The 129997-nt window shown below is 28.9% G+C and overlaps 10 protein-coding genes across 16 annotated transcripts; 7 read left to right on the forward strand and 3 right to left on the reverse strand.

The window, feature by feature from the left end:
• Positions 1-2717: 2717 nt before the first annotated feature.
• On the reverse strand, positions 2718-3509 carry LOC119676014 (reticulon-1-A-like). The gene has a single exon (XM_038087237.1). The coding sequence runs from the start codon at positions 3507-3509 to the stop codon at positions 2718-2720; it is 792 nt and encodes a 263-aa protein (XP_037943165.1).
• A 2913-nt stretch (positions 3510-6422) lies between these two features.
• LOC119685816 (phenoloxidase-activating factor 2) lies at positions 6423-9577 on the forward strand. The gene is made up of 5 exons (XM_038100199.1): positions 6423-6659; positions 8289-8440; positions 8499-8755; positions 8832-9261; positions 9354-9577. Exons 1-5 carry the CDS (start codon positions 6485-6487, stop codon positions 9510-9512), a joined length of 1173 nt encoding a protein of 390 aa, XP_037956127.1. The 5' UTR covers positions 6423-6484; the 3' UTR covers positions 9513-9577.
• A 26509-nt stretch (positions 9578-36086) lies between these two features.
• On the forward strand, positions 36087-45960 carry LOC119676015 (probable serine/threonine-protein kinase nek3; the record flags this gene model as incomplete). Its single annotated transcript, XM_038087238.1, has 5 exons — positions 36087-36396; positions 36463-37803; positions 39243-39479; positions 45415-45552; positions 45641-45960. Coding segments are annotated over 5 exons (2307 nt in total), but the record flags the coding sequence as incomplete, so codon positions are not given.
• Positions 39988-51004, reverse strand: LOC119680054 (protein NASP homolog). The gene is made up of 6 exons (XM_038092681.1): positions 50836-51004; positions 41877-42125; positions 41413-41818; positions 41181-41340; positions 40808-41085; positions 39988-40737 (listed from the first exon to the last, which is right to left on the reverse strand). Exons 2-6 carry the CDS (start codon positions 42101-42103, stop codon positions 40507-40509), a joined length of 1302 nt encoding a protein of 433 aa, XP_037948609.1. The 5' UTR covers positions 42104-42125; positions 50836-51004; the 3' UTR covers positions 39988-40506.
• A 2728-nt stretch (positions 51005-53732) lies between these two features.
• On the forward strand, positions 53733-79290 carry LOC119680055 (PP2C-like domain-containing protein CG9801). Of its 5 annotated transcripts, none has more exons than XM_038092682.1 (5): positions 53733-54034; positions 73865-74343; positions 76372-77384; positions 77443-77769; positions 77831-79290. In XM_038092682.1, exons 2-5 carry the CDS (start codon positions 74213-74215, stop codon positions 78847-78849), a joined length of 2490 nt encoding a protein of 829 aa, XP_037948610.1. In that variant the 5' UTR covers positions 53733-54034; positions 73865-74212; the 3' UTR covers positions 78850-79290. The 5 variants fall into 5 exon arrangements, with proteins under 5 accessions (XP_037948610.1, XP_037948611.1, XP_037948612.1 ...); XM_038092683.1 differs by having other exon boundaries at positions 53733-54029; XM_038092684.1 differs by having other exon boundaries at positions 53733-54023.
• Positions 79291-81380: 2090 nt separating this feature from the next.
• On the forward strand, positions 81381-81876 carry LOC119680058. The gene is made up of 2 exons (XM_038092692.1): positions 81381-81636; positions 81689-81876. The coding sequence occupies exons 1-2, from the start codon at positions 81502-81504 to the stop codon at positions 81821-81823; spliced, it is 270 nt and encodes an 89-aa protein (XP_037948620.1). The 5' UTR covers positions 81381-81501; the 3' UTR covers positions 81824-81876.
• Positions 81877-82677: 801 nt separating this feature from the next.
• LOC119680057 (DNA-directed RNA polymerase II subunit Rpb4) lies at positions 82678-86876 on the reverse strand. Of its 3 annotated transcripts, XM_038092689.1 has the most exons (8): positions 86684-86876; positions 85781-86549; positions 85510-85722; positions 85224-85456; positions 84980-85163; positions 84882-84900; positions 84644-84824; positions 83159-83246 (listed from the first exon to the last, which is right to left on the reverse strand). In XM_038092689.1, the coding sequence occupies exons 1-7, from the start codon at positions 86745-86747 to the stop codon at positions 84657-84659; spliced, it is 1650 nt and encodes a 549-aa protein (XP_037948617.1). In that variant the 5' UTR covers positions 86748-86876; the 3' UTR covers positions 83159-83246; positions 84644-84656. The 3 variants fall into 3 exon arrangements, with proteins under 3 accessions (XP_037948619.1, XP_037948617.1, XP_037948618.1); XM_038092690.1 differs by lacking the exons at positions 83159-83246; positions 84644-84824; positions 84882-84900 and having other exon boundaries at positions 84909-85163; XM_038092691.1 differs by lacking the exons at positions 84882-84900; positions 84980-85163; positions 85224-85456; positions 85510-85722; positions 85781-86549 and having other exon boundaries at positions 82678-83246.
• Positions 86877-88597: 1721 nt separating this feature from the next.
• LOC119681717 lies at positions 88598-89258 on the forward strand. The gene is made up of 2 exons (XM_038094982.1): positions 88598-88849; positions 88904-89258. The coding sequence occupies exons 1-2, from the start codon at positions 88641-88643 to the stop codon at positions 89232-89234; spliced, it is 540 nt and encodes a 179-aa protein (XP_037950910.1). The 5' UTR covers positions 88598-88640; the 3' UTR covers positions 89235-89258.
• Positions 89224-90860, forward strand: LOC119681716 (trimethylguanosine synthase). Its single transcript, XM_038094981.1, has 2 exons — positions 89224-89512; positions 89572-90860. Exons 1-2 carry the CDS (start codon positions 89246-89248, stop codon positions 90733-90735), a joined length of 1431 nt encoding a protein of 476 aa, XP_037950909.1. The 5' UTR covers positions 89224-89245; the 3' UTR covers positions 90736-90860.
• A 34021-nt stretch (positions 90861-124881) lies between these two features.
• LOC119686338 (transcription factor mef2A) lies at positions 124882-128861 on the forward strand. The gene is made up of 2 exons (XM_038100900.1): positions 124882-126204; positions 128410-128861. The coding sequence occupies exons 1-2, from the start codon at positions 125463-125465 to the stop codon at positions 128859-128861; spliced, it is 1194 nt and encodes a 397-aa protein (XP_037956828.1). The 5' UTR covers positions 124882-125462.
• The last annotated feature ends 1136 nt before the right edge of the window (positions 128862-129997 follow it).

A 129997-nucleotide genomic window follows, 5' to 3' on the forward strand; every position in this document is an offset into this window, starting at 1 on the left:
TATCACGATCTATTTTCATCGTATCTACATTTATTTTTTTGAAATTACATAATCTTGTTCAGCATTTACGTTCCAACAACTGACCGACGCATGTTATTGACCTAACTATAAATATGATTTTATAAAAAGATCTCTGAACTTTATAACGTACCTTGGACAGTGTTTTTCTCTTCAACCTAGTATTCAGTTTTTTAATATATTTAAACAGCATTCAATAAATTTGTGTTGAATTGAATTACACTACCTTAAATGAAATAAATTTTAATTTTATGTATATACGAGACATAAAGTAATAATATGACCAACGCCTTTAACAATAATAACGATGATGGTCCGGAGATCAGATGGAACATTACCATTGCCAATAGGTCCTTCTATAGACTCAGCAGGCATTTGGGTTGCAGAAATCACTCTTTATCGACAAAATTTTTAGTCTATAACTCACCTATCTTACGTTCTATGCGTACGTCTACCTCTAGATGTAAAGGTAGTTATCGATCACTACGATTTGGTGGTAACTATCATATTAAATGAATCATGATCAAGTTAACGATTTTGCTTAGTCAAGTCAAAAAGTGTCTGTAAAAATTGTATTGTAAATTTTTGGACACCCGTGCGGTGTTTTAGGTGTGAATATGAAAACCAATAATACAGGTGCTTTTGTTTTTGTTATTTTTCAACGTAATTAAAAAATTAAGAGTACATGTTTTTATTCTGAATCAACCAGGCGTGGCGTTGGCAAATAATACACTCAGAACAATTCGTTTCTATTAATTTCAAATGTGAAAACATCATTTAAGCAATTATCACTTTTTGTCAACAAATTTGAACAAAATTTTCATTTTTATCAATTTTTAGTTTATAATTTAATTACGAATAGTTTTCTATAGTTTCGTTATTATATAAATTGGATTTAAATTGTTTAAATTGTTTAAACAGGAAACAGGTCAATGAAAATATACTAAAATTTCATATTAAAAAAATGCACTTGAAAATTTATTTAAAAAAAATACTTTAATTAATGTTGTTGACATATTTACTATTAACCTCGTTAATACAGTTTTTAAAAATAATTCTATCACTCTCTTTTAGATTTCCTTTTCTCTTTAGGTCACAAAACTCAGATTGTTTAAAAAGATTGTTCACCATTTCGAATGACAGATCGCAAATATTGCATTTCATGTGCGAGTACTTTTGAGTTTTAAACATATCATCACGACAGTCTATTATTAATCTCAACGGTCAGGGCCAAGAAAGCTGAGACACCTATCCTCAGATATACACTAGCATTCGGATAGCGTACCTTTTAAGACACTGTTCTGCTTTAAACAGCTATTCCCACTCTTAAGTCTATCAACAATCAATATCGATCCATCTGATTTAATATTAGCACTGTTTACTTTTAAATAAACTGAATAACTTTAACACTACTGACCATGTAATTGTAACTATTATATTGTATATATCATTATTATATTATAAAAAACAAATTTTTGTATAATTTATTTACATTTATTTTATTATATTATATTTCAATATGGTTAATTAAAAAAATTTTTTGGGAGAAAAATCAATTTCTGAGGACGTTTCATTCGGTTAAAGACTTATAATTGGCGCCTTGTATTAAAGATAAAACGTACTACTATATTTAAAAAACAAGGTAAAATTATTAATTTAAAATATACAGGCTTTTCGACTCTGGCAACTAGGTTGGTATACCGTCACTGATATCTAGGTCAAAATTCATGTCATTATCTGTATTTGTCCAATAGTTACGCACATGTGTTACATACAGCAATGCCTTAAATACTGTCATAAAATAATTACAGATAGCACAAAACCTGGCTATAAGAAGACTATTTAAGATTCCATGGTATATTAGAACTACAGACATGCACAGAGATCTAAGGATCGACGCAGTGAAAAAAATATCGGGAACAGAGCCCTAAAATTATTCACAAAAGTTAATACGCTGCCCAATCCCGCTCTAACAAACCTCAAGTCAGCCACAAAAGAGTAAAAGTGTGCAGCACACTAACTCAAGAAATCACAACAACATATATATGTAATGGTTTGTTAACATTGACAGATAATGTTATTTTATTTGGATCAGTTCACAATGTTCTGAAAGATGTTTTGAAACTAAAGTGTAAAATCTCTTATGGTGCCCAGGACAATTATTTTTGGAAAAGATTGCGCTAAATTCATTCTGCTAAATAATGCCTTTTGACTATCAGTATATGATGAAATACATCACCAATGCATAACTGATGATGAAAGTTCGATCTATACATACGACCCAGAAACAAGCGACTAATCAAACAAAAACAAAATCGAAGTCATGTTAACAGTTTTATTCAATAATGGCATGGTAAAGAGAGTAAAAGTGCTCAAGTATACTGACTCAACTAGCCTCAACATAATAATACATATATGTTAGGTATATAATATGTTACTCCAATTTAGTTGGAACTAATGCGAGGTGTTAGGTACTTAGTACAATACACATTTTATTTCTTGTATCCATAACTTCAGGTATGTTTTGAACATTTTCAAAGTAAAAAGAATTTCTCTTGTTTAAATTATTTATTTTACATCACAAAGTAAAGTCGTTGGATAAACTAATAAACATTTCCAAATGAAAACATACCTTAAAAAAATATATATAAAAACCCTTGTCTTGTCTTTTCTTTTCCTTATCTCTTAGGTGTGATTAATTATTTCTTTTTGTTATTTAAAACAGATTGCCAATCGCATATTTCCTGGAATTTCATAGGCATACGATGATCGTCTTTTGCAACTAGTAAAGTGGACGATTTTTTTGGTACGACCTTCAAAGCACCTTGGAATCGAGCTACAACTTCACTCATTGAAGTAAATAAATATTCTATGTAGCTATCTATGGTCTGCTGGTATACTTCATATAACTTAGGCAACGTGAGTAAAATTATCAACACCAAACTTAATAAACTAGTCAAATTGAAGATCATTCCAAGTTTAGCCAATCCAAACATTCCTAAAGCGAATTTTATTGTTTGTTTTAAGTCATCGAAGAAAAATAAACGGTGCAATTCCGCAATATAATCATTGATAACTGGAACGGTGGCTTGAATGTATTCCTCGGCCCAATCAAGTGATATGTATAAGTCCAGGTCCAATAGCTTACAAAATGGTTGATCATCTAGGTCCTGTTTAAATATTTGAAGCCCTGCAGAGTAGATCTTTATACCCAATATTAAAGCCAGAAAAAGCAGAGCAGCGTACGCCAAAACGCTGATAAGAGACAGGCAAGCAAATATTGACAAAAGAGTAATTCCAATACAAAATATGAAGCTAGTAGCTTTTATATTGTGCCAATAGATAATTGCTTCAACTATTGGATGTAAAATTTCGGGTTTGAACCAAGCTTTCACATTGAGGATGGAATAAAGGAATGATAATCTAATATTTTCATTGTCTCCGAATGTTGCGTATGGAGAAATTGTATACTTATCTGTTGTGGCTTCCATTTCGTTTTTAAACTTCCTGTATATTAAATTTTTTTTAAAAAATCTTAAGTGATGATAAAATATTTTATTTTTTTACAATATCAATTTAAGTTGATAATGAAAGATTCTTTAAACAGAATATTCATGACTAACTACGTTTTGTTAGTAATCTACTATCTATACAATATTAAAACTTTCACATAATCTTGAGAGCAACTAATTTATGAGGACTTTGATATTTGAAAAGAGGTGCGGAAGTTCATACCTTCTGGATGAATATGATATACAGTCAAACCTCTCTAAAGCGAACCTCCCTATAACGAATTCCTCTCTATAACGAAGTTTTGTTGAAGACACAGCGATTGTCATATATTTGAACTTCTCTATAGCGAATTTCTCTATAACGAACCGCTCTATAGCGAATTCCTTTCTATAATGAAGTTTTTTCAGGTACGCAAACAAGTTTTTGCATACAAGAAAACCTCTATAACGAATTTATTCAAATACAAGTTAAACACTCAACTAAAACGTTGTAACTTATGAGAAACTTCTTTGTATGCAAGCTATTAACTTGTTAGAAGAGCTGGAAGAGTTCCTTGATAAGGAAAAAGTAAAAATGTCTAAACAAACTAAAATCATAGGTTTACCAATATACAATTAATTTTTTTAATATTATGTATATACAGATGAATAAACATGAATTAAATATATTTTTAGAATAAAAATGTACATATTTCTCAATCAAATGCAAAAAAAAAATTAAAACAAAAAAATTTTGTTTAACCTCTCTATAACGAAGTTTTTTGTAGACACCAACGACTTCGTTATAGAAAGGTTTGACTGTATTTTATATAGTAATATATGCAATGATATTTTTATTATTCTTTAATACATACTTCTTTCAGGAGTTATCAATTATAACAGTAAACTGTTCATAACTACTCAATTAATAATAGTAATAAAAAATCAAAGGTTTCAGTAATCAAAGGTTATCCGTTTTTGATCTGTAGTTTGGTGGAAGTGCGGTTGTCTAAAAAAGTTGTTATTATTATGTAGCCTACAGAATTGCTATTATAAAGACCGTTTTCTACATCAGTTAGAAGTTGACAAGGTTATTCTAATGTGAACTCAATCGGCATAACTTCCATTAGCATACGAAATATCAAGAGAGGTTATGTGTGACGTATTCTGATCACCCAGAATGCATTAAATAAACTTAGGTATACTAAAAAAAGCCCATTTTGTTAGAAACGGGATAAATATGGAGCATTTCAAAAAAGATACAAATATTAGAAACTAAATCATGTATGAAGTGAATAACAAGGGTGAAGAGAGTAAAAAACTTCAGAGGAGGTCAACTTTGACATTTTAGCAATGTACAATTTATTATTATTCTTCTTTGCTTGTTGAAACGCGAGTTAGTGCTCTGTCTTTGATAGACTTTTGCACACTTTCAACTTTCGCGTCTTGACGTATAACTTCATTTCTTATATAGCTGAAGCTTTTAGCATACGACTCAGTATTATCTTAAAAAACTTCGAAATTTTCTAATGAGGGATGGAGCAGCATTGCTATAAGTAACACAGCCATAAAATAGTTCACAACGAAAGATTTGTCAAGCACATTTTATTGATTCGATCCAGACCAGGTGATTTTCTTCGTTTTTTTTAAATTACTAATTAAAATGCTGATTTTTTCCGCATTTAGTTCCTTAGGAACTAAAATATAGTTTTTCCAATTAAATTTGTTAATCTATTAGCTTCCATTTTTTAGCTTCATCAATTCGTTAAATAATTCCATCTCCTAATAATAGCTTTAATGTTTCCAGGAAGATCATAATATTGATTTAGACAGGATCTAAATAAAAAATTTAATTTAAACTTCAATGGGATGTTCATTAAATTGGCACCAATTAGAACCTACACTCATAGGTACAGTTTATAGGTTTATACAGTTTATAAAGGTTTATATAAACCTTTTTCAATCGCAAAAAAAACTGAAGAAGTTTAAAATCAAAATTCTTAGAAATACCAATCTCCAATACATGACTTAAGCCATTATTTCCATAATGAATAGGTTCTTTAGGAATATGCAATTGAATGTTACTATCGATCAAAAAAGTCCAATTTTAAGCCAGCATGACTGGAACATTGTTTTTTGAATTCATGTTCTAAAACGAAACAAAAATCGTAGAGGAAAACTAATATTTTCTGTAAATACCAACTTTAACTTGTTTTTTGAAATTAATATGGAAATTGAATTAAAAACTTCATTAAATATATCAATAATTGCAGAAACAATTAATAAAAAGCTTCGTGTAATTACAGGGCAAATTATACTTCTCTAATGCATTTTACTTTAATACGCGTAATGCATTTTCTATAATTTAAGCAAATTTTTGTAAAAAAAAAAACATTTATAAAAAATTAAGATAATTACAATAATTTTTGAATGGCATTGCCGTCGTCATATATGTGCGGATTCCCAATGCTGCCATTATGGTTATTAGTTAGAACAACAACAATTTATACTTTTATTAGAGCGCTTAACTCCACTTAACTATAACAGGCTATAGTCACAAATGGAGTCGCACAAGCGCTTGCGGAGAAGTTTCACACCGAAATTCACGTGGACGCCTCACAGTGCAGTGGGTTGCATTCAATTGTGTCAACTATTCAATTCAACTATTGGTATTACAAAGGGTTGGAGGTGTAGCGATATTACTTGGAAAATCCCTCATGTGTAATATTAAATGTCCGAGTTTTTGTGGTAATTTGGGTTATTAATTTTCATGCAAAATTGCTCTCTGAATGATTTGTTTGAATTTTTATGCATTAATGATTTGTGGCATTTGTTTGCTCATTTTGTGTACGGAAATTTATATAAAATCAAAATTTTTCAAATAAATTGAATTAGTTCAAAACTTTACGCCGGAACAGCGATTGTGAGTCTAAGCAGCACGCGAAGCTTTAACGGAAAAATCATAAATTTTGAAAATGTATTTGAATACGAAGATCTACTTTTTTTATTTTATTGTGTTTTTATCAAATTGTTTTGAGATACATTCACTAGCAAAACTAGATTACACCAGAGAAAGGCACTTCACGTTTAGTTCAAATACTGGTCCCACAAATGGAACAGGTGGAAATTTACCTCCTCAACAGTCGCAGGGTAAGTAAATAAGAGTTCCACATATTACTCTTACCTGAATTTGTAGAAAAGAAAACAGACCACTGTTTCATAGTAAAATTTTTGTGCTAACTGATTTCAGCCGAACAGTAGACATTAAGGCAAAGAGTTTCTTTAATATCAAATAGTGTTAAAAGTACGCAAATCAATATTCTCCCCCTACCTTAGATATAAGCCGAGCACTAAGAAAAAATGTGACTAGAAGTCTCATCCGACTATAGTTAGAGGCGACATTCTGTCATGTCAGATAGAGCTATGCTAAAAAGACCGTAAAGGTGATTGGGAATACCAGTCAGTTAGCTTGCTTGTAATTTCGGCTTTATCACATTGTCGTCTTTCCGTGGTTATAAATACGAATTAGTGACAAAAGTTTCTTACTAACTTTCTTTGTTTCTTACACTATGTTTCTGTCTACAACATACTTCATTCATTTAGATTTTGTGGATTGTTCTTAAATTTTATTAGCCAAATATATAAAATAAAGTACAAACATATACATGGTATCACATATATAAAAAAATAAATATAAAGTACTTTATAAGGTTAATTTTTTCTTGCCGATAATGGCGTGTCTTTTTATGACAAAGAAACTATTTAAAAGTTAGACGGATTCGAATAGCAAAGAAAGGACAAAGACAAAAATTTTTTATTTTTAATTTATTGAAATTTGGCTGACCATACAACGCTGTTTCGAGTATTGCCAAGTACTTTTCATCAGTGGTCTTTGGAAATAATCGAATTTTATTTAATTAGTTTATAGTCCGTATATAGTCCAAACAAATTATATACGGACTATAAACTAATTAAATAAAATTCGATTATTTCAAAAGACCACTGATGAAGAGTACTTGGCAATACTCGAAACAGCGTTATAAAGTACTTTATATTAGAATTTATTTTTTAAACAATATTTTTCGTTAAATGGTAAAAATTTTAAAGGCAAAAATTAAAATTCCCTTAAACTTTAATTTCTCTTTTTATATCCATTTCATTAGGTGTGTTTTAGTTTTCTTCCGCTATAAAAATAAGTACGTTTTAATAAAGCCCCTAATAGATTGATCATATTTCTTTAATGGAAATATATTTCTACAGTGAAGATTCATATTGATGTATGAAATATGGGTAGGACTTCTTTACATATTCTAATGGTTTATGGGAATGAAACTTAAAATAGTACAAATTTATTTACGTCATTCGCTCATTGTGTCATATCATAGGGAATAATTTTTACCAATTTTTATAATAATGCTTTCATTTTATAAAATTCTAGTTAAAGTGGTTGTGAAAAATTATATCATCAACCGAAGCGGAAATCAGTTTTTATTATAAAATTTTCATTTTGAGACAAATTGTGAAATTAAAATTATTTTGTGTTATAAATACGTCCACTTATATTTTATATTTATATACACTTATATATATAACCACACACACTTATTATTCAGTAAAAAAGGCCCGCGTAGAAGATTTAAAACTGATTGGACGATATTTTCTGTGTTAGGGGTGCATCCATAAATCCACAAATTACCTTTGCTTTATTATAGAAAGGTTTTTAAAATTCTGTTATCCACTTAATTCAATGAACATTAATTTACTTTAGTCTGTGTTTAGTTTTAGCACGTCAGCTTATAACCGGCACCGTAACTCCGAATATCGTCACACCCACATCGTACTGCATATGTGTACCAGCGGGATCCTGTCCGAACCCAATAACAAACCCAACCGATGGCAGTGGCCAAATTGATATACGCATTGTTAACAATGTGAGTATAACACATTAAACATGTTCATTGACGAACACTGAATTTGATGACCTCTTAGCCTGCAGTATCGCCAGTGCCTGTGCCATTTACTTGCAGTTATGGATTAACAATTTGTTGTCAAGCTGGCACATACCAATGTGGGCGTCGCTATCCTCCACCTCCAGGTAGTGCAACTGCCGGTGCTGGACAAGCAGATTTTGGAGAATATCCATGGCAAGTAGCGTTACTAACAACTGGTGAAGTATACCTGGGCTCCGGTGCATTAATAACAGCACAGCATGTTTTAACAGCTGCTCATAAGGTTTATAATGTGTCGTAAGTGGATGTAAAATTGAAATACTATTTTAGTTAATTAACTAAACATTACCGAATTATTATTAAATCTTAATAGACCAGCGTCATTTAAAGTTCGTGTAGGTGAATGGGATGCAGCAAGTACCTCTGAACCAATACCCGCACAAGATGTTACTATAGCAAGTGTTTTTATACATCCCAGTTTTAACAGCGCTAATCTCCAAAACGATGTAGCCATTTTGCGGCTATCAACTCCTGTTTCACTTATGACTAAATCTACTGTTGGTACTATCTGCTTGCCTACAACATCATTTGTTGGTCAACGTTGTTATGTAGCTGGTTGGGGTAAGAATGATTTTGGACCAAACGGTGCTTATCAGGCTATTCAACGTGAAGTCGATGTGCCGCTTATACCGAATGCGAACTGTCAAACCGCTTTGCAAAATACACGATTGGGTGCTACATTTATATTAAACAATGGTAGTTTTATCTGCGCAGGAGGAGAGGCTGGTAAAGATGCGTGCACTGTAAGTCCAATTTCGAATCGTCTGATTTCAAATCGTATTTAATTACTTTTCTAATTTCAATATAAAAGTAATAAAATTAAATATATTTTTAGGGTGATGGAGGCTCGCCCTTAGTATGTCAAAATTCAGGAATATGGTATGTTGTTGGCTTAGTTGCTTGGGGTATTGGTTGCGCAACTGCAGGCATACCTGGCGTTTATGTTAATGTAGCAAATTTTTTGCCTTGGATACAGACAACTTTAGCTTCGTAGTTCTTAAGTATGCCATGAATTATTTATTTTTTTTTTTATGAATGTAAAATTATAAATAAACTTATTGCTTTACTGTTCTAAAAACAAATATTTTGATTCTGAAGTTTCAAAAAAATGTTGTTGTAGAAGCAGAAATATTTACCAAAAGCAGTTGGAAATGGATAAATTTATCCATAGCGATAATTGTGAATCTGAAGTAAGTTCAGATGAAGTACAGTGCCGCAATTCGTTTATTCGTTCTGTACTAGATGTCAAAGCATGGTTCAATCCCAAAACTTTACACCCCATGGTGGAGACAATTATTTATTGGCATGACAAGAAAATCTCTGGATTGGTATTTTTTGCAGTCATTGCTTTTCTTTTCGTTTCTGCTTGCTTCTCTTTCCTCAGTATCATTGCGTACGGAGCGTTATTTCTCTTGGCGACTATTTGGGTTATTAAAGTTTTTGGGATCATAATGCAATTGCTCAAATATAACATAGATGACCATATATTAACCAAGATATTGGATCTAAATATGTGCATTCCTTCCGATCTGGCACAAGAAGTTACAAAAAGAACTGTTCCTATCATTAACATTTACATATCTAACATTTATCGCTTGTTTTTGTTTGAAAATATGTCGAAAACATTTAAATTTGCACTTTTACTGTGTTCTTTGGCTAAAATTGGATTAATTTTCAATTTAACTACTTTATTAGCTATAATTTTCATTTTATTGTTCACACTTCCGAAGTTGTATGAAGTACATTACCAAACTGTAGATAGAATCATAAAAGTTGTTCAAAATGCCTCCGAGGAAGCCTCAGAGCGGTTCAGAAATGCATTAATGATTGGAAAAACCAGGTCTACTACAACCATTGACAGCACGGACAGTGAAAACACTACACAAATGTCGTGAAGTTGATAAAGTGAAAAATTTATTTTTCTAAAAGAAAATATTTTGCAATTATATTAAATTGTATCGTTTTAAAAACAAACGTAATGTTTTACTGTATTAATTTTTATTAAAAATAAAGAATGAAAATGATTTGTTCTGTTTAATTTAGTCACTTGTACACTCCTCTCTTACCGGTGTCATAACAAAACATTAGCTCGTTGTTCTGCTTATTCAATTTCAAGTTCTTTATTGACGGTGTAAGACAATCGAAAACCAAAAGTCCCATAGTGCCCTCACGGCATAACCAATTTGGTGGTACGTCAAGAGGCCTTACAGACCACGTCCACTGTGCTCACTAAAAGCAGATTGCATCATCGGGCACTGTATTATCGCAATATTTTCGTTCGACTTAGTTTGTTGCCTCGTGAAAATATTTTATATCCACTAATTACAAATATCATTTTATTTTGCTGTCTTATACTTATCCGAGCTGCTATTGTCCTTTATGGCGAAAATTCCATTCTCACAGTGTTGTGTCACCCCTACACTTTGCTTTTAAGTGATGAAGCTATTGGCTATTACCACTAGTCATCCTTTATTGTGGTTTTATCAGAAGATTTAATTTTAAGACTACAATATACATGGCATTCCACTGTGTACGTTCAGGTACTTCAGATAATGCATAACAAATAGTTCAGTACTTTTTTTTCGCATTAGGGGGAAAACACTAGTGGACTACAGTGTAAAAAGCAAGAAGCAACTCATCGTTGGAAATGACGCTAATGCACACCACACGATTTGGGGCAGCACCAATATCAATAAAAGAGGTGAATGTCTATTTGAATTTATTACAGGAAACAACCGAAATATAAACAGAATCAGGGAAGAGGTACTAGACATAACCCTATCCACACAATTTATAAAACACTTTATCAAAAACTGGAATGTCTGAAATATCTATGTCTGATCATCGTCAGATAAGATTTGATATTGATCTAAATATGAAAGTAACGGAATCGTATAGGGTGCCTAGGGCCACTGAGTGAGACCTATATACAGACGAACTCAAGGCCAACCTAGGCAATATACGATAAACAACATTCATAATTTAGCAATAGCTGATGCTGACTTAAGCACAATTAATATAAATGCCTACCATGGGGCCTGTCCAGGGAAAATTAAGACCGGCAGCAGAAGTGCATCATGGTGGAATAAAAAGTTAGCCAAGCTAAGAGTCAAGTCCCGGAGACTATTCTACAAGACAAAAACCTCACCTCACCGCCTATAATAAAGAAATTAGAAGGGCAAAAAGAGAATCATGGAGAAGCTTCTGCTCAGAGATTCAAAACTTAAGCAGTAGCGCTAAAATTCACAGGGTCATCTCAAAAAGCCACATTAATCCCATTGGGCTTCTGAAACGACCTGATGGTCTTTATACCAATGACTGCAAAGAGTCACTTATACTTCTAACAGAAGTACACTTTCCAGGATCTGCAATTTACGACCAACATTAGATAAAACTAAGTGTGACAAAAATATTTTTTTGCAATTTACCTCCAACAATAACAATAAAATCCAGTTTTAATGCAATATGCACAAACATTGTCGTTGTGTAAATACTTTTGACTATGGCTGTATATATTTATAGTAAGTGGCAATTTTATAAAAATAGTGTGTTGACATTTATTTTGGCATAAGATTTATTTAACCCCTTTATGAATGAGAAAAATTTGCACCAACAGGTGCGCTCTCAACTGTAGAAAGCACTTTCTACTTCATACGAAAACTTTCAACAGTTTAATTTATAGAATAAGTACACGAGCCTTATACAACCCACTAATCAAACAGAGAAGGAGAGCATAACTTAGTAACAACAATTCGACTGCCTTACTTTCACGAAAATTTTATTTTATTGTTAATTTAAAAATAGAAATAAAAAAATACACGTAGGATATAAAAAAATATTCACCACTTTAGTCAATTTTTACACCACATTTCAAATTTAAAATTAGTAATATTTTATACCACGCGTTTGTGAAACATTAAAATAATAATGAAAAATTCTTTTATATACTGTATTAAATCAAGTTTTATTTAAATTAATTTTCCGAAAACTTCAATAACATTGTTATTGCATTTCTTAATATTTTATTTCTATTCAACTAAGACATTTATGCACACTAATAACAAAAGTGTTGGAGTTTGCGCAAATATTTTAGTAGACTGTATAAACTCTTAAATAAATATTAGTGTCAATACATTTAAGAGAAAAAAATGCCGGAAATAATCTCTTTTTTGAACCTTCTAGATATTTACGATCTAATTCCTTATAGTAGTGGTAGGATTCTTTATTCTTCATTTAAAAACATACAATAATTACCCATACTATATACATTATTTACTTAATTAAAGCTATGACCTGATGTCATCAGATTAACTTAGCGATTGCCTACTTTTTTTATCCCTCTAATCTTGTATCGAATTTGATATTATAATTAGTATAACTATTGTTATTAATACCCTATATATCAATTAATAATAATACAATACATGTATTGTATTATTATAAGAATTACTATAAAGTTTACTATTAAAGTTGTATTGATTAATTTTTTATAAGTACTTAATAGTTGTAACGACTTTATATTATGCATTAAAAGAATAACTATTCAAGATAAAATATATAAATGTTAGAACTTAAAAGTAAGGTAAAATGTTTAGAAACTATTTCTCTCTCTGAATTTCTAAATAAATAAAGACTTCTCTACCCATGCAATTCTATTTAAACTGTAAACCCAATAAGATGTAGTGGAAGATAAAATTTTCATGATATTAGATTTCTTTTATATTCATTTTATATAACAAAAATATCCAACCAATATTTTAAAATGTTTATGATGAATAATAATTTTATTGTCTAAAAATCTGTCAAGTTTTGTTCACCAATCGAATATTTTTAAAGTAATCTAACATTTTTGTACCAATGTTAGTCGATATTTATATTTTTCATAAATATATATATCGAATCAAATCATAGTTTACCTATTAAATCATATAAAACAGTTGATAATTTTATTATATTAATAATAAAATGTAATACATTTCGCTTCAGATTTAGCAATCGAAAATAAAATTGTACAAAAAGTGCATTGAAAAAATTGCCTTAAATTTATCAATCGAAAACGCAATTAGAATACCCTAAGTTATAAAGTATTATGATACGTTGCCCTTATCACCGTTGAGTAACAAATATCAGGTCACAACTTTACTCAACGGCGATAAGGGTAACGTATCATCATGGCTTTTTAAATACATCCCAAAAACAAACAACCATTCGACCAAGCTATCTGTGTATAATGAAGCCTGAACAGCAGTAGAACAAAACAAGACCAATCCCGCCATCATTTCTCACCTGCCTAAACCTACGTAAATTTTTTTAAGTAGGACTTTTTTAAACATATTCAACATCACATCTGAAATAAAAAAACTAAAATGTCTTCCCTCTTTAAAGAAAAACTTTTGCTGCCAAAACTGTTTTTAGTTAAAACTTTTCTGAATGCAATTCTTAGGTTTACATCACAAAAAAATGTGATATCTTTAAATGCAGTTTGGAATTATTGTTTCTACGCTATAGCATTAGTTTTATATATTAAGCTTTTATAGTTTTGATTTTATACAAATAACATAATATACAAGAATATTACATTGGAGCGTTTTATATGTCTTTATCATCATCAAAGCAATGTAGCGTTTCTATATCTACACCAAAAAGTGAAGGCTATCTTTTAAGTCACTATTATTTTTATCAGCGTCTCATCCTCCTCCTGATGCAAAATTTTCTTTTTTGTTTTTTTCCTGATTATTCTAGCGACACTTCCATATCAATATATTCTATATGATTTATTGGCACCAGCTCCTTTTTTTAAAAGAAACATATAGCCTTTAAAAATTAGTAGTTCTATCCTATTCAGTTTTGATCTCTGAATCTTAAATTTGTTTTCAACTTTGCTGCTTTTAAGCTAATGTTAAGTCAGTATAGGTCTCCAATTTATTTAAAACAAACAAAATTTTTTTAAATATGTTAAATTATGTCCAATAAGCTAACGTACAAAATATACTTTATGCTCTACCTATTTTTACATGCAACCTTAACTTCATTCAGTATGTTTGTATTTGTTTAACGTCAAAAAGTAATTTATAATAGTCAGTGGTTAATATTGATTTCGTAAGAGTTATTTAAACTCAGTATTCACAAAAAATTTCAATCTACTGTATATCAGTATACTTATTATTTTACTATATGCAGTCTAATATTAAAAACATTTATATGTTATGTTTATATATTATATTGTGAGATCCTTTCGAAGTTTCTTATTTTATGATTATATACTATGCTTCTGTTTATACTACTTTTTTATGGTTTTTAAACTTTGAAAACAAGTTATTTTTGAAAAAGATTTTTCGAAAAGTAGTGAACTACAACAAAAAAATTTTTATTTTTTATATTATTTTAATTAATTGAATTTTTGGCTGACCATACAGCTGTTTCGAGTATTGCCAAACACCTATCATCAGTGGTCTTGGAAATAATTCTTGTATTTAATTATTCGTAAATAATTTTTTGAGACTGCAAGTATAAGGAATCGAACTCGTGTCCTGCCAAATTTAAATCTCAGAGCCAGCGCACCTTAACCAACTAACCCAAGGCCGTATTTGACTTTTATGTTCGCACATTTTTCTGGACTTTTGTTACTTTGCTGTAAAAGCTTTATTAACAATTTCACTTGTTGTGTTTATATAAGAACGAAATCATAAACCAGATGTAGAATAATTGAATGAATTAATCATATTTTTATTTTTAATTGTTAAATTTCAATACTGTTCCGTTTATACAGGCATTACTTATTTTTATGTTGGCCAAAACATGATCTAAAAATTATATATGTTAGAAGATTTTATTTGTTCCTGGGTTACACCATATAGCCATTTTATAGTCTCTATTTCGTTAAAACATTCACTGTGGTGAATAAAATTATTGTCTTTTGAGGCTACAGTTACAGTTTGATTAAGAGCGTATATGAAGTTAGTCCGTCCTCAGCTTTAATTCGGGAAAGACGCAAAAGTGCGCCAATATATAATAAATAGTGTAAAGGTGAAATATATGGGCAAACAAATACTAAGTTATTTCGAGTTATTGCATTTAAATATCAAATCGAAATTTAAAGTGACTAAAATATGTGAAAAAGTGCATACGAATGTGTTTTGAATAGCCATATGTATTTGAATCCTTGCTCATCACTTTATTTCTAGAATTTGTCATTTATATGAAAGACTTGAAGAGGTTGTGTAATCAGTCGGGCGCTTAATGCTTCTCAGCTGCTTGCGCTACTCATATTTTATTAATTACAACCTTTTTTTGATTCAATAGAAGTTTGCCACTTCGAAATAATTTTAATAATAATTCTAAAACCATTTTTAACTGAAACAATTATAATAAATTTTTGTTAATTTCGGTTTCCATATCGCAATTGGTATTGGTTTTCTAAAAGGACTTTAAATAATTGTAATTGGTGTCGAGTAACGAAGTTTGTGTAACATTTATTCGCTTATTCAACGCACATATGTCCTTGAAGTTATCAATTTGTCTATTACTACACACTTAAAAAGTAAGAACTTAAGTTCTGAATTCGAGTTTTTTTTAATTTAACTAAACTTAATTTGAATTCATTTCATTTTACACCATTTTTATTAAAACAAAAAATAAAAATATAATAACTTGCAATCTAAAGTCAACAATTATAATATATACATAGATACATAAAATGTGTTTTATTATACAAGTTTTTACTTCAAAATATAAATATAAAAGACTTAAAAGTTAGGAATCAAATCACTAATGCAATTCGTTGTAGCTAACGAAGCGAAAGTGAAAGTCAAACGAGGTTTAGTCGAATACTTCGTTTGTACAAAAATTAAATAATTAATCTCGAATAATCAAAATTTATTTTCAGTTTAATAGTTCCACATTTATTCCAAAACATAAAATAATGCCGCAAAGTGCATATTAAAAATTCATTAATATACACACAGTAATAGTATATAAAGTTTTATTATAACTAAAATTATTAATGGCCGTAATCATTCATCAAACTCGGCAGGCTTGAGTTGCTATTTAAGGACTACGGTGCGTATAACTTCAACACATTTTTTTCAGTGATATTTGTTGTTATTCTGTTGTTTTGGTGTTATGCTAAGTCCTTAGTTAACTCACTTTAAATTGAAATTGTGTTTCAGTACTTTCATGTACTTAACATGGACATTTACTTATTTTATTTACATTAATTATGTACATTAAGGACTAATTACAAGGGCTATGTGTGGTATTTTGTGTAGCACAAGGTTTGTTGGTGTCATTTTGTAAGTGTATTGTAAGTGTGGACAATGTACAATAATGTATTTATTTTGTATAATTTTAAAATATTATATAAATATATATATATATATATATATATATCAGCATGTGTGTGCGTTTAATTTTATTTTTATAATATTGTATTTTTTTTATTCTATAGCTTTTTCACCTCTTAACTTACTTATATGTGAGTGCAATTATTTTTCATCCAAATAAATACTATTGTTTCTTGAAATACATATGCATACATTTACAGAAAGTTCATTTGCATATATAGATTTTTATTTTATAAAAATTTTTAAATTCATTTTTCACGTGTTTAGTAAAATGGTTTTTTTTAAATATTTTTATTCTGGCTGTAGGTCCCTTCTTGTTTAATAATAAATACCATTTAATATTTTTTTATAATACTCTATAATTCGACTCTCAATGCCAATCATCATCAGGATTACGTTATATAAAGATAATTATAACAATTTTCAATATTTTAATTATTAATTTTCATGATTAATAATGAATACATTAGAAAAACAACATAAGAAATATTCAAATATTTTTTTATAAAATTATTTCATATTACAAATAAATAAAAATATATAAAAAACGATTTTTATTTTTAATAATATTTTTAAGGTTTTTTTTATATCATGTGCATTTTTTATACCATTCACAAATGTGTGTGATATTTATACAATAATAATATGATAAATATATATTAATGATATGATATTTTTATATATAATAATAATATGATAAAATGAATATAGCGCATTTGCTCCTAATGGACCATTGATCACAGAGACTTATTAAATTTAATATAATTAGTTCGAATATTTTTATTTAAATGTTATACATATTTAACACAAAATCCACTACTCACACTTCGGAGATTTTTCAGCTCCAACTCTTTCTTATGACATTGAAAAAGGGGTTTTATTGATCATATATTATGTTCTTATATTAATAGGTGCGTGTTGACAACGAACTCATCATTTTCTACTGTTCGTAGCTAAACAGATTTTTGCTCTAACATATACTACAAAAAGTGTTGAAAAGAAAACAGTATTCTTAAACTATTTTATATATATCTTAATTTGATATTCAATTGATCCTTTTTTATTTTGTCTTAAATAAAATAGAATATTATTTTTTATTTATACACCATTCAGAAAAATTTTTGCTCTAACATATGCTACAAAAAATGTTGAATAAAAAACAGTATATTTTACTAATAGGTATATTTATGGTGATGGCAGTAAAAGTTAACTAAAAGTCTTTATCCACATTTTAAAAATATTTCAGCCAATGATCTAAATCACAATTTAACTTGCCTTAAGATCGAGCAAACCATTGAATTGAGCCAGAAAGAGACAATCTTGAAAAGTAAATCGATTTTGTCAAAAAAAAATTATTGTTGTTGTTATTTATAAAAAGTCCTGTTAAGCCAAAAAATTTTAAAAAGAAATCCAAATAATTATTTTCAATAATTATGAATTGACATTGTAAACATATCAAAATAACATACAGGTTATATTATTATATATATTTGGCAATAATAATGTATTTTGAGTGATGTTTGGACCTATTTAAGTCATGGAATCATTGAAGAGCCATAACTTCATTATACAATTCGGAATAAATCGCTAGTATGTACAGTCAAAAAAATGAAAACCCAACTAAAAATACAGCAAAAACTTGTGATCTTGTAATACGTATTTTACAATATATACTCATCCGTTACAGAAAAGTAGGAATAATATCCGTTTATGAATAGCGAATAATAAAATGGTTATTAATGCGTTTGAAAAATTAAATCACATAATCAACCATTCCAAATAAAGGTGAAAATATTGGTCTTTCATCAAAATAGTGCACGAATTACAATTGGATTTTTTTCTCTTAAAAAAATCACCTATTATATATATAGGTGATTCACGTATTATATACAAATTATTTTTTTTTAATTTGTTTAACTTTTAAATAGGTTATAAAGTACTTAGATTTTATATTATTATATTTTGATTTCCATTGACAGTGTAATACCATTTTGTTACACGAATATGTATAGTATAGGAAATATTAGTATGAAAGAGCGTCATTAAAAAAATGTTTTTTAAACAATATAAACAATACAACTTAATTATAGAATACCTTAATTAAGTAGAATACTTAATTATAGAAATATAATTATATAGAATATAATTATAGAATATACAATTTCCCGTTTTATTTGTGAATAATATAAAAATAAGTAATAAGGAATAAAATTTAATCTTCATAATTCCTATATATCTTAATTTCAAATTTAATTGATCCTTTTTTATTTTGTCTTGAATAAAATAAAATATTATTTTTTATTTATACACCATTCTTAAATACTGCATTTAAAATTGTATGTGTCGTTGTCCATCATAAGATGGATTCTTTGTGATTTTTTAATTAGAATTTGATCTGGAGCAGAAAATTCTCAACATATTCATTAAAAAAATTTTTTTAATACTTTTCTATAATTTGATTATTCAGCTCTTGAGTACCTATGAAATAATTATAGTAGTAATATCTGATAAGGACAATCTTCACATAATTACAAAAATGTTGACATTTATACAAATTTATATAATTTTTCGCTTAGTACTTAAAAGCGTAACTTTTTTATTCTTCATACGTTCCTATTTTGTAATGACAATATATTGTATATATTATAACACATATTTGAATTAAATTCTACTTAAATATGACATTATAAATAATATGTATACTTGAATGTATAAAAGAATTTTCACAGCGGTAAAAAACATTATGGTTAAACCTATTACATTGCTCTCGGTTATATTACTTGGTAAACATTCTTATTATGAATGAATAATAAATATGTTTTTCTCACTGTTAACATTTTTTATTATGTATTTTATTTTATTTATAATTTTCCTTTTTCTTTGTCTGTTTTTATTTTCTTTCATTTTCATATTTACTTTTCATATGCAACGATTTTATATGAGAGGATTCGTCATTTTTTGTCGCTTGTAGGCTCGAGCTCATATTATTCCCTCGTTCATAATTTCAGTGTGTTGAGTATCTGCTTTCCACTTTTATTGTTGTTCCTTTAGCTTTTTACTTATGTATAGTTTTTGTTTGTGTTTTTGTTTCGTTTGTGTTTGAGGAGCTGATTTCCTCTTTCAAAATTGTTAATTCATGTGCATGAGTGTAAACAATGCCATTTTGCCTTTATTATTTCACAATTGTTTGTTTTTGTTGCTGTTTTGCTTTTGCTATGTGTTTGTACTTTATATACTTTTATGTTTGTTTTTTAACATAAATTTTACCTGTGAACAGTTCCAAAGCCAATGCAGTGTTGTGCGTCACGTCAATTTCTTAATTTAACCCTCAATTTCCTTTATCCTTCTTAACTTTTTTGTTTTTCTTTCTGTGTTTTTGGTGCGGTTAAGTTTATGTTTATTTAACTTTTGTTTGTAAATTCGTTTTTGTTTTAGTTTGTAATTTATCCACATAATTAAATTTGTTTACGGTTTCCACTGTAATGAAGACACTCACTTAAAGGTAGAATAATGACTACATATTAAAATGAATCCTGAAACTAAGGGAACTGATAAATCTTTCTCGACTGGTGTTAATATAACCAATGGGAAACTAACTATGTAAGGTGCTTAAGGTCGAAAACTTTTTTTGAATGCCCATCCATTCGTTGGAAAAAAGTTTTTCCATTGAAATATGTTGAAAAAAATTTGTTGGAGATTATATAAAATTAAGAAACGCAAATTATTAAGAACATTCAATATAAATAATTATAGAACTAAAAAATATTAAAAATAATTTTAATATCTACGTAAAACTTGTGTTCATATTCAAAATTAATTCACGGGTTTCTAACTGAAATATAAGACTTCATACACTTCGGTTTATTCTCCAGAATTGTTTACCAAATGTAACTCACATTAAATGTTTTAATGTTATTCAAGTGTATTTGTAGTTAAAAATTTGTTGAAAACCGTGTGTATTTTCCAATGCAAAACAATTGTAACAAAAACATATAGCAGTAAGATACCACATGCAGCTAATATACTAAAGATATACTCTTTATCATGTTTCTTATATCTAGTGTATCTTTACTTGGTCTTATTGTTAAAAAACCAATATAAAAATTATTTGTTTATGCATATATTTAAAAAATAAAAAAGTGTTATTGAAAAAATAACTTTGTAGAATAATTTATGCTTAACAGTGCGTATGAGTAATATTAATGTATATATATATACGCATGATGTAACATTTAATAGTAATCATTACAGTTTGGAGATCATACATGAATAATTAACTTTCTTGGCACTCCTGTTACTTATATATATCACTGGTATCAAAAGTGTGCTTTAAATAATTGGAAGCCAGCTATATTTTAAAGAGCTTTTTTATGAAAGCACACATATACTTAATAAGTTTTTGCTTTATATTTTTATTAATTTTTATTTATTATTCATAGATACTTCCCTTTCCTTTTTACATATATTCTTGTTTGGTTCTACAATATAAAATAACATCTCCAATTTTATAATAAATTATTGATTTATTGAATTATGACTATTAATATAGCCCCGAAGCTTTAGTGGCCAAATATTGAAAATAAATTCAAATTAAGACGAGCCGTAACACCGGTTTCACCTTAGAACAACAGACACCGCAATTCTTGAATTACTTCTTAATAATAAAATATATATCGATTATATACAATTTCTTATCAATTTTGAGCTGTGTTGTAACGTTTTAGAAATATAGGTTTTTAAAAACGCAATTTTTTAAAGCAAGAGCAAAAGCAATGTGAAATGGACCTCTTTCTTGCCTAGCTTGTCTCTGCTCACTTGTTTCTAATGATCGAGCAAGAGCAAGAGAAGTGTGAACTTCTCTTGCTCATTTACAATAAAATAAATTTGAAGAAATTATTTATTTATTATATTTGAAATTTGAAATACATATTTGAAATATTGATGACGCAGTAAAATACAAAAAGAGAATCAGTATCACTCAAACTGTCAGATTGTCATCAGTTTGAAACAGAAATTTATAAATTTATTATTTATGTTAAAATTAGTGGATTTTTCCAATATTTATAATATAAAAACCTTCCCGGGGATATACGTAATAATGTCCCAAATTTTCACGGTGATTGGATGTATGGTTTTTGAACCATCGAGTACAGACAGACACACATTCATTTTTATATATATAGAAGATAATATAGTATTATTTGTGAATACATCCGTACACTCTGGTGAAAAAACAAATTCCTCATAATATTAATGATACAACCAAATTCGCAACATCTGAAAAATTTTCTAAAAGTACGTACAGAATGAAAAAGAAGCAGAGTTCATCCCGAAAGGATTCACTTTATCAACACAATTTGTGGATACCTATTTAAATACTTTAAGACATATGAAAAAGTATGTAGCTTGATATACCAGACATAAAAATTGCATATTAAATATACAAGCAGCACACAAATTTATTACTTTTATGAAATTGTTGTAAAATTTATGAAGAATTTAAAATGTGAATATTTGAATTTAGTTAACCAAAATGAAATTGTGGAGATTTATCTTTTTTGGGTTGCAAGCTTAAAGTAATTGTGGGAACTTTTAATATTTTGACTCTGAAAATGTAATTGCCAGTTGACCACAACAGTACAATAAAAAAAAAAACATTTATCTGTACAAACGGCCTTAAAGATGAAAATTACATATTATGAAAATTTGAATAATGATAACATACTTCCAATTGTGTTTCGCAAATTCAAAAGAAAAAGAAAAAGAAAAACACTATAATCCAAAAATAGTTTTAAGTAAAATTTATAAATGTTTATAATGGAACAGAATATCATACAATAACGTCACAAGTGATTTATTGAGTTTTTGCTACATGACAGCACGCCATCACATCAAATTAACTATAAGAATCATGCGCCCTACAAATTCAAAATGGACATGGCCACCAACTAAATAATTTCCATGTGGGACAAAATGTTTACTGCATAACAACATTGAATACGAAGACGAAACCATGGCAGTTGGAATATTTTCAAATGTCATAAACATTAATAGCTGATGTCGAAATTATCACTATGAACAATAGTAATATGTCGCTTTATTATTAGTATGCATAATTTTTATTAATCTTAATATAATTATATAATATTTATATATTAATTAGAGATTAAATATAGTACTATTAGTATAGACAGATTGGTTTTTTAATTAGAAAAAACTCACTTAAAATAAATTAGGCTGCTGTAATATTACATAATCCAATTAAGATCTCTCATTATATTTCCAGCTCTTGTTGTAATCACTTTGGCAACTTATGAGTTATGCTGGATACGAATAGAGAAATTGATTATTGGTTGAAATTTATATTTTTCATATTAAAACAGATTTTCATAGTTTTTTAAGGTCTTAATTTGGACTGATAAGCCTTTTTCCTCAATTACATTTATCTCCTTTAGAAACGTATCATTATTACAAACTATTAGTGATATGTCAAACATCATGTTCCACCAAGTCACTAGTAGCCCCGATATCCCACTGTTCAAAACGTTTAAAGACAACTGGAAAACTATTAGTCCTGCTGCCATATCGTCACAAGACATTTTTGTAATACAACAATAGAAGATTTGTTGACATTTTATAATCAAAAACTCCAAAAAACCATTGATAGTGACGGTTATCGGGAACTGATTGAACTATCTATTATTTGCTTAGGAGGAGACAGTGAAAAAAAATTAAAATTAAACCTCCTGGAGCTACTTACTCTTTAAAAATATGTTTGTTGCAATCCCAGTTCAAAATTTACGCCAAGGATAAGCAAGCACTTCAAGACGTCTGTTTATTCATTGCAGTTTTATATGTAAAACCATGGCTTGGATGTAGTCTGGCGGTAAAGGCACCAAATCAAGATTTGTGCTTTTTAAAGACGCTTAAGGAATATGAAACTGTTGACAAATTGTTCTCAAAGCAGCCATGAGCAAATTTAGTCAACATCTTTGGTACTTGTCAGAAGAAATTGCCATTTTATCACTCTTTGATGATGAAGGTAATGAACAAACCAAAATGAACATTGTAGTGAATTTCCAAAGATAGAATTCGTATAAATCTGGGAAAAGATATATTCCATCTGAATAGGATACATATGTCTAATTATTTGTATAGTAAGTAGGTATACAATAAATAGTACTATTTTTTATTGTACTATTTTCAATAAATTTCTAATAATATTTTATTATTTATTTTTGCAGGAAAATCATTAAGTGATTTTGTGTCTGTCCAGAGCACAAATTTATTTTCTCGATTAAAAATTGATAAAAATTTTCTCCAGAGAAAATGAAGATGTTGCCTGTTCGGAGGCGAAAAGGAAAGTGCTTTTTTTAAGAACAGTTAATGATACTGCTGAAAGAGCTATAAAACTTATGCAAGATTCATAGTTTGATCACTGCAAAAAAAGAGCAAAATCAATTTTTGCTGTGCTGTGTTCAAGAGCATAGAAATCTGTACCCAAACTCTAAAAAAGAGACACTCAAAAGAAAATATCCTGCCTCATCTGTAATTTTATCTTCTTTTAATAAATATTTCATAAAAATTTTAATATTTCAATTGATTAAGGTATATAACGGAAAGGGTTAAAAACAGCAATTTTCAAAATCTTCAGAGTTCTGTCGGCACGGGTTAACGTTGACATAGGAAGATGAAATTTTGTACTTAAGTAACTCGGGGTAGTTTAAAAAAAAATAGGAGATATGCATTCCGATATCTAAAAAAATTTTTTTTTACCCATATAAAGGACACCTTATTATATATATATAAATTTAGTTGTTGTTTTGTCATACCCTCTCTACAACATTTATACATCTAATATTCCAATGTTAGGTCCCTCGACTCTGGCGTTATATGCTGACGATACGTGTATGCTATACTCAGATAAATGTGCTCTCAACATAACCAACACACTTCAAGAGTATACAAACCTCATTCTGGAGTATTTCCAGAAATGGAAAATAAAATCAATAATGAAAAAACTAAGGTTCTGTTTATTACGCGTAAGTGGAGACAAAATCCGTCGAGAGTGAGAATGGGAGATATGGTAATAAACTGGGAGGATAGCGTTAAATATCTCGGCATCATGTTGGACAAACGATTCACATGGCTTAAACATGTTCAACTGAAAAGAATTAGCTGTGCCAAAATTCTTCCAAGCTTCAAGCACTACTATTCGCCAGCCAGAAATTGCACAAAGCCAGGCTCTGAGATGACTTTTCAAGGTACAATGGTACATTAGGACGAATGACATCCTCAAGGACCTCAAGACTGATCCGATCAAAAAATACATAAAAAATAGAGCCCTAAAATTATTTGCGAAAACTGACAGATTTACCAACACCGCGTTATTAAATCTCAGAATGGTGGTAGGCTTCTCGGGGAGATATGCAGATCTAAGGTCAATTATTACTTAGTCTGATGAAGTGATAAACAATAATCCAGTCAAGGCGTAAAGAGGGTTTTTAAAAATACCTCGAGTTAAGAAAGAGTAAAAGTGCTCAAGTACACTGGCTCAAATACCATAGCTTCAACATAATAATTTGAAGTAGTCTCATACGAAAATATATTAAAGCCCAATTTAATTTGGGTAAATAAACAGAAGGTAACTTACAACATTTTTATTTAAGATCAATATTTAGTGCTGCCATCATTCCAAAAAAATTTTAATTGATTCTTTTTTGAAGTCGGTAAATAAAATGTACTCTAAAAGACCAGATATATAGATAAAAGTTATTATTTCAGAAGTTCCCATATAAAGGCACCTAAAAACTAAAAAGTTTTGATATATTAAATTTGAAACCATCCCAGATTTATGGATATCTTTATCATACAATTTTTTGAGATATAGATCTGATTTGAAACTATCATAATTTTTATTCACAGATGAACAATTAATACATTTATCACTGTAGATGCATTATTCATATTGAAATTAAATAAAACATGTATTTGATATACAAAACTGTTTTGATACCAGGCATACCTATCATTCTCAACGATCAATGCCATTTTGTTCATGCTGCAGTTTCCAAAAATAAAGCAAAAGGTCAATCTTATGAGATTGTAGACTCCATATATTGCAAAATCTATGTATTCGATTATTTTTATTTGTTGTTTATTTACAATATAAAAAAGTTTTAGCTTTTTGCATAAACAAATTCACCTGTGTTATGAACTTATTCAACCGATGTCCAATCGATGTTAGATTTATATTTTATAAAATTCAAAATGTAAGTTTAACTTTAAAAATTTTTAAATAAAATTATTAGTTTTCTGTAAAACATAGAAACGCGTCGTAAAAATTAACGGTTAATATTAGTAGTTAACATTTTTTGCTTATCTCTGTCATTTATAGGATCTGAAATGTGACATTAAAAAATTAGTCTAAAATGTAAATTCTTAAAACACGACAGTGCGTATATTTTAAAAAAATTTTTCAAATTTTTTTTCTGAGATTGTATTTTTTAAAAAAATGTGTCCTATTAAAAAAATATTAGTCAAATCGAAGGTGATGAAGTCAAGTTTTGTTAAAACACATTCCGTTTGTAAGAGAATGGCTCCTTTACTACTTCATAAATAACTTAATAAAATACAATATTTATATATGTAATAAAATATTTTTCCTTAAAATTACCAAAAATGTTATTAAATTTTATTATCTTATATTCTGTTGTAAAATTATATACGAATTTATATCATACAATTAATATTTACTGTAAATTTCAAATAAATATTAAAAAACACTTGGACTGCTACTCTTCACTTATAATTTGACGTACATATTTCTGTTGAGTAAATATTATTAAATTACAATATAATAGCATTATATATTATCATATATATATATATCAATATATAAACTAATATCTCCATCAAAAATGTTGAATTTTTTATGTACACCAGTATTAAAAAAATTTAATTATGTAGAAAGCTTTAGAAACCCATATAATATAAATTAAAGACCTCAAACTAAAAATTAATCACAAAATAACTAGTCAAACTATCTCACATGTATATACAGTAAAAGCTCTTTTAAACGAACACTTTTTTTTCATATAAAGTATGTGTTTTTAACTGAATAGTTCTCTTAACTCTATTGAGTTGTACCGTCCCACAGTGTGACAAAACACAAAATTAGGCGGTCAAAATTCGATATTTTCGGAACTAGTAGAGATATTTGATATAAAATTTTCGTAAAATATAGTTTTTAAGATGATCTTTCTTTTAAATCTAATTAATACAGCAACAGAACTTTGTGCAAAAATTGGGCGTGATCCGCCTATTAGTTCCTAAGTTATTTGCACGCCCAATATTTGCACAAAGTTGTGGTGCTGTATACGTAATATATATATATAGTTTAATAGGAGTAAAAAGTTTTTGTAACGATAATAAACGATTTTACATGAAAATTTTGTATGGTGGGTGGGTGTGGCAGTGGATGGAAAACCATAAAAAAATTTTGGAATCTAGGTAATAATGCAAGTTTTTTGGACACCAAAATTCAGTTTTCTACCTATCATAGTTTTTGAGTAGTCTTGGGACAGCACTAAATGCCCAATTTTTGGGTAAATATTTCGGGAGGATCCGGTAGGCCGATTGGGCTCAAATTAGATTTATAAGAAAGATCATCTTTTACAAAATTATATTTTGGGAAAATTTCATATCAATATCTCTACTGGTTCCGAAAATATCGAATTTTGACCGCCTAATTTTGTGTTTTGTCAAACTGTGCGTCTGTGTTCGCTTCAAGGAGTTAAATTTTGAATTTTTATATAAAAAATAGCGTAATAGTAATTAATTACCAATTGCCAAAGTTATAAATGTGAAATTTATTATCCCTTTGCATTGATAGTCAAATTAAATAAAGGCAAATCCATTTTTTTGGTCTATTTTATGTTCAAGGTTATGTATTTATATTAAGGAAAGTTGATGAAATACATGCCACGTGTAATGTAACGAGTGACTTATTTTATATTATTTCAATAAATTTTGTTTTTTGTATGTATTAATATTTTCGACAGCAACATATTAGTATATTAACAATATACTACACGTTAACAGAAATATTCACACTTACTAGTTTCACCTCAGCATTTTCTGTTGCTCGTGGCGTATGAGTGATATTTAAACCATGTAATTCATCAATATTTAGGTTAATAGACGGATAAGTGTTTTCTTTTAAAAGAAAATATAAAAATTGGAAAGATGAGTGTGAAATATCAAGAGTTTATGAAAACTAAATTTATAATACTTTGACAGTATTTCGGTGAAAAAATTTTTTTGTCAATATTAAGATTAAATTATAATACTGAATTATTATAGTTTTAGTACCCAATACATAGACATAACGCTTACTCACTAATTTCTTTTATTTTTTTCAAATTTATTTTTTAACATAAAATGCTTACATATATATAGTTAAAAATTTAAATTTATATTCCGTGGCTATTTTGTATTGGCTGTAAATGACATACAGTAGTCAATTAATTTTGTTCATTTATCGATTTTAAATGTCTGAACTCCGTATAAAAATGAGGTTATTGAATAACTTCAAAATTTGAGACATTTAATAACATAGCCAGTGAAGAAATGCCGTTTTAAAAACTAAACATTTTTCTTTTCGAGTTTTTATTTGATTTTAATATAAAAATAAAAATAAATAAATTTATGCTACATATTTATAAAATTTGTCATGAGAAACAAAATAGGGCTTTCCCGTTTTGTCAATTAAGAACCATTAATTGCTTCATAAATTTCAAACCCCTACAAATGAAATCATATAAAATAAACATTTTTTTTGATCCCCATTAAATAACATTTGAATAAGTTAACCTAATAGAAAAACTGTCAAGCAGACAAAAAGATATTGCTTAATCAATGCAACTTATATTGGGCACTTCTATGTAGAACTTCAATAAACTAATTTCAAAATTGAACAATCTTATTTTGCATACTTAGATATACAGACAAACTGGCAGATACAAATATGTAAAATATGTTGGCAAGTTTCTACCATAAGTGAAGTATATGAAAGAATTAACATTATTATTCTTATAATAAATCAAATATTAAAAATATTCTCTATTGTTACTGCGAGACTTGAAAATATGTAAAGAATATACAAAATATAATCAACATTTATTGAGAAATACAAATGTTTCTAGAAATTTCAATAAGGAAGTTCTACTATAGACTAAAATACAGAAAATTAGTAAAAGAAGTAGAAACGCTTAAACGCATTCTAAAATATTCTAAATATTCTAAAAAATATATTGCGAAATAAGTCGTAACCTAGAACTAGGAACAAACTAGGCGTATTTGTTATATAATGTACTTGATATCACATGCAAAAGAATTATAGAGAAAGAGTCAGTAAAAGTACATGACGTATGCAATGAAATATACAGACAAGTTGTCTGAAACAACACCCCAAGAGAAATAAAATTTTAACTATATTATTACTCTATATCATTCAAAGGAATACGAGCAATAATAAGAAGAAAGAACCACATTGTTGTATTAATTATTATTGTGACTCATTAATAAACACAAAACATTAATTAAATAAATAGCGATTATTTTGTTGACGTAGAAGGGAATGCAGTCGAAGTACTCCTTCCTCAAGTAATATACAAAAAGGCTAATGTACTTTAGTTAAAATTTATGTTATAGTGTCTTGTGGTGTTATCTTTATTTAACTAGAAGTTTTACAAATCGATTTAGAAATAAATATAAATTAAATGAAAATATAAAATCAAAATGCTTTGATTTCAGTCAGATTCATTTAAAACGTAATTGGAAGGTAATTGAACTCGGTTGTGTTTTATTAAATATTAAAGACAACCACACGCTAAATTTACTCATTAAATATACTACCAATCGTTAAAGTTACAGTTCTCTTTAATTGATAAAATTCTTTTTAAAAAATTACGTAATCATGTTCAGAAAAAAACTTATGTGAAGAGAAAGGAATGCTTTAGTATGAAAGTGCGACAGTTTGGCGCTGAAAGGCGTCAGAAATATGTATTCTTTATGTATTCCGAAACTGTGTTGAGGTCGACGCAAATGACCAAGAATATACTTAAAAACCAAACAAAAATTAAAAAATAAATGTTTCTCATAAAGCAAATAATAGGATTTCCCTAAACTGAATAAATATTTTTATAACAATAAACTAATTTACTGCTTTACGTTACACTCAAACCAATAACTCTTTTTAGTCAAGGCTAAATAAAATGGCTAAATGTATGCATAAATCTTTTTGCATTTAAAATATTTTATTGTATATAAATCTTTTTGAGGGTGAGATAAATTGAAGGTTGTTAAAAATTAAGTGACATAGTTTATAAGTTTACAAATAATTAAAAATAGATAAAAGTTTAAAGTGCAGAGTTATAATTTTAAAATAAGTTTTTGATTATATTTAAACTTTATTAATTAACGAAAAATTATAGTCATAATGTTAAAAAAAAATGAAGTAATTTTTAAACTTTCACTTTAATACTGTATTCTTTTTTTCTGTATTCATGTTTTGTGATACTTCTTCATTTTAGAGTGAGCCTTGACTTTAATATGTATCCTTTGAGTCTATATAGAGACGACTTAGTTAACTACATTAACATACATATAACTAAATATTACATACATAGTATGTATTACATGCATATATAAGAGCTCATTTCTCAAAATTCCACTGCTATCATTACATGTTATACAATTCATATATAAGTCATTCAATATTTATTAAACATAATTGAGTGGTGGTTTTGCTTTTAGTAATATCATGACTTCTGGATCGAGTTGTAATCCTTTTTACAGTTATTTCTTTTTTTTATTGATATTCTTGGTTAATGTTAAGTAAATTTTTAAATTTGACAAACTTTTATTTGATTTACTTAACTGATCAATATGCACAAGCTTAGTAGACCTGTTAGTATACCATAAATATTAAAAGTTCTAACTAACTAAACTTTTTAACAAGAACAATAAATATACTTACCGAATATGTTGCAATAGATAACTTGTTCTTTCTTTCTGTATATAAGTATTCAATTATATAATTCACGTTTTTATTTCTTTTTTCGTACATGTTTTCTTCCAGGTTTATTTTTTAAAACTATTTACAGCGTGCAATGCTTAAAGGTAAACAGCATTTTGTAGGTGTTTTCAGAGCAAATTCAATTTCTTCTCTTGCAGATACCTAGCTTTAATTCAAAACAGCTCATAGGGTCTAAGAACACTACCCATTACTAATTTCTACCTATTAAAAGTTCGCTGAAGTACTCTTCTTTCTCTACAATATGACAGCTCCATCGAGAAATATATTTCTACAGGCGCTTTTGCAAATATTTCGTCTAGATAAAAATTTAAATCTTGCCTTCTAATTTTTTCATACAAGCCTCTGAAGTTAGTGATAAATCTCTCTAGTTCAATACTCATTATCTGATATCTGATAATGAGATTAAAAACAACTAAATTTGTTAATATATTACAAAGAAGAATGATTTAATCAATTTTATTTGACATAAATCAATAAACGTCAAAAAAGGATTTCCAATTTATTGCAAATTAATATTCATAGTGGTATTTAGGATCTCGAGTAACGAGTGCCGAATAACCGAATAACATAATATTCGAAATGTATGTTGTTGATGAAATCCCCATGACAATCGTTTACCAAGTTACTTTCTCGATATCTTGAAGATCGGATGTTTCTGTTTTCTGTAGTTGTATATTTTTATAAAATGGTGACAGGCGAGTGACATTTAATCGCGGCTTCATTGTCGAACGCCAGCATACGTGTGAAATCTCATTTTACATTTATAATTGTACTTGAATAGGATCGATAAAATGAGAAGCAAATTTTTTTTAATTAATGCATAATGTATACATATGTTAGGAACATTTAAATGGACTAATAATATCTTTTTTTTTGTATTTCTTACACAAAATTTTGTGTATATTTATACATATTATAATTTTATATATTTTTTATTTCCTACAGACTTCGTAATGCTAAATTTACGACCAAAAAAATACTTTTATTTTAAATAATATATTATATATCGATAATTCTCATAGGTTAAATAAAAAGTATATTATAACTTTAATTATGTAAAACACAATTTTAACAAATTTATGCAATAAAATGAAACTACTTATACGCCAATCTAAAATTATTTGACTGCATTCATAGTGTACAAGTGTCACGTAATTGATAATTAAGTGTACTTACCAGAAAATGTATGCCTTAATGCCGAGGATAATATTTATGAATTCATGTATATAAATACTCAATTCATGCTGTCCTGACTTAAGTACTCCTAAATATTTGTGCTGTGTCATTGGAGTTAAATTTTAATGCCATGGAATTGACTCTAGTGACCTTTTCCTTTTTGGATTTTTTTGTTAATTTTATTACTAATACATTCACGACTTCTTTATGTGGCTGACGAAAACTAAGTGTGAATTTGTGTGGCTTTGTTTGGTATCCTTACAGTTTTCGTGCGCTTTACTCAATTGTGAAGGCATGGAAATTAAATTATTGCAATTGCCTTAATATCAATACAGTTGGTCAAATTGACTTAGTTACAAAACCAACTTCAGTGTCATTGATATGAGCCATAAATTAAGAGGCAGATAATTGCGTGCTTGGTTAAGTATAAATGTACTTATGTTAGTTCATGAATTTCTATGAAATACAAGAACCATTCTCTTGTATTAGAAAATAAAATACGAAACATTTTGTGTTACTTAATTTAAAACTTAAACAAGACTGTACCAAAACTATTCACTTTTTTAAAATACTTAATATTATATTTGTTATTTATCCTAAATGGTTTTAACGCTTTAAGTTATTTATTTAAGATGGTTTAATATTTTTGTAGTTCAAATAATTATTGCAAATGTGAATAACTCTAGTATTCTTTTCACACCCAATGTCAGCATATATTGTCTATCATTTATATCTGTCATCTGTATCTACTATTTACTTATTTTGTAAATGGTAGATACCAATAGCAGCTCATTTAACTAAAGACGTGGATCACTTAGTGGGACCTTTGTGATATTTAAATATGTATACCAAAAAACAACTGTACTATTTTAATAAAATGGAATTAGTCATGATATCACCAGTGGGGCATTAAAGGTATTATTCGAGCTATTATTCGAGCTCAAGTGAGCTTCTTAGTACACAAGGCCGCCACTCCAACATAACCTTACCAGATACTGCATTTAAAAATTCAAATTTTAACTGATGTTGAGTGTCTATTTCAACAAATTTTTACTATATGGAAAAAAATCTGAGAATGTGCCATTTTGTTCATATTTGAGGATATGATAAATTTTATATTACAAAGTAGGTTTAATAATTAGAATTAATGGACATGTCACACTTTATTAGAAGTGAATGACGAATCTACATTTTTCCCTTGCTAAGCAAATTTTAATCAAACAATTTTAATTTATATTTATGAAAACATTTTTTGAAGAGGACTCTATGTACATATACGGTAGAATAATTATCACAAGCTAAAGTTCACTTGTAAAATTATGTGAAAGGTTAACACTGATTTTGTATTTATAGTAGCTCACAATAGGTCATTAAATTTTGATTTAAAATTATATGATATTTTGGGGTAGCCATTAACTTTTAAGGCATTTCTTACAATCTTTGTTGATAGCATTTATGACTAGAAAATGGAATATTTTATAGTGATAAGGATTTATCTCATAGTATATAATAAAAATTGAAAAACATTAAGAACTTGTCAAAAATAAAAAAACTTTATTTTATCACTGGAACCAAACATTTTGAAAATCCTTCAGAAATCGCATTTGCATAAATAACTTAAATATAGTGTAAAAAATCTTTAGGAAAGGAAACAATATGTGAACTAAATTTGAAAATTCATTTGTGTCCTTGTTATCAAGTTAAAACCAAATATTCTATGTCTCTTGGTTTGATTTTCGACAAGCAAAATTTATTCCAAAGATGTCGTCAAAGGCGTTAATAAAAAATAAGATGGAAAGGGAAGTAGAGAAAACAAGGAAATAGACAAACACGTTGTAACAAGTTGAAACATGATTTTAAATCAAAATAAAATTGGGAAAATAGTATTTGTTTTCGTATCTACAAACGGCAAAGGACAAATTTAAATTGAACGAAAAGTATTAGTACAGAAATTGCAAATGCTGCCACTAGGATTCTACATAAAATTGGTTCATAAATTTTCTATTGACTTAATTTGATAACTTTGACCTCAATTTATCGCTTCTAACATAGTTAATCAGTACAGTTGAACTCATGTTTCGTTTGCTTCAGAACTTTATAGAAAATAAACAAGCTCAGGTTTATTTGTCTCCTTCAGTTTTCAAAATTTGTACTATTTTTGTTTAAATTATATTATATATCCAATAGAAGTGTAAACAATGAATTACAAAAGGTGTTTCTGAAGTTAACATACTTGTGAAAACACGGACAAAAGAGATATTTTTAATTAACAAATACATATGTATGTCCTTGTCTTTATCATTAAATATGGAGATAAAATATAACAGTTATAGCAGTAATAATTATAACTTAAGTTCATATTAAAATTCAGAAAAAAGAACCATAAAATATTTTTTTAAGTAATTTATTTTAACTCTAGTAGTCTTTTAATAAATTATTTTGATTTCACATAAATTTTGTAAGTGCTGTCGCACAGTATCGCAGAATTAAAGTTAGTCGATCGAAATTCGGTATTTTTTGAACCACTAAAAATATTCTAAAGAAATTTTTCTTAAATATAGTTTTTAGGATGGGCTGTCTTTTGAGCCTCATGGCTAAAATCTCCAAATCCAAATAATAAATGTTTTTTAATATCTTAAAAACCATAATAGGTTGATGAATGAAATTTGATATAAATAAAATTTATACCAATAGGATTCAAAAAATTGCCGCTAATAATTTTTTATTATTTTAAAAAATTGTTTTTATTTCTATTACACTATGTAAATTTATTGAATATATAAAAACTCTAAAAAAATGAAGGTGATCCACTTATTGGTTCTTAAATTATTCGCATTTTTATACATTTTTAACGAAACTGTGATTTCGCGAAATTTGGGCCAACTTTAAACCCTTATAACATTTTTACTACTTTTTGAAAAATGATCATGTCTTATATTTTTTATGCTTAAAATATTGTTTACAATATTTTATAATATTTATAATATTTAATTTTATAATATATATAACATTGTTTATAATATTGTTTATGCCCTACAATATGTTTAAGTTTCAGTGTCATGACTTTGATACTTCTATCTCTGCTATTACATTTCGTTACATGATGTTACCCTCTTTTTTATAACTTAAAAATGAATTTTAATCAGACCTTATAGGACGTTATTCTTTCTTTGTTAAAGTAGATATTTAATCTTTTTTATTTGCTAAGATTTAAATACATATACAATATTAACGGCTTCACTTAAATAGCAAGCATATTGTTGTTGTTATCATTAAATAAGGCTAATGTGCACAAAACTTTTTACTTGTACTTCAATTAATTAGATACATAATCTATAACTTCACAGAGAATAATTTATTCTTTTTCCTCTATTTCTCATTATTTTTCTCTTTTTATAGCTTCAAGCTTATACGTAGTTAAATTAATAATACAAAAATAAATTTTAAATTGGGCAAAACTCATTCCGACTACCACTACAACTACTGCTAATCAAAGAAACACAACAACAAATGCAAAAACAATTGAAAACACTTTAGAATATAGTTGGCCACTGATTAATTTTGCACTTTACAGCACAAAATTAGTAAATCGCACAACCTTGACTAGTATTAACTCGTTATTTTTGATACAGTTATTTACAGTTACAGTTACAGTTACACAAAAAAAAAATAAAAAAATATTCGAAACAAAAATAGCAATCAGGTACAAAAGCCTTTTGCATTTATTTTGCTTTAGCCTAAAAACTGCACAACAATTTTTAAAATTAACAAAATACACCAAGAACCAAATTTAGTTGTACAAACAATCACAGATACACAACTACTTACGAGTACAGGAACAACATTAATACTGACACCAACATCATACGCTACACCAATCACAACAATAACGAGTTCAGGCAAAAGTATGAGCACCAACAAAATAAAAAAGCGCGACATTGACTTATGACTTGTAAGGACTAAGGGCGGCGGCAGCAGTGGCAGTCGTTATAAAGTGACTGCTCGCTGTGTGCCGGAAGTAAACATAACATCGCCGATAGATGGTCGTTATAAACAATTACAATTTCCCCCACTAACACCACAACAACAGTTACTACAAACAAAACCACCAACAACATTATTATCATCCACAGAACCAAAAAAACAACAAGAACAAGAACAAAATCAAAATCATCAACAACAGCAACAGCAGTCCAAAAAATATTACATCAATAGTAACAATAATACGAGTACTAACAGCAACAAAAACAACAGCAAAAGTAAAAATAGTAACAATAAAAATTCATTGGTGCGCAGTATACAAACTAACAACATTTTTTCATCAGGAGCAACATTAGTGGAGGAGGAGGACTTTAATGAGTTGACAGCCGTGCCGACAACAACAATTCTCATAGCAACAAACGCAAATACACCAACACCAAATTCTACAAAAATTATTACAAAACATTTGCCGCCTTTAAGGCTGACTACAGAGGATTCGGCAGCAGCAACAACAACAATTGTTGTACCGACAAAAAATGTTCTTCTACGCCAACAAGCAACACAACATTATACAAAACCCACTACACCGACAACAACTGTTTCATTTAAGGAAACATCAACAGAAGAAGTAGATTCAACAGCCGTTACAACGAATCCAACAACTAATTCAATTGAAGAAAATCCGCCAACAGAATTCACACCTCTAGTATCTGAATTGGCAGAAACAAGCTTTCTACAATCGACAAACACAAATACGAAAAGTTCTCCTAAAAAAAAAACAACGAGTGCAAACGCCACTAATACTGCAACTTCACCAATTGTCATAAGCACCTATCAACCAGTTGCTACTGCGCACGCCGCCGCCCCATCAACGACCACCACATACAGTCACAATTCAAAGACTACTCGCTCCTGGCCTGTGATATATCGTAATCCACATCACTGTGACTACGAAGCATTATATGTACAGGCTTCAACAAAACAGCAGCCAGTTCAGCACTCTTCTGCAACATATTACACTCCACCAGTAGCTACCACAAGTGTACCATTCAAACAAAACTGCTACTCGAATCAATTTGCCCAATCTATTATCTACTCAAGTAATGAAGATCTAGCAACAGCAATCAATGATTACGGCGGTAGCTACGGTGGTGGTGGCGGCAGCAGCGGCAACAATCAAACTCAAACAACCTGCTATTATTTTTCGCGAAACTCTTATAACAGCATTTATGAACATCCTTCAGCAGTGGTTGGTAGTACACTACAGTTCGATCCAACCACAGCTGCGACGACAGCAGCTGCTGCAGCTGCAGTTGAGAGTCTAAGACGAAGTAATAGCAAACTGCTGCGTAATAGCAGTTGTACAAAAATAATGCAACAGACTGGTGGAGGCATTGTTGAAACACCAACCTCAATTACTTCTGCTATGGACGGAGTCAGTGCTGTTGGCAGTTCAACATGTTGTACTAGTTGTTGCATGGGTCCACCACCGGTACTTTTTCTATTCTTCACATTGCTGATGACTACCAGCGCTACAGCAATGCTTTGCGCAGCAATAATGACTGATCATTGGGAGCATGTCACGTGGGATCGCGACAGCTTGGATCGTTATACAAATCGATCTGGGTTACATTTAGAATGGATGCTGAACGATAAAATTGCAATGCTTAAGGCAGATAAAAGGGGTAAGTCGAACTTAAACTTAGGTATGTATATGTGTAACTTTCTATTTATATTATATTTATATTTCATTTTTGGTACTAAGATATAATATGTGGTTTTAACAAATTAATTTGTCCAAATATCTATTTTTTTATGTGCATGATTGCTTAAAAAATACAAACCATTTCTTTGTTATCGCTCCTTGTTTTAGTTTTTGATCCTGACAAAATTTTATAATATAACTTATGTGTGGTTGCTGTGGAATGATACATATAAAATTCCTTCAGACACTACGGTGTTCTAAACACACGTATTAAAATAATACGTCGGTAGACGATCCATTGAAATTCCAAAGAATTCCGCCGGCACCAACTGAAGTTATGTATTTGGTATAACTTCCCCCATGCCAGAGAGTGAGGCCAGTAAATTCGGGTTTTAACCACAGCCGCCAAGACGCTGCGAATCTCAATTGGTCAGGACAACTGAAGGTGCTGGTGCTGGCACTGACCCATGTAGTACCAGTAATCTTCAATACGAGCAACCTGGACTTTGGTGTAGAGGTTTGGCTTCGAAAGTGACGTTGTGAATGTCTTATTTTACATGAGTAATAAATCTGTGGTTGGAGGATAGCACAACACCGAGATGTAATTTTGTTTTAAATTTGAGTTGTTGAGTTGTTACGTCGAAAATATTTTGAAGTCGGTTTTGTTATTTCAGAATTTTTAAAACATCTATGACTTTATAAACTATTTATACTTATTCTAGATATTACTTTTTATCTTAATTAGTAGGATTTTTTTTGTTTTTGTCCTTGAGGGTGATAGGTAACATAAAAACTAATGCCGGGATGGAACTGGTAATATTTGAGGTATTTGAGCTTGTAGACAAGCTGAATTGAAGAACTATCAATCGTAAGATCAATTAGCGATATGAGAACTACGAATGCGGTTCCGCCACAGGAATAGCAATAGCTGAGGTCTTGCCTGAGTTGTTTATCCATGTAAAATAGTACCTAGTGACGGCAATAAAGTGAGAATTTAGGTTACAGGAAATACCATGTAATTTGAATGTTCTTGTAGGGAAGGCAATTATCGGCAAAACAAAATCATTAATCTGGAAAAAAAATGAATACTTTTGGCAAAATGGAGAAAATTGGACTCAAGACAGACCCCTAGCAATACCAGCGATAGGAAAATCTGAATGTATGAATGACCAAAAAGCATAGTTACATTTTAAAGAATAGGGAAGATAGACGCAGCATTGTTTAAGAGGAAGTTGATCCTGAGTTTATAAACCCTTTCAGCTATAAAAGAATTGTGCCTAGGTGTCAAAATAGAATCAATCTACCTTAGGTGATAGACCGTGCCATAAAGGGTTCTCTCATGGCATGATATTGAGAAGAACTTAATATGACCTACGAACACATTAAATACGATTGTAATTTCATTTTTTATATTCACAGATCATCGTTTCCGACGTGAATCGGTTTTTCTAGTGCCCATGCATGGAGGAATTTGGACTTTGTGTATTGACTTACCATTGCCTGAACTGCAAGAATTACGAAGAAATCCAAAATTTCCGCGTGGTGCACCGCCATGTGTCAATTACTTAGCAGGTTCAATGGAAAATGCCCGGGGAGAAGAACAACGTAACGATTGGCAACATAGTGAGTCACAGACTACATTGCAGCCCCATCTAAGTACGTATGGTACAACTTATATGATCCTCTTTTTTAATTTTTCATTTAATTTAAGTTTAAAATTTTAATTGTTTTTTGTATTTGCACGTATGGTAAACCTTGTAGGGCGATAACAATATTAATAGATCATAAATAGAATAGTACACATATAGACAAATTCGTTGAAATACGTGTAAAAACATTTTTAAATTATAAACAAATAACTTAAAGAAGCGTCAAATGCCCAAAAGTTCAAAAACAATTATTTTAAAATATAAACAAGTCACGGTAGTTACCTGACCTGATAGTTCTAAAAAATGCATTTACTTGAAATAATAATTGCAACATCAATATACATTTATTCAAAAATAAAGAATAGTACTTTATAATTTTCTTAAATTACCTGAAAAGTCGATACGCGTATGAGATTACAAGATATTTTTGAAAACAAACTAAAACGATCTAATTTGATTTTCCTTAGTATTAGCAGAAACAATAGCAGAAATCGTTTATTATTTGTTCAGTAACTTATTTATTAAAAGATTGGTATATTAAAAAATATTTAATGTTATATTTATATAAAATTTATTCTTACTACTAGTAATGAATATTATAAATTTAATAATCTAATGTATGATGTGACGTTAGTTATAAACAAAAAGCATAATAGCAAACACTACGAAACAATATTTTATTATAACGTAATTGACTGTAGTTATAATGTTGAAAAATGTGAAAAAATTAATAATAAAAATTAATGCAAATATTTTCAGTAACATAATTAAAAATTAAAAAAAGGTAACCAAAATTAGAAAAACGTTTTTAAAAAATTAATTTAAATATATAATAAATACAATTTCAAGATAATGTTTATAACTTATGTAAAAAGTGAAATAAAAATTCTAATTACTTTAAAATATATAAAATTTATATAACCAAGCGCAAGTGAATATACGTTATGAATGCGATAACTTGGATCTAGGCTGGTTTTAAATAAATTATTTAAGTGAATGGAATGCAGCCTTTGATTTTTAAATTAACCAGCGTTTTATATTGCTGGCTTCTTAGCTGGAGAAGAAATTGCTTCAGCCTCCGAATTTGGATCATCGGGTTTTTTACGTTTTATTAAATGTGAAATATCTGTTGGTTTCGATGAAGAACTTATTGCCGAAGAAGAACCTGCGTCTGCAGAATTACTAGATGAAGAAGGACCTGCCCCATTTCCATTTTGTGCAGGTTTTATATAGCTATCTAGTGCTGCACGTACTTCGGCAATATTCTAAACGGTTAAATATATGAAATGTATTAATATACATAAATAATATTATATTATTTATTGGATCAGTTACCTGTGCTTGAGTTTCTTCAATTTCAGCTATTTTCGCCCAAATTTCCTGTTTCGTTTCTTCCATATCTTGTATGTTGTTTTTATCTTTCTCATTTATATCAGTTTTTGCTTGTATATCTTTAATTTCTTCTTCTATTAATTTACAAGCCTCTTTAAGCGATTCAGCTCCTTCCTTATTAAGTTGCTGCATTAAATATGTTAAACCGATTTTGTAATGAATTTCAGCTTTTGCGCGTCTATAATTTGTTGGAAGTTCTGAGTATATTTTTAATGCTTTGCCTATAAAAATAAAAATATTAGGCTCATATTCAAATATAAAAAAGTTAAACACTTATATTTATAACAAATTGTAAATACTACTTAAATATACACACCGTAATCATCACGTGCAGCATCTAAAATATTATTTTCGAATTCAATATTTGCTAGTTCAGTTTGAACTTCAGCCAAGTTGGATAGGCCACTTGCACCTTGCTCTGAAAATATTTTGGCTGCCAATTCAAGAATTTCCCATGCCAATTGTAAATTCGAAGCCTAACACAATTATCAAACACATTTAATATCATTTATTGTACAAATTTACATATTCCCAAAATAGATACTCACTGCATCATCCTCTTCGTCTTCACAATTTTCAGTCTCACCGTTAGATGTACTGGGCTTTTCGTTGTCTTTTATAGGCGCAGCACTTGCAGCACTTTTACTATCAGTCGCATCGGCTGAACCATTTGTTAAATCTTTCTCTTCAGTTATTTTTTCTTCTTCTGTACTGGTCACCATTGCTTCATCTATGGATTCCTTATTGGCTTCTGCACTATCGACAACATTATTTCCACTACTGTTTTCAGCAGTAGAATCTGCTTCATCAGTTTTATTTTCTGTGTCATTTTGTTCGCCATTTTCACCACTTTCATCATCACCATCACCATCATCTCCATCCTCTTCTTCTTCATCGGGTACATCTATTACTTTGTTTTCATCCAACGCTAAAGCAATCAAAGATTTTGCATATCTAAAAAATAAGAAGATAATTAAAAGAGGCATATATTTAATAATTTTATAATATTTACAATAAATATGGCATCCCTAATTCGGTAGATAATGAGCCATACAACTCTTCATAAATTCCACAGACTTGACTTAATTGATCAGCTGCTTCAGAGTAACTCTTCACAAGAAAGTTTCTAGAACCATTACTATAAAGTTCTTTGCCTTTTAAAATTTTTTCATTGCGTTCGTGGTCAACGCCAATTTCCTCCGTAGTGGCAGGTGCAGGAATTTGTTCATCGGCAGACATTTCAATTATAAATTAAACTTAGCTGAAACCGAAATAATATATATATTATTTTTTTTATGCAAAGTAATACTTTTGAAGTATAGAACTTATATGAACGAACGCTGGTTGAAAGAAATATTTATATTACCAATATTTTCATATCGTATGATAATATTAACGTGTAATATATAATTTATAATTATCATTGACCTTTTTATTATACGTTATAAATTATTTAAATGGGCTTCAAGTCAATAAATTTTTAATATAAATAAAATATTTACTGAAATATTATTTTTATTTGTATTAAAGCTTATAATCTAAAGATCGGTTAAAATTATTTTAAATAGGCTTCAAGCCACAATTTTTTAATAGAAATAAAATACTTTCTTAAATATAATTTTTATGTGTTTAAAACTTCTAATCTAAAGAACGGTTAAAATTATTTTATAGTATATCGATAATAAATAAAACAAACTTAAACAAATAAACAAACAATAAAAAAAATTAAAATAAATTACAAAAAAAAAATAAAAAAAAAATTACAATAAAAAAATTAAAACAAAATTTTATATAAATGAGATAAATGTCAGAGAAGAAAAATGTAACATACGATATCTAGTATAAAAGAATACTGTGTTGAGAGAGAGAAAGAGAATTCTTAATATAGATAGATTTACAAAAAATTAATTTTTTTTAAATACAAAACAAATAGTGTTTTTCATTTAAGTTGGCACTTCTGAGGAGAGCACAATAATATTTATAATCTGACAAAAGAATCGGTCGTTCAAAACAGTCCTGTTTTAAAACAAAATTCATAACATTTTTTCGGAATCGCTAGTAGGAAGAAAGCACACAACTAAGATTTCAAACAATCTAACAAAAAAATGATTACACAGAATCATAGCCATAACCTATCGCATATTAAAATTTTCAATTTTTTATTTAATGGGTTAACATTAGTATAATTTACTGCGTATATATGTATATAATTCTACAACAATTTTTCTCATTTAATTTAAAAATATTTATATTTCATAAGATTCGATTAATAATCATCTAATGTTCAATATGTTCAAGAATTTATTATTATGTTGAGGCTAGTTCAGTCAGTGCACTTGAGCACTTTTACTCTCTATTAACTGCAATATTTCTTCGTAACCTCTCTCTACGCCTTGGCTGGATTATTGTTTATCACTTCATCATACTAAACAATAACTGACCTCAGATCTGCATACCTCCCCGAGGAGCCTGTAAACATTCTGAAAGTCGATAACGCGGTGTTGGTAAGCCTGTCAGTTTTCGTAAATAATTCCAGGGCTCTATCCTTTATGTATTTTTTGATCGGATCAATCTTGAGGTCCCTTAGGATGTCATTCGTCCTAATGTACCATGGTACCTGGAAAAGTCTTCTCAGAGCCTGGATTTGTGCAATTTCTAGCTGGCGAAAATTTGATATGAAAGGAATTACAAGAATCTTACACTCATTCATTGATCTAAATTTGTACTCTCACAAATGGCAACTTAAATGAAGAATACTTTTACATGCAAATACAATTTAAATTAATTCAATTAATTACACAAAACATTTTGGAACCAATGAATAGTTATGTTCATGGCATTTTTCATCCAAGTAGGTTGTACCACAAATAATGATTTTAAGACGAATTAAAAAATTTTGCATGATTTCAAAAAGTTTTTATCTGCTTCAAATTTTTTTATTTATTAATTTTGTATTATTATTCCTTAATTGTATTATAAGCTTTGAAATAGAACTATCTAACCATTAAAGAATCTAGAAACGATAAATATTTAGAAGTTAAAAAAGGAATTTATTATTATTTATTAATTTTTTTAATTTAAAAAAATATTTGGTCGAAATAGTGAAACATTTATATTTTGGGTATTAAATATTTGTAACATTCGATCTTCACTTTAAGTATTTTAATATCTTTTAACTGTAGTATATTGTAGTATCCCTCATTTTATTTTGAATTGGACACTTTCACATTCAGAAATTCAAAAACTTCAAAAAATTAAGAAATAAGAAGCTTTTAGATAATTTGATATTTATTTAATTATAAATGGATGGGTTTCCAAATGTAAATTTCATATTTTGAATTATGAACTTATTTATTACGGTATATTTTTTTTACTAATAAAATTTTTTTTCTGTTTTATCTTTTTATAATTTTTATTAAAATAGAAAACATTTTGTACGATCTTAATCAGCGTTTTTTAACCGCTGTCGGTCCGCAAAAACAGTACCGGACCCCTTAAAATATTTTCGTCTTTTAAGATATTATTTTTTGGGAAAATATTGATGCTACCAGCAGTCTTTGCAAAACACATTGATCATTTTTTAATATATGTTTTGGGTTCAGAAACACTAATCTATATTTCACAAAATTTTACTTTATATTTCTTTTTATTTATATTATTAAAATCAGTATTAAATACTATAAGTAGCAACCATGTTTGTACGTTGTGACGCATGAGTATGTTTTTGCTGTTTGATCCGTTATATTTTGTTGTAAATTATATCGGTATACATGTACCTAACTGAAATATGTAATGTATTTATGTGACCAAATACTTTTTATATACCTACTTTTTTCTTCAGTTGCTTTTGATTACAAAATAACATAACAAGGAAATAAGTGTACTTGCAAAGGATATATTCAATGTTTAACTTAACTTTAAAAGAATTATTCTTTTTGATTATTGAAAAATATTTTATTGAAATAAATGCTTCCTCCTAAAAGTTATTGCAAAACAATGATTACTAAAATATTGGAAAAAATTTGGACGTTAAGATGCCTATTAAGGATCAGTCTATTACAGAAAAGATCTATTAAATTATAGATCAGCTGCAGTAAGATAAGAAGATCCCGATTACTAAAGAAAACTCAGACTTATATCCAAAGTTCAATTATGCGACACCTCGCAGTAACATTGCTGCATATTTCATTGAATACAAAAATATAAAGTTCAACATTTTGAACAATTATTTTTAAAATTATTTAAAATGAAAATAATTTAATTTTTGATACTATCATTTTAAAAATTAAAATTTTTTTAGTTTGATCATAATTAGCATGTATTACAGAGTTTTGTGCACCTATAAATAATTTAATTTTCTTAATTTACACTGCTTTAAATTATTTAATAGCAATTTATGTCTAACTGCAACTTTTTACTCCTTTGATATTTAATATCGTAATACACAAATTTTAAAATTATTCTATTTTATTTTTTGCATTAAAATTTTGAATTTAAAGGAATGTTTTTTTAAAAATTAAATATTTTAACGACTCATTTGAATTTTGTAGGAATGCAAAATCTCTCGATTTCATGCTCTTTGGTATGCCTAATTATATTGGGAAGCGCTGCATTAGTCGGCGCCTTTGGCGTTTGCCAACGTCAAATAAGTGCAATACTTATCACTGGAGTCATGTATTTATTAGCCGGTAAAAATTTTTGTTATTGAGAATATCATTTAATAATGTATTAATTTATTTACGTATATAATTTATCACTCTAATACTTTTTTTTTAGCTCTTTTTGCACTTTTTACACTTATGATCATACATTTTAAACGACAACAAGGACGTCCTATGCTTGACAGTGATTATGATGGCACAGTGGATGGAATTGTAGCACGACCAGGAGGTGTCGCTATAATGGCAAAACCACTTCTGGGTGCTCGCATTTTTTTAACATCATGGAGTTTGGACCTAGGTTGGGGTGGTGTTGTGTTATGTGCCATAACATCAGTTCTATGGATATTATTATCAAAAATTATGCGATATAATCCGTTTTCGGCACTCATGATTTAGTAAAATTTAAAAACAAAAAAGGGAATAATTAAAATAAAAACTAACGTATACATATATAACTATATTAAAATGATATACATGTATGCAAATCATTGAATTAAAAATAAATCAAAAAAATTTGTTGCAAATATATTTATATGTGTAAAATTAAATAAATGAATACAAGGAATGTATGTATATATGTAACTCGTGCACATACGTAATCAATGTAGATATTTATGTTAAAATTTATACATTAATGGGTGCATTAAAAAGGTATTTATCTTTCGCAACAAATACTAAATATTATTACAACAAAATAAATAAAAAATAAGCTTGTTTATAACTAAAATATTTTCTAATTGCATATATAATATATGTTTTCTTTATAGACTTATATACATTTACTAAATAGATTGCTAATAAATTTTACGTATGCGAAATATTTTATAAAATTTATACATCAAAATCTTATCAATGTAAACCCTTTCCAAGAACCAAAGTGCTTGCCTTGATTATTCTGAAGCTTTTATTGAAACAATTTATAAAATTAAATATATTGAATTTACGCCTTATAGTTATGTCCTTTAAAAACATATTTTACATCAATATATATATATACACTTATTATATAGTTTAAAAACGGTAATCTACACTAAGACGGAAATTTAATTTATATACATTTTTATATTAATAACACCAGTTTAACTGAACGATTTAGTATACTTTTTGAATTATAACTAAGTATAAAAAATTTTGCTCTCAATAAAAAATTATTTCCAATAAAGGCTATAGAAACAAATTCACACACTCAGAAAACATTAATTAAATTAACATTTGTCTTTTTTCTCAATCAATAGACTAACTTTCGAAAGCCTAAGTGAGGCGCGTCTCTCACGAGATATGCTGTCATTGGTATTTACATCAATCTTTTCAAAGTTTTATAATACATATTTGTTATTTCTATAAGAATTATTTTCTTGACTATTAACTATTCATTCTTTGTCTATTATAAAAAGTTTCTCTTAAGCAATTCAATAAATTTTTTTTTTGAAACAATTTGAGCACATAAAATGCACTTCCTAACAAATCCTTAATTATCATCTCTTCATACGGAATTCTTTATTATCGTTATTAGAAGGTAAAGAATTATATATTTGGTACACATTTTCTCTCTAATATCCTCTAATTATTTTGCAACAATGTACGTAGACAAGCGCAGATATGTATTTAAAACTCTTTAACCACTTTTCAAAACATTCAGAATGTAGTCACTTCAATTAGTATTTAGCAGAGTAATACTATACGCCGCTTTTCAGAACAGGCACTAACCCACACAATCATATAAGATAGTTCCCTACCTATTAAAATAAACCTATTCAGCTTTAAAAATATAAGCATTTTAAATATATTAAAATTGTCTAACATTGTATATAAATTGGTAAAACTAATTTATTGCTATAAATAAAATCAGTTGAGTTTAGCACCAATTAGCAGTATTATTTAATGGAAGTACGAGTAATTGTCTTTAAAATTTTTATATTATATCACATTTATTAATATTGCTATTTTGTTTGCTTTAAGTAATATATATTAGCATTTATTACCAATTTTCACTACATTTTTTATGGAGACTTTGAATCTCACAAAGGGACCACTTTTTAGGACCTTAGTGAATCAGTTTTTCTTAAAACGAGTTACCAATGGCATCTATGTATCTCTGCTATATGTGCTTTTAATTTAATTCTTTTTTATTTCGAAAAGTGTGACCATACTTTGGGTAACTCCAGATAAGCCCACTTTAGCCGTTTTTAAAATCTTAATATCAACCCAAATTTCTTCGTTTGTATATAAGACTTTTTTATATCGCTTTATATCGTAAGCCGTCAAGATTTGATTAAATAAAAAAATAGATATTGCATTTCATAGTCTTAAATCACTCCTTATAATTCTTCAGAATATAACATTCTATGAATATGACTCAATAATATATTTAATTTAAAATGATATTATTTATCAATTAAACACATTAATACAAATTTATTTATTGTGATTATATAAAATGTATCTAACTACGCTTAAATACTCAATAATTAAAACAATTTTTTTTATTACAATTTATTGAAATAATTATTCAATATATTGCAATTTTTTAGTTATTTAAAACAAACGAAACTTCTTACAAATAATATCATTAAAGACCTATAAAATATTAGTCAGCCCTATTTAAAGCAAATCAAGCATAATCAGAAAATAATTATGTTAAGTAAATTTTATTTTGAGTTTTAATTTGTGTTTTTATGACACGAACACTGCATAATACAAATAAAAAAACTGTTATTTTATGTAAACGCTTTGCCTTAAAAAATTCAAAATTGTAATATTTAAATAAACGAAAGTAATTTAATATTAATCTAAAAAGTTTTTATAATCGGGTTTAACGCAATGGGTAAAATCATTTCTAATAATTATAAAAAAATATGGACTTGGAAAAATAAACTCAAATGGGTTCAAAACAGAGTTCGTTACGAGAATGTTCACTGTAAGAATATATGCATTTTCGATGCTGTTTATTATTCTTACTTTTTTAGTATATTTCTTACATAAAATGAAAAAAAAGAGGGTAGAGCCCAGTAAGTTCAATCTTATTTCTCTATTCTCCATTTCCTTTCCCATTATTCCTTAACTCCAACTCCACCTATCCAATTCCCTTTTCAGATCCCGGCTGGGTACAAAACAACAACAATCATATTTTTATACAAATTTCAACAACAAAAATGCTTACAAATAAATTAAACAAAAAATTATATTTTCGCGATTCTCTGGGAGCGAAATCACGACGCAACTCATCTGATCGCATTTAACGTACAATATGCCAGCGCAATAATTGTTGTCCTTAATCCAAGTTGGATACTGTTATACCACTGCATAGTGCTACCAGATAGTTACCTGGCACCCACTGGGCAAATTAGCTAATAGTGCACACAAAGAGCCTTATTACTATCCCGATGATTTTAATTTAAAGTTGTGCATAGGCTTTGGTACCCGCCTCGTAAAATCAGCGGCCATCCAGGAAATGGCAAAGGACAGAACAAAACTGCTCTAAAACAGGAAACTGTAAGATCTACTACAGTTACAATGCAAATAGATGTGAATTTGTATTCAGTTTTATGGTTAGAAAGGGACTATTTTTATTTAAAAGAAAATTATATATAACGAATTATTATATATTATTTAATATTTTAAATTTTTTTTCTAGCTGTTCACATTAGTGAACAAAACGCTTGGTAATATCCGTATGAAGAGACAATTCTTTAATATCACTATAATTTGCGAACACTCGCCTACAAAACAAGAGAACAATTTGACTAAAGATACATTCTGAACGAGTTTTGACGAAATTTATGTAAATATAAAGAAAATAATGTATCCCTGAAGATGCTAAAAAATATTTACGAAACGTTGGAAAAATAAAATCAGATTAGTCTAGAATACAAATATAATTTAACATAAGAAACTGGCCATTAACAACATATTCTGTTAATTTAAGAATATTCTCTATATTAAAGGGAATAAATTTTAATTAAATATATTTTTAGAACAACTACATATTTCTATGTAAAAAAAATTTATTCTGGTCTCTGTAGAAAGAAAGGTTCTTTATGACGAAACGTTTGCAGGTCCCCGATAGCTTCATTATATACGACTTCGACTATATTTACCTGCATTCATTTTTTTCTGATTCATATATCAATTCAACTCAGATATATATTTTAAGACATGAGTTTATTTTAAGCAGAAATTTTGTATAAATGCTAAACGATATCCTCAAACAATTTGATCGGTTTATTGAGTTCATTTACATAGATTTACAAAAATTCCACATAGAAATTATTAATATTGCTTGTTTGTTAGACTAACAAGCACTCGGGCTTATTAAGTCAATTCATGAACATGATATTTGCTTAAAAACTAATATAGTAGTTTAATGACAGATCAATATACTGAAAACAGATATACTAGTTTACTAACAGAATTGATATAAAATAAATTAATGTGATTTTATAGTCTACGACACCTATACTTATCCGCAAGAATTAGAGGAGTATAATAATACATGCGGTCCGGTCTTAGAAATATTAATGATGGATTACAATAATAAAATAAGTAAAAACATTATACAAATTTATTAAGTCAAAATGGTTCAATAACATTTTTGGCCAGATGTAAACGAACTTTGCTTTGCAACGTTTTGGAAAAAGGTAAAAAAAAATTTCCAGCTAAACAAACAAATTGGCTCCGATGCGGAGCCAAAATGCAACACCAAAATAAAGTTCATATGTAGTATGTTAATCCAGACTTGTGAATAATTAAAAAAAAAGAATAACTTGAATATTTTTAAAGTAATAAATAAATTATATAGAGAAAACGTAAAAATGAAATGCATTAGAAAACAATATTCAACGCTTGCTGTAATTGACACTTAGCAATTTTTCTGCATTAAACAATTGTTAGAGTTCAATTAGAAGTATTAAATATATAACATATATTGCAATAAGGAAATACAAATTGGTAAATAAAATAATTCAACTTCTCGTGCTTTTCTGTAATGCAAAACGAACATTAACGCGAAAACGCACACCCGCACGTGTTAAGAGACGCCGCAAATTTATAAAGCCCACAAGATTGCAAAATTCTGCAGTTCATTCAACTTGCGCCTTTACAAAGAAAATAAAAACGCGCTCATATTAATCATATTTTATAACAAACATATTTTAAATTAGAATATTACAAAATATACAAAAGCTAAGTATTAAATACAGGCACAATTTGCAAATTTCATATAATAAAGTACTTCTTATAACACAATTTTTAATTATAAATATCGAACGAATAATTACAAATAAATTCATGATGAATGTAAAACAAACATACCTTACAATATGGTGTAATTATCTTATAAAATTAACAAATTTATTATTTGAAACCAATATTCAACTCGTTTAACAGATTGTCACGGAATGCGCTTTGTCGCAAAAATTGTATGTGCGGAAAAAAATTTTTTGGTGTATTTGTCTGCAAATACTGTATTCCCTTTTTAACAAATGGTAAAAGGCGTCATTAAATGTATAAAAATCGCGCGTTTTTTGTTGTCAAATATGAACAATTCACAATAATTGATTTTAAAATAATTGCGAATTCTTATGGCAATTTGGGGTAATATGAATTTTAGCTCGAATATTTGCTTGTTGCTTGTTAGCTTTCTGTTTTATTGCTGATTAAATTTCCTAAATAAGCCTGCTCTTGAAGATTATTTACCATACAGAGAGATTTTATAATTATGAATAATTTCATTATAAAAAAATCTACTCATTAAAACGAAAAAAGGCTGCTATTAAAAATAAATTTTTGAAATATATGTTCAATATTTTTTATGTAAAATGTAAACAAACAATAATTGAGCTGTAAACAAAAGTGCTCTGAAAGTATTTAATAATATTTACGTTTTCATTAATTGAATGGGCCTATTTTCACTATCATGAACGTGAGATGAACTTGACGACAGCATGAACTGTCAGTTCAGTTTACACTGTCATGAACTGTCATAAGCCTAAAATATGTTTTGTTTTGTTTAAACGTATAAAATGCTTGTGTGTAGTAGAGCAGAGCACAGAAATTGAAAGTATTCAGCACACTCACAAGTGTGGCAAAAAACGCATGGTGGCCTATGTTCGCTATTCAGGCAACTGTTTAGTTGATTCAAAAACTTCATATAAAAAAAATTTAGCATTTTGTTGTTAATCACTTGCTCATTTAAATTTATCATATAACTAAAATTGCAATCGTGTCATATACCAAGAAGTAGAATATTCAATTTTATATTTTTTGATTATATATTAACCCTTTAAAAATTATAGTTTTACTGAATTTTATTTATTAATTTACGTTATTATTTCTGCATTTTCTTTTTAAGACACCCTATGCTTATAGCGCCGACACTTGGTAATGGCAGCACTATTAATCAAATTTTCACTAATCTGAGAATCTCTGAAATAGTCAATTCTCTGCTTAGTTTCATTTTTGTATGCAAATTTTTTTTATAATCAACTACTAAGCAACTCATCAGTTGCCTGAATACCCCTAATATAAATTGAAAATTAAAATGAATAAAAAATTGAAAGCAATAGTAAAAATGTTGAAAATTTCGATTTTTTCCTTTTTCCCAATTTTCAAATTTACGAATTTTTTAAATTTTGTTTAAATTTTTGTTTGCATATGATTTTTGACATATGTTTGCAATATTCGTTGGAATTTCCAATTAAAGTTCACAATAGTTCCTCTATTGCGTTGGTAACACTTTTGATCGAAGTGTGTGGCAAGTATATGACTACTGGCCTATATAAGGCCTTTTCGGTGGCTCGCAAGTACGGCAAAAAATGCATGTTGGCCTATGTTGGCCACGCGAGTCATTGGCATCACTGTTGCAATCTGTCAAATGTTTTGTTTTGGCAAACAGCAAATCTTGTATATGTGCATATAAATCAAATATATTTTTATAAAAATATTATAAAATTAAAATGAACACGGAATTAAAAGGAATGGTAAGAATATTGGAAATTTAAAAATAAAACACTAAGTTAAGTAAATTTTTGTAGGTACTGTCGATGTTGGGAGAAGAAAACAACGTTTTGCAGTGGCCGAGAGACGTAAGTTGTTTCACGGATTTTTTGTTTCACGAATTCCATGTGCTATCATGTCCTCAAGTACATGTTGATATTCAAGTCTTTTTTTTCTGGTTTCCAAAAATCCTTCCTTTCGTGTCAAGTAGGACTCTAGAAAACACTTCGTTTCCTTTGTGGTCCATAGTTTGCGTGTATTTCTAAAAAAAAATTTTCACAAAAATTCAAAAATTATGTTTGTTTTATTAATTTTACGTATGCAAACTACAAATTAAATGAAATAAAATAAATGTTACTTGGTAATAACTAACATAATAAAAAATTCAATGTGCTTAATACTTACGATTTCTTCATTCTTATTATTCGTTACTTTTCAAGATTTTTCAAATTTTTGAATTCTGTTTGAATTTTTATTTCCTCAATTTTTGACATTTGATTGCACTATTCATTGGAATTTTCAATGAAGGTTCACAATAGTTCGCTTATTGCGTTGGTAACATTTTTTTTTTACTGGCCGATGTGGTTGTCCAGCATAACTATGCTGGCCGAGGTAGAGAAAATAGTGTTGTTGTTTTGCGTACATTGCGGCCAGTATAGGCCTGCATAGGCCAGCAACTTATTGTTTTGTCGTACTTGCGAGCCCCCGAATAGGCCTATAGAGAAAATAATTTTATTGTTTTGCGTACATTTTGGTCAGTATACTGTTCTTCGCCATACTTGACAGATTGCAACAGTGATGCCAATGTCTCGTTTAGCGAATATAGGACAGCATGTATTTTTTTCACATTTGCGAGCCACCGAAAACGCCATGTGATGTTTTTGAATCCTGCCAACTTTTTCGATTTCGAAAAGTGAATCGAAAAACTACGTTTATGTTCCTAATCTGCTTCTTCTAACACAACACAAGCAAATTTTTTTTTGTCAAAACACAAGTTAATTAAGCTTAATTCAAATATCTGACTTATTATACATTTTCTTGTATATGCTGTTCATAATAACAGAATTATTTTTCATTACGATTTTAACGTAGCTTGTTCTAATGCATCACTGCAATGATTACTCTTCCAGCTGACTTTATTTACTTCACTAACAGCTGTTTATGTTTATTTTCCTGCAAGCGTAGAGAAATAATATGAATTGGAGAACAATCGACACACTTTGCAGAGATATATTGCCGCTGTGGATAACTAGACTTCATATAAACAAATGCAGATTCAGTAGAGTTTAGTATTTTTTGTGAAGTGTGTGTTACCGGTTTAGCTCAAAATTATTTCTTCTTAAATTCTGTAAAACTGAGTGCATAGAAATATTGAATGAAAAAACTTAGATTGAAGTTTTAATAAAACGAAACTATTTCTGTGTCCCTTGCTTGTGTGTAATATACTGATTCATAAAAACACATTGTTTAAACAAAGAATGGAATTTAAAAACAAGTCAATAAAAGTTAGTGTAAGGTAATTTGAAGCATATGTTTTATTTAGGAATATCTTGTTTAAAAATAAGAATTATTGATTTTTTACAGTCACACTCGTGCTTTAATGTCGTCGATATTGACTCATTAAAATGGTTTGTGTGAAATTTGTTTTATATGTATGTATATGCACATATATTCGCTTTGTTTTCATATTTTTGTATATTTTGTTTTTAAATTTTAAACATATGCTGGTCTAGTCGTTGGCTTGATTTACACAGCATCTGCCTGCAGCTGAGTTAATAAAAGTTATCGATTTTTATATAATTGTTGTTATTGTAGTTAACATTCGGCTGCAATGTGGCCAAGACGCTGTTGTTACTTAATTCGTCATTGAAAATTCTAGTGAAGTGAAGGTGATATCTGCAGAATATTAAAAAGAGTTTTTTTTTTTTTTTTATAAAAAGTATATTTTTGGTAAAATATGTATTCTTTGCACTTCTTCCTTTGTTATAAGCAATATTTTAATAATTCAAAGCTAATACACATTTTATTGTTTGTCTTATCATAATAAGTATTTTTATTTCACCTGACTTCACCACAGATTTACTTGTACTTCTTCCTCACTTTATCTTGTGTCCCACATAAATTATGGAGAAACCTGTTTTGTTAAAAAGTTATTATATTACAAAATTATTAAATTTCAATTGCGTTGAATTTCATTGTTTGATGCAGTGCCTGTTTTTTGCTCGATATTTTCTTTGTTCGTACGTTTTTTCTGTTTAAAATGTTGCAAGCGCCGCTTAATCTGTAATATGCGAATAAAATCTTTAAAATAGCGTGACTAATACTATAAGTGTCCAATATACGACATAAAATAAAAAAATTGTAATTTTGTTACTAAACTTTTTGTCATTGCTGGAAATGTTTTTGTTCTATGTTGATTTTTTTACAAAAATTAGTTGAAAATAAGTAAAACATATTTAATTTAAAATATTAAACATAATTAAAATTTTATAAACTTTAGTTCTTCAATCAGAATTTTTTTTAATAATTAAATTTTTTTTAAAAATTTTTTAATCACATGAACTATTTAACTAAAGATATTCATACCGACGGCTTTGTAAATAATTACTATTGCTATTATTATTATTATAGTTTTAATGAGTTGTATAGTTTCGCACACTTCAGCTCAAGAAATGGCCTGTTATGATACTAAGAAATAGCTTTGTTTAAACCCAGAGTTGAGGTTAGCCTGCGAACAACGCTGAAAGTCACGAATCCAACTTCAAGTGAAAGTGAACCAACCTGTTAAGTCTATAAACTTGGTCAAGTCTCTAAATTTGTAGAACGACGGCTCTCTCAGGCCTAGACTGACACATGAGATCGCGTACAGTTTCCTTCTTATCCGTTCTTATCCATGACAAATGTATTTATATGGTAGACTAAATGGCATAGTATATCTTCCTAGTATGCAGTGACCGGTCAGCACTAATACCGTAGTGCTGATCAGATTACGCCTTAGTTGAAGCAGCTAAGTAGTACTTTTATTGTTGAATTTCGATAACGTCGACCATTACATCTGACAATGGTTCAACTGTCCAATTTTATTATAAAAAAAATAACAACTATCAACTTACGTAACTTTTATCATATTAATATAGGCAGATACTTGATCCCTTCCGTCAATTTTAACATAACTAAATTGAAAATGTAAAACATATTCTTGAATGCATATGGTTTATAACACCAAGAAGCATAATAAAATGAAGTACTTAGAATAAGATCAATCCATAATCACATAATCAAATAATCGCATAGGTATTATTTAATGCATAATGAAATGAGGTACTTAGAATAAGATCAAATAAATAATCACATTGTAAGTTTCCAAACGAACTGGGTTACCTATAAGATCTAATGACCAGCCATATGCAACGTCTGCGGAAAGCTGAACAATCCGCTTGATACTTATGAATCATTAAATGTGAAATTATAAGATGTGCATAATCTCTTATCTGCCTCACGAAAAATAACTAATTTGGTGGTGTCGTGGAAAATGGTAGTGATATACGATATTACCAAAATGAACATTATTTTAAGTTATGGTTTGAAGATTTGCACATTGGTTCTCATTCTTCGTATGACTTTTTAAACATGTAACACCACTTCTTTATAATTTCTTTTATACAAATATGTCTTACTCTTTCGTTTGAATAAATTTGAAATAAATTTCCTGTTTGAATGTTATTTGCAATTCTAAGAATTAAGCTGACGTTATCGGGTCCTTTATAAGAGAACCCATTGCACATTAGTAGACAGTGAAAAAAATAAAGACAGTTAAAAGCCAATTGGGTGTATGTTATTAACTTGAAATAAGTTATATTAGAGGATTGAATTATCTAATCACCTCGGAAGTATTTTATTGGAGAGTATTCTAGATTAAAATTGATTTTGTGGTATATTTTGTTGTGTTGTTTGTTAAATTTGTAATTTAAACGTATTTAAAGTACAGATTCTTTAAAAAAGTTGTCTTTTGAATAATTTTTAAACAAAATGTTTTGCTCCACATGCGCTTTTTGGAGAACGATTCAAGCTGGAAAGAAGAAAGACAACTTCTTTCTTATGCGTAGTATCTTTAGCAGACAGCCATTTTTTAAATAGTAGCCCTTCTTATTTTCATTGTGTATTATATAAAAATTACAGAAAATTATGTGATTTAATTTCAGTTCTATTAATTTAAATTATAATTTATTTCATTTCAGCATTATTTACAATCAATTTCCTTTTATTATTAAATGCATTTTTATGTCGAAAGAAAAACATATCAATTTCCTTTTCCTGTTGAGTGCATTTTATTTGCGGAAGCTTCAATAACTTTTGTACTTTTTATCGATTATTTTTAAAGTTTCTCCCCCATGAATAGATTTTTCTATTGCTATCCTTGAATTAAGCTGCTCTTGCATATTTTTTTGAATGGGTCGGGTGTATATTTGTATACATATATACAGCATTTCATTTCTACCCTAGGATGCTTTTTTGTTTCGTGGTGGTTGTATTGCTGCCGAGAACGTAGTTAGGTTAGAAAGTGAGTTCAGGAGCACGCGATTTCTATGGTTATTTATCAATTTCAAGTACAAAAAATGATTTCGAACAGTATTTTAAGAAATACGTCATTATCAACAAAAATGTTTATTCGTTTTGTAAATTAAATAAAAGAAAGTAAAGCGTTTTCAGCATTTATGATATTAATTCATAAATTAATGCAAATTAAAATCATTATATTTAATTTAAAGATATAAGTGGTTTTTGAACTCAACTATTAAAGGATTCCTATACGTTTTAAAAATGTGAAGAAAAATGACACCTTGAGAGTTTCATTATTTGCTAAAAATGTTTTTATTAAGTGTAGTTATTTACTTGTTGGTACATCATTCACAAAAGAAGTTATGTTTGTAAAACAACAGTTAAATTACAAAACATTAATTTTTAATAATTCAATTGCAACGAAAAATTTACTTTTTCGCATTAACCGCTTAAGTGAATATTGCATATACAAATAATCTTCTATAATGCGCAAAACAACATCGTTATTGTTGCGATTATTTAGATTTTTTTTGTAAGTATTTTTTTATAAGTATTTGCTTTATCGTTTGGTGATCATGTCAAATCTTGTGCTTGAAAAAAAGCATTTACAGCATGCATTGTTTTTCTTATTTAATCAAAAGGAAAAGACTGTTGAAAGTCATCGTTCAGTGGTAAAAACATATGGTGAACCATTCCATCGATTAGAACAGGTTTCGACAAATAAAAAGAGTTGATGTCTATGTGAAAGACGCTCTGGTAGATCACAAAAGTGTGAAGACGTGCAATAGCAGGACTTATTGTATGGTGACCCAAACTCAATAGCAATTGACAAAAGTATTGAATGCGCAATAAAAAACACCAATGCCTAACTGCTTCGGCAGGAAGACTATATTTTGTGTCGCATTGATTGAAAGACGACTGGCTTCGTGCCGTCACAAAAAACAAGACTTCTCGTCGCATCTCTGTATGAATATATTTAATGTTAAAATTTGTGATTAGATAGTTTAATAATAATATATATACATTTATACTAATTTATTGAAATTCTTTTTTTTTAAATGTTGTTTGTACACTTCCTTTTGTTTTCAACTAAAAGTTATATGTAGTGATGACGGGTCCGAAGATGTGCTGTTGAGGATAAAGTGCATACTTTTATTTTGAAAAATGTGTTTTGAATTTTATTTCAACATTTTTGTTTCGTTTTTTATTGCTATTAACAAACACTTTTTCTTAATTTTATATGATATTTTCTCATTTTTCGGTTGTTCTATTCTTTCATATTTTTAGAACTGTAAATTGAAACTTGTGTCGTATTTGTTTAAATGTATATATTATATATGAGCTATTAGTTTTAAATAGTTTGATATCAAAAAAGGTCACGTTCAATTTTATTTACATTTCGAATAATGACAAGGGAAAGTATCTATAACAATATTTTTAAAAAAGAAAAAATTGGAAAGAAGCATTTAGTGAAATTAATGAATCGTAATTAAATAGTTTGTATATTTTACCCATATTAATCATACTTTTGAAGCCATTACTTTAATTTAAATATTATAAAAATTTGCAGTTACATTTAATACAATATTATTGCTGCTAAATTTAAGATGTATTTATTTTTTGTGATTTGAAATTCATTTAATTTGTTAAGAGTTTCATAAAGTACATGTGCGCCTGATTAGTTACTTCCAACAGAAGAAGCAATTTTCATATTAACCACTGAATACGTTATTATACAAAGAAGTATCTATAATTTATAAGCATTGAACGTAAGAAAGTTTTTTGTGATAATAAAACGTCACTTAACACTATCCTCTCCCCTAATATGCAACCTTAGCCACGTGTTGACTTAACTTTCAACATTCCGTACATTTAACTTTTTTTATTGCTACAGAGAATAACAATAAGAAGCGTAAGGCGACACAAAGTAAGCTGTTGAGCTTCACACAAGTTCAAAATCCTCAATGCCGGTTTATTGCTTATTAACCGCTCCTTTGTTTAATATTATTTATATTTAATATGCTTCGTTTTCTCTACACTTCCTTGTTTCTCCAAAGAGTAGGTGTGGCATGTCTCATGCGAAGTCGGCATTAGTATTCTAGATACATTATAGCTAATTTGTCTGCTAAACTTTACAAACAATATTCACAGATTCGCTAACAACTGATACCTTTTGTGTGAAACTAAATATGCAATAAATGCTTTATTTATTTTCATGTCCACACAGTTCAAAAAGAATATATTAAGTCTGTTAACAGTAGTGAACTGCAACAATTAAAATTTTTTTTATATTATTTTAATTAATTGAATTTTTGGCTGAACATACAGCTGTTTCCAGTATTGCCAAATACCCATCATCAGTGGTCTGTTAAGATATTTGTAACCCCGACATTATCATCATCACTTAATACCGCAACTCAAAAAATCTATATTGCCAAATTAAAATTTGTTTAAGTAAAAAATTGAGGTACACATGTATACAAACACATGAACATTGCAGAATCAAACAAAAATATATGCTAAAGCCTTTTTATAAGCCTTTTATTTATTTACTAAATATATTGGTATAATAAAAGACAAACAATTAGTTACTAAATCTTGAATATAAATATATGTACTATACATATATATATATAAGGTGTAGTAAAAAAATCCATTATTTTCCTAATAGATGGCTTTATTTATCTGTATCTCACATTGTATAAGTCCGATCAGTTTACGTTAGATGGCGTTAGAAAGATTTCGTACTTAAATACTATTGACAGTTTGGCACCAAATATGAAGAAGTTCAACGGCGAAAATACGCCATATTTTACAGTTTCTCTTTAATAAAATAAAAAACGAAAACGCAAGCCAGGCGGCTGAAAATGTGATTAGTATTTATGGTCTTGATACTGTAACAGTGAATTTTGATTTCGTCGATTCCGTTCTGGTAATTTCGATGTCAAACATGCAACAGTTAAACGTCAATTGTAAATATCGATATGCAAATTTTCGAGTTCGACAAACACTGCTCCAATAGCTCAATAGCTTAATATTGCACAAAACACCGAGATCGTTTGAAACCATTTGAAAAAGACTGGATACAAAAAGAATCTTAATGTATGAGTGCCACTTGATTTAACGCAAAAAACATCATGAACCGAATTTCCATCTGCGATTTGCTGCTGAATCACAACAAAATCGACCCTTTTCTGAAGCGGTTGGTGACTGGTGATGAAAAGTGGTGACTGATCACTTACGACAACGATCGTGGTCGAATCGTGGCGAGCCGGCTGAAACAGCGGCCAAGCCAGAATTCACGTCCATTAAGGTTTTGCTGTGTATTTAGTGTAGTTGGCAGGGAATCATTTACTATGAGCTGCTCTCCTACGGCAAAACTCTTAACTCGGAACTGTACTGTTGGACCGCCTGACCGTCTAAAGAAAGCAATCATCGCCCATAAACAACCAGCTTTGAGAGTAGCTTGTGAAAAACGACTGTCTCTATTTTTTTTATCAATTCGAACGCGGACTACTATGAGAGAGGCATTATGCAATTGCCTTCAAAATGACAATAAATTACCGAACAAAACGGCTTATATTTGACCTAAATCGGATCATTCTAACTATAGTAAATAAGCCTTCAATTTCATGTAAATAAAATGGATTTTTTTTATACATCTATTAGTTACTTAACTTTGTATTAAAATTGCAAAACGTGTAATTTAATTATTGATTTATATTCAATTTATGGATAAAGCTAACTTGTGAAGACATTTGTACGCAAATTGACTAGATGAAAAAAATTAAGCGATGTTGAGAGGCATCACCCTAACATTGACTTTGCTGACCGGTCATTGCGGATTAGAAAAATATGCTATAGATTAGTATCAGTCCTTGAAAATATCATTAATTTTTTATCGGTCCTTGTAAAACATATTGAACATTTTTCCGGCTCTAAAACGTGTTTTATGGTTGAGGATTACTAATACAAACTGTATTCAATTAATTTACTGAAAAATCTTTCAAATTGCCTTACAACATTTCAAACATTAAAAATTTTAAATTATTTAATGTCATAATACTAATTAGTTTGATTGTTTGCAGTGATTGATCTTTTTTTCATAATAAAAGATTATTGAACGATTTATTTACAAATTCCTTGCTCGAAACCTAGATGGATAAGACTAGATCTGTTATGTTGAATTCATGTAATTTAATAAGTATTTTGTTTTACCAATTAGGAGTCCTACAAACTTTTTTGTTTTGCAATAATTATCAAATTAAATATGTAGTTTCTCCGCGTGGGCTTCAATTATTCAGTAACTTGGAAGAATGCAATAAGCTAAGCAGTCGTCAATACTGTATTCTAGGTCGATATAGATATAACATATGCAGGAACTTCCACCTGTTAAATAAGTATGTAATAACTAAGTAATAACTATTTATCATATAATTGCAATCCATCCCAATAAAATTCTTTGCACAGATAAAGTAAATAAAATTAATTAATTGGTTGTATATGATTTTGTTTACAAGTTCTTTATTTTTTCAGTAATATAGAATATAGCCTAAAGTAAATTTATTCTTTCTGAAAATTTTCATTTCATTTATCTTAAATGATATTAACTTAAATGATATTAACCATAACTTATTCAAATCAAGAAAAATAAATTCATAATTAGTAAATATAATAAAATATGCAAATTACAATATTTTCCGTTTGCTGTCAATCTTAAACAAAAGTTTCTTAACCTTTTGCATGGCTTTGTAAATTATTGCAAGAGTCTATGTAAATTTACTCTATAATTTGCTATTAAATCTGTATTGCAGTACACCATCAAATGATTGCAATTTTTCCCTTAATTTAAAGTTGCTGTTATCAACATCAGTACTCCATTGTTTCAGCGCTGCATAAAATGCTTAAGTGCTATTAAATGTCGCTTTCTCTCATTTCAAATGACAATACTATTCACTCTTCAATGGAATAGTATTCAATCCTAGCATGAAAAATATTTCTAAATTAAAACTTAAACTACATAAAGTGTTTACATTTGCATATATTCCACATGAGCTTGCAGATAATCAAAATATTTTGATTCGGTTGTAGTAACGATAATTTGTGCCGTACATTCCACACTACAGAACTTATGTGGTTAAGTTTGCCCTTTAATTAAAAAAAGAAACAGATCTAGAATTTTCAGATAGGAGAACTTATTTTTCTATTTATATTTATTTTTATTTTAGAAGGTTTTCGAATAGCAAAGAAAGAAAGAAAGGACAAACACAAAAATTTATTTAATTTTTATTGAAATTTGACTGACCATACAACGCTGTTTCGAGTATTGCCAAGTACTTATTTAATTTTATACAATAAATTGTTGTTAAAATTCAGAATTTAGTAGTTGTTGTCTGTTCTGACTATGTGTTTGCATAGGACACTCTCTTATTATTATTGAAGCTGGGTACCAAAAGGTTATCTATGAACATCTGTTGCCGATCAAATAAAAATATCGTTCATGATGAAGCGATCGATTTAATTTACTTATTTTCCGTATAATATCGAATATTAAATGAAAATTCATTAAGTTTAAGAAGAATAATTTGGTATACAGTCATGGGCGTACACAGGTAGGGGCATGGGGCGCTCGCCCCGTACATTTTAAAATGTTATTATTGTTTTGAATAAAAATTTAATACTGTTTACAAGAAAAGTTTAAAATTTGTCTTTTTTTGTGAACAAAATCTAATTTTCCAGTTTTCAATGAACTAGGGGTGAAATATACTAGCTAATATAAGTCAAAAAGAAAAAGAAAAAAGTACTAGAGGGGTGCCTTAGCACACTTTTAAATATATAATAATATCATATCAGTATAACAACGCCTCCCCCTAATTTCGGCCCTGGGTACGCCCATGTATATAGTGATTTTTTATTTACTCTACTGATACACATATATAATAAAAATTATATATAATTTGTAATTTTTAATTTAAAATGAGCTATGAAATCAAAAAAGAGGTGAATTGCATTTCAACATGCATTGCATTTTATAACTAATAGTAAACCTTTGTCAGTAATTGAATTCAGCTTAATTGCTTAAAAAACTTAAAGTTATTTTTTTTTTAATTTCTCTACCGATTTGTTATTGTGTATTTCGTGCTGGGCTATAAAGAATACATGTTTATGTATTTACATATCTACATATATAAATATAAATACATAAAGGTAAAAAGTTCTAGGTATATATTAACTATATCAGAAAGTATTTTGCAACCACATATTGTGTACATATTAGCTTACACATATATAATGAATTATTTATAGACCTATAAAAGTTAGTTACGTCTATTTGTAGGTCATGAAATGTTCTTGCATTCAGTAAAAAAATTGAGTGAATATATTGACTTTTATTACAAGAAATTAATACATTTTCACAACTCATCTGGAAGTTGTCGGTGTTTTATTAGTGACATATTTACAACAACGTATATACGCATGTATACATATTTTTTAAAAAAACACCAGAAATTATTAAATAAACTTTATTCAATAATTTATCAATATTAATTTATTGCCTTCAAATAATTGGTTCACAATTGTTTCCGGTCCTTGGAACACTATAGGCACTTTACGTTATAGCGTTTAGCATCTTATACTTTGATTTACTTTTAGCTGCCAAATAAAGTCACGTAGATATATTTTAGTTTTAGTTTTTAAAAACTTAAGGCCCTATGCTCCAATAGGAGATACAGGAACTGATGATGATGACAATTCAAAAATCTCAATTAATTCCAAATCTGGTGACTGACCGATAGTATTGATTTTATTTTTGATATTAAAAATCAGTCACAACTGTCGTTGGATTGCGAAAGCACATTATCGTTGTATAAAATTCATAAATCGTTTTTCCAACAATGTAAATGTTTTTGTGCAGTAAAAAGTATTCTTTATTCTTTATCACTTTTCTTCAGTTTTGAAGCCACTTGTTGTTAATACAATTTTTCCTACTATCAAGAAGGAGTTATGCAATACAACCAGTTTTAATAATAAGCTAAGGTTCGAGGATGAAATATTCATTCCAATGGAGCAATCCAATGGAGGAATCTGATAATAACCAGTTTTGGTTTTCCACTTAAATACAGCGTTATTATATTCTTATATTTGATTTTCATTACAAACAAAATATTTTCTAAAAAACTAAGGTATAAATATTTATAAATAATAAAATCACCCGTCAATGGAAAAAATATATATACAGTGTTCTCATAAATCTTTAAGCAGTTTGGACTAGCATGTATATAAAGTTATGTATGTTATTGTTTATTATTTATAAACTAAATCTAACTAACTAATACCTCTCTCACAGTTAAACAAAATTATACATAATACGTAATTAGAGCCAGATGATGATATTATAACTTATATTTTAAATGAATGAAACCTAAACGATACTATTTTCTAAAAATCTTAACATCTTTAATACAGTTTTAGATACAGTTACTTGCAATCAACTTTAAGAAAAAGTATGAATAGTTACAAAATTAAGGTCATATATTGTCATGAACAAATTTGCATAGTGTCATCCCCTCATATTTTGTACTTCAACTCGTTTTATATTCAGTTATAAAATGTTACCTTGCAAAATATTTACATATCAGGCTTCTGACGTTTTTTTAATTTTTTATGGATTTTATGTTTTTTTTGTGAACCTATTCATAACATCACCCAGCTCAGATAAATGAAAGTGCAATAGAAAAGGTTGCGTTAATGGTGATTCTTTTTGAAGTAGAAGATGAAGATGCATTCAAGTATGCTTTTGGACTTAATAATGAATAAAAAACCTTGAACTGAATCGCTTTCAACAAATTCAAAATTAATGAAGATATACGAATGTACTAATTGAATTGATAGAATAACCTTCATCAAGTGTTTTTATTATATTTAGGAAATTTTAACATATTCTCTTTCCCCCTCTCACTGTCTGCTTATGTTATTTATTATTAATAAATAACTAAAAACAGAAACATTTTTTTATAAAATTATATTCAATGATGTCATTCTATGCATTTAAAAAACTTCGAAACAGAAAAAAAGCAACTTTTGCCTAAGCTTAAAATATCTTTAAACAGAGAATTATGTTAAAAATATGTATATATATGTTTGAATCCTTTTTTTATAACCTAAAGCTCATTTTCAATGTTTATACTATTTCGTGCAACATGATATAGTAAATCAATTTTTATATATGCTTATAAAACATCTGGCATTAAATAAAGGCTCTGATGGCCAACTTTTTTTTTAATTAGTCACTTATAATAAGTGAGTATATTGCCGTCATACAGTTAGAAACGTTAAGTTAAAAATAAATGCAATGCCGGTATTGAAGACTAAGAATTTTGAGGGCATGATTCATTATAAGCACCTGCCCAAATGATTGACTCAAGTTTATATTATATTATCGGCAATTAGTGTAGCTGTTGAATCAAGGAATTGAAAAATAAGTTGGAATGGATTAAAATAAAACTGTTTTTAAACTACCGTTATTGCTACCATATACATTTGTTTTGGCTCGACAAAAATTGAAAGTTCACTGTTAAGCACTATCTGTGATATTATCATTTCTATTGATCTCTGATATAAGGTCTTAATGGTAACATTATTTTTCCAAAAGGATAAAACACTAGAATACAACACTTCTACAATAAAAAAATTATTCTACTCGAAAATGTCAGAAGGTGATTTAAAAAAACACAAAGTGTCATCTCCACTAACGATCATGACGTTTTTGTTATAATTTGGAGAAAGACAAGTTGTGCTCAGAAACCTGGTCACATCGATTGGGTGGAGCATTATTTCAATGGTTCTAGTTGATGATTGTAGTTCTAGTTGATGTTCGTGGGACGCCGTGCATTGCCAAAGCGAGTGTACTGCGACAATGCAACGAATTTCGTGACAAGCAATATATAGAGAGGCAAGTTGGTGTCTAATGCTGCACAATAGGACATCACATTTGTCTTCATACTTCCTCACGCACCATATTTCATTGGGTTGTGGGAAGCCACCATTAAGTCCGCAAAGCATCTGTTACTGCGAACAGTGGGCATAGCAACGCTTACCAGCGAGAAGCTTCTAACATTGGTAATCCAGATAGAAGCCGTACTTAACTTAAGACCATTCGAACCGCTCAGCGCAATACTTTTCATTTAATCCAATATATAATTTTCGATTTCTCTTTCTGCATCATAGATCATAAAAGATATAAAAAGCATTACATTTAAAAAGTTTATCAAAATCGTCTTTTAAGGAAAAATTAATAAAAAATTGAGAATAATGATTAGAAATATTTAGTAATTGTAACTAGAAAAACATTACCAGCACACTAAGCGCCATATTGATAACGATTATAAATATCCAACATTTGCGCTAGAAATTTTTTACAATGAGAACTAAAAATAATATTTAAGTGCCTTAGCTTTTTATCTTCAAATTTATTTTTTATTTTTATATTTCCGTATTCTTAGTGAAATAAAAATCTCTGTAATGCATTATTTTTAAAGCCAACCGAAACTGCAGCTGATAAAGTGGTTCTAATATGTGTAGAAAACTACAAATAATAAGTTTTTTTATGATTCTTGGAGTGACAAATTTTAATTTAAATAATGATCATAAGTGTTTAGATAATTGCACTTCCATATTAAAATTGTTTACATTATTATTATACCGCATCTAGTGTAAATATATTTTGTAGTTTGTGAATAAATTTAAATTGCTAGTGACTTAAGATATATTAAATGGAATTTTAATAAGTAATTTCTTTATGTATACGTGTAAATGTAAAATATTTTGATTGTCTTTAAGTTATAATATATCTTCTTAGTCTAAATCCAACATTTTTTTAAAAAAGATTATTTAAAATAACTACCTATTTCATAACATTTGCAGAGTAACAATTTTAGCAATCCTTTAAATATATAAAATTTTTTATTAAAGTATTGCCGTCAAATTCAAGTAGTAACTGGAGACATTTTTCTGATAATAACTGCCACAAGTTTTTATTATTTTGTATCCCGTGTTCGTAATTCACTTTGCTTGGAGATATTACCTTGGTGCGTTTGCCTTGAGAATGGTGAATCGGTATCAAGTGTAGTGAGAGAAGTGATTGATGAGTGTTGAGACACTTCTAAAACTGCTGCAATGTTATAGATATACATTATGTTACTATGATAGATTATAGATATATTGTACATTGTTTTACTATAATAGACAAGTATCTGATATAGCCCCAAGTCCCGGGTAATATAATTTATTATAATATATTACGTTCCAATTTGTATATATGTAAGGTCAGGATTTACTACGACGACACAAGTTATGTAACGAGTGCAACAATAAGTTATAACATCATTTTTGTATTTAACATTATTGAAATATTTATTTTAGTTTTTAAATTTTATTCATTTAAATATGTCTAAATTACGTTATTATTCTAAAATTTTTCTATAGTCGATTGTGAAACAGTTTCGTGTTTAAATTTCAAAGCTATAAACTTATGTCTTAGTTTTACATTAAGGGAATAATTTTTCTTTAACAGAATAGGGCTCATATTGGTAATGCATTATTTAGCTATCAACATCTGCCTGCACTAGCATTTTAGCAATATGGAAAAATTAAATGGGATACCGTGTCGTCTTTATCTGGAAAGGGATCTCTGTATAGCTTGACAAATTATATATGGCTGGTCGATGTAAGAACTGCTGATAGTATTACAAAAAACTGTAATTCATTAATAGATAAACTTATGTAGTTGAATTCTATCTATTATGATCTTCAAAATTTTTTAAATTTATTATCCAAATATAAGACTACGATTTTTTAACAGTGATTTATTTTAAAGTATTAAATCTTCTTAATACACTTTCTAAACTTAAAAGTGAAAAGTCTAATAAAAAATCATTTTCTAGCCTTTTGTTATACCAAGATTTATGCTATGTATGTAGGTTTTTTTTGCCAAACATAAATTGTTCTATATATATATATTGTAGATACTATTTATTTCTATACAAATGAGTTATTTTGCATTTGAAATTTGGTTGATAAAAATGTTGAGGTGCGGCGCTGTAAAATATTCATCGTCTTAGTGTCGTCACACCCGGAAATTCTCTGTATTCTATATTAGATAAAATGACACTCTTGCAGCAACAGTACCAAAAACAAACTAAAAATTGGGTCAATCTATGTAAATATTTAAAAATATTATAGCTGTGAGCTACATACTATATTATTTTGTATTAAAATATTTCTTGATATAAATTTTACATATAAGTGGCACCAAATTGTGTAAAAAATTTTTTTTAATTTCTTAATATTGGAAAGAATAAAGAATATTAAAAGAAAATTTTATTATATTTATATTTATTCATATTCAAATATAAAGTTATATGAAGTAAAGGAACTAAGGTTCGCAATTTTTGTATATAAATATTTTCCACGTATTCTTTATATATATTTTCCTAGAATTCCTTTATCAGTTTTACACTTATGGTGTTTTCAAAGTATATATTCTGGACTTTTATGTAACATATAACACCAGTTTAATTTAATTTGTTGTTTTTTTTTTTCTTAAACGATTAAATTATATATATTTTCTAACAAACCACCATTCTTCTTCATTTATACGTGAAGCTTTAAAATATATATTTATTAATATTCAAAATAAATTAATAACCTTTTAAGTTGTAAACATATCACCTGCGTAAATCATTTACTAACTCCAATATATTAATATTATCTTTTAAAAATGCATTGCTTACTATTATTAGCTACATTTTTATCCTTAATTTTAAAAATATTGTAGTGATCTAGTTTATAGAAAATTAGTATAAATAGAGTGTTACTTAAAAAATGTTGATTGATTATGATGGTAGTAAAGCATGTAATTCTAAGCAAGAACCATATCAACGTTGTCTTACTTCCACACATCCGGGAATAAGATTTTAGAATAGTTTTTTTTTTTAAACCAACGTAGTGATTAATAAGGAGATAATACTTTAAAGTTGTATATTTGGGATGCTCCTCAGATAGCAATGCCTACTTTGGTCGCACTTGAAAATTAGCGCAAAAATTTTTAAATTGTGTAATTCGTTTTCCTACTTACAGTCCTTGCAATTCAATTTAAATCAGATAAATAATTTTTTTAACATGGATACCAATAAGTCAGTCAATCAAGAATATTGCTTTTATCGATAAACTTATTAATTTAATGTTATAGCTCATAAATATTCAAACTGTCTAAAAATGTTTGATCAAATCTTTTGACCAAACCGATTTTCAAACCAACAACTGTGGGACAGAACGAATACAAACGACATCAACATAAATATTCACAAGAGAATGTTTGGCTGGATTGGTCACACCTTACGAAAGCCATCAATTGAAGTTTGTTTTCAAGCCCTTACGTATAATCCGCAAGGCAGCAGAAGAAGAGGAAGGCTTAAGATTATCTGACGCAGATTAATACTAAACGAAATAAATAGCCAATCCACATACCTTGGCAGATCATGCATCAATATTGTTCAGCTCAGAGAAGTGACAGTAAGAAGGCAAAGATGGAGGCAATTTGTAGATAGTCTATACCCAGTATAGAGGCAGCTTGGAATCATGTAACGCCAAGCAAGGCTTAATATTAAATAAAATAATAAGAATATATTATTTTAATTTGTCCCTGTACGTGTGCGGTAGTTCCACTTTTGCTTTTAATACATTGTGTTAGTTTTATTGCTAATAAGACATCACATACACTATATTGTTATCTTAGTTCTATGGAAATAATTTTTAATTATTAAAAAATGAATTATTCTATATTTCAAATGAATGCTCTTTTGGTGTATACTTAGCTACATACTTATATAATAAGGAGTATTTTTCATTTAAAACTGCAAGAAACCTAGTTCTTTATATTAGTACATTTTATACAGGTTTGCTCATAATAATCTTATTACATCTAATTAAAGTTTAAATGATGTATTTTTGCTAAACATAACTAACGTTCCTTAATATTAAAATAAATAAAGACCGAAACTTTAATAGAGAACCCCATAAAAAATGTTATTACACATTATTATGGAAAATATTATAAATTCTTAGTTAACATATCAGAATGTCCTTTTTATTTATGCTCTAATTTCGTTTTGTGGTGAAAGTTCCTTTGGTGTATGATATTGATGTGTCTGTAATTTGGTGTATGATATTAAGTCTGTAAGAATTGTGATGTGAAATTGTGGATGAGCTCATCCAGTAGCAGACTGAAATTCAAACTCAAGCACTCAAATTTTTTTCATAAGCAGTTCAAGGGGTGGATGAAATGTCTCGCTCTGCATCACTTTGAACTTATTTTAAAGAAGTTTATTTTTAAAGAAGTAAAACAAGGAAATATAAAATAATATTTCCTTTTGTTTCATTGTAAACAATACATCATTAAATAAAATTACAAATAAAATAGACGTATTGTATAAAATAATAATAAAAATATTGGATAAGGTTCGGTTTAAGAGTGTATCTGCATGTATCTCCACGTAGGCTACCTATGGACTTGTTACACCATACTACGGCGCTTATTTTTAAGATATCCCTTTTCCTTATAATTTGTTTTCTTGATTTTTTTTTATGATACGTATATACCGGATTGAACAACTACCGATTATTTCCCTGCTTTAGATATGAATGCTATTTTCACAGAATAGTTTTATCTAAATAGTTGGAATATATGATCGGTTTATATACGCTTGAAAAATTTATTCCAGTCATGGTAATTTCACTTCCAATTCAGTATTCTGAAGTTCTGTTGATATATTATTATCTGGACCTATAAATTAATATGGTTGAAATTTTGTTATAGTATTTTTTATATGATTTCTTGAGGCGTTATGACATATGTTAATTTAAGAGATTTTGGGGTCTTGCTCGAGACTCTTGTGAAAGTGAGTTTTCAATAGGGTGCCTAAAAATGCATAGTACACGTTTTTCAGGACCCACTCTGCTTCAGAATAAGACTAGTGAATAGTGAGAATAGTGAGTTTTGGATAGCATTTTCTTGAATCTGCGGACTATGGTGGTATTAGCAAACTCGCTAGTGAAAATACGCTAGGATACTTGTTCTGATAACCTGACAACATTTTTGAATGATTTGTGGCTCGCGCTATAAGCCGACCAATTACCCAAAGCTTGTGCTGAGTGAATAAGTTTTCTGGTTTGAATACTTAGATCAATTATTTCATTGATCTACAATTTCGGTTGGGATTTATTACCGGTTTTTAATATAGGACATAAAGGTTTCGTCGCTTATTGTAGATTTTGCTTAATTTGTACACTGTTTCTTTTAAGTTATAGTTTATTTTATATTTCTATACGTAATCATTAAGATAACTAAATCATTTTTTGCTTATTTAGAAAATGATGAGCTATGTCATCATATTTAATTGGAAGCAGGTATACTCATAGTTAGAAGAGTATTAAAGCATTAAATACATTCCAGAACATTAAAATTTTACATTTTATAAATTATTGATTATATTAATTAAACTTTATAAATTCCTACTATAGCCTAATTTTTTGAGCAGAATTACAAAACAAATAGTCTAAAAATATAGGCGTAGTAATTGAATGCATTAGTAAAATATATCTTTCTCCTCAGATCAGCTTCACTTTCTTTGATATGGCAATTAAAATAGTTCGTAATGCGCTAGATTTCAATTATTCCGTGTTAAAAAATTGTTTTTTTTTTCTAATTTACGTATTGTCTATGGAATATGTTCCTTATGAAAATATAGGTGTAAAATTTATAAATATATAAATTTATAAAATATTCCCTTTGAGCTCCATGCGATGAAATCGTTTTGGTCGATCATCTATACTTTAAAACAATTTTTATTTATAATATAGTTTTCTTTAACGATATTATTTTATTTTATATTGAATATTTCTCCGGGGCTTGTAAAACACACTGAATGTCTTTTCGATCCATTGCACGCTTTGGGTTAAAAACTTTTGTAATGAAAACGCTGTATTATAAATAAAAACAACTTAAAAGAGATCAAAATAAATTTCTGAATTAAAAAAATTCTGAATTAAGAACGAAATGCAAGTAAGGGTTAGATCTGACTTTATAAGTTTTTAGAATAAAAAAATGTTAAGACTTAGGTAGAAGATACTGTTTTTTTTTTAGTTTAAAGAATGAAGATTTTATGGAATTTTTACAAAAATTTTAGTGTACATGACTCTGTTTTTGTAGAAAGTCTACTATACCAATTAATAGGATCTGTTACAATGAATATTATATTTTATATAATTTATAAATATATTTTATAACATCAAAAATGTATACAGTATACGCTCGGTTATGCGAATACTCGATCAAGTAAACATCCCATTATGTGAACAAAAAAATCGCCGAAAAATATAATACGTGGTATTCTATAGAGTGAACAAGGTGATAATTCATTTATGTGAACTAAAAAATTTTATTCTTGATTTTATTTTTTTGTTCTAAGGCTTACAAATAATATAATTTATCTTAAAAGATGAGTATATTTCGTTTTTGTTACAATGTTATTTCAATTTCTAGGTCCCACCTTTCTGATGAAACAGTTACTATGTCGTAATTTTTTTTTGTTTTTTCTTATTTACTTTTCCAATTAATGGTATAGTGCATAGGCTTTTTTCGCAAAAGGCAGAAATGTGATCGTTATGTGACTTGATTAGAAGTTTTGAAAGTTGATCATCGTTTATATTGGCAGCTATTTCATTTCAACTTAAGCATAAATACTTAATAGAACTTATCTTCTTTCCCAAGTAAATCTTATTCAAGTTCATTTTACAAAAGGCACGAGTCGCAGTATCACTTATTGTCGAATAAGGAATCGCAACAATTGAAATAAAGTTCTCAGGCTGTTCTCACGAGTCGGAAGTTTTTCCAGTTGAATTACAAGCAAAAAAATCTGAATTGCTTTTGTGAACTTATTGAGGTAATGAGATCAAACCATTGTGTCACATCTAAGTTTTATGCAATACTAATAAAGAAGTGCACGCGACTATTTTAAGATTTTCTTGATCGTGTGGCCGTACAATGTATGTTATGGTTTTTTAGTCTATTGTGTTTATTGAATGAATAAAATTAAATAACATGTTTAATTGGAAACTTTTTTTTTTTTTTGTATTATATTTAACCTCAAATATTTTCTAAAGACATCTATTAAAGAAATTGCTGAGTTTCACATTCGTGCAAGCAATTATGGCTCTAATTATTTTACTTACCAATAGTTTTTTTCATATTATACAAATAAATCGATATGCGAACTATTCTGATTATTCGAATATCCAGCTTTACATCCAATAGTCCGAATATTGAAAAAGTATAGTTCGAATAACTCAGCTAGTGCTATAATCCTGATTATTGAAAAATTCAAAATAATGGACTGACCCTTCAGAATATGAAATATAATGTTTATTTATTAAAATAATTTGCATTTATAATATAACAAATTAAATTAAATTATTACATATGTATGTTAAAAAATAAAATTGTTAATTAAAGTTGAATTTCAAAGAGTGAAACCCAGTTATTTGAAACATTTTTTGTAAGACTCATCAAACTTTTTCCATCAGAAGAATAAATGCATATATAAACTTGACATTTAATAATATTATCATAATTAATAAATTTAATAAAACCAAAAAAATGACACTTATTGTGTGATAATTGCAATAATCATTTATTGAATTAAATTAATAACTTTTTTTTTCATTTTAGATTATATATAAGGAATAAATCAACATAAACCAGCTAGGATTCCAAAACAAAGACGATAAAAATAATACAAATAACTAAAAATACTGTATGATGGTGTGAATATGAACTGCAAGATAACCGTATATCTACATCTGTAGCTTCCCCCAAGCATACAATTTCACAAAAACGAAACCATTCACAACTTCATCGTTTAATGCATCATAGTTTCACTACTTTTATTTTTGTTCCATCATATTAATTGGTCTAGAGTCTAGACAGACCAACAGAAATCAATAAGATTACCCATCTGCACAGTTCATATAAAAAACTAAACAAAATTATTCAAACAAGTGAAGATAAATTCAGGCCATGCCATCGTTGAGGCAAAAGGTCACAACGTATTTTCGTCAATTAAGTTTCATTGCAGAGCCTCGTGATGGACAAAGAAGTTCACGTAAAACTGAAGATGATGGCAATTTCATAATTAAATATTTGGAGGGGTAAGTCAATTTTACAAAAATAAAAAAAGAACCAGAGAAACCAAAATTATTCACTAATTATGAGAATTGATTTCACTTATATATTTTGGATGTATTTCACTTCATGCTACCAATTATAAAAAAGTAGAAACATAAGTGTTCATATACCGTTGAGATACCATATGTCGAATTTATGTAGATTGATAGAAATTCTTACAAAGTAGAAGTTTATTGCTGTTAGGAAACTTTCATTTAGAAACCCATGAAAGGTTTTAATAATATGCTCAAATCTTTCATCCATTAAATATATACATCTGTTTGTTTAAAAGAAATTCCTTTTTCCTTTCCCTAAATACATATTATCTAAAAACATATTATTTTATTTAATTTGATATTAAAAAATGTAATTCACAAAACATAAGTGGCATTCAGTCGAGTATAAAACTGACATTGTATTCACAAGATAAAGTGTTTGTCACATTTCTGATCTGAAATCCTTATCTTCTATATATTATACGTAAGCTGATTGAGGTATGGTATAGCTTTTTAATCTTTTAAGAAATTTTTATTTATAGCCACCAATGGACTGGAAATGCTTTTGATGAAGTGGTTAATTTAGCTTCGGAAACATAATAAAAGCTTAAAAAAAACTCCCTCAACTATGGATTTGTACAATCGCAGAACATTCAATAGTATAATTGTAAAAACAATTAATGTCAACACACTTGATAACACTAGGGTACGCTCAGTTTTCAAATTTTAAATTCCTGATACGTTCTACACAGAATATAACTTAAAATAATATTTAAAAAAAATGAGATTATTAGGCACATGTTTAGGATACCATTTATTGAGAAATGAGTTAGCGTGACGGAGGGAGGATAGTTGAAAATAAATAAAAAAGTGAATATAGAACATTTTAGTAACTTGCTATACTTATATATTCAAAAATGTTATTATTCGCAAGAAAACTTATTATTATCTAACTAAGCTATCGTATTGTAGAATAACATTTTTTATTCAGTAATATAGCTTGTTTAATATTCAAATTAAAAGCTTTACCCATTAATATATACTAAATATGTTCTGAAAGCTATTTGTTAAGATCGTCTACTACATTATCGATCATAATTTTTTTGGACCTGTTTCTATTATTCTCACAAATCGGCGCTAATGAATGATGTATTCATTTATTTTTGCTTCGCTATTTTATGATTTATATAATAAAGAGGTTTTTTCGAACAGTAGTGAACTACAATAACAAAAATTTTATTTTTTATATTATTTTAATTAATTGAATTTTTGGCTGACCATACAGCTGTTTCGAGTATTGCCAAATACTCATCATCAGTGGTCTTGGAAATAATTCTTGTATTTAATTATTCGTAAATAATTATTTTTGAGACTGCAAGTACCAGAAATCGAACTCGGGTCCTGCCAAATGTGAAGCTCAGAATCAGCGAAGCTCAAAACGCTTAACCAACTGATCCAAAGCCGTACTTGACTTTTTATGTTTGCATATTTTTCTGGAGTTTTTGTTGCTTTTGCTATGAAAGTTTTTATTAACAATTTTACTTGCTGTGTTTATATTAGAACGAAATCATAAACCCGCTGTAGAATAATTGAATTAATTAATTATTTATATTTTTATTTTTAATTGTTAAATTTCAATACTATTCTGTTCGTAGAGGCATTATTTGTTGCAATATATTAAGTGAATCAATATATGAAGTTAAGCAGTTAATCTATTAATTATTAGATTTCGTTGAAGTCATGTTTTATTCCACCCCCACTTACAGTTATTATCTTAAATGTTCAATCATATTACACTGTGATAATTTTAATTGCTGTACTCAGATAAAAATCTTTATATACTATTTAATACATACAAATATTTGTAATACTAGGTATATTTGCTTTATAATGTTTATTATTATATAAACTCTTTATACTAAAATGAAAGTTTTTTCTTTGGATTTTCACATTTTCTTTGTTATTTAATACTTAAAATATTCAGACAAAAAATATAACGCTTTTTGCTTCTTTCAGTCGCATGAATCGCATTTTTTCCCCATGTCCCGAAATTTTTAATGGACAAAATCCCACAGATTTGCCGGAACTAAAAATTGGATCATACGCTACTGGACCAGTAACAATTACTGCCGCCTGTACAGGTCCCGATGATGGTCTTACCGGAATAAAACGCTCAAAGTTGCATTTAACCGCCAACTATGCGGATGATATAGATTTTATAGATACAATACAAGAAAGCGATTGTTTTGAAGTGCGAAAAAGTATCACAACCAATCGTAATCACAGTAAATTAAATCGCTTCAATGGGTCAAGAAAATTAAGTAATGGTGCGATCACGCCCACAAGTGATCAAAATGCGAATAAAATGACGGGCATGCGTTCACGCAAAAACTCTAAAACAGGTATAGCCAACCTTAGTCAAAATATTAATTCAACAACCACCAAAGACGCAACAAAGACTACATCGATTACATCAAGTAAACGAGCCGAAGAAAATTCAAATGCCGCAACCACTATAGTGGTTAGCATGGTTAGCACAAAGACAACGCACAATGCTCCAACCATCGCCACCCATGATGCCAATGACCAGAATAACAAAAATATTTTGAATGGAAAGACTGAATTTCTTGGTAACAAGGATGTAGAGTCTCATACAAAAACAACACTAACAAATTCCGCAACTGTGCAGACAAAAGATACAATGCCGTTAAAATCTGGTTTTAGTAATTTAGGCAGTGCAGAGACAACAAATATTCTTGAAGCTACAAGGGAACGATTGCTACGCGAAGCTGTTTCCAATCAAGCCGCTGTCGCTTGTAATAGTGGTCACAGTGACATGTTTACAGATTCAATAGCCAGCGTATCCAATTGGAAAATGGAAACTGACTACGCTTATGGCATATCGGTTTCGTTATATGAGAATAATATATTAACCAAGGAACCAATGGGTAACCCAATTGCAGATTGTTATGGTATGGTTGTGCACGGCGATGCTGTTGCTATGGCGCTCGCAGACGGTGTAAATTGGGGTAAGCATATTGTCATTTTAAGAGTAAATATATTTATGTAAAATTTTTAATATCTTAGGTGATGGTGCTCGCTTAGCAGCACGTTCAGCTGTACATGGCTGTTTAGATTATTTGGATCGTGCAATATTCGGTTTATCACGCGAATGCGTGGCTACATCAACACATGAAGTGTTTATCAGTCTTCTACGTAGTTTGTGGGAAGGACATGGATGTATATTGGAAGTTGGTGGGGCATTAAGTACACTAACAATTGCAGTAGTGTTGCCTTTAGCCGACAATCAGCAGGATGAGTACACTAAAAAATATGTTGTGTGCGCATGTAATGTAGGTGATTCATTAGGATATGTTTATTCAAAAAAATATGGTGTGCGAGAATTCACACAAGGTAAAATTTTATTTAATATAAAAAATTTAATTTGAATTAAGTAATTTGTTATATTTAATAGCCTCCCATGATATTTCGTCTATGCGTGATATGAGAGATGCTTTAGGTGCGCTTGGTCCAGCTGATGGCAATAAACCCGAGTTAAGCAATTTAACATTATCCATGACGATTGTCGAGAAAGGTGATATTGTTTTTTTAACATCCGATGGAGTAAGTGATAACTTTGATCCTGTTGTTGGGAAATTTGCTGAAGCCTGGACACCTGATGTTAAGTTAATGTCGTCATCTCTACTCTATGGACGGACTGGGCATATTGGTGTACTTGCACCAAAGCGACAAAACAAGAGTACTTCAGCTGTATATGCGCACTTGCATCGCGGATGTGAATCCAATTCACCAATTATGCCACCTGTTCGACCACCACGTACTAAAAAGTCAAACTTACAGGAAATGGAAGCAACTGCCTCTGGCAATGCAGCACCTAGCCGTCCAAAATATATGCGCTCACAAACAGTAATAGAACCACGGCGCCCTTCGTCTGCAGGAAATTTGTCTTCCAGACCACTTAGTCCTACACAACCCCCTAAAATACCAAAATCAGTTACGGGCTTGCCATTGGTGACAGGACCACAGAGACACGCATTAACCCTTTATCGACTTGAAGACTTACTTAGCTATGGCATAAATGGTACTTTTTCTCCATGTGTATCAGCACGACGTCTATGTCATTTATTAATTGATTTTGTACGCATGATTACATCGGCACGGCGTAAAACATTAGAGCAACGAGAACTATTTTACAAACTAGCTACCGGGCCTGATGGCGTTAAACGTGAAGTGGAATTAAATCGTATGCAACATCGTGCAGCACGTAAACGGATTGTGGATAGTAATGCATTTGGATCATTACCTGGAAAATTAGACCACGCCACGGTTTTAGCATATACCATAGGTGGTGCTGGTGGTGGTACAACAACAACAGGTGATAGCTGTTTACAGCAGACTGGACAGGCATCAATAGAGCCAACTACAGATTTGGAGATAATAGAAACTAAAGAATTTCAGGAAACAAATTTTTAAGCCTAATTAGAGAAATAAGTTTAACTAATGGAATTGGCCGAATAGCCTAAAGTCGATATGTCATATTTTTTTATATAAAGTGCAATCAAAGAGCTTTTTTATTAGTTTTTTAAAATAAACATTTTTTAAATATTATTATACACATATATATTTGTAGACATCACATTATAATGGATAAGAAGAATATTTTAATAATGTAAATGTTTTTATAAAAATTGAATATGATGGCCTGAATGTTTTAAACTACCAAAAGTTTTTAAAAGTTACCAAACAATTATATATACACTCTTTCATATTCATCGATAGTATATACACATATTTATTTTCGTATTTACATACATTAATGTAGATTAGTCCTCGTAGTGCTTAAAAGTAATTTACTTTCATTATGTTTTGTATTTTTAGTATAGATATGCGACATTGAACTACATATATAAACCATATAAGAAATAAATGCTTTAAATTTTACAAATTAACTTCTAATTTTTTAATTAAAATAATTTTATGCTATTTTAATGTATTAAGTATAATAGAATAGAAACTATAAATATACGAATATAGGTATTCGTAAAGTTTCGAATATTTTATAATCTAAGTTTTAATTTCCTTCATATTATGTTATAATATATAAAGATTATATTTGTAAATTTATTATCTCAATTTCTAATTTACTCTCATTGTTGATGATATTGACGAATTTTAACCTTCACGGTTTACATTATCATAAAAAAAACCTGTAGTAGTCCTGCCGTTCGTTTTTTTTTAATGTTGTATTTTTAAATATTAAAGTTAGGAGTCTATGACACTTCTTATACGCTTAGATGTTTCGAATATATGAAATCGATTTTATTACAGACATTTCTAATTACTGAATTTATAGTTCGTAGAGTTTATAGCTCAGTATTAAAAGAAGGCGCTATTGGTTTGACAGTAAAACCGCAGACTGACAGTTACAATTATGGCAGTGAATCCTCAGTAAAACAGAGCAGGAAGGTAATCTGACGGATCAGACTAAGTAGCCAAAGTAACAGCTTTGGTCGGCTATATTCTTTGTGTCTTTTCATTTTATAATAAAAAATATTCAAATGCAGATATTTTACTTTTATTTTGCTTTGTGTCTTCTATTCGGTTCTGGTCAGTTACAAGTGCAAAGAACCACCCCCCCTCCTTTATAGACCAATACCCTATTGATTTTCATTCAATTCTATTTCATTACCTTATTAACTTATACTACTTTAAACTATATTTTATTGATATATTCTTCACAAGTCATTATTTAACTCATCTATTTTATCGTCTTCAGGTATCCTTAACTTACCAGCCACTTTTCAATTTGTACTCTTTTATGAATTCAATGATTATATCTCCGTTTATCAATTAATACAGCTCATTATTTATTCTACATGGGCGGCAAAAGCTTACCAGATTCAACTGAAGTCATTGTACAATTTGGACGGCTGTATTTAATTTATGAACCAATTTAATTTCTACTGCACTATCTAATCTCAGAGCAGTCACAAGCCGCACGGACTGGTATAAAGATCTTAGATCAGTTATTGAATAATCAGTGAAACTTATGAGGAATCTTTAAATCCAGTAGGGAGATGTTCTGAAGAAATCCCCCATTTAGCAAAGAGTAAAAGTGCCTAATTGCACTAACTCGGAAACCTCAACGACAGAACGAAACTCGTAAATATGTAAACATAAGCAAATTAAACAGTGTGTTATAGAAATATTCAAATGAACGCATATAATTGAATTCATACCATGTTGTTGTGAACGTTACTTGGTCGTTCGAACTTGAAGAGTGGCTCCGGGTCTACGTCCAATTGAACCATAAACCAATTTTTACAATAATTATAATTATTTTAACATATTTGATCATGATTGGACCTTTTTTATATTAAATGAAATACTTAGATATAAAACACAATAATACTCACAATATTAAAACACACAGTGTAAATGTACTAAGATAAGCGTGCAATGTAAACCAACAGTCAACAGTCATATTCCTGATTTAGTCTCAATTTTCACGTTGAAGGTTGTTGTTATCTTTGAGAATATCACCAGTGTCCGAATGAGCACTGCACTAATATTTAGACGTTTCGTATAATAATGTAGAAAGACCGTAAATGTTTTGAAAATATATTTTTCTTATTCACTTCATGTGATATATAAATCTAGTTTTGAGAACAATATTTCACCTTTACTGAAGAAGAATTGAAAATGAAAGCACTACTACGTTGTCATCATTCACAGTGCCAGACACTTGAAGCCAATGTCAAAACCACTTTACGGCAGTCAAGGTGTTCTGTGCAGTTTAGACAATGGGAGAAATATTTCGCATTTTTATTACTGCTACGAATGAACCGCAAAATATGGCACAAAAGGCCACAATGCATGCAATTTGCTGTGCTGCGACTGTAATATTTCTTTTATTATTGTTTTAATATTTATACATATTCTCATGTTCTTTTATATTTTTAGTCGTATCTTTTTTCTGTAATCTAAACAACTGCGGCTGTGCCGAGTGGCGCAAATAATGATTTTTTCTATTGTTTTCCAATTTAAATCTCCAGCTAGGAAAGACACAGTCATTTGTTTAGTTTAGTAATTTAGTTGTTTCCTGCAGTCACACAACCGGATAAAATGTCACTACAACTTCAAATTGAAAAATTAAAAGGTTTAGATAACTATAAACCGTGGTCTATGACCGTACGCGCATACTTAGAATCGGAAAACTTGTGGACAGTTGTGGAAAACGGACCCGAAAGTAATGAAGAAGTAAGAAAAGTATTTACAAATTTTTTCCAATACTTAAATTGAATTTTTGCAGTCAATGCTTAAGGACAAACGTGCGAAATTTATTATTTTGTGTTTAATCGAACAAAAGCTATGCCAATTCATGGTTAGCATTAGAACAGCTAGAGATTTATGGAATTATTTAAGAACCCAACACTCACTACGTTAATTCTAAAAAATTAAATTAAATTAACTAAGCAGTTTAAGTAATAATGTTTTAATCCAAATAAATATTAAAAAATAAAATGAAGAAATTTCTTAAAATATATAAAAAAAGTACAACTGATGAGGGACTTGCTGAACCATAATTCAAAGTAGCTGACAATAAAATGTTACAATATATTGAATATCCTCTTCGCATGGTACATTTATGAGATCGGTTAATTTAGTTCTGTATGTACTAATCCAATCCCTGCATAAAGCAATAATTATGCAGGGCTATTATCGGACCATTTTAGTAAGAATCAAGTTGTCTTTTGGAGATACAACAGCTTACAACAACAAATGAACAAAACATTGACAGTTGTATCGTCTAGTAAGATTCATCCATCAAAACATTTTGAGATAATCTCTGAAGATTAGTTAATTGCTTATTTATACATTCTTTAAATATAATACTATGTTCAATAATTCGCAGGATATGCTGTATTCCACTTTTTAATTTTTTCATTTATCCTTACAGTAAAAAATTTTATGTTTAATTTTTCAATGAATATTAAAATAGAAATTTATCCACCTAAATGTTTTTATCTACGAGAAAAACAAGTATTGAATGTTCAGACAATTTTAGCATTTTCTTCGGATTCGTTTTGGTTAATATATACCAGGGCTGTCCAATGTACGGCCCATGGACCTCATGCGGCCCGCCAATTGTTTCTAAACTACCGCAATTAAGCAAATTATTTTTTGTTATATTTTGGTAAAATCACATTATTATATTTATGGTATCCCAAAACAATAAATAAAAATTTTTTAAATAATGTATTACACTTCACGTTAATTAACTTAATTCACAAAATCGGGTTACAACAACAACAAAGGGATTGGTATTTATTATATGGTGATATTAGTAGAATTGTAAAAGATAAATTAATGAAGAATTAATAACAATAAATATAACATTATCGTCGTATTTTCATTTTTCTCTGGAAAAATTATGAACGTATGTAAAATTTTCTGCGGCCCTCCAACATGATCTTATCTTGTCTGGGCCGCTCTGATATATATTATTACCATATTAAGTACAACAAAGGTTTAGTAAACAATGATTTGTTATTGAAATTACTTCTCATTATCTGCATAAAACTATAATGTAGTTTGCCATTGCCCAGTTTATAAATTAAAATCTTAGATAACACTAAAAATTATTTAAATTTTTTAAAAAAAAGTTTTATTATGATAAAAATACCCATATTTGTTAATATTGTAAACTTCGTTTTGTTCCAATATCATCTAAAATCTGTCGGAGTTCTTCATCCTCAAAGCGACCCTCTAAGGAAGGGATAAGAGCTTTTGCTTCTTCCGGACCATCGGGGCACAAGTTTCCTAGCGCCGCCAATTCAAATTTGTGCAATTTTTTTTGCATGAGTAAACTAGAAAATTTAAAAAGAATATCGAAACATTAAACAAAATATTCATTTTCTTATTTATTAAATTAGTAACTAATAATTATGTTTATATTTAATATTTATAATAATTAATCTAGTGTTTATAGTAAACTAATGAAATTGAGAGCCGAAATAATTTTTGATTTATAGTAAATCGTTATCTAAATATTAACTTACAATTTAAAATGTGAGTTAACCTGAACCTTGCTAAATCATCTGTTACACTATATTTAAAGTGTACATCATTCAAGATTCCACTAACCTTGAAGAAATAAATTAATATCATAATATACATTCAGATTTAAGTGATCTTGTAACTTTAAAAACGGATAAAAGTATTTAGACTATAAGTCACATCACAAACTGGCGAGTATGTATGTGAGCGTACAATATGCAAAAGCTTAGATTATTGTAAATCCAATTGCTATATATATTTTGTTAAAAATATTTGGAACCCATGTCATGTTTTAATATTAAAGCAAGAAGTTTAACGTTATCGTTGTCTTAGGACGCACCCATTGAAGTGGTTAAATATCTCCACTTTAACTTAAATTACCTTTAATTAAAATTTTACTCATCTTCAAACAATTGTTACTCCTAAATAATTCCCTTCTCTATCATCGTATCATCAAGTTTTCATATCCTAACCTATTATTTATTTTATTTATAACTCCTTTCATGCTATCTGCTTGATAGATCTCCGAAGATAGCAACAATAACCATGTAATTGTGGACGGTTGCATATGATAAATTTAATCTCTTCGCAATATTAGAATTTGTTATTCTGCAGATCGCATTAGTTATTGTGTTTATGTTGTCTGATATCATTTGGTTTAAAATATTGCGATTCACATAATATATTGTTGTTATAACCAGCAGTAGGTCTCTGCTGGAAGCGGGAAACATGAAAAGATAACAAGACAAATACAGGGATTGGGAAAAGGACAAGCGTTCTGTCAATACGTCTGCTTCATAGAAATCAAAAAATAGTTTTCTTGCTTACACAGTTTTTTTTTATAAAATAAAAGAAAAATATTTTGAAAACTTTACACATACCCTCACTTTGCCTATTTGTCTAGCCTGTGAAAGATATCTACTTACATAAACCTTGTTATTATAGCTGTATAAGTATATAATAATTTTATTCAAAATAGATTTATGTCCTCTATTGCGAAAAAACGAAATCGCTTTTGGTTTTTATTTACTATTAATTCAATAGTATTTTTACTATAATAATATTATACTACATTAATGAAAGATTGATTGATTTTAATTTATTTTGTCCATGGATCCATGTCAATTTCCGTTTTATTTTTAATATTTCTACTTCTAAGTATTTTGAAATTTAATATAAAAAGAGCTTAGTAAATATTTTTATTTACCTTCGCACAGAAGCTATAGTTTCCTTATTTTTAAATTTTCGAAAAGCATCTGTGTATGCATATGTTTTAAGAAAGACTTCAGAAAATTCTTGCTCCTCGTCAGCAGATTCATTTTGTCGCTTTCGATGATCAAGAAGCATGTGCACTTCAGATATAAGCAATGTTTCTGCATTTTCAAACTCTAAAAGAACAAAATAAGAAAAAATTTTAAAGTTGTTAAAATGTGAAAGCATTTTACCGGAAGCAAGTGAAATTTCCTAATGATAAATAAAATACAAAATTATCGTTAATTATGATGGTTTATTGATAAGGCCATTTTCAATCAAAAAATCATACATTTTTCTTGTTTTGTTTACGTCAATCTTTATTAATCTTCTTGCATCGGCAAGTCGAAGTTGTCCTATTTTAACATTTTCTGCCATCAGTAAGGACTTATAATTTAAAAACGCTTGTGGTGATATGCGTTCTAAGCTGCAGAGACTGCGTTCAGCATCAGTTAATTTAACATAATAAGGTAAGCCTATTTAAAATAAAAATGTGTAAATTAATAAGTTTACTACATGTTAGCTTTTATATGTACCCGTTATATCCAACGGTTTAGGTTTTTTTCGTTTCATAGAACTAACTGCATCAGTGATGTTAGCGATTGGAAATAATTTTGGACTTGGTATCAGTTTACGCCATTGATTATACTTATACTGCTCTGCTATTTTAATGCGATGATCCTTACTCATATGACGTTCTTGTTTAGATTTAAAATAAAACTGTCCCCCTTCCAATGTGCGCACTCCATTTTGTCGTAGTTCATACAAACTTTAATAAATAAATTAGAATTATTTTGGTTTTATACACAACAAAATTTATACCGAAAAAGTGATTTTTGTAGATCTTTAAAATATTTTAAAGATTCTAGAAGTTTATCGAATGCTATGGGCTTCATAACTTGGACAAACGATAGAAACTTAATGCAGTTTGCGTCAGAACCAAATGCGTCAGCATATTTTAAAATCCAACCTAATGTGCGATTTGATACAATAAGTCCATGGTCACGTATGATTTTATAACGCCTTTTGCGTTCTCTAATACAAAATGATTGAAAAATTAACTTGTATTTCACTTTTGAAGTAATTTACTTACTTAAGACGATTATTATATGCGCAAACTAAAGCACATTTCAATTCTTCTTCAACCATAACAGTGTTCGTATTTCCTTTATAATCAACTTCAGAAAAAGTTTGATCATCTTCGATTGCAGTTAACAAGCGCTCAGCTGTGTTATCGAAGGGTATATCAAAATCACCACGTGCACATCTATAGCCTGACATCATATGAAATTGTATAGATGACGATTCATCAAATCGCGGTGGATCGACCGAAAACATTTTAATTAAATATGGCATGCGTTGGGCAAAATACGTTTCATTTAAATGTGTCAATCCCAACGATTTTTCAAATGTGTCCCCAAAATAACAATCATGATAATGTTTTCTACACTCTTCTGCGGATCGTTTGAAGTTAAAGGCACATTCAACTGCTTCCCAATTTCCGTAACCCTTAGATTTTAATGTGTTTAGTAACAAATGTTCTTCCCTCGCCGTCCAACAATTACTATTTGGAAAAACCTGCATCTCATCACTTATTACTATATAGGCGTGGTTATTAGTATGAGAATATATTTCACGTCCATTTGAAAAACATACTAAACACAGAAGACAGTCACAGTTTGCACACTTAATATATGACCCACACAGTTCAGCTTCGCATATGCTGCACTTGGGGAAACTATCTTTATCTTCAAAAATTTGTTCATCTCTTAATTCAACAATATCTTTATAGACAATGTTATTGGTATCTGAAAGATTAACAATTTCACTCCCCGATTCCAAAATATGGTTTACCTGCATATCTGTAAAGCCAACTTGATAAAATAATTTTAAAGCGGGTATAACATCTAAAACACAAAATACTTTCGGAATTTCACTTGCTTATAAATTTACCGCCCTTGCCACTTCATCAACAAGCATTAAAATAGTTTCTTACCCTTTGGAAACTGCAAATCGGCAGCATCTTCCTCAACCATATCAACCGGACCTAAAAAAGTCATTTTAATTGAAATGTTTTTCACTGATCTTTTTACAAATAATGGAGGCAACTTTTTCACGATCTTTATAATTCGGCGGTATCAACTTATAAATATGTTGATGTTGGTTGCAACACGTTTCATATTTCAATTTATTCCTAGAACAACTTAAACTGTTATAATTGCATACATGAAATTGTTCACCAAACATAATACAACATATACATGTTCAAACTATGTTACAGTAATAGCGCATTCAAGCATATGAATTTTACTAGTAGAATTTGTGCAACTGATATAATAGTAAAATCGAAAAGCGTTTGACCCCTATTTTTAATACGATGGACAACAGTTGTATTGATATAAATTTCAATTAATTATAAATTTATTTAAATAGCGATAAAAGTCTCTTACCCGTATGTTTTAACTGGCCATTTTAATTAACTGCAAGAAACGAAACATATAGTTTTGTTTTATTTGTATTAATTTTATTTATTGTAACATATGATGTGTTGCCATTAAAAGGTTGTATATACTCTTACACTAAATTTATTTAATTAAATATTTAAAGCTCCAAATAATAAGTTTTTAAATTTGGCATAAATGTTCCAAATAGTTTACGCAATAAGCGTTGGTAACACAATAACTATTGTGAACCTTCATTGGAAACTCCAACGAATATTGCTATCATATGTCAAAAATCATATGTAAATCATATGTATTCATTTTAATTTTCAATTTATATTGATAATTTATTTTTATATAAAATGTAGTTTGCTTGCATTATACCATTGACAGACGGGAGCTAAATTATCATTAAGAGGCTAAATTATAATTTATTTGCTCATTTAGCAGTTTTAAATGATCATTTATGGTCTTTAAATGACCGAATTTAACCCAATTTATTCGTCATTTAGGTTTTTAGAAATGGTAATGCTGCATATGCAAATGAAACGATATAAAAACTGGAACAAATTTTGTCAAATTGTCAAAATGTAAACAAAACATATTTGAAAACATTGGTAAATGTAAGTACTCGTTATATTTTTTATATATTTTATATTTTTTTTATATATTTTATATTTCTTTTGATTTTAGATGACTCAAATTAATAAACTCAAGCGCCACGCATGGACGGAAGAGGATGAGATTTTCCTTACAGCAACTTCTTAATGATAATTTATACCGTCTGTCAGGGTATTTTCAAAATGATCATTTAAAGCTGTTTAATGATAATTTAGTGCTCTCGTCTGTCAATGCTATTATGCTATTTGTCAAAACATTACACTTGACAGATTGCAACAGGGATACCAATGGCTCGCGTGACCAATATAGGCCAGCATGGATTTTTTGGCCATACTTGCGAACCATCGAAAAGGCATATTATTAATGATCAGAGTATTTTACCTAATCGCTGTTCATACGTACATGTTGTCTTACGCATTAACCTATTATGGGCTACTGTGTGGAGCATCACATGGCTGACTTTGAATATTTCTTAATATTCAAGGAATATTTTATATATTTCAAATAAAGATAAAGTGAGAGATATCTCTCAAATAAATATAAAACATATAGTTTTATTTTACTATTTACTATGGACATTTCACCGTAAAATTTCAAGTCTGAAATTGTCTAGTACTTAATGGGTTAAGAATAAGTTTTTTCATTTTTATAAAACATGCTTCGAAATCATTATTTGTGTAACAAAATTTTTATCTTTGGACAATTGAATTAAAAAGATGAACTACCACCATTTATAGTCATGCCTCGTTTTAATTGTAATCCAAGCATATTAAGAACTTGTATAACAATGTAGAACAGTTTCATATATTCAAACTAAAAAAAAAGTGGCATCACTATTTAAGTATAAACAAAAATTATTGAACGCATGTCATTTGGGTTTTTGCTGCTTCAATGGTTGACGATTCACAAGTTTCTAGCAAGGATTTGATAAATTTGTCCGAATATTGTGATTTTAACAAGTTTTTCCTAGTTGAGGAAATAGCACTAGAGCCAGATTATACGCAATTACATTATGGAAAATGTTTAGTGATTGGAAAGTTGCGAAGAAATGTTGAGGGTGATTTTGAATTAGAAAATATTCATTTACCTAACTTACCCAAGTAAAGAAAAATAATTTATAATTATTATTTTTAAGCTCAGTTTATTTATTTCAGTGAATATTCGTTGCCGGAAGGATTTTTATCTGTGCATTTACTGACGTTTAGTTATTTGGGTATAGAACTGGAAGATGGACATTTTTGCGAGATTTACGCTGAACTTGTACTACTAAATTTAGAAAATCGTGATGCTAATAAATCACAACTGACTGTTCGTGGCTTACAAGAAATACTATGCCATACTGAAGAGTCCCAGAAACAAAAAAAGATTACAGAATATACAAAGTCACATAAACCTGCGCTAAGGGTATATGATGTTAAAAAAATAGATCGCGCTGGGGAGTTGGCAGAACGAAATTTAAGAATCAGAATGATCGCACAACTTTAGTTAAAGTTATCATGGATGACTGTTACACTGAACCATCGGTTCCTATATTGTTTACATTTATTCAAAACATAAAACATTCAGATTTAAATAGTTTAAAAGTCATTTTGGATAATTTTTTGAATAATTTTGAAAGTATAAAAGAAGAAAACTTTTATCATTTTTGGGAAAACGAAGGACAAAGCCTTACTTGGAATGAGTGGAAAATAACTGAAAAATCTTATTTGGGCACGTCAATAGATAATACAACCACCAGTACTATTTCCATTGATAACAGTCAGGTATTCTATAATAATATGGAGACTTAATTGTTATTATAAATTATATTACATAATTTTAGCACCAAGATGTATCTTCCGAAATAGAGGCAATTTCAAATATTCCTTCCGAAGTTGTAGAAGATGAACGTACACTTGATCAGAAATGGAACGATCATGTTAATAAAGTTTACAACGATATATACAACTTATTTGTAGTCGCTTTTTATAATTACTACTTAAATATTAAAGAATCAATTGAAATGGAGCATTCATTAGAAAGGATCAAAAACAAAAATGAAACCGAGGAAGAATATAATTCCATAATGAATGCACATGACCAGGAAAAGTTAGAGCAATTAGGATTGCCCACTGAGTTTCAGACTAACAGAACGAAAGCAAAATACAAACCAAAAAATACGATGATAGATATTTCAGACTTCAGTGAAGATGTAATAAACATGTATTTAAATTTTTCAAGCGATGATGGCTCTGACATTCTACAAAAGGTGCATGGAACTGAAAAAATGAACAAATCCAGAAACAAAAAATTTAATAGAAAACTACGTAAGTTGCCGAAATTTATAAGAGAAGATAAAGACATGCTGAAGTATTGGCGAAACCGATTTTCACTGTTTTCACGTTTTGATGAAGGCATACAGTTAGATCGAGAAAGCTGGTTTTCAGTTACTCCGGAAAAAGTTGCAATTCATACTGCTAGAAGATTAGCATGTGACGTGATGATAGATGCTTTTTGCGGCTGTGGAGGTAATACAATTCAGTTTGCCCGAACATGTGGTAAAGTATATGCTTTCGATATTGATCCAGTAAAATTGAAAATGGCAAAACACAATGCAACTATATATGGTGTCGCCGATAAAATAGAATTTATTTTAGCAGATTTTTTACAAGTTTGCGACAACTTTAAATTTAAATGTGATGCCGTTTTTTTAAGTCCTCCTTGGGGGGGACCACAGTACAAAAATAAAAAAATGTATGACATTGAAAAGTTTTTACTGCCAGTAAGTGCTACTAAATTACTAAGTGAATGTCGTAAGATGACCGAAAATATTGCTATATTTCTGCCTCGAAATTCTAATATGCAACAAATTGTAAAACTTGCTGGGATAGGCAATCAATGTGAAATTGTACATAATTATTTAAATAGTAGATTAGTAGCAATAACTGCTATCTACGGAGAGCGTATTATATGCAAGAAAAAAAAACATTATCATAAAAAGTATTAAATAAGAAGAATATGTTTTAAGTATTTTAATAATGAAACGTAAATAATGTAATTTCGAGTTAATTAGACATATAAATTAATTAGCATTTAAAAATTCAATGGTACGTCAGAAATAAATGTATTCAATAAAGAGAAAATTTTTAATGTTAATTTTTTGTTGTCGAGAGTGGCGCATTTTATGACGAAAAGAAGCTATTGAAAAGTTACAACAGTTCGAATACAAATGAAAAGACAACAACAAATATTTAGTTAAATATTTCTATGTTTGATGATCATTCACCATGCACAAGTTGCCAAGACCTTTCTATCAACCTGAAAGGTCATGACTACTGCTTTTTGAGGTAACGAGGGCAGATTGTCAGTTTAATATCACAAAGAGAGTCTTACAATAAACAGAGAATATTGCAGCATTGCTGAATAAATTAAATGTTGGTCTTAAATGTTGGTTGTGTGCCAACATATCCAAGGAACTGTCAGACTTTCGCAGTCGCCATTACCTTCCATTGTTGACGGCGCAGTTTAAAACAACTTCGCATTTATGAATTGTGTAAATTTGTTGACCATTTCCCTTTTTTATTTGAAATAGTTCCAGTAATTATTTGTTTTTCTCAATTTAAAATTTGAGGTTAAACTTGTAAATTGAAGAAGTTATATCTGATTAGAAGTGCTTGAGGTTCGTAGAGAAAGGTTCATTAGGTTATATATGGATATATAAAATTTACGACATGCCTTTTAAATTGGTAACCCACTTCGTTTATTTATTAGAAAAAGTCCCTAGTAATTATTCTTTGTTCCTAAGTTTGAAAATTTGAGGCTTAATTTATTGTAAATTAAAGAAATATCTAAAATAATTAGAGCGATTAAAGCAGCTTGAAGTTCGTGGAAAAAATCTGGTTAAGAGAAAATTTAGAAAAGTTCATGGATATAAGTTAATGAACATTTATTTTAATAGGTCTAAGTCATAAATCAATAAAGCTTACAGTTTTGTATACACTTGGGCAAAAAAATAGAAGCGCAACGTTATATGGTATGCTCCAGTTATTGCTTACATTGGTCATTCTCAATTCATTCTCAATTCATTCTCAACTCGACTCTTTGCTGCGCGAGTAAGACGTCTTGTAACCATAAAAGTATAATCTGGTGGCCTGTTGTAAACGTTGTTGTAAGACAACCGTGGTCCCAAACAGGATACTGCCTCGGTGTTGAGGGGGGAAATCCTTGCTTAAAATCGAGCTCACTAATATTACCTGCATTACAGTAGGGTTCGATGATACGAACCCTATGAAGAAAAGATTAGAACGTATGCATTATTCTCCACTTAAGGTGAAGCAAAGCCCTGTTGTGAAAAACATACAATTATCTGCATGTGTTATAATTCTTACTTGTTCTGGGAGGTCCGAAAGTTTAAACATGTAGTGGTTAAAAAGTATATGTGTCAGAACAAATATCCAGCGTGGCACTTTATTTTAATTTCTTGGCTTTGGAGTTAACAGAAGACGTTTTAGTTTTAGATAGTTGCAAACCCAATGCTTCGTTGAAACAGGATAAATGTTTTGAATCAAATTGTTATGTAAAATCGCATGGATCTGCATCAAATTCTTTAACAAAATGAAGTGTAAACAACATTGCTTTCACAGGGCCGCTTTTGGGTTAAATCGTGGTTAATTTGGGAAGTAAGTTCGAATTGTGGTGGTAAAGTGACGTGTTTAACAACATGTTAATGCGGGAAAAGTGAATAAGTCGCGTTATATACGTAAAAAATAAGGGCTGCAGAAATTTGGCTACTGGAGATACCGATAAGATCAATTTATACGATTCACCGTCCACTGCGGATTTCATTTAGTTCATTTAGAAGACTTTTTGCCCTCATTACGTTGGAAATGATCTAAGTGAAGTATTTAAAATATGAGTTAGAACTTATATGCTAAGTCCAATCACATTGCTCATATTACCAGAAGAGCACTGTATAATCTCATCACAATGCGGCGTCCGGAATTAAGTTGTAAGATCAACGTAAACAGTTGAAGAAGGCCTATTGAAATTTATAGCCATGTTGTTAGGACGTGAGGGACTAGATACAGATTTAATTGTTGTCCAAAATCTACCATTATAGGAACCGTAATTATAAAGTGTTTCCTTCACTTATCATTGCAATGATTGTTCGCTGCAGATAACTTTGGATTATCAGGTTACTGCATCATCCTTCAGTTTAAAATGAAAGCCATTAACGAATCACCTATTGCTGTTAAATGTAATATTACATTGACTGATGATGTATATTATTACGAACAGCCAAGTAATCATTCACTTTATATTGAAAGAGTGCCTGATGATATTCACATTGACTATCTAGATTAGAGCAATCTGTATAGATGTCGGTAGATTGATTAAATCTTATTATCTCTCAACTATTCTAATTGCAATTACAAAAAATATTAAAACTTAAAATTCAGAAATGTAAATTAGTTAACTTCAAGTACTGATAATGGAGTCATTCATTTCAAAGTAACCAAAATGCTTAGCATTCCAAAAAGACAAATTGAAATTTTAAACGCTTTGCATTGAAGGACTATTCAGGGAATGTGAAAAGGGTTAAATAAATGGCTTATTTAAAGAGATTTATTTGAATGAATTTACTAATGTGCACAACTTATTTAAACTACCACTGTTTCAGAGTAAAAATGTTTGTTGTAAAAGCTGCTAACAAAATAATTGTGACTCTGTATAATCCAGTAGGTAATAGCATTGGCGGTGTCATAAAATAAAGCGCTCTACAAACGTTTTCTTTACTTTTAATGCAAACTAGCTGCTCTGTGAAAAAGTATCATTTTCAAAAATTTTTCAATAATTTCTTAATTCTAACTTCAATGTTTGTGTAACTTTTTCTATTTTTTAATTAAGTTGTTTTCGTTTGTTGTCATTATTTAAGTTTGGATTCTATTGTTTTTGACCAGTATTACTAATCTTTCTAAATTGGATTAAGTACTTTGACCAGTCCTTTCAAAGCATGTGTAATAATTTCTTCTATGGATTTATCACTCATAGTTACCGAAATTTGTCCACTTTGACTTTTTAATTATCCGGTGGTACTGTTTTTATAATTTTCAATATGAAATAATCCTTTGGCAACTGCAGAATATTTTTTGAAGCTGATGGGCTAAAAACAGAATGAAACTGTAAAAACAAAAAAAAAATATGGACAAACTTTATGTACATATAACCTTTTTTTATATACTATATGTTTATGTGTGGATATATATAAGTGGATAACGGATTGCTTAGAAATACTTTGTGGCAATAGTATTATCATTTGGTGTTCCTCAAAGAAAATCTAAAAAAATAAGGGAGCGTTTAATATAGTTATAATAAATTCTATATATATAACAACAAATTAACACATTTTATTAAAACCGACATTTTTTAAAGTAGAAAAAGATCTTATGTAGTATAAAAGTTACCAAATGCCCCATGTACCATTGTCCATTTTAATCACTATAATACTGATTAACGGATTTTAATGAATTCTGTGACGGGGTGTTAGGAACTGAAAGCCATCTCTTGAAAAAGCCAGTGTACGTTGGAGCCCTTATAATATTAACTATAATTTTTCTTTCAGAATAGCAAAAAAATACTCATAACTTATGAAACGAAACATGTAAAGTAACAACAATGCTCTTAAAATCTTTAGACTTAGATTTTACTCACAAAAAAATTTAAGTAGATGGTAGATACCAGTGACAGCCAATATTGCAAAAGACGCAGCTGACGTAATAACACACTTGTTGTCCTTAAGAACTCAGGACCTGCAAAATCCTTTTATTTCTTAATAATACAATCAATGCCTTATTTCGATATACGCCATTTGGAAAGTGCCTGCCATATATTCACTCTCGCTACTTCTGCTACTACTACTTCTAATTATTATATAGCCGATAGAATAATTTTAGAGTTCTACTTTTTAATAAAATTAATAGAAATATTTTATAGATAGTACTAATGTCATATAGATTAATTTTTAAAATGTTTAGTTAAACACAGTGGCGTAACTACATTTTTTAGGCCTGTAAGCAAATTCTAACTAAGGGGCCCCTACCAACATACTAAGGGGCCCCTCTTTTTATACTCTTTACACGAAAAAATGTAAAAAGGGTATATAAGGTTTGTCAAGATTTTCGTAACGCATTAAAGGAAACTTCGGAAATACCATTAAGTATATATCAGTATACTTTTACAGTTCACACTACTCTCTCAGCTTTTGAACTCTTCGAATGAAACTTTATACACATACTTTTCGTGAGCGCACCCTGTTCACCATTTGATTTCATTGAAATTGGACGTCTATTTCTTGTAGCTGTGATATAAACTTAACAATCGGATATGAGGTTTCTCCGTTTTTAATAAAGGTATTCAAATGGAATATGGTGTATACAGTACTGATATTTGCAAAAGACAACGTACAAAATTATTTTCAAATGGGTTTAAATTTAAATATAGCTTTCATATAAACTCTCGATCAAGACACATATTTTTCTTAGAAAAAATTTTTTATTTCATAAATAGGTTTAATATTTTATTTGAAGTACATACATATTATGTACTTTAAATTTAAAATTTACGTATCTTTTATAAAATGCAATATGAAGTTATTCCAACAAAAAACGTTTCGTCCCACTTTTGAGAATTTATTAAAAAGAAATACAATGAATACAAAAATTTATAGTGGGGTCCCCTAAATTCGGGGGCCCGAAAGCGTTGCTTCCAGTTGCTTCCCTGTAGTTACGCCACTGGTTAAACATCAGATACACATAGCAAACTCTTATCGGAATCGAATAGAAACATTAAATACCTGTAATAATTAGTAAACTAATTATTAGTGATATTTTAAGTAGGCAGTTATATATAGACTTTTGCATGTAAACCTAATAAAATAAAATAAATACTTCTTTTTCAAATTAGACGATTTTACTGATTACTTCATAAATCATCATATATCAACAAACACTGAAAAAAATTTTAATGTAAATAGGCTAACATTTGTGGATAATTAATTTCACATGATGTAACTAATAAAATTATCCAAGTGATTTGTGGAAAAATCCACCTGCAGGAAAAACAGAAGAACCCGCATTATTTGAACTTATAAACAAAACACCCTCGTGATTAGCCAAGGACATTTCATCGTATACAAGTGGAACAAATTAAAGTTGCGAGCATATTGAAAATCTTCAGGGTGCTTGCGTGTATTTAGTGGAAATATATTAGAACGTTATAGAAGCTATTAACAAGGCAAGTGAAGATACCACGGTTCATGCTGCGACTTTGTTAAAAAGCAAATATACACAACAAAGAATACCGAAATTACAGCAATAATTTTCGCAGCTATAAAATACACTATTAATGTTGCTATTATCGTATTAAACTGTGAAAGGTAAAGAGCTGTATATATCGTTGACATATCGTTGACTTTAGTTAAATTTAAGATAATCCCACCCCAGTGCAATTATTCGAGCGATTCACCTATTTGTCATGTAATAATGTGTTGACAAAATTACAAATTTAAATACCATGATGAAGAAGGGTGACTTCATTTGTTTAGCAATTGTCTGTGGCGGATGCGATTTAGGCATTATGTATAGTCTCAGGGTTGATATAATATTTAGGGTACTTTTCTTTAAGCTGTGAACACGTGTTTGCCTTGTAATAAATCTGAAGTTCTATATTTATTCGTTTATGATTTATCTGAATTTCATTGTTGTTTTATTTATTTTTGTAACAAATGCAATCAAATGTCAAATTAACCACTTCAGGAGACGATTATAAGAGATTGTCTCGATTATTTTTGTACCTTCAAAGGAGAATTGCCCAAACACGCGTCCACATTTAAAACTCTTTTATTAACTATTAAAAAATTGCTATTTTGTTTTATTTTTATTACGTGATTTCATATGATAAACATTTCTTGTTAAATTGTTAAAATTAATAAGCAAGGACAAAAATATTTTCAATTATTAATTTCAGAGTACTTTCCGTATATTTTACCTATTTAAAGTTTAATCAGATTTCTACTTTTCAATAATATAGCAACTTGTCTTGATATTACATGTTGTGTTGATTAAGATTTAGTTATTTCTTTCACCTAAAAGAAATCAGTATTATTATTCGCTATTCCATCATGCATAAAAATTTAAATTTGAAACGATATTTTACTAGAATAAACGCTATTTGTTACCCAGTCTATTTCCATCAAAATTTTTTGCAATTATAAGAGGTTATCAATTTTGTGCATCTGAAAAAAAATATGAATATTTCAATATATTGTTCTAACCTTACCATTAGCTGCCAAACGAAATATCCTTCAAATGACCTTCAGATATATTACTGGATCCTTTAGAAGTAAGTTTTGAAAACTTTTCGGCATATAGTTGTCAATAGCTCCATCATAACCCCACAAAAAAGATGTTAGGGGCGACGAATCACATGATTTTGGTAGTCAATTCAGAAAATTAAAACGTGAAATGACACGTCCGGAAAGCTTCTCACAGATCGAAGTTGAAACCACATATTTTTAATTATTATGTTGAAGCTGTTTTGAGTTAGTGCACTTAAGCACTTATACTTATTTTTAACTCGAGGTTTCTTCAACCTCCTCTCTACTCCTTGACTAGATTAATATTTATCACTTCATCAGACTAAGAAATAATTGACCTCAACCATTCTGAGCCTGTAACCATTCTGAGATTTAATAACGCGGTGTTGGTAAGTCTGTCAGGTTTCGCAAATAATTTCAGGGCTCTATCCTTTATGTGTTTTTTGATTGGATCAATCTTGATATCCCTGAGGATGTCATTCGTCCTAATGTACCATGGAACTTTGAAAAGTCTTCTCAGAGCCTGGCTTTGTGCAATTTCTAGCTGGTGAATAGTACTGTTTGAAGCTTTGCTAAACGCTACACAACCATATAGAAGTGACGGACGAATTATTTGATTATATATCAGTTTCATGTTCTTAGCATTGAGATTTTCATTTCTGAATAGGTAATGAAGAATTTTGGCACTGCTATTTCTTTTCAGTTGAACATATTTAAGCCATGTGCATCGTTTGTCCAACGTGATGCCGAGATATTTAACGCTATCCTCCCAGTTTATCACCATATCACCCACTCTCGCTCTCGACCGATTTTGTCTCCACTTACGCGTTATAAACAGAGCCTTAGTTTTTTCATTATTGATTTTTATTTTCCATTTCTGAAAATACTCCAGAATGAGGTTTATATGCTCTTGAAGTGTGTTGGTTATGTTGAGAGCACATTTATCTGAGTATAGCATACACGTATGGTCAGTATATAACGCCAGAGTCGAGGGACCTAACATTGGAATATCAGATGTATAAATGTAATGTCAAAATTGATAATTATATTGCCGTGAAATGACATGCCCGGAAAATTTATCACAGATTGAAGTTAAAATCACATATTTTTAATGTAAAAATTGGTAACTATGTTGCCGTAGTGATCAATATTAACGCTTTATCACACTTTTGTCATTTTCAAAAAAGTACGTACCTATTACCCCTCCAGACCAAATGATATATCATACAGTGATTTTTTATGAATGCAAGGCACTGTCAGCATTCTATCAGAATGTCAGAATCACTACTTTTATATAAGTTGTTAAACGACTTATATTATAAAATGGAAAATCTTAAACTAAGTATTTGAAACCTTGGATTATAGATTCGTTTGATATATGGATTTGGAATAGTATTACCAAATTAAAATTTTAAAACGTATAATCTATAACTTTTAAGTCTTTTTTAACAGCAAAAAACCATCGTTCTTTAAGAATTTTTGGTAGAAAATTCAACGGATGTAATGGATCAAGTTCCATACCTGAAATGATGTCGCTTAACTTTCTTTTTCATGAAGCTTTAATTATCAGTTCAAGGAAGATATTTCTATACGATTTTAGAAAAAAAAATCCATTGAAGGAAAGTTAAGGTTAAATCTGTATTAGTTTAACAAAATGTGTGGAGGATTGGATCAAACGCTATAATAGTTATATTGTACTCATTGTGGCCAATTTCGAAGAAAAGAAAAAAATTTCAAATGATTTTCGTTTCATTTTGTTTACTATTTATAAATACCGGAAATAAAAGTTGTACATTTTTACACAGAATGTACAACTTAAGTCTTCGAAACTGACTTAAGTATCAATTAAATCAATAAAGTTAATGACTTATTTCACGACTCTAATATCGGCCTTCAGACTTCATGGCAATATTCTCTGCTCATTCCGAAGGATATTCCTTTCTGGCTGATATCGGATTTTATGTATTTATGGCGTTTAATCCAAAAACGTTTCGTAAAAATACAATTTAATTTAAATACTTCACACTTTATTCCTTCACATAATCTTTGCGGTTCGTTTCCTTTTTCAATTTGATTCCGAATATTTATGTCCGAATGTATTTTGCGTTTGTTGCGCCTCCAAAACTGGCGAGGCCCTATGACGGATTCCAACGACATGAATTGGGTACTAGGCCAAATAATACGATTTTGTAGTATAGCTACTATTTAAACAAAGCAATTAGAGATGAAAAATATTTAAAAAAAAAATAAAAAAATAAAAAAATAATTGTGTCACTCTACATACAAATTAGCCGAGTATGCGTACTTACTCGTACGTATATATTTTTATATATACTTTATAAATTCTTTATTAAATTTTTTTGGTCAAGTAATATCTATAATAATAATAATAGTCTATAATAATAATCTATATCTATGGTAATAATATTATCTATAAATAAGGGTGTATAATTTTTATTTTTTGTTTTCGGAACTCAAATACATCATAGTGAAAATTTTATTGACATCGCCGTTGTAGGCCGGACAAATCTTTTATTTTTTGGACAACATATCTAAAATAAAATTTTTCTACAGTTTTTTGAAACTATTTTACTCTATTTTTGATGATTATTTGTTTAAAAGAAAGTTTTCACTGTACGTTATAAGGTAATTTATATGGAATGATCTTTTTTCCGTTGTCAGAGTTTTAAATATTGTCAGCGCAATACTTAACTCAGACTATAGGATCACCTCTGAAAATTAGCAGTTTTTGAGAAGTGAATATATAATGTTTCAATTCCAACTCGTTACAGTTATAGCAATTAAATTATAAAAAGAATATACAGCATCACATTTGAGAAAATTTAGAATAGATTTGTGGTTCTAATTTTTTACCAATATCGACGTAACAGTGGATTTTGAGAATTTTACCGTTTTAAAACCACTAAAATTTATTACAAACATTAACCAAAAAATATTTGTTACTTTAGAATTTTTGAAATGAGCAAAACAATTTCATTGTGGGTTTTTCATCAGCTAAGCCAACAGAGATTGCTGCATATTTACTTACATTCATATACTACACCAAAAAGGGCAGCAGCGCGGCTAAAATAACAGCAACGGAGCGCAGATTATGAAATTCGAAAAAAAAACCCAAACAGTAATCATTTTTAACAAATGAGAACAATATGTTTTTGTTCTGGTGGTGGAAATACACAAGTGTAGACCCAGATGAAAGATATGAAAGGCTGGGTGGAATGAAGACTTAAGGACAACGCATATTTAAAATTTATATGCGGTGAAATGCTTTTGATCTTTTCAGCCGAATGAGTTTTTAATAATCATTTTACACAACTATTTTTATTATTAAATATTAACATTTTAAAGTCAACGAGTGAAACATAACGTGTTTTCAATGCAATTGGAGTGAAGGAGAAGAAAGTTGGCTTATGGAGAAAATTTTTGTTATGTATTAAGTTTTGTTTATTCTTAATGTACTTCTGTTATTACTTTCGAGTAGTGTTGTTTAAGAAATACAGCAGCTTTTAAAATAATATATTCGTTATGAATTGTGATTTGGAAGCTTACTTATTCACCTAATTATACAATTTTGCTTTTGAGCTACACTAGATTATAACATACAGTGGCTTCAGCTTATTTCACCCAACACTGTTTTAAATTTTTAAAATACCGTATCTTGAAATTGAATTAGAAAACAATAAAGATTTTAATGTAAGTGAGGAAAGACATGCTTATTAAACATAATAAATGAAACAAAGTACATAAAATTATTTTTGTTTCGCTTAAAGAGGGAAAACCCAACTAAAACTTATTTCTAACAGATTAGTAAAAAAATTATAATAATTAAAAATGTAACAAATCAGCGCTATCGGCGGCAGAAAAAGTCTGCGTACAAGAGTTTAAAAACCGTCGAAATATATTATTTTTAAAAGATTTTACGTTTTTAGTAACTTGTTGGATAACCTTTTCATTTTATGAACTCCATAAGTCGTTTTGGTATCGAATTAACCAGCTTCGCAGTCTCATCGTTGCTTATTTTGACCCATTCCGCGTCTCTCACGTTCTTCAGCATTTCTTTGGAGATTATATTGTATTCACGTACCCAACGCTCCAGTAAATCCTACAAATTTTCTATAGGATTCAAATATGGCGATTATGGTGACGTTTTGATTTGCTTGGGCACATTTTAAAGCAACCAAAGCTTTACAACTTCTGCGGTGTGCTTTGGGTCGTTATCTTGTTGAAGTAAGTAATTATTCTGTAACCCCAACTCTCGGCACTGCTCTTGAAATTGCATTTTAAAACATTTAAATAATCAACTTTATTCATTATCGACTCAATCAATTTCATTTTTCCCACTCCACTACTGTATATTATTGTTGGATACAAATCTTCATTATTAAAGGCTGTACCTGGGTAGGTTTCGCCATATGCTAAAGAGACAAAATTTGTTTTTGTCTACAAAAATTATGCGTTTCCAAAACTCTCGAGACTTATTTAAATACTCCCTTGCGAATGCTAAACGCTTCATTCCAATAGCTTTGGAGATAAGCAGCTTGCTTCGTGCAAACCGGCCATGGTAGTGGTATTTTTTTAATATTTTGTGTACAGTATCCACGTGAATTTGCTTCTGGAATGTCTGGTCAATATATTTCTATAACAGAAGGCCAGTTAGATGAGGATTATCTTTCACTGAATTAATAATGCTGCGGGTTTCTCTTGTTGACAGCTTAGATGGACGTCCAAATCGCAACTTCGAGGTCAATAATCCTGTTTAGCTGTAGTTGTTCACTACTTATGGGTAGAAGAATGTGACCGCTTAACGATTTGACCAATTTCGCGATACATTTTCCTTTTTTTTCATAGATCAATAATAATACTGCTCTCACTGATAATAATTTATTTTTCTTTATTTGTCATTATAAATTTAATTACTTTTTAATCATTAAATTATAAAATAAATGTGTGGAATTGTGTATAATGACATACCGGTTCAATAAAACATAAAGCACGCCAAAGTTCTACTTTTAAAACTTCGGGAATTCCCCTTTATATGTTTTGTACGCAGACTTTTTCTGCCGCCGATAGCGCTGATTTTTTACATTTTTAATTATTATAATTTTTCTCCTAATCTGTTAGAAAATAAGTTTTAGCTTAAAATGAAGATAATGAATGAAAGTACAAATAAAAAATAAAATTGATTTAAAAAATCTATTTAAAAATCTATTGTTGAAACAAAATTTACTTTCTGTACGCAGAGTTTATCTGCTAAGTGTATATGCTTAACGCAACTCGCATTTCATTTTGTAAAATATTGTGGCAACACTTGTAGATCGATATTATATAAGTTCATATTTTTCTATATAAAGAGAGTCCTACACAAATTTAAGCGCTACACATATGTATACGCGCTAAAAAGAAAACACAGCAAATATTAAAGTTGCTTTCTTTGTGATTCTTGATAGGGTTTATTGTTATCCGCGCTCGTTAGTTCTTATATCTACATAGGAAATATTTCTTGAAACACTGTTGACATTATTAAAAGTAACTACATAAACAGATATCCTTAAATTGAAAAAACACAAAACCAAACAATAGTTTTTTAATAAAACTATAATATATAATATATTTTTCTACTGTTGACATTATAAAAAGAAATTAAATAGACACTGTTGACATTATAAAAAGAAACTACATAATTTTTATTTTTGAATTTCGATAAATCGCGTTAGGTAAAAAATATTCTAGATATTTATGAATTTACATTTAATTTCTTGTTTAAATATGGTATATATATACATTAAATATATTAGTATCTATATGTTAAACTATATAGAAACATTTTGCTGCTTGATTTCTGAGTTTTGTTTTAATGTCCTGCGACTTTACAGAGTAATGTTATATACAATCAACAACTTTCCGAATATGCAAAAATTCAGATTGCATTTTTAAGATTGTTGTTAAAATATGGGAAATGATGGATTGTGATCAAGCCAAAGTTACGCAGATTTTGACGGTACGGTACACTGTGAAACAAGGTGTTCTTTGGATTTTCGTATATAATATGTATAGCATATGCATATATATAGCATATACAAAGTATATATTGCATACTGTGTCCTTAGTTATGATAAGGAGATTTTACTTCTGAAGTAAGGTAACATCCCCACCTTACTTCTTGCGGGGTGTGTTGAATTTATGATTTTTTTGAAGTAAGGAATAGAATCAAAAATTTACCTAGTTTCAGTAATTTTGTGGATTTTAGTTAACACTTAATTTTTTATTTTTTGTATTGAAGAATTTTGCATTACTTATCCCATAAAACAAAGAAAAAAGTTTTGGATCTTTAATAGGCTTCGGCTGTATAATAATTAATTAAAATATTAATAACCATCTTCATCACATTTAGAAATTCAGTTCCACACAGAACTCAATATTCTAAGGGATCCATAACATATAGGGTCTTTTTTAACTGCTTTTATTTATTCCGTAATTAAATAATTCAACAATGCTAATATAGAAAATCAGAGAAAAACACCCAATAAGCTTGGTATTTTTCTCTTTATTTTATTTCACTCTTGTGTTTTTAATATGACAGCAAATTTAATGATGATAGCCGAGGTGGTGGGAATATTTTTGTTGCTATTAATGTTTTTATTGTTGTCGTTGCTGCTATTTGCTTTATGCTTATGTTGGTAATTTTGGCCAACAAAAGAGCTGCGGAACGCAAGGAATTTCAATTAATTTCCATAATTTCCCCTTGTTCATCTTTTTGAAAATTGGCGCTGTAGATAAAAGCGCAAGTGATGGAGGAATTAATAAAAAATGGGTAGTATATAAATGCGTATATAGTACATATAAACCTACTAAATTGGTTAAGATGACTCTATTATATACTAAATGATGCAGAGCATCATAAAATGCATTTCAAAAAATTTTATTAATAATTTTTTATTTCCATTTAAATTTGATCAAAGTTGAAAACTATGATTAAGTTAATAAAAATTTTAAGTTTATTACGCCAATAAGTGTATTCTATTAATCTATAATCGGTTCTTTATCTAAACAGTATCGTATTCATATATATTTTTTATCAACATTTTTATTTGTCTTATGAGAAATTTCTTTATACAAGTAAGTTTATTTAAATTGGGTATGTCTAATATGTATAGAAAATTCTATTGTGTGGATAATAAATATTATAATTAAGAAATACGAATTTTTCCTAAGACCAGTGAGGATGAGTACTTGGCATGGGTACTTGGATGAGTACTTATTTAATTTATATTCGTATGAAGAATATAAGAGCTTAAAGTTTTACAAAGGCTATCCAGTTATATGTGTTACGTAAAATTATTGTTAAATTTTTAAACGACTGGCCAGCTTCATTATTAATAGTCCGTCTTCAAGATGTCTACGATCCACCACGTAACCTTATACCCGGCAAGGTTACGTGGAAGTGGAATCATTGTACTGTTTGCATAACCGTATTTGTGTTCAAATTAATCAAAATATTGTATTGAGGAAGATATGCTGGGTTTCAAACTGTACTCTGTCTATATTCTGTTAATTCACCTAAACAACTTATTATTATAATTGAATGAAGCTTTTGTTACAGTGGATCCCCCAAGTGGTCACAGAAAATGTTGAAAAAAAGCTTTAGACACTAACTTGCGTATTATTAAGAACAGAAAAAAAGAACCCTAGCTGTGTCTGCGTATACACTTATGTAGATTATTCATTACAGCTCTTTGTTACTAATACTTGGGCCATCATATTATGAAAAGATTTGAAACACATTTATTAAAATATATTATAATTCAGCTCTATTTTTTGCTATTTTGTGTTTAACCTATAAATCAAAAATAAATAATAAATATAATATTACAAAGAGAAGTAAAAATAAAATAAATTTGGGATCACTTCAGATTAGTTGGTTGGTTGTTAGGTCACCAGATATCCTTCCACTTCATATAATTTAGGATTATTCTTTATTTTACTATCAAATTCACAACAAAAAATCTAAGCAAATAAAAACTAAATCCAATGTAATGAATTTGGGTAATTTAATAGTTCTTCACCATTAGAGATAAACTTCCCAACAAACTATCAAAAAAGTACAACCCTAGAAATCTCTTTCTTCTGACAGTCAAAGCTAAACAGTCACACAAAAAATGCTTCATTATTTATTTTTCAATAAGTTTCCTTATTTCGGCTTTACAAAAGCCGAAATCCACCTATGACGCATACTAGATATCAATGGAATAAAGTTTATAATGCTAAATATAGTAAATCCATATTAATTGCAGTTCTGTATAACTGCAGATAATGCGTATCATGGTCTCTGAAATATCGTTATTACGTATTTTTTTTCTTGTAACACCTTGAAAATTCATCCCAATGGATTTAAGTGTCCTAATGCAATTTAATAATTTTGTATGGAATAATCCATTATATTCCATGCTTCTATCCAAATTTTGCGTCATTTATTATTTTTGTGCAAGATATTACCTCCATAATTATTTTGAAGTTTTATATTAGTACTTTGACTCTTATTATATATGTCGCTATAAGGTATTTAAGGATTTGCACCATGAATATAATTTTTGCGTGGAGAGTAACAACCATGCCTCTTATTTTGCTTGAAATTTTGCTTTATTCAACTTAACTTCCTTTAATATCATCTTAAAGTTTTTTCGAATAAATATTGGTCGTCTAAAACTTAATATTTAAATGACGACATTTTAATTTCGTATTCGTTAAAATAATGATTTTGTAATTTGTCCAATTGAAGTACAGTACACGCTCAGTTATGTGAACCAATTCAGACAGAGCAAGTTCACATAATCGAAATGTTCAATAAATTGAAAAATTTTTTTTTTATTTTTTTTCCCTAATTTTATTAATAAAAAATACATTATATGAATATAATCTTTAATAACGCTTGTTATCCAGACATTTTTTGAATGATCATAATCCACTGAAAGCAAAAATTTTTGAAGCATCTTGGCTTTGTTGCTTTCCCCACAACTAATGGTTTTACTCTATGATCGCCAGATGCATTTGTGCAGACTAAAAATGTAAAAATAAAAAGCTTTCGCCCAGGTGCAGCTGTTTCATATTTGCAAGCCAAGGCTTTAGAAGGAAGCATTTTCTAAAAAAACTTGACTCATCTGGATTTTAGATCTGATCTTCTGTTAGGTTATACGCTTTTATTAACGAATTAAAAGTGCTTTTATGCTTTTAAAGGGATTCCAAGATAACTTTTCCCCTGAAATTTTTAGTAACTTTATTCCAAATCTTAGCTGAACTTCTGTACTCATCCATAGCTTGCCAAAAAATTATTTTCTTTAAAAATGTTATTTATCTTTTTTGCTTTTGTTTTCAATATTTCACGAGAGACTGGGCGACTTCTACTTCGTTGTGCACAGAACCATTCATATAATTTTGTCTCGGCTTTAGGCATCTAAAATCTTTTTTTTATTTTTTTTTTATCGCACTAACTGAAGATTTTGATGTGCAGTATTTTTTGAAATCGATGTAACCGATGATCCACTTTCTAAACTTCTAATCAAGTCATATAATGATTACATAATGTAAAACTTTCGCGGCATTGTAATGTCGACTGATAAAGGCAAAAATTGATTTCTATATATTATTTGTAAGCCTTAGAACAAAAAAATAAAACCAAGAATAAAATTTTTTAGTTGTTTACGTAATTGAATCATCACCTTGTTCATTCTATAGAATACCACTTGTTAAATTTTTCGGCTATTTTTTGTTCACATAATGGGGTGTTTACTTAATCGAGTATTCACATAACCGAGCATATACTGTATTACTTAATACTGAAATGATTTCCTATATCCTTTATGTTTTTTCAATCATTGTTTTATTTTCAATTTAGGTAACAAAAGTCCCAGAGCAATTATATCAACATTATAATTATAACTTTTATTATATTTAATATATTTGTAGTTTTTTTTACGTTAATCGAATATATTATATTATATTATAACTAGGCAAATACATTATTTTATTAGTCTATTAAAAAAGCCACTCAACTGCCTATATACCATCATACAAAATTTTTACCATTTTATTGTTTATTTTATTCTATTATTTAAACAAAAAATATTTTTTATATTATTCTTTATGTAATTCATAAAAAAAAAACAATAAAAAATTCTAAATCATTTATAACATATCCGACATTTGCATATGATACTGCAATTTTTGCGATTGCTGACACCGCTGCAGTGTCCATAGTACAATTACAAACAGCTACAGATTCGTTAGACAATAGGACAAAAACATGGCGTATCAAACTGAAACTATGTTATTATAAATCAATTCATGTTGATTTTATAAATAAAAAAATACAATACTTTCCTATTTCGATCCAAGGTACTTAGACACCATATGCCAACACTGCAAAATATCTTGACATAACGTTGGACGCAAAATTTCGATGGAAGGAACACATAAAAAAGAAACGAGATGAGCTTGATATGAGGTTCCGAAAAATTGAATGGCTGATTGATCACAAATCCACACTATCTATGCGTAACAAAATTTTATTACATAATAAAATTTTAAGACCTGTATGGTCGTATGGTGCGGAACTATTAGGGAGCACTAACCAAAGTGTTGTCGAAATAATTCAACGTTTCCAGAACAAGGTTCTAAGGAACATTTTGAAAGCGCCGTAGTACATCAGGAACAGCGATATACACCGCCATCTAAAATTGTCCATAGTCGCTTACGAAATAAAAACGAAAGCAACATATCACAAACTGAGGTTGCAGCAACATGTAAACACAGAAGCTGTTCGACGATCCCTCCCCCAGACTAAAACGGCTGGGATCGAAAGTAGAGTAATTTGTTTCAAAACTTGTTTATTTATGTACTTATATTATTGATCAGATATAACCTACTCGTGTTTATAATGTAAATATTCGTAGCAATAATAAAAAAAAATTTATAAAAGATTTTTCGTTAAAAATTGTTTAAAAAACAAAAAAAAAATTTAATATAAAAAATAACTCTATTTTGCATTTCTATCAGACGTAAACACCGTTAAAGATTAAAACCAGACTTAATAATAAATATTTTAACAAAAATGTTTGAATTAAGTTCAATTAGAGTATTTATAAAAATTTTTACCAAACATGTACAAATTAAAGACCTGTAATTTTAGGACTTAAGCAAATAAAATTGAATTTTTTTAACCGGGGCATAGCCGTTGTTAAATGTTTGGAACTATATTAAAATAACCAGAATATGACTATTCCGCAATCACTTAAGATGTATTTTATCTATATGTTGCAAGAATTATTGAAGATGTTATTGTTTCAATTGATTCTTTTTACTCTCAACAAAAAAAAATAAAAAACAATCTTTATCAATGGTTTAATGACATATAAACAATTAATGACATATATTATACATAATGACATATATTATACATAGTTTAAAGAAATAATTATTTTTGATTGTTATAATCACTTTAACAAGCATAGTGATTCGTTATGATAAATCAACATATGGCAGAACGATCCATCCTGGTTTGTGGCTCGATTTAATTAAATACGTTTTTGTGTCTAATTTTAAAAGCAATAAAATATCATTAAAAATGTTTGTTTATGCAGAACTTACCGTCACTGATTTTTGTTGGAAAACGCGATTCAAATTTTGATTCTTAATATGCCGAAATTTGTTTCACAATCCAATGAGACGCAACCAAAGCAACTCGAAATTAATTTGCCACTTGGTGAAATGAATTCCACTTTTCAATATCCGCACTAATTTCAAAATTATTTGTTTTTGTTTTTAATTTTAATTGAAAATTTATTTGGTTTCAAAATGGTTTGAATTAAACGAGTTTTCCATTTTGTGCAATGAATGAAAACAGTTTTTAATTAAATTGAATATGCAAACTAATATTTGGTTGAAGGTAAGGCAATATGGTCTTGTTTTTGAATTGCACGAAAATTTTACAATATTTACTAACCTTTTAATAACAAAAAGTTTGAAATTCTGTGGTCGGATTTTGAATGGACTCAACAATCGCAAAGTAAAAATAATTACTCATGCTAGTTTGCCATTGCCATTTAACAACATATTACCTATATGCTTAGGTAATATGGGAATAAGTCTCGCCGAAAACGTTGTGTTTTAGTCCGTACATTATGGTATATATTAATTTTGGGGAGGCGGACACACCATTCCGACACCGGTCGGTTTGACGATACATAAAGCATTCCACCTCGTCACTATCACTATATATATTGTTGTGAATATAGAATTTAAGTAATCTTTGAGATAGTTTCTAAGAATGTCAGTTAGTTTGGAAATAAGTTTTGTTATGTACTATGATTAGAGTAAATTGCATTTCAATAAATTCAAAGCAATAAAAACGGTTATATTAAACTTAAGTCGACTATTTAATTACTTATCGGGATCCAGCGATTGCGAACGACTATGTCAATTCTTGAAACGTACGCAACAATATATACATACTATATATATACATACTATAGCTTTTCCTTTCTAAGTGCTGCTGGTACTAATATTTTCAGATTTAGGATTAGATCTTAGAACTTTGAGTGGGAAATTGTCATTATTTGAATATTGCTGCTAAATTGTTGTAACACTGTGATTAAATAATAAGTTCAAATAGTACAAAAGTTTAAAAATCATCTTAAATGTATTTCCATTCCGATAAAATACACTTATGCCAACGTTTTTTCCAATTCCAGAAAAATGTGTTAAAATTGATTTTCGGACTGGCCTTCAAAAATGCAGTGATTTTTTTTTTGTATCTTAAATCGTATCGGAGCAGTGTTTCCGGTACGATCTCTTGAGTGTAGGAAACAGTCAGAAGTTATACAATGTTAAATTATGCCAATATGATGAACATGAAACAATATAATGTAAATTCTTGGTGAAATGATGTCGAAGAACCAATGCAATGTGAGGTAGTACATTATAGTGGAGCAAATTATTTGCCTTTTCTGGCATTTTTTTGTCATGATAGGTAAAAAGTTAAGGTTAGAGTAAAGGCTGATAAATTTTAGAATTAGCTGAAGATTACGCATTTGAAATTTAAACTAGAATCACTAAATGTGCTCATTTCGATTTGTGAAATTCTCAAATTTGTCTAAACTTTAACTATTTTCACAAAATTATGTTATATTTATATGTATATCACTAGCAATTATCACTATCATTAGTAATTCTGAATTTATATCAACTTGAATAGTCAAACGCACCAAAGATTTCCGTTATGCCTTGTATTTCCGAATTTACAATGCCGAAGAATATTATATTTTTATTGTAAATTTGTCTATTATCTGTCTCAAAAATTATTATGAATTATTATGGTTTTAAAAACTTAGACTTAGACTTAGACTTCCACTAATAAACAACAAAAATAATATTGCATAATTAATTTTAAACGAAATCTAATTTGATGTAATTATATATATCAGTGTGAGTGACAATTTATTATTGTACTTAATTCCTTGTGATGTTAGTATTGTTGTTTAGGACAAGTGATCTACTTAATGCTTCGATATATTTAAGTTTATTGGTGTTTATATGTACAAAGTTTACACAGAAACATTATATAAACTTAAAATTTCATATACTTCTTTTTTAAAATATATATTACGATATCCAATTCAATATTTATCAGAATATTAATAATGATGATTTTTTTTTGTTATTATATATATATTTATTTTACAATATCAAGGAAAATAAAAAATTATTCAAAGCTACATTATTATAGACATGTCATACCATAAGTCTATTTTACTGACAAACAAAATTGAGCTGAAAAACTGATATCCATGCTTCATTACTTATCCTTAACGCTACCAGTCTACCTTATCAAAGTCATTCTGTTTTGTATCTATTTTATTCAAAGCATAAATACAAGTTATATGCGTATCTGTGAATATGTGCGGGAGTTAATATATACAAATTTTTGGGGTGGTTTAGTCCACAAATGCTCCGAGCATTGCATCATGATGGCGCTCAATAATAAAAATATTTTCATTGAATAAGGCGGTGCTTCATATACTCATATACACCACAAAATAAAACAAATTTATTTCATACATATAACTTTTTTATATTTTCATAAAAAGTAATTCCAGGAGTGAATTTATACATAGTAAAAAGTGTTATTTCATATGTTAACTTTTACTTAATTTTTTCAAGTATTATAAATGTATTGATAATATTTATAGCATTATAACAATGTTTAGATAGTTTATGCCACACAAGTCGTTCACGTCTTGAGGAATAATTTTCGAAAATCTTAGTACTGCTTCGATGCAGTTATTTGAATATATTTCTTGAATATCTAAACAACGAGCATAGTTTTTTATTCCACTTGAAGATTAAAATGAAACCAATAGTGTATAATTTGTGCAAGACTCAAATTAATTATGGCTCTCAGAGCATTCGCTGAATAAGCTGTATAGTATTATCAGCCAAATAATTCAAGTAAAATTTTATTGTTGTAATTTGTTACTATTCAAAAACCCTTATATTAACGAAATAGTTTTATTTCTGTCATAACTGAATTGAGAATTAAATTCAATATTATTATGTTAATTGACTGCGATACGCTATTATAACTAACTTTTATAATATCATTTTATTTATTTATTTATCATTTTACAAATTACATAGTTCTGAAAATATTTGATATATACAAAACTCTAACGCTACTAAAAAATAAAAATAGATTTTTTTTTGCTGTAGATAAAAAGCAAAAGTCAAAGTGTGAGACTTGAACCCACTAAAACTACCTTCTAGGAATGATTATGGAAGATTGAAGTCACGTTCAGCGGATGCAACCCTATTTTAGTAATTAAGGGTAGAATGGAGAGCATATAGGCTTAATATCATCTAAGTTAAAAATGAATGTTTGACATTTTATTATTTATAGTGTCTTTTTCTGGCATTAAAAGTCACTATTTAATGTAAGTTTAAACACATATTTATTTTTAGATCCTGAAATTCAAGTTGTACAACTTAAATTTTCTCTAACCTTGTTAAAGAAAAGCAAAAGTATAAGGATAAGAAAACTTCTGCATATTATTTTTTTTAACCAGTGAGTAATAAATAGTGGCCTATACATAGTTTTTTGTCTTATCATAAATAATCTCAAAACACTCAAGCATCATTATGCATGACAAGTATTTGGTATATGAATATTATGTTCGAAAGAAATCAATAAACAATACACTTCGAAGTAGTAGCAGGAATTTAACACTTTATAAATAAATTATTAATTGAATAATTAATCCATGCGCTGGAGTAAAAATGCTTATATAGTAGAAAATGATATCTGTAATTCAATGTACGTTTAAAAAAAAATTAATAGTCCCTATTTGTAAAAAATTTGTTCCCCAACCGTTTCAAGTAACCAATGAACTGACCATTATTGTGGCAAAATTTATTCGATACATATAATGTTAATAAATTCATATATTTACTTATATAGAATAGGCCCAATAATAACATTTTAGTATATAAATCCCAAACTGTGTTTATCTGGCCTCTTAATATATATTCATTTTCACAATTCTATGTGTAATAATTCATTCATTCATTCTTTTTTAAAAAAAAATCATAACACGCTCATCATGTTTTTTTTTTCATTTCAAAATTTTATTGGATCAAAATATTGTGGAGCGATGAAAAGCTTTTGGCGAAGTTTATAAACGTTATGACTGAAAATACAATGATGAGACATTCACACACGTACAAATTGTTGCTGCACTTGTTACCCTTATATTTGTTGAATAAATACAGAGAAAGAGAGAAATATTGTGGTAAATAAACAAAAATATACTTCAAAGCAAAAAAATACGTAGAATGCAAATCCTAGCGCACAACTTACTTGCCGAACATACACTACCCAGGAAAATTGTAGATTACATATAATCTTAGGAATAAATAAATTACATATAATCTTAGGAATTGAACATTACCACATTAAAATATTACCAACTATATCACTATATCGATATGTTTTCAGTAAATTTATAAACATTAATTATTATTGGAAGTACTGCCAATTCATATAGTTTTATATTTTTGTGTAGATATGTGTATAAATGTAAAGTTGCGGTGTACAGATTTTTTTACAAATGGTAAACTTTTATAGATATCAAAATATTATTAAGCTGTTCAAAAACGCTTAAAATTTTTATTTTTAATTTCACTATAATATATTAGTTTGATATATAATAAATTTTTTAAAAACTGTGTAAATAAAATATATATCAGAAGATATGTACATATGTATTTAAAAAATAAACGAAAAATGAAATTAGGATAATGAAAAATTGATTTGATTTTTATAGAGGAAAGAAACTTTATTTTTGTTTTTTTAAAATGACATCATATAAATTTTATTATTTAACAGTAAAATAAAATATCTGTTGACAATACATTCTATAAATAATTCTACATACCAAATTCCAAAATTTTTACTGGGTAGTCAGTTATATGATACAAGGCAGAGTTCATGTGCATACACATTAGCACATGGAAATGTTAAATAAACCTGCATAACAAAATTTCAAACGAGCTTTACTTAGTCAGTACAAATATGTGAAATGGGTATATAATGTTAGTCGAAGTATTATAGCGTTGTAAAATAGCCTTGCATCCTGTCGAATTTGACAGGTATGATCGAATAATTCAATATAAGAAATATTTCTAAAAGACCAGTGATAATGGATATTTACTAATACACGAAACAACTATATGGTCAGCCAAAAATTTAATAAAAAATAAAATTTCGTTTCACTATTATTTTAAGATATTTCTACAAAATCATACATATAATTTTGAACGTATCGGCCAGACTAATCGATGTAATTACTCCTCTATCTTTCTATTTCTGCTTGTCTCTGTTTTTGTGTATTATTAATGGATATTATATATATATGATGAGAAAATTGTTTTGATTTGTTAAGATATTTAAATACAATATTGAAGTATATAGTGAAGTATTACATAATTAAATTGTTCTTCATGGAACATCTGCAGTACTGGATTGTTTTTAGTTAATATTCGATGATTTGATAGCTTGAGACTTAAAACTTGATATTTTATGTCATAAGGGTATAAGAAAAAATATTTGACTAACTTATTGCTTAAGCAAAAATTCTACATAACTATTTTACTGATGGGTTTCGATTTTAATATAGCTAACACACAAGCTTACGATTCTTATCTGATATACTATTGTTAATAAATCTCAATTACTTTATGTGTGAAGAGTATTCAGGAGTTGGTAAGGCAAAACGATTTTCTGTTTTATCTTAAAAATGGTAACCAATTAATAAAAACAGAAAAACCAAAAGTTATTACGTGCTTGGTATACTGAGATTTGTACGTGAGGAAAATAGATGGCTGCTTGGGCTTAATAGAGGGGATGTTTTAAATAGTGTATCTTTTGAAAAACACATTTCTTTGTCTACGAAACCTCCATAACCCGTACCAAGTCAAATTTCGTTTTTCATTTTAGGCTTTGAATACAAAAATGAGAGCTAAACACCCCTAAAATTTGTGGGTACATTAGTACTAATGATGATTGAAATGTGCTCCCCTTATACATATTTGAATAAAGAATATAAACATATAACATAGACTTGCAAAATGGCTTGCTATTTGTGTACAAATACTAATGTGAATAAACAAGTAATCACATTTTATACAAATATACAACAGCGGTCAAGAAAATCTGATTTTCTAAATTTGTTAACATTTGATAAAGATGTGAAATTTGAAGTACTGAAGATTATTAAACTGGGTGACGTAAGAATAATAATTATAATTAGTATAGTTTTTTATGGGGAACTTCATATAATCGGGTAGATTTTTGTTTTGTTTTAAGTAGATAAACCTCTATTAGACTAAGGTTCGATATAATTTTGAAATAATTTTATGTTGTGATTGAAAATTGAAACAATAGAAAAAAATAAAAGATGAATTTTTAATACCTTTAACACAGATGCATAGTATTCTGAAACATTGGGTAAGTCTAGGTTGAATGGATGTGTGCTAATATAATGGTCAGCAGTTCCGTTCAAAGACATCCGATATTCCACTGTTATGCCCTCAAAGTTGCCTAGGAGAGGTACAACCATGAACGGTCTCCAAGATATTGAAGTCAGTTGGTCTGTATTCCCAGACATAAAGGTCAAAATAAATTACTGGATTCCATCTCACTTTCACATGGCTACCCGCGTACAGTTCACATATCAAACTACAGGTTTACTGAAGCTCAGAGGCGTTTCGTTCCCTTCCTGTCTAATTTTCGCCATACGGTTCTAGCAACCTTAAAGATTAGCTCGCAATTAGTCAATTAGGCTTTTGTTATGGTGATTATGAATTCTTCTATTGTCCTAAATAGTTCACACAACAGGGTTTGTATGAATAAATAAGTATGGATATTATATGTGTGCATTTCAGAATATTTTCTTACCAACTTGTATGCTATCTTGTCTCTATGTCAAGGAACGCAATAAAGGGAGACATTGTGAAGTTCGATATTCTTTAGTGCAGTACGACATTTCATTACAATCTTCGATTTCTCCATCTTGGATTCGATTGTCTTCGTGGCTACTGTCTATAAAAACAGTGATATTCGGAGGACGCATTGAATTTTAAATACAAGAAGAAATCTAAATCAAAATAGGCTGATTTCAGTTCCATTAGTTCTATTATCACTAAAATCATTGAATTGAAAAGCTAGAAAATATCTATTTACACCTTATCTTATACCGATACCATATTTCTTACCAAGCATTATACATTTTACTTGCTAATTGAACATTAGAATAATTTTTGTTTGATTACAGATTATAAATTACTTTTGCGCTATCCTCTTAATATACGTATAAGAAATTTTTAATTTTGGTTTATTGCTATTATGGGTTAATACAGAACGGCTATATAGAGAGACGTAATAAAATTTATTATATTTATATACAAAATAATTGAGATGAGATAGGGAAACCAAAATTAAAAAAAGGAAAATTTTTAATAAAAATATGGCTAACATGTTATAGAGAATTATTTAAGTGGTTGAATATTAATTTACAAAAACAATATAAAAAAAATTTTACTAACTATATAAATAGAGAGAAAGGAACACGTTTTAGTTTATATTAGACACCATTTTGTTTTGACCTCAAAAACATATTATTAAGCACAAATAGCAAAGAATAATATACATAGTGAACAGTAAAACGTATGCGTGTAGAGGCAGTGGGTGGAGCGCCAGGTCTCGTTAGGAAATTATAATTTCATTATTTTTATACAGTCATATTATTTTATTATTAGGTACTCTTAATTTTATCATAAACATCATTTTATGTGCCTGTTCTATGGTTATTTAGTGGTGGCGAATATACATGAAGGTGGTGGGTAGCTCAAATTTCGTTTGTGGTGGGTGGTTGGATGTTAATAATACTGCATTGAACATAATGATGATATCATATAATTGTAGAATAAAACTTTCCTGAGAGAAAATACAGACAATGAAATCAAAGCATATCGCACATCCTTTCGTTGACTTTTTATTGTAAACGTTGTTGTTATATGTATAGAACAGTTAAGTTTGTTGATGGCAATTTTAAAATTTCAGTCGTTCATGAAACTTTGAAGAGTCAACATATTCGCATTTCCTAACGGTTATTGGCGGTTATAGTGTAATATTCTCAAAGTACCGTCGGTGTCTGCTTTGGGAAAATTTATATGTATATTATGTACTCACCTAAATAAAAGTATGCGTGCGTAGGTATAAAACTTTTTAAATAAATAACGATTTGTATTTATACGAGAATTGTGTCCGCATTTATTTGGATTACGCGACTAAAAATTTAATTAATTTTTTATTGAAAATTTAATAACAAAAAGTATATTCTTATATTTTATTAAACATAAAAATAATTTAAGAGGTAACAAATAAGTTTTGTAGTTCTATATATAAAAAAATTGATATTTTTTATTAATCCTAAATTACTTATCAATAAGTTCTACATTTGTGAAGTAGACATTTTTCATTTAATAGATACATGAATGATATTTTGTGTATTGAACAGATATTTTTATTTAATGTGAACGATTTCAGAAAGTATTTATAAGACTGAAATATTAAAAATCTTGATATGTACAGATATGTTATTAGGTACTCCAATGACTATTCTTTTTTCATAATTATTGTCTTATTTTTTAAAAATATGTTATATATTTTTATAAACATCACAAAGAGTACATTTATTTTAATAGTTTAAAACAAATAAGTACTATATAATATTAGTATAAACTATAGAAGTAATAAAAAAAAATTTGAATCAAATAATTGTATATAATAATTAAAACAAATTTTTTTTGCATCTTTTTATTTTTTGATACTGATTTGTTAACTTTTGTCTTTTGGGAAAGTTTAATTAAAATTATAAATAATTAAATAATATAATCAAATAATTGTATATAATAATTAAAACAAATTTTTTTTGCATCTTTTTATTTTTTGATACTGATTTGTTAACTTTTGTCTTTTGGGAAAGTTTAATTAAAATTATATTGATTTATATTTTATTTATTTTTTTTTATTTAATAATTAATTTAAATTAATTAAAATGAAAATGTACATACATATGTTTGATCATTTTTGATCATTGGGCCGAATACTTTGTATGAATCGAATATTGTAACTTGCTTTATAAAGTTCTTTTGTTAAAACAACAATTAGAGTAATACTTCTTCTGTAACTGCCTAGTTCTACGCAGAAACAGAGCGAACTTCTTACGCATTTAGCTCTCTCACAAAAGTGTCCAGCGCTAAGATTAAAAACATCCAACTTTTTATTATGATCTCGAAATGGGACTATAATTTACCAACAGTGAATGCCTCGTGTTGAGCAGTGAACTGGTCTGTTGAACTAGCTGCTAAAGTAATGTAACCTAACGTATTGTTATTAGTTTAAAAACCTATATAAAACTAATCACACAAATTCAATTAGTGATGTAATGATGTTTTCTTTCTGTAAAAATAATTATTGTGTTCAATTATTAATATATAATTTTTCTTTACTGCAAATGATAGGAATTGAATTGACATCCTCAGGGACATTAAGATTGATCCCATCAAAAAATATATAAAGGATAGAGCCCTGAAATTATTTGCGAAAACTGACAGACTTACCAACGCCGCGTTATCAAATCTCAAAATGGTTACAGGCTCCTCGGGGAGGTATGCAGATCTGAGGTCAATTATTGCTTAGTCTGATGAAGTGATAAATAATAATCCAGTCAAGGCGCAAAGAGTGGTTTTGTAGAAACCTCGCAGTTAATAGAGAGTAAAAGTGCTAAGGTGCACTGACTCAACTCAACTAGCCTCAACATAAGAATACTGTTTAACTGAAACAGCACAAATTGTGTGTGACATTGGCTTAGTAGGTTAACACTTTAAAGTCCGAAAAATTTTCCAGTTAAGATTGATATTTTCCCGCTTGATTTTGTTAATTGATCTTTTGATTATTTAAAAATTAATTTTTGATAAATTATAGCGGCTGCTTCAAATATATAATTGTATAATTGAAGAAGAGAGATTTATTGGGAGAGAAATCTAAGTTTCACGCCATAAGAAGACTCGTGGAATCTTCCTATCTTTTATTATAAAGTTCGGCACAACAAGAACTCAGTAATACTCAGTAATAATTTGCATTATGTTAAGAATATTCCCAGATTACTAAGGTGTTTCGAGTGAGGTCCTGAAGCAAATTTTGCGAAAAATATCCATATGACCGGAGACTCAGAATAGAGAAATATTGAACTGCGTCGACATTTCGCTTAGGTATGTGTTGATTGGACTGTATACATTCCTGTCGAATATATCATCAACTTTTAAACAAGCTAAAGATTCCCTAATGGCGATTACTTCCGCCTAAAAGAAATTACAAAGATACGGAAGCCTATAGTAGAAAAATTTGTTGAGTTCCTCTGAAAAACTTCACTGCCTACTTGTTATGAATCCGTCAGTAAAAATGGTTACACCCTTACCTAAAGTGGGACCACATGACATTGATATATCTATAAGGATATATTATATTTGGTGGAGATTTGATTTATATTCTTTAATTTAATTTATTTTTTTAGCTTCAACTGCTTTTATATAGATTTAATTTATATATTTTATATTATGAATTATATCAATCAGTTCTTTTCTAAGTTATTATTTTTCCACCGTCTTGTGTGATTTCTTTGTACATGTCCTAGCTAATTTAAGAGGCTTTATGTGCTTAAAGAAGGTTCTGTTCGCAATTTGAATTTTATCATGCCTAATAGTTGTATAATTTTTCTTGTAGAAGATTATACTATTCGCAAGTGTGAAAATTGGTGCATATTTTCATTTTGATAGTGTTTGGATTGGATTAATATTTAATAGTTTTAAATATCTTTCAAATAAATTGTTTTGTTGAATAAGATTGAATTGATTGGTTTAACTATCAACATTACATTAGCATATCTGCCCTGTTTTGTAGCCACATTCTTGTTGCTAACTGATCATCCAGTTGTTTGTCTATTAAACGGGGTTGGATCCAATCTGTGCAGTTTTTAAAATCCCGTAATATTCGTTAATAATAAGTTTAACTAGCTTTCCGAGATTATTAAAGAGCGGATTACAGTTGCTCGTTGCCTACAAAAATCAGGATATGTACAGAGAAAGTTGGAAATCCTTTGTTTTCCCTACCTCTATTTCTGTTTGTCAGTTAGGCTGTGTATTGAATAACGTGAATAATTGATCAATATGCTCATATTATTTCATATATGTATATATATTTTAAAACATAGAACTAATTGGTTCGATTACTTAAAATTAAGTTTAAATGTAAGTACTTCTTCAGATATTGACAAAAACTTTTGCATTAAAGTTGTTTTGAGTTATGATGCTCAACTATGATAAATTTTTGTATTGAAACGAGTTTAACATACATTTTTAATAACTTGAAAATTCAACAAATTTAATTATTTTAATTAACACTTGCAGTCGACATAAGTTGGATTGTTTGATAAGTGCAATTCATTCACATTATGTAATTTGATACTTAAATGTGCACTCCATTGTCACTTAATATACCAGCAACTAGAATGTGTTGCAGAATTCACTTTGGTGCAAATACCTTTGGCTTCCTTTACACTAGAAAATCTTTGTTCAAATGCTTCGTGTAAGCAACTAATTCCGACATGAGGCATTTAATTCAAATCAGTAGTGTGCTTTGCGGATAATCAGCGACTCAAGATAGTTACAGATAAGAGGCAAGTGGACATGTTTCGGATGACAATGTGCACACTGTTCATACAATATAAGCAGCATTTAGGTTCCTAATACGTATGCAAATGGTGGCACTCATGCACATTTCAGTGGTGCCATTAATAGAATTCTTTAAATTATAAATACCTTCAGTAATGAAAATAAACTGAAATGAATTTGTTAATTGTACAATATATAACGATAATATGGTAACTGATATATACACTAAGTATAGTTTGATTTTTTAAAATGTAAATAATATTTACTGCATTCAATAAAAGTGGTTTTCAACCGAGAGAAGTCGCTACTGGCGTGACATTCCAGGTAACCGTCAAACTAAAGAGGTGTTTCATCCTGATAGTTACGATAAGGAATCGTTCTTCAGCAGAATAGAGTTGAGGATGCTGGTAAGATATTTAACGTGTGACCACGAACTGCATTATAACCTTAACAAACTGGGTCTGCCTGAAGAGGTAGATTGTCGACCCTGCTTAGAAGCAGACGAGACTTTCAGTCACATTCTCTGTGACTGCCCAGTGTTAATCTGGGCTTGGAGGAGGTGATTGGGTCGAGAACTTCTCTCTCCTTCTGACATTAGGAGATCCTCAACGGCTGACATTCTGAATTTCATTCGACGAAACTATCGTCTCAATGCTCCGCTCCGTTGGAAGTTGGTACCCTGTTTTTATCTATGACATTCGATTCAATATTCACTTTGAATTTTTAATTATAATAATAAAATCAGTGTATCAAGACAATGATGTGCAATTTTTTGGTAGACACATTTATTAGCGTATTGAAAAATTTATAATAAGATTCGATAATACTAAATAAAAAGGATTTATGTATTATTATGATATGGAATGCTTTTAATCGCCTCACGATAATTTTTAATCGTTCACAGACTCATATTAAAAATTTTTTTTGTAGCAAATGGGACGAAAATAATAATTTGCTGAGTAATCATATCAATATACTATAAATAATGTGTTATTAATCAAAGGCATATATATTTAAAATAACCATGTACCTGATATACTACTTGAAAGCTTATTATTATTATTTTTTCGTATTTTACAAATATGTATTTAATTTTTCCAGGCTTTAGGTTATTTATTTATAATTTATATTTTTATATAATAACTTATACAATATAAAAACAAAGTTAAGATTGAATTTAATAAAATCACAGTTGTTGACTTATATATATACAGTCAAACCTCCATAACTCGAACTTCTATATCTCGAATTTTCAATAACTCGAACTAAATAGAACGCAACAGGGTTAGTAGAGCAAATTACAATTACAAAAAAATTCTTTAACTAGAAGCCTCGAGCCTTTGCTTTACAAAATGGTACTTCGAGTTAACAGATAAGAGATATTTCGGTCTACTTCGTAATAGTCTACGAACAACTGTGTTCAATTAAAGAAAAAATGGGCACTGCACTGAACTTTGAAAGAGAAATTATTTTTTAGAAACGAACAATTTTTATTCACTTTGACTTGTATACAATTTTCGAATTTTGGAAACTTATTCTAACAAGCATTTTTTAAGTTTTTTATGCGGAGTTTGATAAGATCAATCTGCCGCAAAGTGAACCTTTTAGAAATGAATGTATGGAAAATTACAACCGCGTTCAGCGGTTTAAAACTCTTTCCAGTATCGAATATAATAAAAGAGAGCAGATAGGCTTAGTATTTATTTAGCCAAATTTATCAAAACTAGAAAAGTATGGTCGAAATGATTTAGAGGAAAGAAGATTTGTAGATAAACAGAATTGGGTTAGCGCAAATTTGCAGAAAGTCTAAACTAAATATAAGCTCTACACTCGGGATCATTGCGCCCTCGATTATAGAGCAAAAAAGGTGGCTGGTAGGCAGGGTCTTCTTCAAGATAGAGGGCAAGGAATTGGTTGACTTGTGCTTTAGGGTCTCAAGCAGCATGATTGAGAGGAACTCTATTTGGAGGACTTTGGAACGATTCCAACCCCGTGTGAAATATTTTCTGGTAAGAAAGATATTTATCTTTTCGAGTACCCTTAGGAGAATTGACAACTAAAGAATTGTGTTAGTGTTTGTCACAGGTTCTGCGTCAATAGTTCACACAATCATAAAATTTTCTTTAATAAGCACTTATTCTAATTTATTTATAAATATATTAAAATTTTTAAAATCATGCACTGTCGAAGAAATCACCCAAATCATAGCAAGATTAAAGATAAGATCGGCACCTGGTCATGATATAATTAACAACAGATGCCTACGTAACTTGCCGAAGAATGTAATCCAGCTTATCACTAACATAATTAATTGCATGCTCAAGCTAGGTAAATTTCCTAAGTTCTGAAAGCTGGGAACTGGCGCCCCATAAGCCTTTTATCAACCATTGGAAAGCTTGCCGAAAGGGTAATGCTTGGCAGATTAAATGTAGTGGCTTCACGCAATATACTCCCTGACGAACAATTTGGCTTTAGAAATGTCCTGTCCACGGAGCTTCAACTGGTTAGAACGAGCCAAATGATCCAAACAGCCCTTAGTAGAAGAGAGTCAACTGGAATGATCTCTCTCTCTCTCGCTCTCTCGTCAGTCCGATCTATAGAAGCAGGGGTTCCTCAGGGTTCGACATTTTCCCCCACTCTCTACAACATTTATACATCTGATATTTCAATGTTAGGTCCCTCGATTCTGGCGTTATATGCTGACCATACGTGTATGCTATACTCAGATAAATGTGCTCTCAACATAACGAACACACTTCAAGAGAATATAAACCTTATTCTGGAGTATTTTCAGAAATGGAAAATTAAAATCAATAATGAAAAAACTAAGGCTCTGTTTATAACGCGTAAGTGGAGACAGAATCCGTCGAGAGTGAGAGTGGGTGATATGGTGATAAACTGGGAGGATAGCGTTAATTATCTCGGCATCACGTTGGACAAACGATTCACATGGCTTAAACATGTTCAACTGAAAAGAACTAGCTGTACTAAAATTCTTCATTACCTCCAACCGCTATTTAGAAAAGAAAACCTCAATGCTAAGAACAGGAAACTGATATATAACCAAATAATTCGTGCGTCACTTCTATATGGTTGTGTCACTTCTATATGGTTGTGTAGCGTTTAGCAAAGCTTCAAACCCTATTTATAACTGATAAATATAACTGATTATAACTGATTTGAGTGTTTTCTGTTCCTAACTGGATCAAGATTATTCTAATGTTTGAAATTTATTTTTAACTCTTGAAGATAGTAATTATTATCTGTATAGTGTCAATATGGTTTTATGATTCATATTCTAAATTCATATAAAGAAAAATTACTTAACTTGAAATAAAGAATGAAAGCGTTAGAAATAATTTTTTTGTTATATTTCTTTCCTTAAAGCAGAGAATTAACATATATAATTTATCCTTTTATTAGTCGGTTTTCAAAAAATTATCCATCACAGTTGAATTATCAAATAAACCAGTATTGAAAAAAACGCTCTCTTTCAATATCTTTGAACTATAATAATAACTTTATTTTTATTTTAGTACTATTAGCTGGCACTCTGTTCTTATTTTATTTTCAATTTTTGTAACATTTTTATTGCTTTTAGCTTGCGGTTTCGATATTTTTTTTTGCTTCTTTATGTTATTTGTATGATATTGGGTGGCATTATATGTTATGAAGTAAATGTCGCAACTGTTATAAATTAAATTTATTTTAACTATATATTTTTAAATATTAGGAGATTTTTTTTTAATTGAATTGCTTTAAAACAAAAAATATCAAAAAGGAAGTAAGCTCAAATTTTGTATTATATACTAAAATTTGTTTCTCAACATAAACGCTATTTCAATAAACTCCTTAAATAAATATTATCCCACAAAATTCTTATTCCTTTTCATCAGTTTGAATTTTTATTAATTTTATTTTAAAAATCTATTCTTTGAATACATTGATATTAATTCATTTTATTTTATTGATATTAATATTGTATATCTTATTAAATTTTTTTGTTTTTTTAATTAATTCAAATTCGATATGTTTTCTGTCACATAATACTGTGACATTTTACAATTTTTTGATAAATACTATTTAAGCCATAATAATTAACAATATAGATAGTTCACACGGAGAACTACTCTTTTCTTTTTAAATTATATTTTATTATAATATCTGATCTTATTAAATTAGTAAATCATAATTTGTCTAATTTACAATATTTGATTCAAGTATATTCCATATACTTGTCCAAATGACTTAAAAACTAAAGCTTAATTCCTTAAACCACAGTAAGTATCCACTTGGTATGTTTCCAAGTGGTAATAAAGTTCACAATACATTTAAAGATAAATATAAAGATAAAGTTATAAATTTGAATAAAATGTAAAAATCAGATTTTTAAATCTTATACTCTAGCAATCTTTCACATATTTGTGTGTGTTATTATATATATTCGTTGATAATGGAGGAGTAGATATATGTGTACTACCATACAATCTAAATTGACTTAATTTCAACTTAATTGTCTTATTTGTAAATGTTGTTAAGATATATTGGCCTAAGTGGCGATGAGATACAATTTATGTTACTTGTACGAGTATATCGCCTTATAAATGAGAGCACAGAGCAGTAAACTAAGTTCAAGTTGCATTTCATTCATAAAAGACCGCTGCGCCTGGCTAAATTTGAACTTAATTGTTGTCTATGCTACGAAAAGTGTCATATATCAAATATCTTTAAACATATTATATATGTTCACAACAGAAATTTAAAACAATTCAATTTTCTCTTCCTTTTTTCTTTAGTTAATCTTTGAGTACAGCAGAAGAACTCGTACGTTGACCGCAAAATAGTATCTCAAAATTAAATTAAATTATCAAATGCAACAGTTTAACAAGTGAAGTTACAGTGTTCGAATGTTGAAGTGACAACAGTTATAAAAACGTGTCTCAATTGCATTTATTTACAGTTAAAATTTCTCAATAAAAACACTAAATTAAGATAACCTCTTGAGAATGCTACAAAATCCATCAAAATATCATCCGAATCCTTTGTCACATTTTCTAGCATTGCATAACTCACAAGCTGCACATAATGCTCATGCTCACATATTACCAACATCAATGGCAGGTCATAATCAATTCCAGCAGCATAACTCAACAATTATATCCAATCACCATCATCATCATCACCACCACAATCACCACCATCACCATTTGAATACAATGCACCCGCACGCGCATATCATCGACTCCACCAATACCACCCTTGATGCAGGGAAATCTTTCACAATTGCCGCCATTTTGGGTTTACAAAAGAGCGCCATTGAAAGCAATCGCAAGGAATACAACAATGTCATTAACTTGTCACTGAACAGCAGCAATAACAACAATCATCATTCTGCAGACTTAAATATGGACAAAAAGGATGAAAGTCGCTTAATTCATAATTACACCAACAATCACAGCACCACTAACAGCAGCAACAACAACAATAGCTCAAGCAATAATAACAACAACAGCAAGGTAAGCGTTGGCAACAATTTAACAAATTTCAATTTTAATTGTGATAACAACAACGCAACACTGAGCAATGCTTTAGTGAATCGCTATTTGCCGACGGCAGTCGCTGTGGCTGCGGCAGCAAATGCAAACAGCAATGGAGGTGCGCCCTCTGCTTTACAAAGTCTGCAACAATTACACAAACATCACGCACAGCAAACGAATCTGGCATTTCAAAGAGAGAAACTAAAATCAGGTAATTTTTTCATTAAATTATATAGATATAATTATACATATAATAAATTATATATAGATATAATTTAAAATAATTGTGAATAATATATGATTTTGAATTTAATTGCTATTTAATAATTAATAATTTCTTATGTGAAACATTCCCAAAACGAGAACGGGTAAAATTCGGCAATTGTTTTCCTTTACAATCTAAAAAGATTCTTTAAAGTAGCCTCTTGTTAATTTATAAATATCATCTGCTATAAAAGACGGTCCGTATCTTTGATAAATATAAATTGAACGTATCATTTTTTATAATTGATCAAAAATTTGAACATCCCAATACCTTGGTCCGGACCTTGAGTTGGATTTAATACACCAATCCCATCCCCTTATTCTTTCTGGAGTCTTGTTTATCCATTCATACTGTTTAATGGCAAATCCTCGAATTTCCGACAATAAAATAAATGAAAAACTGTTTAATGACGCAAATCATTACATGTAAATGCTTAACTATATTGTATTCCTGACATTATAATATGATTCTGGTTTGAAAACAGCAGATCATTGTTGTTCGATTACCAAAAATTTGTTTAAATTCTTTCTTAAAATGGTTTTTAGTGATACATTGTTTCTGATAAACTTTTATTTTTATTGTGTATAAATTGTATCTGCACATTAGTATCAGTGTACATAATAATAATTTTGATAACAGTTGTAAAATCATCAAGTTTTCAGTTTATTAAAGGGAAAAAGCTATCAGAAGCATCAAAGGTGGACAAGTGGACAGTGCAGATGTTAGCATGGCAAAGACAAGGTGAAATTTACAGATGAAGCGACTTCATTATCTAAGACATCGTTTTCTCGACGGCCTGCTAAATGTAGCGAAGGAAGATCTATTAGATCTCATGTGAAAAACCAAATTGTTTCACATGAATATTACATAGAGTTGTAATGAAAACATCAGTTAGCCTAACTCGCTGCCACTGACGAAATGAGGGAATCACAATAGGCAATAGATGTCTCCATGCTTTTCTTAGCTTAATCTTTTTTTTTTTAATTCATTTTCTCTTATTGTGATCTGTCACGTAAGAATAGACAATAAACAATATTTGAGAGTAAGTGACTAAACACTTAAAATTTTTGTGGGCTTGAATGCACTGCGCTCAGTAGCACATCCGTCTGTTGAAGTCGGTCACAGATTAAAGTTTCAGTGGCGTTTGTTTGCGGAGACGTGTGAACGTTCTTCCTTCTGCTATAATTCTACTGATAAAATGGTTGGGATGATATAACATACGTTTTTTGTGATTTCTGGCTTGGCCTTTTATAACATCCTTAACTAAGGGGATGTTGAGATCACAGTGTATACATTCATTTGTCATGTATCTAGGAGTCAGCTTTTCTAACTTATCACATTTGAGTTACCAACTAAATTCCAAATCTATAGGTATCAAGTTCGAAGCGAAATATAGGTATTTATTTATTGATATTAAATTAGCGTTTTTTCTTCGAAGCCAACATAGACTGCAACTAGTTTTTTAATATGTCAGAATACAAATTGCCAGTATAAGTTAGTAGTGGTTACAATAGTACCATCCCTAAATTATTTTTATTATTAATTACTTATTGATGTAGTTATAATGTTATTAACTATAAATGATTGAAGAAAATAACTTATTAATAAATTTTAGCGAGTGAAACAAGTTGTTGATGGGCAGAAAGATTGTAGATCTAATATATAAAACATATTACTTTGGACAAGATTCCAAAGTTTTTATATTGTATGTATCACTTAAAATTCAAGTCAAAACTCTTTCCTTACAGCATCCTTTCGTGGCTTGCAAGCAGGAAATAGTTGGTAGGGATAGATTCGGAGAATATGTTTAATGAGCAATTAGTGAAAAAACTATTCAAATATAGTTTCTTAAAAAATACATTTTATTTATTTGAAGCCATTTATTATGATTTTATTCCCCACATATACTAATAATGTTATATAAAAATTGCAAGTTATGCCATTCAATTTGCAACAACTTATTTTTGCAGGTTGCAAAATTTCAAGAAAACAATATTTTATTTATATTTTATATTTTAAAATATTTTATTTTATAACATTTATCTAAGAGTATATTTTAGAATATTTTATATTCTTAAATTTAATATTTTATTACAAATAACTTATTGTTATATATCAAATTTTGTCAACGAAAACTCTTCTTAATTTCAGAATCTATTTCAAAAAAATCATCACTTAAAAATAAACGTGTTCGAACCATTTTTACACCAGAACAATTAGAGCGGCTTGAAGCAGAATTCGAGCGGCAACAATATATGGTTGGGCCAGAACGACTTTATTTGGCACATACTTTGCAACTAACAGAGGCTCAAGTAAAAGTTTGGTTCCAAAATCGACGTATCAAATGGCGAAAACACCATTTAGAACTAACACAGCAGCGATTGGCATTACTGCGGCAAACACAAATGCCAGCAAACACCGGAAGTGAAAATACAGCCAATTGCGCAGCACTCATGTCAAACTGTGATGAAGTTGAGGACAAGAAACATAGAGATCAACTTAGCGAATTTAGTGTAAGCCGTCAACCGTCCGAATCCGATTTGTCAGTTTGTAATGATTCAGTGGATGCAAACAGTTTAATTGATGGCGGAGACGACACATAATTATAGTAAATTATAAAAGTTTGAATAATTTTAAATATTATTATTATTATTGTAAATATTTAATATTAGCATGAAAATGTTTAAAATTATCTGCTGCACTTAATTACTGTAATTTCTTTTCATTATAAGATATCCTTTAAACATTAACCTCAATTTGTGTGTTATAATTTAATTCATGTAATTTAAACATATTGTATATAAAAAGAAAGAAAATTTATTAACATAAAAAGTTTTTTAATTACTAACAATCAAATCATTCCATAAAGCTTATATCTATTTTTGTAAAAAGCTGCATTCTAAAATTTAATCATTCGCGCTTGATCTTCCTGTAGGTAGGTTTCATTCGACAAAAACGAACAACTTACTGCATTAATTTGTCCATTAACACAAAGACTTAAAATGTTCAGAATTCGATATAAAACTTGATTAAAGATAAAGGTACTCTACGTATTTGTCGATATCTACTGCTAAAACTGTTGAATCCTGTTTAATAAAATGTTGGATGTTGATATACCTATTTAATTTCATTTAGTGTATATTAATTTACAATAAATTTATTAGAATTGGGTTTCCGGTTCCAAAATTGACATATCTTCTCGATCATATATAAAAAAAACGTTATTCGTCGATACTTCGAAATCATCCATTTTTAAACTTAACGAGTCAAAATACTTTAAAAGTATTTTGACTCTATTTTTTCTGTCAAGAGGTTGGGCATCCTTTATTAATGTCAAGAGGGTGGGCAACCACTATTAGCTTTTCATTAATTTAAAAGAATGTGTCTGAGATGCTTGTTATCAAACAAGATACCTTTATCTGAAATGATTTATTTCAATAAGTGTTGAAAAAAATAATTAAAACTATCAGTACACTGTTGTACTGGCGCTTTCATAATACTACTAGTTTGTACTAATAACATCAACATTGTTAGCTTAAATACCTTATCTGGCAATTTGAACGTTCATATAGAAATTCATTAAATAGAAAGTTAAAAGACAGAAATTAATTTTCTAAACATTGCGCCTTCATTCATTATTTTTTACGCCTTCAGACTAGCTTAATGAAATTACAGCAGATTAATATCAAATCAATATACCATATATCATTCAATGGCAGATATTTAATTTATAATTATT

The sequence above is a fragment of the Teleopsis dalmanni genome, chromosome 2, assembly GCF_002237135.1.
Source record: "Teleopsis dalmanni isolate 2A chromosome 2, ASM223713v2, whole genome shotgun sequence".
NCBI lineage: Eukaryota > Metazoa > Arthropoda > Insecta > Diptera > Diopsidae > Teleopsis > Teleopsis dalmanni.

What these genes read in the sequence shown, in the direction of transcription:
- LOC119676014 (XM_038087237.1), bottom strand. Translation starts at nt 3,509, where the DNA reads ATGGAAGCCACAACAGATAAGTATACAATTTCTCCATACGCAACATTC.
- LOC119685816 (XM_038100199.1), top strand. Translation starts at nt 6,485, where the DNA reads ATGTATTTGAATACGAAGATCTACTTTTTTTATTTTATTGTGTTTTTA. An exon ending in ATATACGCATTGTTAACAAT is followed by an intron (nt 8,441 to 8,498) that starts GTGAGTATAACA and finishes ATGACCTCTTAG; the next exon opens with CCTGCAGTATCGCCAGTGCC. An exon ending in CATAAGGTTTATAATGTGTC is followed by an intron (nt 8,756 to 8,831) that starts GTAAGTGGATGT and finishes AAATCTTAATAG; the next exon opens with ACCAGCGTCATTTAAAGTTC.
- LOC119680054 (XM_038092681.1), bottom strand. Translation starts at nt 42,103, where the DNA reads ATGTCTGCCGATGAACAAATTCCTGCACCTGCCACTACGGAGGAAATT. An exon ending in TTAGGGATGCCATATTTATT is followed by an intron (nt 41,819 to 41,876) that starts GTAAATATTATA and finishes CTTATTTTTTAG; the next exon opens with ATATGCAAAATCTTTGATTG. An exon ending in AAGACGAAGAGGATGATGCA is followed by an intron (nt 41,341 to 41,412) that starts GTGAGTATCTAT and finishes TAATTGTGTTAG; the next exon opens with GCTTCGAATTTACAATTGGC.
- LOC119680055 (XM_038092682.1), top strand. Translation starts at nt 74,213, where the DNA reads ATGCCATCGTTGAGGCAAAAGGTCACAACGTATTTTCGTCAATTAAGT. An exon ending in ATAATTAAATATTTGGAGGG is followed by an intron (nt 74,344 to 76,371) that starts GTAAGTCAATTT and finishes TGCTTCTTTCAG; the next exon opens with TCGCATGAATCGCATTTTTT. An exon ending in TGTGCGAGAATTCACACAAG is followed by an intron (nt 77,770 to 77,830) that starts GTAAAATTTTAT and finishes TATATTTAATAG; the next exon opens with CCTCCCATGATATTTCGTCT.
- LOC119680058 (XM_038092692.1), top strand. Translation starts at nt 81,502, where the DNA reads ATGTCACTACAACTTCAAATTGAAAAATTAAAAGGTTTAGATAACTAT. An exon ending in GACCCGAAAGTAATGAAGAA is followed by an intron (nt 81,637 to 81,688) that starts GTAAGAAAAGTA and finishes GAATTTTTGCAG; the next exon opens with TCAATGCTTAAGGACAAACG.
- LOC119680057 (XM_038092689.1), bottom strand. Translation starts at nt 86,747, where the DNA reads ATGACTTTTTTAGGTCCGGTTGATATGGTTGAGGAAGATGCTGCCGAT. An exon ending in GCATATAATAATCGTCTTAA is followed by an intron (nt 85,723 to 85,780) that starts GTAAGTAAATTA and finishes ATTTTGTATTAG; the next exon opens with AGAACGCAAAAGGCGTTATA. An exon ending in TAAACCGTTGGATATAACGG is followed by an intron (nt 85,164 to 85,223) that starts GTACATATAAAA and finishes TATTTTAAATAG; the next exon opens with GCTTACCTTATTATGTTAAA.
- LOC119681717 (XM_038094982.1), top strand. Translation starts at nt 88,641, where the DNA reads ATGGTTGACGATTCACAAGTTTCTAGCAAGGATTTGATAAATTTGTCC. An exon ending in CATTTACCTAACTTACCCAA is followed by an intron (nt 88,850 to 88,903) that starts GTAAAGAAAAAT and finishes TATTTATTTCAG; the next exon opens with TGAATATTCGTTGCCGGAAG.
- LOC119681716 (XM_038094981.1), top strand. Translation starts at nt 89,246, where the DNA reads ATGGATGACTGTTACACTGAACCATCGGTTCCTATATTGTTTACATTT. An exon ending in TTTCCATTGATAACAGTCAG is followed by an intron (nt 89,513 to 89,571) that starts GTATTCTATAAT and finishes ACATAATTTTAG; the next exon opens with CACCAAGATGTATCTTCCGA.
- LOC119686338 (XM_038100900.1), top strand. Translation starts at nt 125,463, where the DNA reads ATGCTACAAAATCCATCAAAATATCATCCGAATCCTTTGTCACATTTT. An exon ending in AAGAGAGAAACTAAAATCAG is followed by an intron (nt 126,205 to 128,409) that starts GTAATTTTTTCA and finishes TCTTAATTTCAG; the next exon opens with AATCTATTTCAAAAAAATCA.